This window comes from Parus major, chromosome 5 (assembly GCF_001522545.3).
Source record: "Parus major isolate Abel chromosome 5, Parus_major1.1, whole genome shotgun sequence".
Lineage (NCBI taxonomy): Eukaryota > Metazoa > Chordata > Aves > Passeriformes > Paridae > Parus > Parus major.
The window spans coordinates 4,859,112-5,001,681 of NC_031774.1; the positions used below are offsets into that span (position 1 = coordinate 4,859,112).

The 142,570-nt window shown below is 42.8% G+C and overlaps 3 protein-coding genes across 4 annotated transcripts; all 3 read left to right on the forward strand.

Moving 5' to 3' along the window:
- Positions 1-15,181: 15,181 nt before the first annotated feature.
- Positions 15,182-63,035, forward strand: DENND5A (DENN domain containing 5A). The gene is made up of 26 exons (XM_033514933.1): positions 15,182-15,202; positions 16,351-16,463; positions 17,501-17,595; positions 18,172-18,281; positions 18,770-19,430; positions 25,968-26,155; positions 34,275-34,592; positions 35,908-36,123; positions 36,983-37,217; positions 37,655-37,805; positions 38,406-38,499; positions 40,442-40,549; positions 41,475-41,606; positions 43,201-43,353; positions 44,177-44,281; positions 46,482-46,566; positions 47,988-48,072; positions 49,085-49,213; positions 51,460-51,581; positions 53,405-53,550; positions 54,110-54,228; positions 55,397-55,578; positions 56,378-56,460; positions 57,700-57,823; positions 58,652-58,820; positions 59,048-63,035. Exons 1-26 carry the CDS (start codon positions 15,182-15,184, stop codon positions 59,229-59,231), a joined length of 4,128 nt encoding a protein of 1,375 aa, XP_033370824.1. The 3' UTR covers positions 59,232-63,035.
- A 4,134-nt stretch (positions 63,036-67,169) lies between these two features.
- On the forward strand, positions 67,170-105,086 carry SCUBE2 (signal peptide, CUB domain and EGF like domain containing 2). Its single transcript, XM_033514935.1, has 22 exons — positions 67,170-67,326; positions 69,472-69,594; positions 70,030-70,155; positions 72,932-73,066; positions 78,481-78,606; positions 78,999-79,115; positions 79,975-80,064; positions 81,162-81,278; positions 82,268-82,390; positions 83,930-84,046; positions 86,778-86,900; positions 87,381-87,497; positions 88,093-88,179; positions 88,868-88,972; positions 89,909-90,064; positions 90,369-90,572; positions 98,018-98,185; positions 99,381-99,542; positions 100,262-100,459; positions 101,047-101,199; positions 102,238-102,317; positions 102,957-105,086. The coding sequence occupies exons 1-22, from the start codon at positions 67,170-67,172 to the stop codon at positions 103,107-103,109; spliced, it is 2,937 nt and encodes a 978-aa protein (XP_033370826.1). The 3' UTR covers positions 103,110-105,086.
- Positions 105,087-113,310: 8,224 nt separating this feature from the next.
- NRIP3 (nuclear receptor interacting protein 3) lies at positions 113,311-130,466 on the forward strand. 2 transcript variants are annotated; one of them, XM_015632147.3, is made up of 8 exons: positions 113,311-113,549; positions 115,051-116,789; positions 123,122-123,301; positions 123,930-124,012; positions 126,505-126,644; positions 127,016-127,068; positions 127,167-127,264; positions 128,608-130,466. In XM_015632147.3, the coding sequence occupies exons 2-8, from the start codon at positions 116,070-116,072 to the stop codon at positions 128,618-128,620; spliced, it is 1,287 nt and encodes a 428-aa protein (XP_015487633.3). In that variant the 5' UTR covers positions 113,311-113,549; positions 115,051-116,069; the 3' UTR covers positions 128,621-130,466. The 2 variants fall into 2 exon arrangements, with proteins under 2 accessions (XP_015487633.3, XP_015487632.2); XM_015632146.3 differs by lacking the exon at positions 113,311-113,549 and having other exon boundaries at positions 116,354-116,789; positions 128,605-130,466.
- The last annotated feature ends 12,104 nt before the right edge of the window (positions 130,467-142,570 follow it).

Here is a 142,570-nt window from a genome sequence, read left to right on the forward strand (position 1 = left end):
AATGTTAAAGTGACTGTAGGCTACAGTTTGAGACTTGAGACACTGAAAATTGCAGTATTGATTTAAGAAATCTAAGAGAACAAAATGCAATGCAATTTCGTTGAGAGATATGTGAAGGTTTTTTTAAAATGAAATGACAAATAAATGAAGTTTATAGATCAAAAACAATTAACAATATGTTAATTTTGTGATTAATTTGCTATAAACCTATTTGTGGAATGTGGTGCAAAACACACTCAGTAATGCTCCCTGTTCTTGATAGTCACATGAATAATTCTCCTCACATAATTCAATCTAAAACCAGCAGCGCATTACTTTGGGCTAGCTAATAGTAAACTGGAAGATATCAGTGCCTTTTAAAAAATATTCTGTCAGAGTGTGCAGGTCTGAAAGCTGGAGCATGATGTTCTTTCTGTATTTGCTTTCCTGGTCAAGGACTGCATCTGTAGTGTATAAAACTGTAGTGTGTGATATGTCCTGGTCTCTGCTGCTCCACCATCGTTCTGGAATGGTGTTACTTGTGACAAGGTGTGGGGTTGGGGGGAGACAGATTTTTATGTGATTTGAGAAAAAATTTTAAAAGAAGAAGGGGGGAAATTTCAGATAATGTCACAGCATAAGGGCTAGGTGGAATTCGGGTGCGTTTTCTTGAGTTTGTTGTGTTATTAATAATGCATGATAGTGTGACTGATAATGCTTTCAAAATGTGTCTTGGGTTATAGCCTCCTCCAGTGTCCACTGATAAAAATGGAGAGAGCCTCTGTTGATTTCAGTGGCTTTTGGATAAAGCTTGGAAACACTTTGTACTTCCTGGAAGCCTTTCTTGTTTGAATGAAAGGGTCATTGTGCCCTGTGTTTTTTCCCCCTCTCCCTCTGATTTCTGCGCTGCAAAATAGCTTCTGAATCGTCGTACTGTTGAAACAATTGGCTTCATAAGTGCCCATTGTTGGGAGCGGGGCCGGGGCTGCGGGGCCGGGGCTGCGGGGCCGGGGCTGCGGGGCCGGGGCTGCGGGGCCGGGGCTGCGGGGCCGGGGCTGCGGGGCCGGGGCTGCGGGGCCGGGGCTGCGGGGCCGGGGCTGCGGGGCCGGGGCCGGCGGGTCCCTCCGGGGCTCTCCTGCGCCAGGGCTGCCGCTTCCAGCCCGGCATGATGTCATCGCCACCCCTCCGCCGCAGGGAGCCGCTGCCACGGCCTCCGGGGGTGCTGCCGGCACACTTTGTTCTCGGCAGGCTCGTGGAGCCGCGCGTTTCAGGTGTTCGGCCTTAATATCGTGGTACAGCGTTTTCTGCAGACTTGCAGATGAGGCATGAGCTCAGGGATTGATGCTTGGTCTAGTTACTTTGTTTGAAGAGACACCTCTGATGGCGTTTTCCTTTTGTATGTTGGAAGCTTACTGAATAGTGCAGCTGTAATGCTTTTTCCTGAGAAAGTTGGCTGGCTGATGGAAGAGGCACAGAATATGTATATATGTTTGTTTTCTATTAATGCAGTGAGAAATCCTGTATTTAGGACTTGTAGTTAGCACAGGTTAAAGAATCTCTATTGCTACATCTTTTTACTCCTAAATTCAATTCTGGGCATCCGTTCTTTTTTTGATGATTGTGTTCCCACCGGGGGGCTTGCTAAAGGACACGGAAAATATTTGCTAGGTGGTAGTAAAACAAAACAAAAACCCCAGCACTGGATGAAGCTTAAGCTCCAGCTGTTAAGCTGGATGAGAGAGGAACTGCGGTGCGCTTCCATGTTTCCAGATGGTGTTGATACGCCAGAAGTGATGACAGAAATTTTTCATTACACTGCTGAGGTCTGTCACAGGTAAATTTCCTTCACACAGCAAACCACAGAAGGGTTGAAGTTGGGAAGGGACTTTTGGCAGTTGTCAGGTCCAGTCCTGCTGCTGAAGCAGGGCCAGTCTAAGGCCAGTTGCCCAGGACAATGTCCAGGTGATTTTGGGTATCACCAAAAATGGAGACTCCACAACCTCCCTGTGCAACCTGTGCCAGTGCTCAGTTACCCTCACTTGAAAAGGTGTGTCCTGATGTTCGGATGGAACCTCTTGCATTTTTGTTTGTGCCTGTTATCTCTGGTTCTGGCACGGGATATAGCCTGTCTCCATCATCTCTGCACTTTCTTTTAGATATTTATATACACTGGTAAGATTCTCCCCTGAGTTTTTCTGTTTTGCAGGCTAAACAGTCCCAGCTCTCTGAGCCTTTCCTCCTGTCCCTTATTCATGTTTGTCGCCCCGTGCTGCACTCTCTCCACCGTGTCCATGCCTGCCCTGTGCTGAGGCGCACAGAGCTGGGCACAGCATTCCAGCTGTGGCTCCTTCAGAGCAGGATCACCTCCCTCAGCCTGCTGGCAATATTTTTGACTAATGCACCCCAGGGTACCACTGGCTTTCTTTGGAGCAAGGGCACCTTGCTGGTGTTTGGTCATCGTGGTGACTGCCTGGAAATGATGAAATACGCCACCAAAAATCTACTGTATGTAATATAAGGCATTGTAATGCTGCAACATTGAGATAGGATTTCTTAATTTAGATTGTACGACTGTGCCCTGGAAAGGTAATGAGAATGAAGCTGAGGCTCATCTTTCAGCTGGAGTCTTCTATCTGTTGAGTTAATCAGATGTGATCTGAATGATGGTGGGAAACCTTGCACTATATGGAACTGTTGGGATTTTAATGGAAAATAACATGGACCAAAAGGATTTTCTTTTCTTTTCCTCCTCTGTGATGTGTTAAGCTTTTAGCAATCGCTTGTCAACAGAGTTTGTTTATTATGCAAAGCAAAGCATCAACTTGCCATTGCCTTACGCTTATGTGAAATTGTAGTCTTGGGGTTGCTTTTACAAAATACAGAACTCAGACCCAAATATCTGGAACTCATGTTCTAATTAAAAATCTTCTGTTGAACGTATCTTGGTAGTCTTGAATGTTGTATCATAAAGATGATAATAGTTATTTCAGAAATAGCAATGTTACAAAGGAGAAATAGTGTAAAGAAAAAAAAGTCTATGATCAGTGAAGAAAAGATTGATGATTTAATAGTAGGATTGTTTTTAAAATAAGAAGAGTAAAACCAATGACTAATCTGTCACCTTTACTTTTTTTCCTGCCTTTCTTCCCAGTTTGAACTGTTTTTTTAATGTTTGATCCAAAAGTTACTTTATTCAGTAGATGGACTTGTGTTCCTTTGCTCAAATCCTTATCATGGTGCTTTGAGGTGTCCACCTGATCATGAGCTTCATCCTTAGAGGAGAATGAAAACAGTGTTAGGTGAAGCCCATTTGTGCAGGAAGTATCTTTCCTGTAGAGACCCTTCATGAACCTTTTCAGAGTTCACATTCGATCTGCTTTCACTCTCTTATATGATGATGTGATACAATTTTAATGATTCTTCCTCTGTCATACCCTTTTTTTTTTTGCATTTTCTTTTTAATGGTGTTGAGGCAAGGTCTCTGTGCATGTAGATTAAGTAGCATAACATGACTGGTTATGAGTAAAGCATCTCTGTGCTGCCACAGGAGCCCCTTGATTACTGCTGGTGTGTGAAAAGAAGGTGATACCTGCTCTATAATATTCACCTAGCTCCACTCAAAATTATCCTGACAATCTCATATTAGAGAAAGTGTTTCTCCTCACCAGAAAATCAGAAACCTTGTCTCACCTCATTTCTCTCTTGGTAATTGAAGTGTCATTATTATTCTATTTTGTTGGCCTCAAATTTAAAATGACACCTTATCTTCATGCATTGTTAGGGGTTGTTTTAATGAAATTCTGTATCAATATAAACTTTAAAAAAATGTGTGTGATGACATGATTGAAGGCAGTGGCCACATATGTAAGACAATAAATTGTTTAGTGTTTTGGAATTAATTTAGTAGTTCCATTGTGGTAGTCCATGAAGTAAGGCTGTTATCAGCACCTGTGTGCATTCCAAGTTCAACACACTTAAATACTTGGAGACTTCTATTTTGCTGCAAAGGTATTTCTAAGGGGTAGCTAAAAGGAAAGAGGAGGAAGAAGACAATTTAATTTAAATCAGCAGATAAAATTTTCCTGACATTTGACCTGTTTTGTAGTTTCTTCTGTTAGGCATTTTAATCTCAGAATTAAGACATTTGGGGCTGGAGCCAGCTGTGATTTTTGCAGTGGAGCCCTTCTGCAATAGTGTTTTTTCCTTGGGTAAATACACCATGTGAGTAAATTCCTCTGTCTTTGGTGTAGTGGTGGTACCAACACTTGCTGCAGAAGTTCATTGAATTGGTGGGAACTATTGATTGATTTTACCAAAGGCTGAATTGTTCTGTGATTGTAGGGTTTTGTTTTTGGTGTTTTTCTTCCCTCCCTCTTCCTCTCTTTGTCCATGTGGATGGTATCCATGCAAGCTTCCCACAGTTTCCAAAGGGTGTCTCTTCCCTTGGAGATTCATTCTGAAGCTGAAAGGGAGCTTTTGCAGTTCCTTTGCTTTCCTGGGATTGCTGACAAGGTGTTCCCTCTGTTCCCTGCAGTGGCCCCAAGGCTCACAGCACACCTTGTTTCACACAGGTCACTGTGGACAGGCAGCAGATAGCAACAACTTTTGGCTGGGCTTACATGGGCACATGTGAAATGTTTTAATCCAGATAATAGCTTATTCCACTCTTCCCTACCCCCTCTATCTTTTCCCAAGAAGCTGGAACTGTTTGACATGTTAGAGTGCCAAAAAGGTCTTTTGTCTCTTTGGGAACTGAGGCAGACGTGCTAGGGTAGCTGATATGTAGAATAAAGAATGGCAGAGCTGATGTAAGAGGGAAGCAGCTGTACTTGGCTGAACTACATCTGAAGCCACAGTTTATTGGTGATATTTCTGTAATGCCCATCTTGTCATTATCATATTGGTATTTTAGGTCAATTGAGCTGTGTGCTTTATGGAATAATCCCCTCAAAACCCACAAAAACTCTTCAGTCTCCCTTCTGTATTCAGTTATAAATTTGGTTTACTTGGAAGGCTCTTTGGCAACATGTGGGGGAGGAGAAAGGTTACAAGTTCTTGATTTGAGAATAAATTTAAGGTACTAAAGCAGTACAAGTTCTTGATTTGAGAATAAATTTAAGGTACTAAAGCAGTATCTAAAGAACGAAAGTTTACAACTCTGTTTTTTAAGCCTTTTAAAAAAGACATAGGAATTTCAACTTACTAAGGCAGGGCATGCAAACATGGGTGCATTTGGCTTTTTGTCCATTAGGGTTTTTTTTTGTTGCTAGTTTGTTTTTTCCCATTGTTTTTGGGAATTTTTGAAGTTTATTTTGCTAGAGAGAGGCTACACAGAGCTCTTGAGTGGATTGTATGGGAAACACGGCCATTTGCAAATAATAGCTTTTTTCCCAATTAGAAATTCTTCTAATTGTTGATTCTGAGGTTACAAAACACCACAACTGTTTTTTATCTGCCTTTTGACTTAGGGAAGTCCTACTTGAGTGTTCTTGGTAATGAATTCTCATACTTACCTTTTGAATTCCCACTGACCTGGGGGGCTCATGTAGCAGAAATGATGCACATGAAGTGACAGTGTCAGAAGCAATTACTTACTGATGCACACTGTGCAGTAATTACTCTCTCAATTTCATGACAACCATTTCAGATTTGTGGTTTGTAGTCAAGTTTGCAGCGAACTGGAATTCTATCCCTGTGAGGCTTAAAACATTATTGCACAGAAAAATTATCAAGCATTCCAGCACGAACTGTTGAATGATGTAGAATTTACTTGGAGTGTTTCTGCTCAAGGCATGTTTCTTAGTCTTTCCAGGAAAATGCTGCTTCACTTGCGATTTCATGGGCAGGAGCCCATTGGTTTAAAACTTTCCTGCTGAGGTGTAGACTACTGGCTTTTTAATTTGTGTTCTTTTGTTTTTTACTGGCTGTACTATCAGCCACAGTCAGGTACAATGTGTACATCTGTACTGAGTCATTTACATATGGATACTGAAACATTTTGAGAAAGAAACTTTATCTTGTGTCATGAGCAAGCAATCTAGAGACAGCATGGCAGGCAAAAGGAGCCTTTTCAGAGAAAGCAACATTTCATTATCTGAGTGAGGAAAAAAGGTTGGTTTTACAGAAACAGATAACTTTTCACATAGCTTCAGGTGAGTTTGGAAAGTTTTGGGTTTTTTTGCAATATAGGCATAAACTTTTAGGAGCTTTTCTACTGTTTGCATATATTACTGGACTATATTACTCCTCCTAAACTTGCTACTTTCAACAAGCTTCCTTGCCAGTTGTTGCCTAATTTTGGCCCTCAAGCCCAGCAATGTCCTACTGAGCTGCCATTAGAGTTGCACTGGGGAAAAGATAAGTCCCTTAAGTCAACAAGGTTGGTGCCAGCATAAGGCTGTCATGTCCCTTTCTGTCTCTTTTATGTGTGGGTTCTGGGAAATGTAAACTCTGGGAAAAGTAAACTCCTTTTAAAACTGAAATGTGAAGTAACTCCTTCAAAAGGTTTGCTGAAGACTGGTAAAATTTCTGTTTGCCAGTATAAATGCTGTTTCTCAGAATTCTTTTGGCAGAGATTTTATGGCAGTGCAGAACAATCCAAGTGGAAGGTGTTGTGGTCTCTCTTTGTTCTTACTGAGGTCTTTATGACCTTGACTACAGTGGTGATACACAATTGTAAGTGATTAACTTGGACCTGAGACTTCTGTTTTCAGGTCTTTGTTCTTCTTGTGCTAATCAGATTTTCATGTTGAAAACATGAGGGCTTTTTTTTACCAAACATGAATCTTGCCTTGTAGACAAGAGAGGTGAGCTTGATCGCTTGATAGGCTTACATGTGAAAGGGAGAGAGCTTAGGAGGCATGAGTGGTGAGGTAAGGAAGGATACAGCCAGAGCAGAGATAAGCTTTGGAGTTTGTCATATCTGTTGACCAATCTGTCAGCACATCTGATTAATTTTCTGTGATTAAGAATCACTCCTGTCAAGCAACTTGACTTTCTTACTGGATGTTTTTTGTTTTATTTGGAAAGGGAGCAGTCCTTATTAAGGCAAGTTACTGCAAAGCATTATTTTCAAAGGTTTGATAGTAAAGTGAAGCATTCTGGCCAGGACTGGTAGACTGAAATGACTGTATAGCTGATCTTTCTGTATTTTTCTGACCTCTGTATGTTATTGAAACCTTCTGAAAGTCTTCATGTGTTCTTTAAAATATGTTTTTCCTTTTCAATGCAAAACTTCAGTGATATCCAGGAAATACTTGGTTAAAGGACTGGACAAGTGCTTTGATAAGATTTGATCCTTATGCTTTGACAGAGATGTGTTTCCATCAGTTGTCAGTGCCAGAGGGCTATGGGAGCACAGAAAGTAGGGGCATTTAACTGGATGGGATGTGTCACTGAGAAAGGAGACCATGCTTGTTGGGAAGAGCTGTTTGGAATGGTTGTGCTCAGGCTTTCCTGAAGAGTCCCACTGGATCTGCCAGCCTTAGGGGGGGAGCATGAGGAGAACAGCTGGTTTCTATATTAAATATGCTTAAAATATGCTTGTCTCTGCTTCTGTTATGTATTTCTAGTACATGTAAAAGAATTGTGTTCTATTCTGAAGGTAAGCCACCCTTTTCCTTTCTTAGTGTCTTCTGTTGCACATATTCCAGATCTATTGTGTAATGGAAATAGCATGTCCCCCCTGACCCCCGTGGCTTAGAACACGCCTTCCATTGAAATTCTGAGGCCTGCTTCTGTTGTTTAGTTGGAAACAGACCTAAATATCTTTCTGTAAGTCTTTTTGCTTGGGCTAGAACAGTAAAGTGATTTTAGTAAAGCAATTCTGGTTTTAAGACCATTTAATTGAAAATTTCTGCTAGACAGTCTTGATTAAAATACATTGTATTTGATATTGTCCATCTGCCTTCCTGTATTACATACAAATGAGTACAGAAAAAAAATAGGAAAGATAATTATTTAGCATGTTTTTAAAGATGCAAGCTGAGGACTTTTGCTAGATTCTTGATTGTTTCTTCTGCCACTACCCTGTCCTGCCATTTCCTTGTCCCACCTCTTCCTGCCTTCCTTGAAGCGGTACCAGAACAATAAAAACAAAAGCTTTTGGTTTCCTGACCTTACAATCACAGAATGCAGATGGCCTCAGCTGTTTTTCTGTGGTGCTTTAAATTCATTGTTGCAGCATTTGAAACGATTCCCAAGTGTGTGTGGCAATATGTTTTGTTATCAACTAGATGAATGCTGAAACTTAAATGATGAATGGGTATCTATTAACTCCTAGATTTTCATTTGCCATGAAGGGCTTGGAAGGATTTGCCTATCAAAGGAATAAACAATTATTTGTATCTGGGAGAATTTACACTGAATATGCAGTTAGCAAAATGACCTCTTTATTTATTTCATTTCACAGGGAGTTTCTTTGTATCACAGTTTTTGAGACACTACTGTTCTTGAATTTTGGAAAGCAAAAGACAATGGGAAAACAACAGGACCTTTAACAGTTAGCAGGTTTAGGATTAACTGTCTTTTTTGCCTCTCTCACCTTTTTAAAGTCTGCAGGATAGAAAGTAAGAAGGATATTATTGTCAGCTGAATGTTCAGAGGAGTGTGTTCTCCTTGGATTGGGGTAAGGGATTGTTACAAGTGATGGGTTCCCTAGATGAGAAACAGGAAAAAAAAAATCAGGGCCCTTTATAACTGGTTATTTTCTTTGTTTTTTCCCTACTTCCTTGAAAGCAAGTCCTTCAGATTTCCCAGAGGAAGGATGGCACTCCAGCCACACGCATTTCACTTGCCCTTGAGATCCATACTGGTTTGTTTGTATCTATTCTCACCTTTGTTTTAGAAAGGCAGGCAGTGAAGTTGCTTTGCCTTCAAAGTTTTCTGTCAGGGAAAGTGGAACAGTAACTTCTATAACGAAGGTTGTAGAGGAAGTCTCAGCTGTGAAAATCAGATGTGGTAATACTGCAAATCCAGTGGGATGATGGCTGCTACAGACAGCGGCTGCAACACCTGATTCCGGTTGCTTCAGCAGCAGTGCTGCAGTAAAGTGAAAGTGACCCTGAAGGTTCTTCTGATGGATAATTTAACCTGCTTTAAAAAGTATTCAAGTTCCAATTCCAGTACCAAATTAAGAGGTCAAACCACCACTTCAGCTTGTGCTTTGCCAGGTGGCCTTGCCAAAGGGGGAAGGGGGATAGGGAGTGTGGGACAGAGGGTTTGTGTGTTTCAGGATAAAAGGGAAGAATTCTTCTTTGTGTATATCCGAGCAAGAGGTTTGCTGGAGAAAGGAGTTTTCTCTAATGAGAAATACGTGCAGCTCTGTTTAAGGAGGAGGAACTGGAAGGAAGGAAGCAAGTCATAATCTGAAAGCATTTGTCTATTGATGGAGTGGTTTTTTTTGCTTACAGATTTGGCAGCTGCAGCTTCTCTGGATTCGTGCTTTTTATTCCAAGAAATCTTGTATAATGAATTTCTTACCTTAGTCTGCCAGACTTTGAATGTTTATTTCCTGCATTGTAGAGAGGTATTTTATTTCTTCACTTCTATATAACTTAATATTTATTAAAGAAGGAATCAGAGAATTTTTCTGTTTTAAAAGTAAACCTTGGCTAATTCTTACTGTATTAATAGCTCTCTGTGTATGTAGTGAAAGGGTTTTTCTTTAATATTATAATAGGGTGTCCTGAAAAATCAGAATGGTGGTATTCTGCAGAAGGCTTGGCCTAGGTTTTTTTTTGGTGGGTTTGTTTTTTGCTTTTTTTTTTTTTTTAATTATTTCATGTATATTTTTGAAAGACTATATTGAATCAACCGATTGACATCTCATTTCATATCTGTTATAGTTCAGACCATATAATTTTTAATTACCTGTTTGACTATCCCACTTTTCTCTCAAGACTTGAAAATAGAATATTTTATTAATAAATAAATAGGGCAAGTCTTATTTTTAATCAAACTCTTTTGCCTTTAATTTTAAGAAACTGATTCTTGGCTTAACTGTCTTTCCATCCTTTGATGTATCTTAAGCACCTGTATTTGCTTTCACAATGTTACCAGGCCAGCTGCTGGTCATCTGTCAGTCTAGCTAATCATGAAGTCCTCAAATCTCTCAGTGCATGTCCCATCTCTTTCCCCCAGTGCCTCCCTCTCCCCAGATTGCCTTTATTTAGTCCATACTTTTATCTTTTCTAGAGTGTGGACTCCAGAAGTGTGTGCACACTATCTGTTTTGCCAGTCAACTATTTTTATTTAGACTTGGACTATGAATTTTGGAGCTGAAGTAATTTTATGTTTGATAAGCATAATTATTTATTGTATTATCTGTAGCTTTTTTTGTGTACTGAGGATCTTTGCTGGCTGAACTGGGAATCCTGTTGCTGTTTTTGGCATTAGATGGTGATTTTGGCTTAACTTCATTTTAAGTGTTACTTGTATCTTTGGAACTAAGGCAAATTGTATCTTTGGAAACTTTTTTTTCTTTGTGTTAGGTGCTTTGACAGGCATGGTTTTGTGCTTAAAAAGCTCTCACCCAAAACCCAAGAACGAGAGAGGATGTTTTGAAAATAATCTGTGATGGTCGTTTTTACTGAAGTATGGCTTTCTGCTATATAGCATTTTTAAATTTGAAGCAGGGTAGAATTAGGCTGTTCTATGAATGATGTTTGTAGTTCAGGTGCTGTTCAAATCCCCTTGTCTGACGTTTGCCTTGCAGCCCTCAGTTGTGAAAACCTCTGCTGTTTGGCTGTCATGGTCAGCTCGGTCTCCAGTCCCCAACCCTGCACGAGTTGGGAGGGTTCCCAGCATTATCAGATTCTCTGAACTGTGGTGCTGAAGGTGCAGAGGCAGAGGGTATGTTTGTAATGTTCTGTAGGGTCTTCTCAATCCTAATTCATTTTCTCTGGATTCTCTGTGCTGAGTAGTACAGGAAAGCTGCCCTAAGTGTGTGGCTTATAGTTTCTGTTGCTGTTAGAAATTCTCATTGTTCTTTTTCATTTGTTAATTACAGCAATATGACTGTTTCATATTGAAGCTGTTTTATATTTAGTTCAAGACATTCATTTTAGTGACAGCAGAAATTGATACGGAGCCTCTGTATGCTAAAAAGATTCCAGAGAGTGTCTTTATGTAGAAAATATAAAGTTAATGTTTTAATTGCATGCTATCTAAGAATTTTTGAAGATGTCATGTATACAATAAATGTAGACCAAGACAGAATGAATTGAATTAATAGCAGGCTGTATCACAAGAATTTAAAGAAAGAAGCTGCCTGGCAGGGTGGAAGCAGCAAACCACTTAATCAGAACCAGTCAAGCTTTCTGGATCTTTGTTCTGTAATTATTTTGAGCAGATGAGTGGACTCAGTTAACAAAGGAAGGAGGCATTATTAATGATGCCTTAAAATCAGTCTAGCACCATCATTTCATTTGTTTATGGGGCACTTTTTCTGGTAACTAGGGTAACTTCTTCTGACTTGCTCTCAATTGTCATAGAGGGAAAATTGAGCTAGTCTACATCTGAGATAGCTCCTCAAAGATACTTTTTTTCTAGCTGGGATGCAAGGAGAAGTTCCCGTATGGTTCTTAGTCTTGCATAATTTTTAGAATTGCAGCACTGCAGTCACTTTCTAAATATTAAAGCCAAATAGTAAATGGACAGCATGTTCAAAAGGCCATTATTCAACTTAAAAAAGATTTTGTTTGCAAAGTATCCTTGACTTTTTTTTTTTTAAACATGTTTTCCCTTTCTCATTAAGGACAACTTAAGCCACTGTTCTATTATGTAAATGGAAACTTGTCAAGACAGTGTGGGATTTACAGAGAAAAATGACTGAGATATTTTAACAGGGTTAAAAACATTCCTACAAAGAAGCAAACTAGCCAGCAGGGAAATTTGAATTGTTCGACTCATGTACAAGTGTTCCTAGAAATTTGCATTAGAAATTTGTAAGCAATGCATGTGGAGACATGTTACATCTATGCAAGGTCACAAGTAGGTGAATCTGCAAGTTGTATAACTTAACCATTTTTCTTATTACTGTATTGGGAAGACCCTTTTTTCCCCTCTTTTTTCCTCTTGAAGAGGAATACAGAAGGCAGTGAATCATATTTTTCTCTGGGTAAATGAGGAAAGAGCTAAAATTAGATCTTCAGAGTTCATTCGTTTTATTCCCGCTCAAAGCTGAGGAAAGCTTGGTAGATGGCATTTGCAGGTTTTGAATTGAATATTTTAGTTTCTGGAACTTTTTTTTCCTTTATTATAATCTTATAAAAAGGTCGTGTCCACTGATATGGATTGCTTCATGCAGATGCTTCCAAAGTAATGCTACCCTGGGTAGGTTGGAAACTCCATGGGTTTCTAAGTCCTAATTCTCATCAGACCAAGACACAGACACTGCTGGCCACTGCTCACAGGTGGAGAAGTAACACAGGTAAGAAGAGGGAGCAGCATAAAGATGAGAGCCAGGGAGGTTTCCAGCATACACTACAGATCTCCGTGGTGATGTGGCTTACGTTTGGTGTTCGGTGACTCAGGAAGGGACCGATAAAATTAGGTGTACTTGTTAGTTCAGCGTAGGATACTTGCAGTGCATGCATTAGCTCTTCTAATGTGCTGGTAATTATGAAGTCCAAATTACAGATATGTAGGTCAGCATAATTTCAGAATGGTGTAAATGAAGTTAGAACTGAAAGGCCATCATGGTTCCATACATTGCAGATAGTATTAGGTGAATGTTAGAGCAGCAGTGAAAAGGGGCTGGTATGAGCTGGATCTTCCAAATAAATGTAACATGTTCCAACTCTCTGGTCATTCTGAGCAGGTTTGTAATTTGCTTTATGCACACAATTCAGTCCATCAAGTTCAGTTTACTGAAAAGATGTGAGAGGGAAGTGATGGAGAATTACCTTCCTCTAATGTGAGATTTCATCCAATTGGTTCTGAGTGTTCCCCACTGCAGTCTGAGACTGCTCTCAGCTGAGCTCTGCCTGCCCAGGAGGAGCCAGGCCAATTCTGCGGTCTTGGACATCCCTCAGCCAAGGAGACTTGCTCACAGGTTGTGTCTAGCTGGTGACTTCTCTTTTGATAAGCAAGCTGACTCTAGTAACTTAAGTCTTTTATGCATATCTTCTTAAATTACACAGTGGTGTGGTTTAGCCCAGCCCCACAGAGCCTCTCACTCTCCTCCTGTGGAATGGGTGAGAAAACCAGAAGTGTAAAAGTGGGAAAACATGCAGGTTGGGATAAAAACAGCTGATAGTTGGGATAAAAACAGCGAAAAATTGTTTAATAGGTAAAGCAAAGCAAAACAGGGATTCATCCACCACTGCCCATGGGCAGGCAGGTGCTCGACCATCTCCAGGACAGCAGGGATCTATCATGTTTAATAGGGAGGGTTGATGAAGTGTGAAAAGTGGGAGAGGAAGCAAAGGGCATTACCAGAGCCAGGTGGTGGTTGCTGGTGTTGAAAAATCTATTACCTGGCATGGCAGGAGCCAGCAGGTAGCAAACTGGGCCTCAGGAAAACGTGTGGCTTCAGGAGTTAGCAGGTATTAAAACTCTAGTCCATGTTTTCTTCAGCTCACCAGCTTTACAACCTCTGCATCTGTGGTTTACCTTTTGCTTCCCTCCTGTTTTGGAGGATCATAATGAGCTAATTAAAATGTTTGTGTGGCTGAACTGGATTAGTGAAATGTTAATCTTTGTTAACTCTTTATTTTCTATTTGTTTATTTTTAATCCAAATTGTTTCACTGATCCTATTTTGAGTGGGATGCCACAAGGGGTGGTTTTTTTCCAATGACAAAGAAATTCTGAGATGCTCTTTTTCACTGTCACTCCTCTGCTGGATGCAGTGCCAAGGCTGCACTGAACTAGTGCTTGTGGATTTGTACTGTACCTGGTGAAATTATTTTTTTCTGTGCTTTCATGATATTATTTACAATGCAATGGGTTTCTTACTGTTTTAAAGGTTTGATGTTGGCCTGAAACTTCCTGAAGTATTGCTGGGTGTTTACAGATTTCATGTGTCATTTGATGCTTCCTGACAAATAATCTTATAGTTGTAGCTGTTTGAGCATTGATTCTGATTTTAGCCCAAAGTAGTTACAATTTTGCAGTCTGTAGGACAGTTTGCATCTTGGTTTTTGTAGAGCTTTTCCTCTGATATAACAAACATGAGTGGTAAATGTGTATGTGAGGAACTTCAGTGGTATTTGAAAGACCCTTTTAGTCTTCAGCAATACTGTGTTCCATTAAAAAACCCCAAAGTTTCCCTTTTGCATGAAATTTGTATAAAAGAAAGAAATTATTTATAGAGAAGTAATTTCTAAAGACCTCTTTACTATAACTTGGATAAGGAAAGTACTTTTTAGCCATTACTTCTGCTAAGAGAGAGAAAACATCCAAAAAGTGTGATAGGATAGCAGTCCTTTGATAGTTGTTAAGTGTGGGGGCTTTCTATCTAAACTTGTGGGATACATCATATTTTTATCAGTTTCTCTCCTATTATGCCTTCATTTTCCTGGTTGTAGAACACAATTGTCCATTTCTGCTGGTGGGTTGGTCTTTTGCATTTGCTAAAATTGCTCTTCACTGTTTTTATCAAAACCATTTCAATTATTCCTGAATTAATCAACTAATTGAAGGAAACTAAGATTAGCTCAATTGGTTAGAGCATGGTGCTCATAACATGAAGGTTGTGGCTTGATCCCTGTATGACCATTTACTTAAGAGTTGGACTTAGTAATCCGTGTGGGTCCTCTCCAATTCAGAATATCCTTTTAATTCTGTGACTGTAATTCACACAGAGACAGATCTTGAAACCTTTAGTTATTTTTTGGGGATAGAGATGTGCTGCAGTTGGTGTTTTGCTGTAGCAGGGTGTCTGTGTTTGAGGTTGATCGTGAAATTAGAAATTTAGGGTTAATTGCTCTTTGCCTCTGGATGTAAGTAAAAGTTGTTTTTGGATTTCCCCCCGTCCCCACTGCTGATGGCTGTCTAGTGCCAGTCACTAGAGAGGAGAAAGGGGGAGCCCAGGCAATGGAAATACTGGTGTTCAGGTTCCCATTACTTGTAATGCCAAGCAAACAGAGTGTCCAGTGTCCTGGAGTTACACAGATCACCTGGGCTGAACTTTTCCCATGTTGCTGAGCTGTCTCTTGACATTCCCTGCCTTGTTTGCATCAGTATCTTTGGGGGCCAGCATGGCTCAGTCTAAAGGTCCGGTAGTTTGTTGTATTGTATTCCGAGCATGAAGGCTCTTCCAAAGAGCGTCTGTCCTAGCTGGAGATGAGAGAATGTGCTGCTGGGGAAGGGAGGAGGAGTGTCCTGCTGAGCTGGCATCCAGAATTCCAGGAGGGCAGCCTGGAGAGAAGGGTGCTACGGGCTACTCTGGCATCAGCAGTATCTGTGCAACAGCTGAATGCCTTGATGGATGACAGCAAGGCCTGGCAGGGTTGCCTTGTGTTTCTGTCTGAATCAGGACTCAGTGGTTTCCAGAAATCAATTTTACTCCTTTCATTAAATTACAGACAGACTCCAGCTTTAAAAAATTTAAGAGTGTGTTGGTGAGAATGTCTCTTGGGAGGAGATGGTGCAAGGCTGCTTTAAATAGGTAAACATCCATTCAGTGTTTGTTAGAGTTTGGGGTTTTCTTTAATCATAAAGGAACAGAAGCATCATGTATTTTTCAGTGTTAATAATCTTAATGAATAGGTCTTCAAGTCACAAATTTTTCTTTTTAATTTCAAAACATGTACAGCCTTGCACATAGGTGAACTCGGTGATTGTGCTGTGTGGTTTCCAAGTTCAGGAGAAAATTTGGCCTTCATGTATTTTCTCTCCTCTGCGTATGTGGAAGATAAAAAAAACCAGCCAAGGAACAAAACAGCTTAGTACACGTCTGAGGTTTTTCCTCAATTATCTAAAAGTTGACATTACATCATCTGCACAGATGTAAATATAGAAAATAGTAGGTGTGTTACATCTCCTGACATACTTTTAAAAGCTTTTTACAGAGGACTGACTTCACTTGAGTGTATGTTTGTGCCAGTAGAGATGTGGCATTATGTCCATTTTTCTTTCTGGGAGATTGAAAGTTTCTTTAAATGCTTGTTTTCTTTTATGGTTGTTTTAGCTGCCAAAATGCTCTTCTCTTTTCTGTCTTTGGCTCTGTACTTTCATGAGATGGTTATATTTCAGTGAAGCTGTATCCTGGTTTTTCCGAACTATTCCTCTATGTTCCAGATTTTCCCAAATACACATTTTTTTCTTTCTGAATGATGATATTATTGAGTGATATAGTTGAACAGATTAATAATTAATGTAGCTGAATGGCTTTGTATGAAAATTAGCTGAGCTGTTGATTTTTCAGACAAATAATAAAAACAGTTCCTACTTCAATTTCAGTGGTAACACCCAGAGAATTGGCAAAATAGATGTGAATATTTTGAGTATTGCGAGACCTGTCCTAGGTCCTGATTCAGGGTAAGTTCCCTGTCTGAGATAAGACTTAAAGAAAATCCACAGTTTCCAGGCTTCTCAGTTGTCAAAGGACTCATTAAGCATTCACTGGAAATTCTGTTTGCTTTGATGTAATGTATTTGTTAGGTTCTGTGTTGTGCAGAGACAGTGCTGTAACCATCTCTGTCTGTGGCTACTTAGTGGAAGTAAGTGTTGTGCCAAATAAAGATTCTAAGTTGGCTTTGAAATTGAACTTTAAATATTACTCTGAAAGTACAAAACAAACCCTACCAATTCTGAAATCAATTTCTATTGCCATGTAATTGCTGCGTGTAAGAAAACAAGAGAGGAGTTGGAGTGTGTTTTCTCTTCTGCAGGTGTTGCTGAAATAGTTCTGTTTATTTAAAGCATATGATTTCATGCAATTGTGCCTGATTGTTAGTGCAGCTGTCAACAGCTGCATGCTCATTTAGCTAATTGCATTCTAGTAATATAGCTAAGCTTATTTTAAGATACGCAGTTGTACATTTTTGGTTTTTTTAAAGCAACTGCTCACACTCAGAATATTTACTGCAGAAAGTTCTGTGCTATCACAATGAACTACCATTGCTCTAGAGGAAATTTAAGAGCTTCTACACAAGACTTTCAGCCAACTTAGCATATGGATTGCACCTTTGGAAAGTTGGACCATGCCACTTAAATTCATACAGCTCTAAAGGCCTTGAAGTTGTCTTGTCCTTGGGGTCAGTTTCATCATCTGCTCTTTGGGATTATTTTGTAGTTAACATGTGGAACTTTAATTTCTCAAGCAACTTATTCGTACTGCATCAGTATTCTGGTTGTGTGTACAGGAGCAATGAGCTTCTCTTACATATTGATCATCTTCTAGAAGTATATACGTAAAATGAGAAATGTGCATAAGTTGTGTATATATATATATATATAAAAAGCATATTAGGGGAGTAGACTGTCATGCATGCTAATTCTGGATATTTGTATGGTTTTTACTGGTATGTGTTAGCGACGTGATGGCAGTCAACAGTATGAAATGTATAATGCAGTGTTGTTTTTATTTGTTATATAGCTTTATGCCAGTATATACAGGCCTCTAAAACCCGAGATGGTGGCAGCCGTTTCATTTCAAGTGCAACAGAAGGTAAAGGAAAAAGTGTGGGGAACAAAAATAAGCACTTTGTTCATCTGATACTCTCTTCATGGACGTTTGTGTGGTTCTTGATCTTCTAACCTTCTAGACTCTTCCTTCACAGCTAACTTCTTGCAATAAATGCTGGTTATCTTTTTTCCTGAGTCTTGAAAGTGAAATTAAGAGATCTCATGATGTCACTTGTATGTCTATCTAAAAGTTGCATCATCTTTGCGTTTTGTCTATTTGTGCTTTTCTTCAGTGACAACATCGCACTGAAACTGAATCTGAAATATCTGAAGAGTGGCTTAAGAGAATTGCTGTCATGACCACAATCTCAAGATTGGCACACTTAAGGAAAAGCACAGATACTTAACGACACAGAAATGTTACAAAGCTAATCCTTGCTAATATCTGCAGTCTGACTATATGCTAACAAACTGTCTTGCATTTTCTGTTTCTCTTAAAAGGAATGTGTCCTTAATTCACTTATCCTCGCGTCTACCTGCTGATGTCCTGCTTTTTGGCCTTGTTTGTGCTTAAAAAAGGAATGAAATATTTACTTCTGTGTTTTTCTTTCATCTACAGGGGAAAACTTTGAACAGACTCCGTTAAGACGCACATTTAAATCCAAAGTTCTTGCTCGCTATCCTGAGAATGTTGAATGGAACCCTTTTGATCAGGATGCAGTGGGAATGGTCAGTATCACTTTTGGGGTTTTTTTCTTACATTTTAGAGAATTAATAGAGAAATAAATTAGTCTGCAATTAATGAATTTTTTTTTTTTTTTTGTGCATGATTTTTCCATTTAATAGAATGTGGCATATCTTAATTTAGATAAAATACAGTAGTTTTCTCTGTCAGGTTTCTGATCTTGGTGACCAGAAAAATACTTTCCTTTATGTGGGTTTGAATTTTATTGTTTTATTAATGTCAAGACTGGTAACAAGATAGTTATGAGTTTCAACAGAAATTGCATGTAGCCTTTTTGATACATTCCTTTTATTTTTCTGATTTAGACCCATATTACTGTAATGTGCAGAAATGTAACACTTAATAGAATTTTAAGTGAAATGCAATGGCGGTCTGTGAATTCTCAATCCCATTTTCACCAATGCTTCTGCAGGCAGGGGGAGAGAAAAGCGTTTTTTAATGGATATTATCTCCCCTTCCCCTTTTTTTGTAGCTGTGTATGCCTAAAGGGCTTGCTTTCAAGACACAAGCAGATTCCAGAGAACCTCAATTCCACTCTTTTATTATTACTCGTGAAGATGGCTCGCGGACATTTGGATTTTCTCTCACGTTTTTTGAGGAAGTCACTAGCAAACAGATCTGCAGTGCAATGCAGACATTGTATCATATGCACAATGCTGAATATGACATTCTTCATACTCCCCCCACCAACGACAAGGAGAGCTGCAGCAGCACTGGGGACTGCAATGGCACCTCTGTCTCAAAGCTACAGCGATTTAACTCCTATGACATCAGCAGAGACACACTCTATGTCTCAAAGTGCATTTGTCTGATTACTCCAATGTCTTTCATGAAAGCTTGTAAGAAAGTTCTAGAACAACTTCACCAAGCAGTGACTTCACCTCAGCCACCACCGCTACCTTTAGAAAGCTACATCTACAATATTCTCTATGAGGTTCCTCTTCCTCCAGCAGGAAGGTCATTGAAATTTTCAGGTGTTTATGGACCAATTATCTGCCAGAGGCCAAGCACCAGTGAGCTGCCATTGTTTGATTTTCCAGTTAAAGAAGTTTTTGAATTGCTTGGAGTAGAAAATGTGGTTCAACTCTTTACCTGTGCCCTTTTGGAGTTTCAGATACTGCTTTATTCACAGCGTGAGTACTTGGGTTTTGTTTTCTTATCTTGTAGTTGTACTGGCACAAGGTCTTACTGTGTCTTGAATTCTAAATACACCACAAACAGCAGAAGAGTTGCATTAAAGTAGCATGAGCATGCTATTGCAGTCTGGCTGATCTGTGTGCAGGTCTTAAGGTAAAGAAAAGCCCTGGAGTTGTAAGGAGAGTGTTGCATTGGCTCCTGCTGTTAGACACTTAAAACTGGGTTTTCACATAATCTCCTCTATTTGTGGTTTGGCTGACCCTTTATTGTTGGCTCTGGAACTGGAACTGCTACTGGATAGAGCAGTTTGCCTTCCATATTCCTGTCTAGCTGCTCAGCTGAATTCCCTGCTATCTCGGCAGAAATAGCCATGCATTTTGAAAAGATACACAGTAAATTATTCATCTGGTTCTGAAGAAGAGTTAATCATGCAAATATAGTTTTCTCTTTGAGTACCCAAAGTCACATTTCAGTTGTTTCTTTGGAAGATAAATACCTGAAAAAAGTTTTGACTGAACTCAAATCCCTAATCTCTGTTAAGGCCTTGAAACAGTTATAGCTGAAGCCACATAGCTGAAACCTGAAGAGGGTAGGCAGCAACTGAGCTGAAATATCACATTTATCAATTAGTGAGTAGTGTGGGAGTGGCATCTATTTTCTGTGATGAAATTTGTGGATACTGGCCTTCTTATTCCACATCCTGTTGCTCCAACAGAGTATGTGGAATTATGCCAAAAGATAATTTCTCTACCTTTTTTTTTTTTCCTTCTTTTTTTGTCTCAAGCTAGCTAGTATTAATCCAGACTCACCCATTCAGAATGGTGTGGTTTAAACAGAACAGCCTACATTTAGAACACTACTTTATACTAATAGTGAAGAAGCCTAAAAGACCCCCAGGACAAAACCAGGGCTAGTCCATGGTCTTATTGAAATTTTAGTGTTTACTTCCCTTGAGCTGCTACTGAAATATGTAGAACACGAATGGTAACTATTTACAAATATAACCTATATTTGCCACCAACCTTCTCAAAGCATGAAATACAGATTTTGTGTTAAATGGGTTAAGATCTGTGCATAGACTAAAGCCAAGGATGGATTTGTGTGTACAGTCAGGGTGATTAAAAGTCTGTAATGGCAGCAGGGTGTTATATCACAGCTGTGTCATTGTATAGACACTGTGAACTGCAAGAGAAAAACTGCACAGTAATTCAGACACAGTCAGAAAAACTTAACTGAGCTCTGTAGTGATGACTCTCTTGGATTTAAAAAACAAATTGCTCTGCTTGTTGTTCATAGCAAATCTAGAAATACTTGTCAAGCAGATAAGCTTCTTTTATGGTTTCCCCTGAAATGGATTAGGTCTTTTTATATGTTGGAAATTTAGAGAGAGTTTCTGTGGATACCTGTGTCCCACCAGTGGAGGATTCAAACATCAGCACTTCCATCTGAAGGAGGGTGTGGCTGTGTTGGCCTGTAGAGGTGTCTGAGATTCCTGTGTTGGAAATGGTGGTGGGTTGGCAGCTCCACAGAACAGCCACTTGTGTGGGAGCAGTGCTGCTGGAGCTCTTTCCAGGCCATCGCTTTGTGAGTGCTCTTTTGTTCCAGGCTGGAGCTCAGCTCACTTCTGGGCTGGTCTACTGTATTCTGGCTTCTCTTTCCAAGTCCTTTTAATAGGTTCAGCTTTCTGTCTTGGGCCCTTTCCAAGGTGTCTGATCAGTGGGTAATTAAAGAAGCTTAAAATAGTCCTGGAACACTTGAGTTTCTTGTTTGCAAGCACAGATGTTTGGAGATCAGAGGGATGAGGGATCAGTTAGGACAGTTTCTGTCCAGTTTCCCTGCCTTTACCCCAAGCTTTGGCTGAGTTGGGCTGAGTTGTATATTATGGAGGTGTCTTGTCTCTCTGTCAAGTTCTCACCTTAGTTTTTGGCTGAAAAGTCTTGTTCCAGTAGAGAAAGAATTTTAGTTATTTGTTTGCTGACTTTTTACCCTCAGGTTTGGTGAATGGCTGCAGCAGTGACTTCTCAGTAATAGTAGCAATTTTTTTTTTTTGACATAGCTTCTCTTAAGGACTTTCTGAGGGATTTAATCCCTGTGTTTTTTTGTTTTTTTTCCTATTTATTTGCTTCTGCTGTTCTTTTCAACTGGAGTATGCTCCTAATATTCTTTAGTATGGTTGAGTAACATCTGTTTTTTTGCTGTTTGCAAAACAGGAAATATTGAGTGGAGATACAGGTGATGGTGCACTCAATTCTAAGTGGAATCAGAAATTGCTTTACTTTTGTAAAGCCTTTTTCATGTTCTTGCATGCACACCAATGTGAGTTCTAGGTTGTCCTTCAGAATATAAATACTGAGTTTTTAATGTCCTTTGAGTTTGTTAAATCTCTTGGTGCTCAAACCCATGACAGCTGAGGTGACTGAGATAATTTCTTATTCTTCTAGGTCAGATGAGATTATAATACTCCTTGGGTGGATTTAGATTTAGAACAGTACGTGTCAGGATCAGCGGATTTGTAAGATTTACTTGAAAAAATACCCCAACAACAAACACACCCAAAATAATGAAGGGCCACCAAGATAAATCCAAACCCCCAAACCTCTTGGAGGTCTGGTGGAACTAGATGATCTTGAGGTCCCTTCCAGCCCAAACCTTTTCATGGTTATGTCTCTATACATTTGTTGCCAAGTGCAAGCCTTTTTGAAACAAATTATTTTAGTGTTTTAAGTTTCAGTCAGTCCTTGGAGTAGGAGTAACTTCACTTGGCAGGGAAAGTGTTTTGGTTTAGCATTCCTTTGACATGTTTCTGACTTGATGCTTCTGGAAATTCTTCTTTTGTCCCACTACGTTGGCACAGCCTTGTGTATTTTGGATTGCTGTAAGCCAAGTGTAGGGAATGAATGCCTCAATTTAATTGTCCTGTTGAGAGACCTGTCTACTATTTGGAAAAATGTCAGAAGCCTGTAAGAGAGGGGAGAATTTGAGGATGCTGCTAGTGCCTGAGCCAGTGCTGAGGAGCTCTGGAAAGAGCTAGTGGTGCTGGAGGCCTGTGGGAAGTGCCCTTGTCAGATACTCTGTGGGAGCTGGTTTGAATTCCTGCATATTATGTTGCTCTTGTAACTGTGAAACAGACTTATTCCTTATCTCAGAGAGCACCTAGAGCTCTTCTGAAAGTGTGTACTGAGTTAAGACAGCTGTGAAATCTGCTTGGAGGTGATTTTTCTAAACAGCTAAAAACAAAAAAAGGACAAATGTAATGCACTGCTGCCACAGACTGTGATCTAGGACAGTTTTATTTTCTGGGTAGCAGCTGTCTGCTGCCATTTTACAGTACAAATAAGGGTTTCTTTTCTGCTTTGCCTTTGAATCACTCCTCCCCATCTTTATTTCACTTGCTTAAAATTATATTCATTCTGGAGATTTAAAGTATTAGTTTAATGTCTTTGCAGTATTACTCCTGTGGTGTCCAGCTCTGATCTCTTACATAGGACACTTTTGTCATTATGCCTCAGTGATTTAGGAACCTTGCTGCTTGAATCCTGCTCTCAGCCATAGAACAGGAGAAGCTTCACCCCCCTGCTTCTACTAACCACAGTTGGTTCTTGCTGCAGCTACGGGGTTTTTTTTAAGTGACTTGTGAGTTACTTGACAAATACAACAGTATTTCATTGTGATCCACGAGGGAGGAAGATTAGAAGGAAGAAACGTTCCAAAATGTGTTTGTATAATTGTTCTAAAGTTGGCTGAGTCAGAGGATTTCTGGAGGCACTTGACAGACTTCTCGCTGATAGAATGTGAAAATGGGGAGGTGGAATTATGGTTCTTTGAGCTGCCAGCTTCTTCACATCCTGTTCCTTTTTTTCCAGGCACAGGACCTCTCAATTCCTTTTCTTATTTTTAATCTTCTGCAGATAAATACTACTGTGTAACTTTGCATACACACTTTGAGATAATGTATTTTATTTATAGCAATTAGTTACAATAACAAATCATGCTTTTTCTCTGTTCTTAAATGGCCATATTAAAAAAGTAGTGGGTTTTCTTTTCCTTGCACAGTGATCAGTTAAGCACTTTCCCATCTAACAGTGCCCCAGTCATATGTCATTATTTCCCTACCAGTGCTTGTGTACAGTACAAGGCCAAAAGATCAGGTCATTGGCACCAGAATAAGCACATTCTGATTTCAAGGACAAGAGCAACAGCACTGCTGAAACACTTCTTCATTCTTAATCTTTTTGTTTTTATTATTTTTAAGTCTTCTGTAATTCTTTGGTACGAGAACTGCGCTGCTTGCTTCTTTAAACCCAAAACCCCCTCCATACCCTCTCTGAGTAGGTATAATTAAGAAAACATAGGAGTTATTTTGGTTTGTTTTCATGCTTCTTGCCTTTATCCTTGCCTTTTGCCAATAGCAGAATGCAGTCACTGTTACTTGCAGGCTGCAACTGGGCAGGCCAGATCTTTGGGAATGCCTTAAGCCGTGTGGATATCCAGGATCAGAGAGTTGCTTTTGCAGATAGCTCCATGGCAGGAGGTGGTTGCCCAGTAGATAGTAATTCTGAACTATTGATGTTACTTTGTAATTAATTTGGAAGGCTGATACTAAAGTTAGCGTAATGACAGAGGGAAAAGTTGTGTTTAAATTATCCAGCAGGATCAGACGGGGTTTTGTGTAGTAGGAAAATACTGTTTCTATTTTAGGACTTGTTCTTCCAGATAAACAAGCTGAATACAAGCCAGCTGGAATGTTTGTGTTATCTATGGCTACATTTAAAGTTTCTTTTAAAACTGAAGAAAATAGGGGATGGAATAAAATCTTCTTCTTCTTCCCAAAGCTTATCATTAATTCATCACTTCTTTGCAGTCAGGCTGTGATTAAAGCTCTAAACTCATAGATAGATGTGTAGGCACAAGCTGGTGTCCAGGCAGAATAGGGGAGTGTTGCTGATGATGTTCATTGGTAATTCAGTCCAAATAAGTTTTTGACAAAAACTTTAACCTGTTTAATCTGTTCTCATCTGTTTTGGTTGAAGGGTCCTTCTTAGTAAGTCTGCTGTGAGGCAGTGACAGTAAGTCCATGCAATAACCTTTTCCACCAGCACAGCTTGATATGAAAATTAATAACCAAAAGCCTAAGTCGCAGAATTACGGGTTATGTTAGCAAAACCTGTGTTGAGTTCCTTTTGGGTTGTGGGGCTCTTTCCAGACCCCAAACTCTGCAACTTTGCTCCCAAACAAAATTAATCAAGAATGCCAGAAACTGATTTTCTTGGCCTTTTTTTTTCTGCTGTCAGAAGTCTTGAGTGGAAGCTGGCTAAAAGATAGAATCAAAGCCATTAATATGGGAAGTGCACAGTTAAGCTTAATTTTTCTCCAGAGTGTTTAGAATAAATATTATTCTTGCAGTTTTCATCTGCTCTCTGTAACAGCGTGCAACAGCTTTAGAAAGCTCAGCACCTGAGCTTGCCCATTCAAGTGTCTTTTTCAGTTTCACAGTGTCTATAGTTCTGTGAAAGGAGAAAACATGCATACCCCACACCTTAATACACACATTTAGAGGTTACTGACTTTTTCTCTTCTGTGTACTCCCTCTCCTTTCCTGTCTGGAATTGAATGTTGTTACAGTAGCATGAAAAGGCATCCTATGTCTCCAGTTTGTGCTGTATTTATAGGCTGACAGAAGGTAGGAATTGCCCTAGTTGTGTGAGTGTTTTATACCCTTTCCAGCCTGGCAGCTGGAGAGCAGTAGGGATATTTCAGCAGCTGTATTGGAACACACATCTGGTGCTGCCTCCCCCTGTATGGGATTTCAAAAACCTTTAGAGATGACTCTGTAGTTAAAGAGGAGGAGGGTGCAGTGTTTGCCCAGCAGTGTGAACTGCTCTAGCCACCAGTGCTAAATAAAAAGATCTCTTAGTGTGTTGCACAGGTACATTTGACACTGCTCCTAAGTTTTAGGAGGACATGAGTTGTTTTTACATTGAGGCTTTGGTTTTACATTGCAAAGACTAAACGAAGCTGATCCTTTTCATTTCCTGCATAGTTATTTCAGTCACACTGTTGGGTTGGCTGCTATACAGCATGCTTTATAGACATTTAAACACTCTTTTTAAAAATGTTTATCTGAGAGATACCAGATGCCTTGGGTTTCATCCAAGGCTTCCATAGAAAGGCCTGAGCACAGAGAAAAGAAATTATTTCTGATGTGTTTCTTAGCTGATTACAGTATTGCTTCTGTGTTCGAACTGGTGTTCCTGGTGACCCCAGCAGAGGTAGCAGAAAGTGACTTAGCATGCATTAAGGCTCAGTTTGCTCATTTCCATATGACTTGTAGAATGACCTACTTTGGGTTGAGCTCTCTTTGTTTTTTCAGCAAAATGTGCTGGGTGTGCAGGTCTGGGTTTTCATTATGATGCCACTCAGCTAGTACTGGGTTTTGTGGTTTTTGTTTTCAAGCAATTTCTCATTTCTTTAATTAAAATTTATTTACTTAAAAGTATTTGTGAAAAAAAATTAATTTTCTTGATCTTTTTCAGATTATCAGAGGCTGATGACAGTGGCAGAGACCATCACAGCACTAATGTTTCCATTTCAGTGGCAACATGTGTATGTTCCTATCCTTCCAGCATCCCTCCTTCATTTTCTAGATGCTCCTGTCCCTTACCTCATGGGCTTGCACTCTAATGGACTGGATGATAGGTCTAAGCTGGAACTTCCTCAAGAGGTGAGAGGAGCCTGTCTTGATTGATTAAATATTGTCCATAACTATTGAGGGAAGTGAGAAATGATCCAAAACACAAGTACTAACTGTAACAGCCATTGTTAAGCTCTTGCTGGCTCTGATTTGGGATAGATCTTTGTTTCTTGGAGGTGCTGACAAAAATCTGATGAAATAGATAAAGCCTTGCTTTTGAAATTGTATGCTCTGATAGAATTGAACTGTAATTTTGCAGGAGCTGATGTATTTGGGTTACAGAAAGAACATTTTTGTGCTGGAAAAAAATCAGCTTTGCAATGCTAGAAAGCACAAGGAAGTGCAGTGTGAATTCCCCTGCTCTGGCCAAAAGGCTGTGGTGGTGAGAGAGCAGAGCTTAACACTGCTGGTTCCTGGCTGTGTGGGCTTAGGCTGGGTTTTCCTGCCCTGGATTTCTCTCTTGGCTTGCATGGACCCAGCCTGCCAGGTGTCTGCAAAACCATTTCAGATTTTCTCCTAGAATGCCTGCTTCAGTCTGCAGCAAAATGTCAGTGTGTACTTGAGCAAACTTCTGCTTGTTGGGGTAGTGCTGAGGAGCCCTGGGAACAGCAGCCCCTGTGTAAAGGAGAAAGAAATGGTCTGTAAAGGTTCTGCAGCTCATCCATGGGGCTGGGACTACCTTCAGACTGCTTAGAGGTTGTCATTATTTTATCCCCCTGTTCACTTCACAAACACTCCCTGTAGGCATGTGCCAGGAGTTGAAGAGCTGGTTGTGAGAGGACCAAGGCAGCAGAGGAAGTGTCTGGCCCCTGCTTACTCGTAGGTGTAACTTTTCATAGGAGGAACTGTGTAAATAATGGGAAACACCCTACTTACAGGCCCTGGTAGGATTCTCTGCCTTTTTCTCTGACTGTGGGTTTTCTTCTATTACCATTTGCATTTCTGGGAAAGCAGAAGTGTGGCAGGCACAGGCTTTTGTGGCGGTGGTTTTTGTTTTCATTATCAGGCAGTGCTGCAGCATAGCTTGACACAAAAACCCTTCCTTTTTAAAAAAGCTGTGTGAAATTAAAGACAAGATATTTTTGTGAACCTCAAGTCTGGTCTCCATGCCAACATTGCTCTTTTTCTCAAATCCATATGCTGGTAGTTTTCATTTGTTTTTCCTGGCAAGTTCAAAGTAAAACTTTTTTTTTCCCCCAAACTATTTTTTTTCTATGAAAACTAAAGTGTTTAATCTCTTGATTTTTTTTTTATTGTCTCACTCTATTTTTTTTCTTATTTTCCACTGGCATAATTAATAATAGAGTATTGTATGTTCTTGCCATGAAAACAACAGTCTATTGCTTTGGTTTACTATTTTTTCAAGATTTTGGCTGTACTGACAGGCCTAATTAATATGGTTAGTACACTTTTGAGAGAGAATAGCTGATGAAATAAAATGCATGTGTGGATATGCATGTTAATATGCACCATGGTTGTTGTCACTGTTACCACAAGCCTCTAAAACACTGTCCCCCTTCTGTAAAGAAATTCCTCATTTTAAAATCTCTGTAATGCTTCCAACTAAAGGAACGTATTTTAATTTCAAAGACATTTCAGTTACTTAAAAGGTAAATTATTTTTGGAAGAGATTTATCAGGTTATTTTGGATGTTTAAAATAAGGCAGTTGATCTATTTTTAGGCATTTGAAATGAAATCCGAGTACTATTAAAAAGTAATCTGACACCTCAATTTACATTTTGTTTTACAGGTAGCCTCTTATGTGGAGGAGTAGATTTTTGATAGTATCTTACAGAGATGAGAATTGTCTGGGAAGGGAGGACAGACAAGACAGAAAGCAGCAGCAACATGCCCATGTGGTGGAATTTGCTGCAAGACTTCCTTTTCCTTCTGATGTTTCAGCTTTTCTTGTTCTTATTTAAAGAGTGAGCTCTTATTTGTACACCATGAGTGTGACCTAGTGTGAGAAATCCCCTTGGTAGTCACTGCTGGGTAAGGTTTCTTGTGAGCTGTTGAAGTCCTTTGCATTGCAGGCTGGAGATGTAGATGTGCCATAGAAATGGGCTGGAGACTTCATTCTTTTAGTAAATAACTAAAAAGTTATCCTGTACCAATAGATTTGTTTATTCAAGGGGTTAAGTAGACTAGGAAGAACAGGAGCTCACTGTTATTGAGGTTTCCATTGTAGAGACTTGGCTTAAAAAACCCCAGCCAACCAAAAAAGAAACCCAAACAAGCCCCCATGGAACAGCAAACACAAACTGCCAAGGAACATGAATAATGTGGTGTTGTAGAAGAGGACATATGGATTCCATTATCTGTACTTCAATAAAGACAAATTTATCATCAGTATCAGAGGGGCTATTAATATTTAACATTGTTTATATCTGAAGTTTGGAATGCATATCAATGTTTATGAACTCATCAGGGTTATATGAGGAACTCCTCTGAGCTCCTGATATCAGAATTTTCCTCAGTTATCACAAAGGATATACAAAGAGCTGTTGTGTTGTAATTTATTCTGAGTTCTGCAAAAAATATTTTTTCTTTGTCTTGAAACTGCCTAAGCTGCATCTGTGTTGCTAATCTATTTACGTGGATGTGTGGGACAGCTGCTGTTAAAGAAAGCAATATCTGATTTAGGCAGGGGCCAAAGAGGTGAGCTTTGAGAGAAAATCTAGTTAGTGCTACTCAATTGAAGGGCATTGTGGAAGAAAATAATATTGCTGTCTAGCACAGCATGGATACCTCAGTTTCACTGTAGACTTCTTCATTGTGGTTTTATAATGAAGTTTTAAAAAGACTAATTTTTCTTGCTCAAAGTGTTTTAAGTGAATACTTCTAGGCTGATAATGTGAGAATACTGTCTGTCCCATCTCAGTTAGGTTTGGTTTGGTGTAAGTCTTGCACACAGATGCCATAAGGCTTGTTCTGCTGGCAGCCTCCCATATTTGGGTCACATCTGGTGTTTCCAGAGGATGCTTTACCATACGAGCATGGAAATCCAGCTGTATTCTAGAAGTTAATGCTTGCTGCAGATGATGATTTAAATCTTCAATAAAAAAGTTGTGTTAGTGCAAAATTAAATTTCAGTTTATCCCTTGGGTGCCTCAGAACAGTCCCTGATGGAGAATTCATTGAAGACCACCAGTGATCTGCAGACCTGACTGTAGCCCAGCAAAACTGGGAAATGCTGAGGTTTAGTGTGGAGTTGAGTTTCTCGTTCTCACAGGTGCTGCTGCTTTTCTGAGGGCTCTGTGTGTGCATGAGCATCCTTGTGGTTTCCCTGGCAGCTGCATCAGGAGCTTCTGAGGAACCCAGAATAGAAGGGGAGGGCATGGGAGAAGCTGTGCTAGAATAAGGTGCTGCAGATGTCAAAGGGGAAGGGAAGAACATGTGGCTGTTTCAGGTGTTGCTGGCAAAAGCGTGCTTTGTTTATCAGTAAAACTGATCAATAAAAGTGGTTTTAGCAGCTTACTTGCAGATCACAAATCCAGCAAGTGCTAAAGTAAGGTGGAGTTTTTTGATGTGTCTTTGTATTTCCTTCTAAAGAAACATCTGCAGTGTTACAGAAATACATTTTTAAGCAAGTTAATCCAGACCATTTAATGCAGCAGGATTTGCATGTAAATCTCTCTGCTCTAATTTAGGAGAATGGTGGAAATTGAAATTATTTTCAGTGGAAATAAGCAATGCTGAGTTTCCAGCACTGGTGAAATGAAACAAAGTAGTATCTCATTAAAAAGCCTGTTTTTACTGAAGTGATCCCAAGGGTCTTGGGCAATAGGTTTTTGTGTTAGAAAAGTTAAAAGACTTTAAAACCTAAAATGCATTTTCTTTACAAGTATAAGACAGATTATATGTATTCTTAGTGTTTTATTTCAACCATTAAAAGGGTGTGATTCAATGCTAAACCTGAAGAAATTCTATGGGTTTTTATTTTTGTATGTTGTTTCAGAAGATAAGAAAGGTCTTCTGAAAAGCCTTTTTTCCTTTTAATATTAACATATTAGACCAAGATAATTATTTAAAGATAATCACTGCTTTGTATGCATTCTCAGGCTGTCTGCTGATATCAAGGTTTGATCCTTGATAATACTGCAAATTTATTGACAAACCTCAGTTTTATATTTTCTTGTACTCCAATGTGAACAGCCACATGAGGAGTTTCTTGAAGGTTGCAATGGCTTTGAGCTGTAAGCTGTTCTCAGTCCTGAATTCTGGGTTGGCATGAAGGAGACAGCAGTGCTGAAATGAATGCAGAAGGTCCCCATTTGCTTACAGGAGTGGCACAGGAGCACCCATCAGAATTCAGAAGCACTGTAGACACACTTGCCACAAGTCAGCTCTGTGTGTGTAAAGTTGCACATCCACACTCTCTGTGTTCTGTGAAGTGAGGGGTTATTAGCAAAGTTGGGGCCAAATGCACCAAGGTGATACAGGCTGTAGATTAATGGGGTTTAGTCTTTGAGTGCTCTATTCAAGCAGAACCTGAAGAATTTCCTTCTGTGCTTCTGAACAGAGCAGAAAGGAAGGATATGAGTTGAATGCAGGCCCTGCTAGATCTGTGTGGTGCTTTGGCCCTTATTGTACTTGGGGTCAAACTAAAGAATTGCAATTGTCTTTTGGTTTTGGAATAGATGCTTGTAATCCAGACCCCACTGGGCCCATGGAAAGTGGTGCCATTGGCTTCAGGGGAACAGGCAGTGGCACCAGATACACAAACACTGATTTGCTTAGATTCACATTTCTAAGGTTTGTAAGGCTTTTACTTGGACGCCCTGTTACATAGAATGATAAAAGTTTATGGGAAGGACAGGTTTTTAAATTGGGATGTGATATCCTTGTTCCTTAGTGTCTCAGGAGAACCTTTTATTATAGATGATGTAATGTGTCCTCTCTTGTGAGTCTTGCTGTTGAAGTGGTGTGTAACTGTTTTGGGGTTTTCTTTTGATCTGAAAAGGGATATGTGAGCAATAAATAAAAAAAATGACTGTTCTAGAGACCTGAAATACCAAATAACTAACTTAATGATGGTCTTTCCATTATATCTCTACTTACAAATGTTGCCAAGTATCTTGTCTTTATTTCATTTTAGTTTTCTGTGTGTAAAATAATTAACAGTGTATCCACATAGAGAGCTGTCAGCTGTTCACAGCCCACTCAACTGTGCTGCCTTCAGAGGCAAAAGAACTAAACCCTTGTGGCCAAAGAACTCCTTTATTTTTCTGCTTTGTGTACTTGTCCAGTTCCTAGCATACAAAATGCTTTGGATGACCATGATTTTGCAAATAAAGAATGCCTTGTAATTTTTCTTAGTTTTTAAGGAAGGGACGCCTCTATCCTCACTGGTGTTCTGTTCTGTTGGATCTATTAGTGTAGCAGCATAGTGAGATTTACTGCTCTGGTCGCTGATTTACTTCAAATTTCATTTTTACAGAAGAATACTGGTTTGGTACCTCTGGAAGGGCTTGTGCATTGAGGTGTTTTTGCCTTTCTGTTCCCTGAGGAGCAGGGAGGTGTTTATGCAGTTCTTGAGGATGACCTCAGATTCCCTGAGTTCAGAGAGGCTAAAGTCACCTAAAAAAATCTTTGCTTATCTTGTGTCTTATTAACCAGGCACTGGATAACTACAGTGTCCCTGAAAATATTCTTTATACTCTGCTTAGAGTAGTGCTGCACACTGACTTTTAAAAAATGTTTCCATATAGACCAATTTCTGGAAAATGTAATTACAAGTTGCACAATAAGCAATCACTATCAGGAGCTCAGAGTGTTTAAACTGTGTGTATTGCTCTGAGAGGAACCCTGCAGAAGGGAAAATCACATTTTGAAAGAATTAAGCAGGTGCTAGCCTAGATATTTATAAGCAATTCTAGCAAGCATTGAATTTGGCTTTTTCTTCCACTGGCAAAGAGTTTAATTTCAGTGTGAAGATTAGAATTTCTACATTGGTAAGGTTAATGTTTGATTTCTTTCTGGACAAGTGCTTTGTGGGTACAACCAAGCTTATTGACCAAGAGTGATGTTTTCTGCAGAATCTGATCCAAAAAGGAAGCAAAGTTAAATGACATCAATTAAAGAAAGTTGTAAAAGGATGTAATACAATTAAACTGTTTGAAGAGTTTCTTATTGAGGCTGTCTCGCCATTTTGCAGCCTGCTTGAGGCAAATTCAATGCTTTTTGTTTCTCCCTCAGCACTGATTGGTAGGCATTGTGCTTGGTTTCAAAGCTTTGTTTCTCTCCTGTCTTGAAGTGCTTACAGTGTTTCTGACAAATACCAGCTGACTTGACTTCTGATCCTCAAGGAACCATGGGCAAATGGGGGCCTTGAAGCTCCTGAATTCAGGTGCTTGCTTCAGGTACTGCCTTGGAGCAGTGCTGATACTAGGGAAATTTCAGCAATCACACCTGCCCTGCATAAAAAGAAGAACTTTTTCTAATGTGCAGTAGAAGCTGTTTGAGAATCAAATGTGTTAATTGTCTTTATTGACCTTGGATTCTTTTGCAACACCTAATTCAATTTGTGATTTAATTTCCAGTAAAGGATCTATACAAGAGATATTAAACTGTTTTATATGCATTCCTTTGAGCATAAGAAATCAATCTCCATATTAAAATATTAGAACATTAGGAAAGAGAGAACTGGAATTATGTTTACCTTTTTAACTATGGGTAATATTGTAGCAGGACATGAATTGGACTGGTTCTGTGCAAGCTAGTGCAGTATGTCCAGTGGAGTTGTGCTTTAAGAATTCTTTTTTCAGTTTAAATGTTGAAGCTCAGTAAGATATTTGTCTTTATAGGAGAGTTGACACCCAGCTCTGTTCTACAGAAAACTGTCACAAATACTAAATGTATATTTTCATAACAGTTTACTTAAAGGAACAGGCACAGCTTATTCTAAACTACTATGGTCAGTCCCACAGCAAATTCCTACCAGAACTTGTGGATCTGATTTCTGGGATCATTCACCATTCATTCCATGTGAGGTTGATATCTTCTAACTATTTCTTTCCAGTTCAATTCCAGGTGGTGCTTCCATCCTTCTGCACTTACTGAATCATAGGAAATAACTGGAGATATGTCAATTCTCAGAGACCTGAAAAGTGTTTTTGCTGCCAAGTTGTAGTGAGGCCTGAATTTGGGTGTGGCTCCTAGAATAATGCAGTGCAGTTAGGTTGGAAGTACCCCATAATCTGAGTGAAAGGATTTTGTATAGTGAAGGTTAAACAGAATAGTGACAGTCCATTAGTTCTGCAGTGAAGAGAAACTAAAATGCTTCTACAGAAGAGCAAAGTTACTTCTCTGTACTTTAACTTCCCAGGCAGATTTCACACATGACTGGGGTTCTTGCTGTGATGTGTGGAGTTATGTAATGTCTTGAAACCATTTGATTTTGCAGTGCAGGAGACAAAAGGGGGACCTTCCTCCTTGCCAAATAAGGAGTGAGGTAAACCTTGAAAGATGCAGAACTTCTTTTGATCTTGCTGTGGAAGCCGCATAGGTGGTTTTTCTTTTCTTCCTCACCCTCTTTGGTCTTTTTTGGTGGTAAATGAGTTGGAGATTGGAACAGAAAAACACAATGGGAACTAGTTCATTTCATTTTTCCCCTTGGAAATAAACTTGCTTATTCAAAGAATTGCCTTAGTTGTCAGGCAATTGCCTTTTGTTGCTTACAAAAAAAGAGAAGAAAATTTCATTGCACTTCTGCAGTATCAGCACACCTTTTAGACAGAGATTTGCTAAATCCTTTAGAGAAATGCACTGATAATCTGAACAATAGGCAGTTACCTGCTTACATATAAAGATGTATAAAATGGAATTGTATGTATCCTGTAGTTAAAATTTAGCTGTACACGTATGAAAAAAATCGCAAATCTCAATTTATGTTATAATCTATTTTGTACATAAATGTCTGTAAAATTAGGCTTCTCTCTCAGTTACCTCCTTAAAAGATCTGGAAACATGTCTTGTGTTACATTCTTTAAATCCAACCAATCAGTTCAGTAATGGTTGGGGCAACTGTTTTATAAAATAACCAAACAAAAGCAAATGTATTCAAATCTTTAAATAAGCACAGATCCCAAAGATTAATAATGTGCTTAGTGATGTTGTAATGGTGTCCTGTTCTAAATTAAATCCCAGGCTAACCTGTGCTTTGTGGATGTAGACAACCATTTCATCGAGCTGCCAGAAGACCTACCCCAGTTTCCAAATAAACTTGAGTTCATTCAGGAAATTTCAGAGATACTGATGGCTTTTGGAATTCCACCTGAGGGAAACCTGCACTGCAGTGAAAGTGCCTCCAAGATGAAAAGCCTCAGAGCATGTGACCTGGTTTCTGATAAAAGAAATGGGAACATAGCAGGATCACCTCTGAATTCCTATGAGCTGCTAAAGGAAAATGAGACTATTGCAAGACTCCAAGCACTTGTTAAAAGAACAGGTGTGAGTCTGGAAAAGGTAAGATATGAAATGAGCTGCACTCTTTTTGGTCCTGCAGTGGCAGATGGTCTGAAGTCATGGTCCAGAGATGCTGTATGTCTGTCTTCACTAGAAGGAACTTTCTGTCAGCATGTTCTCAAACCCTGTGAACACCTGTAGAGACAAGGACAAGCTTAAGGGAGAGAGGGAATGGGATTTAACCCTGCAGCATCTGGGAAAACCTTTGCTATCCACCAAGTGTTTTTTTTTACCAAGATAATGTGTTTAAAAATGGCACTTTGCCTTGTTTATTCTTGGTTTTGAGATTTATTCTGAATTGGCACCACTTTTTAATGGGCTACATGGCTAAAATTGACATCCTGAATAATCCTGAAGTTTGCATCCAGTCTTGGTTTCTATAGATATCTTTTCCATTCTATGTAGAATATATCTATAATTTTACTTCTATGTGATATATTTGCCATAAGGTTACTGTGATGCTCTCTTCTGGTTAATGTTGTAGAGTTCAGGAGTATCTGATTCCCAGCAAGTGGACATGTACAGCTTGTTACGATCCTGATTGGAGTTTTTGAGTGATTAGAATTGTGAAACAAAAAAATTGTTGCCCTTTGTGCATAAAATATACTACCTGAAAGACCACTGGGAGTTGTTTTAGCTTTTATGGAATTAAGACTGTCACTGTTGGTGATTTTTTTCCCCCTATGAACTGAATATCTCAAATCTAGTGCTTTTTCATAAATTTTAACTCACATCTTAACTGAAAATGCATTTTCTTTTATTGAAGATTACTCTGAGCTATGTAGTGGGGAATTGTGATTTACACTAAGGGCTTAGGCTACAGGGAATTGGCTACTAGATATGCACAGCTTCTTCACTGTCTTCATTTGAAGGCTGGCATGTGTTTAACAGTTCTATGCCTGGAGTTGTTTGACACTAGGTATAGGTTTGCCTAATATGCAAAGTTTTAAGGATAGTAAAAACCTCTAAAAAGCCTGTGCAGGTGATTGAAGGGAAAAAAAATTAAATTAAATTAAGTTAAATAAAATTAAATTAAGTCTGTGGCATACATGGGCATGTATGTTGTTATTTACCCTTTTTAGATTTAAAACATATCCAGTGCAAACAGTACTGAAGTAAGTTTTGGTTTATTATGAAAAATTTTCTAAGGTTTCTGTCTAGATTTTTTTGATTTTACTCTTTTATTGCAGTGGTTGAAACAGTAAGTATTTTTCTTTATTGAAATGTTGACTTGAAGAGTAGCAGCTGAATGACAGATTAAAATCATTTATGCCTGGAATACCTGACATATTTGTGTTTTCCCTTACTTTTTCAGCTGGAGGTGCGAGAGGAGACCAGTAGCAAAAAAGATCTTAAAATTCAGTGTGATGAAGAAGAATTCAAGATCTACCAGCTGAACATTCAGATTCGGGAAGTTTTTGCTAACCGCTTCACACAAATGTTTGCAGATTATGAAGTGTTTGTCATTCAGCCCAGTCAGGACAAGGAATCCTGGTTTACAAACAGAGAACAGATGCAAAACTTTGATAAAGTAAGTTGTAATAAAAAGGTACATCAATGTAAGAGGTAAAACGGTATTCAAACCTAAGGCTTTGTGTATTGGGCCATCAGATGGAAAATTGTACTGTCAAAATGGTAAATTCTTCTGTAAATTTCAGTGTTCCCCAAAAAAATTCGTATCTCAGATATGTGGAAAAATATATACAAATATAAACTTCAAGAGCTAAAGGTAGTCTTTTAAGGATATTGTAGAAAAATGCAGCCTGCTATAGAAAATAGCTTAGCCTCACTTTAGGGCTAACCCCTCACATTAAGGTTAAATATTACTGGTGTTTTTTAACTAGGGGAATTCCAAATATGTTAGTGAATTAAGTCATGAACCCAAATAATGCTTATATACCAAATGGGTTCCTAACTATTTTGTAGAGAATCATAAGACCCAATTCTTCAAGTTTTTGGACTGTCTTTGCTGGAAATATTTGTCAGCGGGAGAGTTCACGTGGGTAAAGATTGTTGCAGCACTGTCTGCTAAAATACTCCTCTGATTCCCACCAAGTTGTATGAAGAGATTCCCATTGATTTCACAAGCTGTGAGCCAAGCCAGAAGTCCCAAATATGCACACCTGTGGTACTGATGGTGTGGTTTGCTGGCATCCTGTTGAAATTTTTAGAAAATTAAGGAAATTTTTTTGAAAATTTTGAAATTTTTTTTTTAAAATCAAGGAAATTTTATCCCATTTTGAGGATAGAATTGATGTGTGTAATAAAATCAGGCTTTAAGTAGTACCAAAGCACTCTCATACATCCTTGGTCAGAAAAACTGTGCATCTGGTGGATTTCTCTCTCTCTTTGCAGACTCCTAAACACTTTTATCTCTTCTTGTCTCTTAGGCTTCTTTCTTGTCCGACCAGCCTGAACCTTACTTGCCTTTCCTCTCAAGATTCCTGGAGACCCAAATGTTTGCATCCTTTATTGACAACAAGATTATGTGCCACGATGAAGACGACAAAGACCCTGTTTTGAGAGTTTTTGATTCTAGGGTGGATAAAATCAGGCTGCTGAACGTCAGGACACCGACTCTGCGCACATCTATGTATCAAAAGTGCACAACCATTGATGAGGCTGGTAAGGGCCATTAGGCACCTGCTTGACAATTAGTGTAATTGGTCAGTTCTGTTTGTTGTAGACATTAGATTAAGTAATGATTCATGGTTTAAAACCCCAACAAAAATAGACCAAAGTAGCAAAGATGTAAAGCTTAAACAGGGGACTAAATGTTTTCTGTGATGTTGAGATGTGAGATGAAATTAATGTAAAGTAGAACTCAGATGTCTTCCTGCATGCTTTGTGTGTGAAAGATGTCTGAGCTTAAGAAGATAAATATTTTTCTCCTTTTGGTGGCATTCTTTGATATCAGAAATGCTCTTGTACCCTGTTGAAATCAGTAAGCAACTCCCACCTCTTTCTTTAATTTGACATCTGATTTTAATTGAAGATAGGTGATTATAGATAGGTGTCTGATAAAAACACCTTAAAAAAAATTAACTTTCTTACCATTTCAGAGAAATCTATTGAATTAAGGCTGGCAAAAATAGATCACACTGCAGTTCACCCACACTTGCTGGACATGAAAATTGGACAAGGGAAGTACGAGCTTGGATTTTTTCCTAAGCTGCAGTCTGACGTTTTATCCACTGGCCCAGCAAGCAACAAGTGAGTAAGCTAAGGCAACAGGTGCTGAATCTTGGCAAGATCTTAGAAAGCAAAATCGATTTGGGGTTTGTTATTTCAAGTGAGAACAGGTCAGATCATGTGGGGTGGGGCTTTTGCTAAGTCTGGGGTTTTTTTTTTCCTTTTTTAAATCTGGTCTTCTTGAAGCAAATTTACTGAAGAAACCCCTCTTATATTTGAGATGACAGTTTGTGTACTTTGAGTTACTTACTCAAATACTTAATTATTGTCAATATAAAAGCAGATCCCCTTATTTAATCTTATGTAGGAGGTAGCAAATATTTTAGGATATTTTCTTATAAAAACCTCGAAGGGGGATTTTAAGGGGCAAGGCTTAAATTATCCCTGGAATTGTGGGATAAAAAAAAAGGGGAAAACACAAAGCAAATGTATGTGATCTAATATTCTAAAATATTTTTGTTGCCCAATATTCCAGAGATTCTTTGTGTGTGTTTGCAGCTGTGCTTTGGCTGATGTAATTGATGTCAGCATGTTCAGTATAGAATAAGCTGGAAACCTCTGATTGCCTCTGTCCTTCCCCTGACTCCTGACATTTGGCTGATGTTATTCCCCCACGTGTAGGTGGACAAAGAGGAACGCTCCTGCTCAGTGGAGGCGCAAGGACAGACAGAAGCAACACACGGAGCACCTGCGACTGGACAATGACCAGAGAGAGGTGAAAATTGCTCAGCTCTAGAGATCTGATTGTTTTCTTTCCTAATTGCCTGAAAAATGCTCAGCAACCTTTATGAAATGTGTAGACAGTTACTTGCAGTTGATGTCTGCTCTCCCTTACGTGTATTTAATACAAATGAAGTAGCAGACCAAAAATACTTAATTTTCTTATTATGAAAGTTATGTAATTTTTGTCCCCTCTCAGGACAAAATGATATTTCACATATAGGAGAGTTCTCTGAAAATATAATCACATGATTTCAGGTTGTTCTGGGGTTGTTTTTTTTAAAGGGGATGAGTGGGAAGAGGGGAATTAATAGTTTTTAGCCATCTATTTTCCATCTCTAAATAACTTAGTTACCCTGTGCTTCTTTTGTGTATTTGATGGAGGAAAGATAACCACCTCTAGAGAGGGATTAATTTCATTCATCCTAAAATCAGGAGCATTGCCCTTTGGAGTTGGCTAAGTGTCTTCTGTAGACCATAATAAATGTCTTAAGGTGACAAAGTGAGAGAGCACCTCATTGCTAAGGTGAGAATGTGAAGCCCACCCATACTGTCACATTTGTGTCTGCCTGTTTCTATACAGCACAGTCTGATGCTGATTTACCCACCTTCTGACCTGATAAACATCTCTCACCACTGCTCCTACAGCTGACACAGTTTTTCTTTGTGGTGGTTTTGACAGCTCTGAGTGAACCAATTACTGTATAGTTTCTGATTCAAACTGTTACCACCAGGTGTTGATTTATGGGTGATTCCAAGAATAGTCAAAATATTAGAGGTTTTTGTTTGTTTACTAACCCCAGAGTTTTGCTTTTGTTTGTGTGTTGTTCATTAAACACAATATTCTCTTGCCTTGTTAAATATCCTTAGAAAAAGCTTGATTTTGAATTTTAAAGGAGTAGTAGTCTTGTGTCTGTTAGGATAGTGTTGTGAAACTCAAGTGTGTTTGTTCAGTTTGTCCTTTTATGGTAGTGATGGATTTAATTGCCTTCCTAGTGCACTCATTTCCAGAATTTACTTACTGGTTTGTTAAAATTTTGTTGAATTATAGTGTCATCTCTGTCATCCATAACCATGTAACAGAAAAATATCTGCATAATAAAAAACCTCTTTGAGTAGTTTCTGGCTCTGACATGTTCCATATGCTCAGATAACTCAAAAGTGCTTTTTACTTAGATGTAACAGAAATGAATAGTAGATGATTTCTAACCTCATTACTGTGCTAAACAACACAATTGTTAAAGCATGTAAACTTCTGAGCTAATTACAAAGGCAAAAATCTACCTCTGGTCTCTGGGGTGTTTTGTTTGTTTTAGTTTTTAACTGATTCCTCACAAGTTCATTTCCTATAGGAGTTATTCTGTCTCAAAAGGCAAGTAATATCTGAGGAATAAATATTTTAAAATACATGCTCAGCTGGAGGTACCAAGTGCCAGTGGGAATGGTGCTGTCTTTTAGGGGTTTATGCTGTACCTCTTTGATGACATAATGGTCATTGGACACTGACCCCTTCTCTGGGTGAACCTCAGACTTCCACAGTAAATTTGAGAGTGGGGAGGGATCTCTTCTGAGATGAACACTGGGGTCAGGCTGAGCAGGAGGTGTCAAACTGCAGCGTTGGGAGTTTTAAACAAATAGAAACTTCGCGGCAGCCAACAAAAATCTGTGTAATTGAGACTTTTTACTTGCAAACATTTGTGCCCAGTGGAGGGCAGACTTTACACCAATCCACTGATTTAACACCATCTTTTCTTTTTTCCTTTCAGATTCATTACTTATGAATTTATTTTTATGTTGAATGCTTTGAAGTTCTGCATTGTATTATGTCTTCACTCTTTTCCTTTTCTGTTTTGCATGCTCACTTTTATTACTTCATATGTGCTTACCTCTTTCACTTTACATCTGCTTGGCTTTTTGCTACCAACTTATCCTGCCAGCACCTGGACTTTTCCATGTCAGAGCTTCAGTTGCAGTTATGTTTAGACTGGGACCAGCATGATTGGCCCTTCATGCCCTCTATAAAATCTGTGTCAGAGCATTATCTGGTATGTCCAATGCACATTATGACTGTAATCATAGTTCTGGATAAAGATGCATAATTAAATGTATATATCATAGCTCTTTAGTGCAAGGCTAGTGGAGAAGGTGGGGTTTTCCCTCTGTTGTGTTAGACAGATTTCTTCACTGACATTTCAGTTAGTCATTATTTCAATGTAAGCTAGAGAGGTTTCCTGTTAATTTCATGTATGTACTAATCCTGAATATTCCATCAGTTTCTGTAAAGGACTTTCTTTCTATCACTAATTCTCAGTTAGCTGTGCCCCAACCAACCTGTGGTCGCCTGGCTTCCAAAATATTTGTCATACCACTCTTGTCTCTGGGGTGAAAACAATGGCAGCTCCTTGATGGCAGTAATAGGAGCAGAAGAGCTCTTTCGAGTAGAGTGGGTTCAGGAAATAATTTTCCTCAAAAATGCAGCTGGTTCACAGCTGAGTGATGTTGCTATCATTTGCATTTTGCAGCTGCTTCCTGAAAGAGCAAAGTTTCCTTGCAGCCCCCATGTAGACCAGTCTGCCACTTGAATAGTCTTGGTCTGAGTAGTTTCTGCAAATTTTCATTTGAATGAAAAATATAAGGAGACAATTAGCAGTGGTGCAGGGAGTAACTGAATCTCTATGCATCTGAATATCCTTGGCAGTTTGTATTGTGTTTCTGTAATTCAGCAGCCTGTGTTCTGATACTGTATAGACAATATAAATGGGGATTTGACCTCTGGTGAAATAGCAATTTTAAGTCTCTCAGCCCTAAATAATATTGGATATAAAAAGGGTCCTGTTCTTAAAGAGGATGTGACCCTTTCCTCCTCACTCCAGAGGTGTGGGTTATAAAGATAAGTTCACCTTCTTCTCTCAGCCAAGTAGTCTCACTTGCACTTTTGTCTGTGTTTGTGCATTTCCTCCCTCAATCCAGAAATACATCCAAGAAGCCAGGAATCTGGGCAGCACCATCCGGCAGCCCAAGCTCTCTAACCTCTCTCCATCAGTAATTGCACAAACAAACTGGAAGTTTGTAGAGGGCTTGTTGAAGGAATGCCGAAATAAGGTAAGACAGAATAATTCTGCTCTCCTGCCCCTCATATCCATCATTTCTGGACCATTTTGTATCCAGTATGTTCAAACCCCCCCACTTTTCTGCCAGCTGTTTCTGCTTTATCCTTAGAAGGATTTTTGCATGGTGGTGAGAAATTAACGAAGTGATAATGTATTCAGAAATTCTGCAAGGAGCAGAGACTTTATCAAGCAGATTTATGATAGAGATTGAACATTCTGAAGGGTCTTTACCATCCTGCTGCCCAAGACTATTATAGCACATTTCAGTTACAACTAGTGAGACAGTACTATTTCAACAAGAGTGAATAGTCCAAAGGAGAGGCTTGTGGTGAAAATACAGCAGCTTTTCTCATAATTACATTTCTGAGGTGTAACTTTTTAAGCACTTAACAAAGAAATCTGACATTAGTTTGTAGACATGCTTCACCAGTATATATTTGACAACATGTTAATCTGAAGTAAATGGTAATGTTTATAAAAATACAGCAAAGAGAATAATTATGAAATAGACACATTCTTGCCTAAAGTCAGTGGAGGTACTGCATGAGTAGTTATATGATACTCATACTACTATATGAGTAGTTATATACAATTTTTAAAAAAAATATATACAACTTTTCATAAAACTAAGTTTGCATAAAAAATATTTAATATGTGCATCTACTTCTGATTTCATTTTATGGAACTGTCCAAGTAATTAATCCCATCCCTTAATAGAGGCACAATAGATGGTGAAAGGTTTTGAAGGTAGACTTGTCTCTGTGACAGTGAGAAATTGCCAGAGGGAATGAGGGGGAGAAGCAGCTAGGGACTAACTTGGACTTCTTAATCTCCACCAAGACTGTGCAGAGGGCTTAAGGGAGTATTCCATATTTGAAAGTGAGTCTAGAATAGGAACAAAAATGAAAAAAGTGTTTAAGAGATGAGTGGAACTGATTCCCTCACCATTTTTTTCCTCCAGTTGGTTGTATGATGAATATATTGTGGCTGGAAGACTCTACGTCCAGAGCTGGTGAAAGTTTTGTTGGCCAGTATGAAATTTGGTACAGTTTAGGAGAATATGGCTCGTGGGGAAGCTCAAGAGATGCACCCCAGAATGGGTTTGGTTTAATCCAAAGGCCTTTCTGGCAGAACAGCATCTCCCAGGAGTGACAATACCCGTGCTACTTGGGAACACTTGGATGCATTCACCTCCCCTGGGAGGAGGTGGACGAAGTGTCCTGCTCTTGTCTTGCATCCAGTACTCACCAGGCTTCAAAACTACCCAAGATCTGTTTTGTGGCCTTGCTGCTGAGCATCCAGCTTGTTAATGTGTGACCTGCTGTTCCCTTTGTTGGGGTTACTCTGTGGAGGATGATGTGCCCATTTGCAAACCCTTTCTTAGAAAAACAGATCAGCATTGGTGCTGTCCTGCCTTGAAAACCAGGGATAAAAGAAGTACAGTTCTGCACTAATGCCAGAAATATATATATACAGCCAGTTTTTCTGCCAAAACTTTGTTGTCATGTGCTTTATTGGTCATTTAAAAAGTGACCTTGGAAATTCCTGGGAGAGATTTACCTCTCATTTGCCTTGTCCTTTTTGAGACTAAGAGGATGCTGGTTGAGAAAATGGGTCGAGAAGCTGTGGAGCTTGGTCATGGTGAAGTGAATATCACAGGAGTGGAAGAGAACACCCTGATAGCCAGTCTGTGTGACCTCTTAGAAAGAATATGGAGCCATGGTCTGCAAGTCAAACAGGTGAGGAATAAATATTCCTGTACATTGCAGAGCACACTTTCCTGAAGTTCTATTATGCTTTCTCTCTCTCTGCTTTCAGAGGACACCTTTAGTGTATATGTAGATGTGTTAAAATACTTGTGTGTCCCCCCCAGACCTTTTTATGTCAGTTCCTACCCTCTTGTCTGTCTCCATGTTGTGGGGTATGTGCAAGGGTACCTGTAGATGTGTTCCACAGATGACTTCTTGGAAGAATCTCCATTTAACCCGGGGTTTTTTGTTTAGTTTGGTGTGTTTTGGTAGGTTTTTTTTTTTTTAATAGGGTGGTGAAAAAAACCTATTGCTGTGTTCTTAATATTTTTGTAAATGAAGTTGCATAGGTTACCGGGCAGCATATCCTAAAGGTGCTCTTAGTGGGATGGGGGAATTGTTTTCCTGAAGGATAATTTAGTGCTTCAAAGTAACAGTCTTGCTATTTTGGTTCTTTCTGAGTGATGTAGGGGTACTTAAATTATGGTTACAAGATCACTAGCTAGAGATGTTGGGGTTTTGTATGAAATTAATAACTGTTTTGCTCTTCTGTTTGGAGTCCCTTGTGGGACAACATGGAGTTTGGAGGGCCTTTACCAACTTCTCCCTTGTACAAAGGAGTAGCAAGGGTGAAGAAGATTGACCTTTTTTTGAAGGAATATGTGTTCATAGTCCAGACAACTGTAATCCAGTATCTCTGTTCCCAGCACCCAAACACCAGTGTTTAACTCTGCTCTCCTTCAAACTATACAACAGTTTTCTATGTGAAGATTTATCATGTGATTCTCTCCCTTCCCTCTTGTATATCACTTAGGATAGAAGCTGTACTGCTTTCGTCTTAGAAGACAGAGCATCAGTATACTCTGCTTCAACCCAGATTTGGGCCTTTCAGACCACCAGACGGCCAACCCTTCATAAGGTTAATGCTTTGGATTGATTGCAGATGTTGGCAAACAGTGCTGAATGGTGGAATAAATAGAGTGGTGGAATAGAATAGAGGCCTGATGGAGGAAGTGCAGTGTATCTCATAATATGATCCAGAGTTTAAAAAAATAAAAAGTAAAAAAGCACCACCAGTTCTCTGTGTGCTCTGGCCTTTATGAAATATGCAAAAGCCTGCTGTTTCATACATTGATTTTATTTGATTTTTCAATAATGAGCCAAGGAAGACTCTTCTTTCTCAACTGACCATAGTAATGAGGATGGCTTTCCTTCCACCAATCCCTGCTTTTACCTCTTCCCTGCTGATGAACCCCAGTAGTCCTACATTAGCTACCTACTGATTTTTCCACGTGCAAAGGGAATCCATGCCTTCCGTTCTCCCGAGCAATGCAGGGGAGCTGTGATGTAGGATCTAATGACTGAAGTAGTCTGGACTTTCAGAAGGCCTTGGTTATTCCCTTGCCCATTCTCTGTCCCTCTGCTTTCCTTAGGCTGTCTTCCTTCCCCTTATAGATCCAGCTTGCATCATCATTGCTATTTGGTGAAGTTAAAGGAGAGGTCCACGGTGCTGAAGGAGCGGGCAGACACTGCATGAGTTCTCACATTCATCATGGTTGTTGACATTGATTTGCTGCAGGATCCTTTGTTGCTGCTTTCTGTGATCTGTTGCAGCTCTCCTTGCCATGGCAGCTGGTTGCTGAACACTAGACTGTGTGTGCATGTGTGTGTTTATTGGGAGAAAACACAGTTTTGGATGTAACTCTTTGCTGGGTGATATTTTCATGTTCTTTTTTTTATCTGTTTATAATAAGACTTGTAGTTTTGGCTTTCCGTGTTGGATCTGTCAGGTACGCACAAGACACAATGGATTTTTTTATATCCTCACCACTGAATGCATATTTTTCATAGATTTCTGTCAGCACAGATGTTGCAGACACTCTAGGATTTATTCTTCTGGAGGCATGCCACTTCTGGAATAAACCCTCATGATCAGTAATTCTTTATGTCAACTGTTGGGAGCTATAGGATGGCAATGGTTAGAGATTTTTAAATATAGTTTAAAAAACTTTTAAAGATGAACCATCATTGCTGCTCTTCTGGGAAGGCACTTAGATAATTTTAGGTTAAATTGATAGTGCAGAATTGACAACTATTGCTTTACAGTCATGGTTTCTTTCTGCACAAAGCTGTAAATAAAAATACGGCCTTATAATATGACAGCTTTTCTGAAACGCAGAATTGCTAGATCTTTACTGGGATTTCAGGTTAATACAGTCATTTAGGAAGATAAGTAATACTAATTATCTGTAAGTAAGTCCAATTGATGTGCTGGAAAGCCTGTGTTTGCTTACTGCTGCCTTTCTGCAGGTTTGGAAGCTTTTGGTTTATTATGTGAAATATTTTATGGCGAATCCAAGAATCTTTAGAGCTTCCAAGTAAAAGATTTCCTCACTCTCTGCTTTAAGCAAGGGTTTAAGAAAGCAACATAATGAGCATGGTGCACCTTTTTACATCATTTGATGGATTCAACTTGGTGTAAATACAGCATCCCAAATTCTAACTTTTAAGTTGGGGTGTTTTTGCTGATAACCTTTCACTGTTCTGCTTATATTTTGGGATATCTTACTGTGGTTTTGATTATCCAGGTGCTTTGTGTGATGAAATTGAGGGGACTCTTTTGAGGGTGTAAAAATGGGCAGCATTTATCCATAGCTCTGAATTACCCTGAAGGGAGCAGGGCTTGGCCTGGGTGTGTCTTGCTCAGGCTGGCTCTGTCTCTTGTCATTTCCCTGCTGGAGAAGCAGGCAGGGAGAGACCCACAGGACAGGTCACAGCCTCAGATTTAAAACTCCACATTCACACAGCATTTTACAAGCCTTTGAATTTTTTCTTGTCATGGTAATGAGCTAAGAGGGAAGGAGTTCCTTTGACTTTTTCCTGTTACCAGAACCATTTGATCCCAGTAGTCTGACTCTTGCTTTTCCTTCTCAGCCTCTTTACAGCTCCCAAGCGCCTCCAACTGTGTCTTGTTTTTGGCTTTTACCACTGAGTTTATAGGGAGAAACATCTTTAAAGCAAGTTTTTGTCATGGCTGATATTTTCTTTTCTTTTTTTTTTTTTTTTTTTTTTAATTCAAGCTGGTAGTGATTTCTTTAACTAATATTTTTTAATTTTAGGGAAAGTCTGCTTTGTGGTCTCATCTGTTACATTACCTAGAAAACAGACAAAGAAGAACCACATCAGGCAGCTTCAGTACCTCAGGTAAGATTGGCATCTGCTGGAAGAAGATGAATAAAAGCTGTAAGAGCTGCCTGCAGATTTACACCATACAGGGTTTTCTTCCCTTGGAAATACCTTCACTCAATATAACTGAATTAAGTGTTACACCTGCTGTAGGTTTAATATGGGCCTGGTGTATTATCTCAATATATTTTATGAAAAATAAACTGGTTTGTATTGACCCCACTTGTTTGGGTCTGGGATCTGGCTACCATGGTAGTCAGAAACCAGAAATAGCTGATGCTTCAGAGATAGGCTTTAAAATGGGTTGCTCTGGTACATCATCCTCCATGTGACACACAGGCTCTGCATGACTGGCAGAGCAAATGATCTTATGGGTGGGGGAGGAAAACAAGTATAAGCACATAAAATTGTGCTGTACAGCCTGAAGTTTTACATTATGGCTTGAAAAACAACTGAACAGGAGGCTTATTTTTTAAAACATAAGCTGAAGAAACGTATTTTTGTTGTATCAAGTGTTGCAGTAGAAGCAATATTGTACATAAGATCCACTGATAATATATTTCTAGGATTATTACTGTAATCCTTAAACATTACTTCAGGGGCATAGGATATAGATTTGGAGAGAACAATAGGTTTGGGGGAGGCAGTGGGTACCTTTTTTATTTAAAGCTGCTGTAAGCAAAGATTTGAACATTAGTAACATGCACAAGATCCTGTAAGCAATCAAAACCATAGGTTTGGAAATTTTATGGTCTCCTGACTGTCCCTTAGTTCTTAGTGGTTTTGTATATTAGAATAAGTCACAATCAGTTCTATGCTTTCTGACATGGGATTTAGGGCATGTTGATTGTATTCAACATAGAACTTCATTCTGGAGTGGAATTTGAAAGATAAGAGTAATTATCTTGCTTGAAAACCCCAAAATGCTGTATTTAAAAAACAGTGGTGCTACAGGCATGTGCAGGGTAATAGCTCAGTAAGCACAGGAGGTATGGAGTACTGGGTACTCCATATGTTTATATGTATATGTTTATAATATAAACATATTTAACACTGTTCTCAGGTGTCAACAGTGCCAGCCAGGGTTACTTACACAGCAAGAAAACATGGTAGTCTTTAGAAAGACTAATTCACTGAATTTATTTTTTAATTACTAATTTGATTAGTATAGGTCTTAGGCTGTTTGATGTCATACCAATTTCAGCTGAATCTAAGCTCAGTAAAGTGTTGGTGCTCACTGTGTGCTGATCTATAGAACCATCTGTGTAGCATATTAGATTTTCATGTCATTTGGAGTGGAAATACACCACAGTACCTTCACAGAGTCACCAGTAATACAAAAGTGCAAATTGGTGTTAATTTACCTTCTTTTTTTACATTGATTTTAGAATCTTTAGGTGGATTTCTGCTAACAAGAAATTGTTTTCTTCTGAATCTAGGAATACTTCTTGATTCAGAAAGACGAAAATCTGATACAAGTCCAGCCATGTCACCTCTCAGAATCTCTCTCATCCAGGATATGAGGTGAGTTTGAACTGTTAAACAACCCAGAAACCCCCCTGAGATTTGCACACTTGTTTCTGTGTCTACTGTGCACCATCCAGAAAAGCCTGTGTTTCCTGCAGCAGGAGGGGGCTGTGGGGAAGGAACCTGTTGAACCATTTAAAAGTAGATAGTTCAGTGTTTTCATTGACCTTTACAGAAATAGGTTTCATACTGAGGAGGTTTTATATTGTCAGAGGTATTAACTTACGGAAATAACACGACAGAGATTTCGTATTTCTAACATTTTGTGTATTGGTTTATTTCCACAGAGGTGAGGGAGTAGTGTTTGTGTTTTCCCAGTCATTGCTGAGTTGGTTGCATAGTTCTGAGACCACTTTTGCTTCCTAGGGAAGAAAGCAGTTTAAAGAACTTGTTTGATCTAAAGAATGGGTTTACCTAACATTCAGTACTGTAGTGTGAACAAAACTGCAGGTTCTGCCCAATGCCTTCTTTTCAGTACACTGAAAAATGCAATATGCAGAACTTCTGAAACAACCTTCACAAAAATTTTCTATTCCTTCTTTTTTCTACTCCCTCTTTTTTCTTTCAGCATCCATTTTTTTCAGTAGGGAGGAATTAATTGAGGATTTGCTTGTCTTATTAAAATATACCATTTGTGTCTTGTGTGCAAGAAAAGCTTCTCCTGAGCATGCAAAGACAATATTTAATTTTCCAAAGCATCCACCCATAAATATTGCAGTGATAAGGTCCAGAATGAGTCCTAAATCATGTGAGACAATGGGCCTGGCATAGAATTTTGTAAATAGGGCACTGCATTGCAGATATTTCTTTTTCAGGCTCTTATTCTCTTTGAGCTAGATTGCAGGGATTTTTTTTTAAATTATGTTGAATATTAAGGTGATTGTTTCTTTTTCCTAAAATTTACCTGATATTTTGTGTTCTTTGGGAAACTTCAGCCTAGCTTGGTTCAAAAGAACTGTCGTGCTTTGACAATACCAAGCATGTCTTTTTCTTTTTCTTTTTTTTACAGGCATATCCAGAACATAAGTGAGATCAAAACAGATGTTGGCAAGGCCAGAGCCTGGGTTCGCCTCTCTATGGAAAAGAAGTTGCTTTCTAGGCATCTGAAACAGTTGCTTTCAGATCATGAACTCACAAAGTAAGATGGTTTATCTTGGGCAAAGCTTTTAAAAAAATTAAAATCTGTATAATAGTTTGGTTTCAAAAATCCAGATGTGCCTATTTTTGGATCTGCTTAGCAGTGTGCAGAAGGCACAGAACAAACTGGCCTTCCAAGTGTGTGAGCTGTTTGGGAATTAGGATTCAATGCTGAGGTTCTTCACATGTGTTTTTACATTTATAGCCTGCTTAACAGCATAAGGTGAATTGCTTTCCTAATAGTCACATACAGTGTTTACTGTGTGGAAATGAAAGCCATAGTAATTGTCATTAACTTTAATTGAAGATTTCTTTCTGGAGACAGCTTAACCTATGCTGTCTGCTCTTCCTTTCCTCTCCTTCCACTCACCAACTTCCAAGGAATTTCTTCCCCAATCCCCCTGAAGCCCAACAGCTAATTATTTGAGATTTGCTTTGTCTTGTGTTATCTTGGACTTTCTGATGAAGCTGTGGCCTTCAGTGAATAAGGAAAAGCTGAAGGATGGAACAAGGACAGCTAATAATTCTACCTGTATCTCCAAATTAAGGTTAAGCCTCTCCAGTGAAGTCAACAGTTCAGATCAGGTTAAATTTAGCAGTGCTTGTCCCATGCAGAGCAAGTGCTGTGAGAGGGCTTTCCACACACCACCACACTCCATGTACCCCCACAAAAGAAAATGAAAAAAAAACCTCTTTAAACACTAGCCAGTGTACTCTTCATCTGTCAGGCAGATTCTGCAGCAAAATATGTTTAAAATGAAAATGACAAAGGAATAACTTCTACTGGATGACATCAATTCTCTGTAATCTCCTGTGCTGTGTGCTGGGTATTTAGGTATCCTACTTAGAGAGCTGTTCTAGGCAGTATGGTTTGAAAGTGTGCCCCACTTGTTTTTAGTAGAAGCAGTGCCAAGTTCAGTGGGGTACTAAAAGTAATGGTGCTACTTTTGCCATTTTACAGTTAACAAGATGGTGTGTTGTTCTTTTCTGAAGCAGCTGTTAGATGTTTTAATTATCCCATTCTCTTTACTTGACATTTGTTAACAAATGTAAGGAAAATGTAACATGCTTGATTTCTTTCTAGTCTGCAAAAGGAACGGAGAGAAATCACATGGCTTCACTCTCCTGAGACCTTTATGTGCTCAGGGAAACAGAGAAACCTTACCCTTTGAAGGGACAGGACAGCACATACCCTGACAGGCTGTCAAACATGTGATTCAGATTGTGCAAATGAAACTCCCACATGGGCACCTGTGAGATTTTTGTGGCTTTGCCACTCTTGTGGCTACAGGCAGGTCAGGTTAATTTAAGGCTTGTTCTCTTTATTTTCATTGAACATTTCCTATCAGTCTCTAGTGTTAGGTTTGTTATGTGAGAACATGCCTTTATGTTGATTATCATTGATTTGTTTTGCAAGTTTCTGTCTTGTGACTTGCTGACTTTTTTGTAAATTGATACCTGAAATTGAGAGGAGTTGTCAGGATGCCCTCCTGGCAGGAATGTCCTATCCATGGCTGTGTCAACATTTCTAATACCTAATTCCTGCATTCTTGAGGGTTTAGATATTCCTGCAGTATCAGTTGTGTTTTGATATATTTTGGTGTGCTCTTCTTTTGAGATTATTCCCAACACTTTTATTATGTATTGGTTGCCACTTTTACATGCCTATCATTTTGGTTATGTCAGGAGCTGTATACTATCAACACTGAAACTATTCCCTGGATTAATGTGCAGGTTATTGTAGGCCCTGGGTGATCACCTATAGCCAAATACAAGCCCCAGTTTTTGCCTTATGTCCTTTGGGAACAGTCTTCTGTCATACATCATGTGCTGGAAAACTCTCCCATGGCACCCTCTGCTCAGAAGTAACTTAGGAGAGTTCTCTTTACTTCAGTTCTGTCATTTTACATGGTCAAAAGAAGTCAGAATGTTTTTTGAGAAAGTACAAAATTCCTTTTTCCATCTTGGGGTGTTTTTGGGTGGGAGAAGACCCTTAGACCAAATGTTACATTTGAGGGGTGGAAGATAATGAGAACTGGACTGATTCACTTTGGAGATGTCAGCCTTGCAGAGAGAGTCAGTGTATCTTGGCACACTGAAAACTCTTGACTCTCCCAGTATCACTTCTCATTTGTAATCTCTTGCCCATTATTCACAGTGTACCTAATAAATTTGCACAGTAGAAAACATTTCACTGAAAACATCTTGTTACTGTGACAGATTATGTGTTGTGGTTTGCTTTGTCAGAAAACTCTACAAGCGTTATGCATTCCTCCGCTGCGATGATGAAAAAGAACAATTCCTGTATCATCTCCTGTCATTCAATGCTGTTGATTACTTTTGCTTTACCAATGTTTTCACAACAATCTGTAAGTATTTGCTTTCCCTGCAGCTCTGATTTCCAGATTTGGTTGAGTCCTTGTCCAAAATTCTAAACAGCTCTGAGCAACATGCCCTAATATAATTGTTCTGCTTTTCTTCCCTGGGATCCATCTGTGTGTGCTGTATTGTTGTTTTTGTGATCTTCTCTGGTGGGCAGGAGTTTCTTTCTCTGTCCCTTTTGTTTCTAACTTGGTAAAATACATAGCTCTAATAATTCTAGCTGGGGGTGAGTTCTCAGCTGAATTTTTTGTGATGGGCTTGTTTGCATGATACTGAATAAGCATAGTTTGGGTTGTTCACTATCAAGGTAAGAATATTAATGCATGCTGGGAATTAAAAACTTTCCTATTTTGTGCTCAGGTTACTTTGCTGCATGCATGTCACTGGGTTTGGGGTAACAATGAAATGCCTGTTGAGGGCTGCATCAGAGCTCCTCAATGTATTTTTAAATTTTTTTCTTCTAGTTGTTAAAAAGATACCCTAGAGAAACTTTTAAGCTATTGTTGATGCTTAAGTGTGTTGCAGAGTTCTCAAAGATCTGTGTGCCTGCTGCCACAGGACCTCATTGGGAGGGAAAAATAAGGAAAGACTTTAGCAAGGCTAATAAAATTGGGGGTGGGATATGTGAAAGGACTACCTTTGGTAGTGTTTTGTGATTCATGCTTGTGTGTATGAAAGACAAAGCCAACAGACATCCAAGGAAAATAACTTTAGGTCTTGCAGGCAAGTTCTGGATAACATGAAAATCTGGTCTGCTGGATGCAGTTAAATTGTCACTTACTTTAGGACTATCAGCACAGAAAATAAAAAGGGAAACATTTTAATTCATTCTTAAATGCTATTAGCATTGGGCTTTTATGAAAATCCAACCACCAAATGCTTTCTCGAGGGCACTGACAGCTGAGGAGATGCTGAGGGAGAAATGCATTAAACGCCTCAGCTGAAAAGCCCTGACTGTAATCTGCTTATGCACTATGAAAGAAGGGCAGAAAGCCAAGAAACACAGTGACCATTCAGAGAATTGGATTTTATTATAAAAGGTTGGTTAACAGAGGGCTGTGCAGGAGATGCTGGGTGGTGGAAGAGCATATGCCTCAAGAGGCAGAGGAAGGACTGCAGCTCAGGTGATACTGCATGGAATTACTCACAGGTAGACCTGGGGACCAGAAAGCCTTTGTACATATGTATGGTGCTATTCAGAAGGGTAAAAATTTGCTGGTTCTTCTAAGAAATTGCTAAGTGCTAAAGTTAGCATAACTTAGAGTGGCATGGCAGAGAGAAATTTGCAGCATTATGCTGCATTTTCACTGGATTTGTTCAGCCACGGTAGTGAATGCTGCCATCCCATGCCTGTAAAAAAAAGGCTGCAGTTAGTACCTGAGTGGGACCTGGGGGAAGTTGTGCAGTGTGCTGAGCTACAGTGCAGTCCTGAATACAGGAATGTCATGTCTTTACTTCCTTGTCACTAAGCTGAGGATAAGTAACCATCTTTGTGCCATGTTGTGAGGTTGGTAAATAAAAAGGGATTACACTCATAGGCAGGCATTATTCCATCCAGATTTCTTTCTTCACTCGACACTGTTCTGCTGTCAGCTCTACTTCTTAGTGGCTGCTGTGTATGTGTATGGTTCCCCATTGTCAGTCAGTGCTCAGTGTGCAAGTGTCAGCATGATTAAATAGGATCTCTGATGTTCTTCTAACATTTCATGGTACTGCAGTGCTGTTTTACAACTTTATCCCTCTCTTTACTAAAGAGGTTACATAATTATTCTTCTGCATTTTTAAAGTGTTCTTTCTCTTGTGTTTGCAGTGATACCATACCATATATTGATTGTTCCCAGCAAGAAACTTGGTGGCTCAATGTTCACAGCCAATCCTTGGATCTGTATTTCTGGGGAACTGGGTGAAACAGGAGTCCTGCAGATTCCCAGGAATGTATTAGAAATGACTTTTGAGGTTTGTATTACTTGATACAAAACCCAATTTGGATGTTCTGTTTGTTCAGTTTTGAATTCTCCCCTTGCTGTACCACCTTGCCATACATGTCCTGTCTTTGTGGTTAGTCACAGATAGTTTGTGCCTGTGTATAGCACATTTAACTTATATTTAATAGCATGGAGAACAAAATGACTGACAATTCCTTAGTGCAAGGGATAGACAAGACTGTCTTTTATGTTACAACTGTGGGAGGTGTCATATCCTCGTCTGTTGGAAAACAAAGACGTGATTCTGCTCTGATTTTTGCATGTGTATTGTGTGCATTGGGTAAAATGGAATTGAAAGATCTAGTTCAGCTGATATGCTCTGTGCAGATCAAAATAGTATTTAACAAAGCAAGCAAACAAACAAAAACAAGTAAAGCTGTCTACCACTAAAAAGCCCAGAACCAACCATGCAGTCAGAAACAGAAAACACATTTCTGAGTTTCTATCTGTGCACTTTCTCTAATGATTTACTGCCCCAACATGCTACTTATTTTCAGTTTCCTCTGACAAACTCTTTGTTTAATTTGCAGTGCCAGAACCTGGGAAAACTGACCACAGTGCAAATAGGACATGATAATTCAGGACTGTATGCCAAGTGGCTTGTGGAATACGTTATGGTCAGAAATGAAATAACAGGGCATACTTACAAGTAAGTATCATCCTGACATTTCATGTGGGGTAAGTAGAATTTCTGCAGGGAGCTGGCACAGTAGGGCTTGTTTGATTAGAAAGGTCTGATCTCCTGGGACTCTGTGTCTACAGTTGCCTCGACCTGAAGGCACAGAAAGATTGTTTGGCTGCTGGCATTAAACAAATCGTGGTTCTTATGAGTTCAAACAGGGTTTGTAGTTTGCAGATGTTCATGTCTCATATCAGTGTGTTGGTGGAGAGGATGAGTTCACTGCTGTGCAGCTTAGAAATAATCCACCTTGAGCCCAAGGAAGAAACAGCAAGTCAGAGCTTGCTGCTTACCAAATACAGGTGGTATTTTATATTAGGACTGGGTATTCCAGGTACTATAGAGACACCTTGGGACACAAGCTGGAACACAAGGCCTTGTGAGTGTTAGAAACCTGTGTTTGCATGGGGAAAGTAAAGGAACCAAATTTCCAGTGAGAATTAAATTTATTTGTGTTAGATACAGCATAGTTTGGTGCCCTGTCCTTTGTTTAGAGGAACTGTCATGCTCACACTGATGTCAAATTGGTGGGTAAGTCCCCTCAGCTCTCCATGCCAGTTCATTTGTAATTAAATGAAGAGGAAAGATTCTATTTTTGGATGCTGTTCAGTTTTCCAATTAAGCTGATTAAACTGCCATCAACATTGGTTCAGAGAAAGTGATAATGAGCAAATGAGCATGTGTGCTTTCTAGTGTCTGGTTTAATACCCCAATTCAGTAGAAGTACTGGTGTGCTGGCATTTATGCATGTTTGGGTTGTGGGGTTTTTCTGCAGCTGGCCTGCTATGAGCATATTCAGTGTATTTCTTCACCCACCTAGAGGGTGTAGCAGGATTTTCCCTTTTATCCATTTTTCCTCAAATCATGTGCTACATATGGGACTCAAGCAAAATCTGATTTGTGGATGGATCATCTACTGCAATACTCACCACAAACTTGGAACAGAAAGGCTGTTTCACTTTTGCTGCCTGTGCTGGTAAAAGCCAAAGCCAAGACTTTGTTATTTGTTGCTGGATGAATGAAGTCTTTCTAATAACCATGCTAGCAGGATTTGGGCTTTAGGCAACTGCAGTTGAAAGTCTTTGGCATGGAACTGAATCTACACCGATCCATGTATTTATCTCCTCAATGTTCTTAGGTTTCCTTGTGGAAGGTGGCTTGGGAAGGGAATGGATGATGGCAGCTTAGAGAGGATCCTGGTGGGAGAGCTGCTGACTTCCCACACTGAGGCTGATGAGCGGCAGTGCCGAACCCCTCCCCTGCAGCAGTCTCCAAGCATGATCAGGAGATTTGTCACTATCTCACCAAACAATAAGCCAAGTGAGTGCTGGGGGTTGTCTTGTCTTGTCCTGTTCTGTGTCATCACCTGAGGGTTTGCAAGCACAACTGGAGTTTGGAGAGGACCTGTGAAACTCAGCCCAGTGTCTTGCTTGAGCTCCAGCTAACTTCCAAATTACAATCCTGGGCATCCTGTTCTGTCTACTTAAGTTTTGAAATCTGAAAGGATGTCAAATGTGTCTGTGCTCCTGGTCTAGTGGTGTTTTTTGTATTGCCCTTCACCTGTGGAATGAATGCTATGGAAGAAGGTAGAAATTTGCTGCCTTTTCTCTGTCTGTCTTTCATGGATGAAGAGTCTTGCTAGTGGTTCCTGTTCAGACTTCTCTTTAGTTGCTGTTGAGGTCAGTGTTCTGTTGTTGTCTTATTCCTGATAAATCAGGTGATTACTTTGTTCCCAACCATACTTGGGTTTGCAGGGAAACTACCACAGGAAGTATTTCCAGGATGCCCAGATTTGTGAGTCCTAAACAATGCAAAGCTCCTTTTCTTAGCTTTGGGTCCTGGTCTGAAAATTCACATAATATATAAAAGCACTTTCCACTGTTGGTATTTTGAAACAGCACAGTGTTAACTTCAGTATAAAACCATGCCATCTCCATTCCTCCTCAACAATAAATAAAAGTAGAGTTGGGTTTCAATTAGTCAAAGCCCAGCACTGTTTCCCTAACAGAATGAGTTATATTGGTTTGTGCTCCTCTGCTGTACTTTGTGCTGTGTCATAACCCTCACACAGAAGTACAACTTCTGAAGCTGTACCTGGATGTATTTTTGTGTTTTGCAGAGTTAAATACTGGTCAGATACAAGAAGCTATTGGTGAAGCTGTTAATGGTATTGTCAAGCATTTCCACAAGCCAGAGAAGGAGGTGAGGGGTTGTTGTCTGTGTAATGGCACTCCTGTCCTAAAACTCTCATTAGTAAACATGACAGAATATATAGCAGAAATAACTAAACTGAATGAACAGCCATGTGCTTGAAAATTCCTTAACTGGAGGAAAAATGAGATACTGAGACTGTACCACTAAGATGGTACAGCCTCAAATACCTCTTTTTTTGCTGCTAACTGGAGCATTCTGTTAAATGTTAACATTCTGGTATTGGAAACTGTGGTGTTGGTCAAATTGTGCAAAGGACTCTACTCATACTCTGTCAAGAACACTGCCTCCTGTTTCGTTTGTTCTGAATTAACTGACATTTTACATCTGCATTGAGTTCTAAGTAGGTTTTTTTGGTGTCTGTTTTGCATTATCCTTGCTGCTTAAAACATGAAAACCCATGAGCCACTGGAAAAAAAGGGAAAGAAACAAAGGCCACCCTGAAAACACCCAAATCCCCCAAGCAAGTGAGGCAGAAGTGCTCTTAAAGACTCTTTTGCATTACACATGTAATCAATCAACTGACACAGCAGTGATTTTTTGAAGCTAACATTAAGTATCATGCCCCTGTCAAATCATTAGAGTCCAGCCCTTGTGAGCCAGAGAGGTGTGGAGCAATGCTGGATCTGTATGGATGGCTCTCGTGAATTTTTTAGATAGGTCCTCCCATTCCTGTAACACTTGACTTCTAAATTCATTGTGGCATGACAAATTAATATCCAGTGTAATTCTAGTCAGTGTCACACTGATAACAATCTCAAGTGGTCATGCACTGGTTTTGCAAAATAGAATTTACCATCATGTGCTGAAGAACTTCGTTTTTTACTGAACATTAAATGTTGTTTTTGATAAGCAATCAGAGGTACCTGCTACACTGCATCTGTGGTCACTATTACTTAAAAAGAGGAAAATATTTTCCTAATTTTTTGTAGTGATCATTGTTACAGATAAAACCTGCTCATTGTCTTGGCCTGTTTGAGGCATCATTTGATGATGATGATGATGGAGCCCTGATGATGATGAGGAATGCTTTCCTCAGCCTCATTCTTTGTGAAGTCAATCCACTTTTGAATGCTCAGGACTTGTGAGAACTGGGCCATCTTCTCTGGGGTCACTGTTTGATAGCAGTTTTAAACTTCAGGCATCTGTTTATTAAAAAACTTAATGGGACACCTATGTCCCAGAGTCCCAAGGTGAGGTGATGAGTGTGCTTTCTGTGTGTGCTGGCAGAGAGGCAGCCTGACCCTGCTGCTGTGTGGAGAAAGTGGACTTGTTTCAGCTCTTGAGCAAGTGTTCCAGCACGGATTTAAATCACCAAGACTCTTCAAGAACGTCTTCATTTGGGATTTTTTAGGTAAGTGGGAGGATGACATCCCAGAGCCTGTGTGTATCTTTGAAATACACCCAGCTGTGTTCCTTATCACTGCTGTTGTGTCTTGGCTGCTGTGAAGAGCAGACTTTTTGGAGGCATCTCAGCAGCTGAATTGCCATGAGAGGTCTTACCTGTTTGTACTCTCATGAGAGAGAGCCTCTGTCTTCTGCCAAAGCTGACTCTGTACTTAAACCAGTAACATTTCCTTCTAGCAGTAATAGTGTAAAAGAAACTTTCTTACTGAGGAGGAGGTACATAAATAGAGTGGTGAATTGACCTAGGGTAACCTTGTTCTTAATTGAGCACAGTGAAAGCAAGAAATCACACTTGCAGGAGGTTGAGTTGTCTTTCAGAGCACAGCAGATGGATCTAGTTGCTGTACTAGTAAAAAACAAACTGGACATTGAAAAAAAGGGTTATAAGCATGATTCTTGCACACAGTAGTCTAGATCCCTTGACACAAAGCTAAATAAATCGTGTTCACAAACACATTTTAAAAAAGGAATTAATTTTCATAATGCTTCTATATTTTGAGTAGGTACTTTAACATTGCTGTTCCCCTTGTATGATCATTTGAGTGCAATCAAATTCAGTAGATAGGTGAACCTCTTTAGCTTTGTGCAGAGGGAAGGAAGTGGAATCCCAGTTTTATACAGGGGGAACACAGGACTGAATCAAATAGAGGAAAAAAAGTGCCTAAAAGTAATGATTCAGGAACTTCATGGATAAGCATTGATCTGAGGCCTTTCAATTTTAATTCTCTCCTAAATGCACTGATGAAACTTCTTTATCTCCCATCATTCTTTTAAGAAAAAGCACAAACATACTATGAGACCCTTGAGCAGAACGAGATGGTCCCAGAAGAGAACTGGCAGACAAGGGCCAGGAATTTCTGTCGCTTTATCACTGCTATCAACAACACCCCTAGAAACATTGGGAAGGATGGCAAGTTTCAGATGCTGGTGTGTCTTGGAGCCAGGTACAAAGAAACTTCTTTATATTGTTGTTGTTGTTGTTATTGATGTTTTAATGGAATGAAAAAGATGTTGCCCAAGAGACAGTTACTCCTCATTCCCTGTCTCATAAAGATAAGTGGAGAACATGGTAGGTTTGCTTAAAAGCAAAGAAGAAAAATCATGTTTGTGCAGATGTGAAATTAACTTGGCTTTATTTTTATTCCCAAACTGCCCACTGGCACCTTGTCAGAGACCACCTTTTGCACCACTGGATCGCCCTGCTTGCAGACTGCCCCATTACAGCCCAGATGTATGAGGACATAGCCCTGATTAAGGATCACACGCTGGTGAATTCTTTGATTCGGGTGCTGCAGACCTTGCAGGAGTTCAACATCACCCTGGAGGCATCTCTTGTCAAAGGAATCGACATCTGACCTCCTGCCCCACAGGAAAAACTGTCTTTATAAACACAAAAAAAAAGCAACAAGGAGTGAATCTCGTTAGTATGCAAAAGTTCTGTCTTGCCAGTACATTGTATCGTGAACTTGTTCATGGCCCAAAAATGCAACTTAGACTTCTCTTGAAGGAAACTCCAGAAATAGTACAGGCAAATGGATAGAAGCTGTAAACTCAATGTAAAAAAGAGGATTTTGGTATAAATCTATTTTAGAGTTTATTTGCTGATTTGCTTTTTACACACTTTCATGTGAAAGAGATAGAGATGAGTATTGTGCAGCTTATTTTAAAGCTGCAGTATTTCCTTGCCATAGAAAATGTGCAGTGGGCCTTTCAGCATTCTGTGAACTTGCCTTCAGATATGCTGTATGTCATAGACCCCAGTGTATACACTCCATTTCTGCTGAGAAGGTCATTCTATAGTTTTTAAACTAATATTTTATATATTAACATTATTACCAATGTTTGATTTTTAAGGTGTTGGGTCATGTTCTGCTGCAAGGGAACTACAGATCTGATCTGTGCTTTTTTTTAAATAGCTCCAAAGCACTGATTTGTCAACAATTATTTTTTTCCTTTATTTTTGTTGTCAGTATTATTTTTAGTGAAATCCAGGAGACTGAACCGTGAAATGTCCAGAGATCAAAGTAATATTTTTCATATTGGTACGTAATTGCACAGAAGAAGAAATTAAGTCTGTTTTTTAACTGATGTTTTTTATTTATTTAACCTATCATTGTGTTTTGTAAGTTTGTCTTTTAAAAAAAATCTTCTATGATACAACTGGCTATATTATGTTGCAATTCAGAATTTACAGTGTAGCCCACTTAAATGAAAAACCTGGAATAATTGTTCATAACACAAGAACCTTTCCACTAAAGCAAGCCTTTTGAAGCTTGGTATATGGTTGCTGCTGGTAATTCTCTTAACTGCTAATAAAGAGGGACATGAGTTCCCCAGATGCCAGATGACTAAATAAAGATCTTTATGCCCCATCTAAAATAATAACAGTATACCTTACTAACAAGTATAAGGATTTCTTAATGTTTCTGAAAAGACAGTTTTCCTTTTGAGTGCATATGTCTTGGATCCCATTGTCACAGTCTGCTTAGTTTGGGATGCTTTTGTTTTTAGCAAAGAAAGTTTAGTCCATTTCTACTATGAAACACAAACATTTTGAAAGCTTAATTTATTGGAGATCTGGAACTTGGCAAATGCCTAAAGGCATCTCTGTTCATTTGAATCCTCTGATAAAAATCTCTTTGAAATGAATATGTGACTTAAGAACAGGCTGATTTATCAGCATCACAAATTACTGTACAGAAGTTCAGGGCTGTGTATTTAAGAGGTCTCCACTGTATAAACTTATCTCAGTATTGTTTCTCTTTGGAAAAGCAGAGTCCCAAGTTTTTTGGTTCATACAGTGTTGTAGCACTTTTACCTTACCTACAGCTTAGTCCCATCTTGTGATAGTTTTATTTCCATAATTTATGAGTATAGCACATGTATTAAATTTTTGACTATTTTTACTTTTGTCCTATTTATTTCATTATTAAATGGAGAAGTTCCTTTGTCACTACTTATCAGAGCAAGATTCTTCTTTGATTTCACAGTAGCATTAGGAAAATGTGAGGGGGATGTCTGAGCCACTCCTCACATGGGGTGGGTGTGAATTCTTTCACAGCTTACAGGAGCATTTCACAGAAGTATTCTCTGTGTGTGCAGGTTTGGTTTTGTTGGTGGTTTTTAAATTTTTCTTCCTGCCTTGGAAGGGCAAAAATAAAGAACAGTTATACTGCATTCTAAGTATTTCATGTATTCAACTTGATATGTTGGGATAGTATTTTTACCCCTGCTCTAAATTGTTTATGCATTACTAATACAAAAATTTTTTTTTTTTTGGTGTTGCTTCATCTATCTTGAAAATTACTTACTAGACCTGTATATTTCACAGGGATATTAACTAAGAAAGGAAGGTTCCATATTTTGACCTTAGCAGAAGAGTTGATCCTGTTAAAATCATCTATCTCATAGTATTAAGGATGGATTAATTTTATCTTGCATGAGGTAATTACCCTGAACTAAGGTTCTTTTTTATTTTTAGGTTTTTTTCCTTTCCTTACACAAGTTTACCTAGGAAAACATGATACCATTGGCTTAATGACTGTTCTGTTGCAGATTGTTTTGCCCTCATTAGGACACAGATACCTGGGATGGGCAGAGGCTGGGATTTGGTGTTTCCTTGGCTGGCTCATGGGATGATGCTGTGACAACACCCTGAGTGCTGCCTGCCCAGTGCAGAAGGAGGACACAGAGATCATCTTCCCAGCTCCTAGGTTACTTTATTCTCACAGGAAAAACCAGTTTGAGCTAGACCTCCTTCCTCCTCTCAGAGGACCTATGCTTAATCCTGTTAGGGTTCAAAGCACTTTCTGCTATGGGCTTGCAAGTGTGGAGGGCTTTGCTCCACTGACAGAGCAGTAGAGGGTTCTGAGATGCAGAAGAAGAAAAAAGCTGGTTTTGTTAGCTCCATAGGCAGCCAGGGAAGAGCAAGACATTAAATACAGGCTGTGCCAGGATTCTGGGAGGAGATTTGGCTGGTGTGGGTAAGAACAGTCCAGTCTGTAGGAGCAGGCACAATCCCTCACCACTGCAGTGTTCACCACAAGCCCACCCACTTCTCTCCTGGCTGTTCCTGTCAGCAGTCCCACAGCTTAGGGTCCAGCATTTGCTCTTGCCGTGCCATTCTGCTGAAATTTATAGGAACAAACAATGTAGTCAGCACCTTTTAATCCAGAGCTTTGTAAAATCCTTCTCCCTTTGTTCAGAGTAATGCAGTTTTAACTTTTGTTCCTTGTTACTTTTCCAAAATAAGACGGCAGGTTTGGTAGGTACAGTTAGTGTGGCTGTGCTGTTCTGTTGTTTGGTGGGGATTTTTTGGTAACAGTTAATGAGAAAATATAATCTTTTTAACAACACACATTCATTCTGGAGAGACAAATGCAGTGATAAAAAAAAAAAAAAAATAAGGGGTTCATCATGCAGTAAATGCATAGTGCTAAACTGGCCAAACATGTTTTCAGGGTCATACCTGATTTGGGAGGAAAAAATAGGCTATCAACTATCAATTATTTAGGCTTCTTTGGTTAATGCTATAATGATACTTTATACAAAATGAAAATGCAAATTAATAAAGACTTGGTTTAAATGTAATAAAATACTATGATGATAAGTTTATACAAAAAAAAAAGCCTTTACCTGCCATAAACTTTAACCACCTGATATTCTGTAGCTGAAAATATATTCATGAACTGGAGACTATTCCACAACTTTTTCCTTTACAAAGAGTATTTTTCAAACTGTTCAAATGGGACTTACTACTGGATGATCCATACTTTTTATGTGTTTTAAATTCATGAATATGTTAAGATTTCTGCAGTGAAACTATTCAGAGTTAACCTTTTTCTGTATATTGTCAAATGAATTTTGTCAGTAGTGAAGAGACTATAGGATACTTGAAAATACTTGAAGAAATTGTACACGTACTTCACATCTTTGTAGCTCTTTATTTTATACCTAGAGATTGGCTGTTAAACTAAGATAAAGCATCAATACCTTATAAACTATATATTTTACTACATGGGGAAATCACTGGCTTGTTTTTCTTAAGGGCCGTGTTGAAGTTTACATTATAATGACAAAACCAGGTACTGTTTTCCTTTTTTTATTTTTCCTGTGACATTTCAATCCATTGGACATTAAATGTGAATTGGATATACAAAGCAGTTTTACAGGTGTAGCTCATTTGCTGAATTGCAATAAAATTTGTCTTCTAACATGAAAAAATAGCATTAATGTGCTATTTTCATAAAGCCTGTTATAATTTGGCTGCTTCTCTGCCTCTTTGCCTGGCTGCAGGTCTGTGGGACATTTTAGTGGCTCGTTTCAGGAGACCTTTGTTGCACGGTTTTCTATCTGATCTGTTCAACTACAGCTCCTCCCTCCCAGCTCCGAGGTTCCCCTTGGCCAGCCATGTCAGTCTGACTGCCTCCAGAGGAAGAGGTGCCTGCTCAGGGATCAGGGAATGGGGAGAAGGGGAAGGCAAAGGCAGACCTTGGAAGGTGTCCCTGTGAGCACACACACTCAGCTGTGCTGCCATTCCCTCTGTTCCAGACTGTGTCAGGTCATCACTGAATGTTCTATCCACCAGGGAAGGCAGAAGGGAAGGAGTTGGATCATTAATTTGGAGCTGTCTCTGTTGCTTTACCTCTCACACCCCCTCCCTGGTCTGTGCTGGCAAAATAACAAGTGTTAATATCCCCCTTGGGGGAAGCACATCCATCTTCCTGAGCTGGGGGTGATCCTGCACTGCCAACAAAAGTGGTGGTGTCACCCTGGGGAGATGCCAGAGGGTGAACTTGGCCTGAGCCATGCTCTGGTGAGGTGGTGCTCTGGCCTCAGCTTTGGGCAGGTTTGGGGGTGCAGTAGTGGGGTTGGTACCCCCAAGAGACACTGACCCTGCCTCAGGAGCTGGGACATCTCTGCTCCCTGCTGCTCCTGATTCCCCTGCAGGGCACTGGGATGGAGCTGGGGTGAGCAGCTTCAGACGCACGTTCATCTCAGCACAGGTGGCCTTTTTCAGATTTCCTCAAAGGAAGCTGAGCAGGAAGAGCAGGGCCTTGGTGGGCAAAGTCTGCTGGGTGCACAGGCAGGGACTGTTCACTGGCTGCTCCAGTCTAGAAATCGTACCATTTGTTGTAGCAAGGACTTGGAAAGTTCTCACAAGGAAATCTGAATGTCTAAAAGTTATTTCACATGACAAAGTGTCTCCTTTTTCTCCCTATTAACTCAGAAATGTGTATTAATAAACCATACTGTATTGCAGAACTGAATAAACAGGAACTGTTCTTCATTTCAGTGACAGTGGCATGTTAAGATGCAGATCCTACAACATTTATAATATCAATGGTGGATCTGATGTTTGTTTTGGGAAAATTTTTCTACAAGTGGAATAAAAAGACTTAGACAAGGCATATAAATTAAATGAGAGGGTTTTTAATGTCCTTGTGACCAGAGAATCCACAAATTTCCTCTGTCTCAGATGAGTCCTGTGCAGGTCCTGCTGATTACTGAAGATGAGTTATTTTTACACAAAATTCAATAACCTATTTGATAGCTTGGACACTAAAATGGAAGTGCAAAAAATTTGAGCTATACATTTCAAAGAAAAACAATTACTCAAAATTCAGTGTACATCTGGAGACAAGCAAGGCTTGAAACTACAGCACTGAGACATTTTGTATGTGCTTTGGAACAATTAAATATTTGAAAGTATTTTCTCACTTGTGAACATCCTATTTTCCTTTTACTGTTCTGGCATCTCCCAGCCCTCCCTGTTGTTTTCAGCTGCTGGCACAAGCACTCACTATGCTCACTCAGTCATGCTAAATTTTGGGTCAACATGATAAAGTGCTGCTCAGGCCAGAAGAGTTGCACCTTCTCATTAAAGTGCAGATGAAATGGCAATCTATATGTCTTCCAATAATGTTTGGTCTCCATTAAATTATGAAATTTAACAAGGATTATGAAGCATAAATCAGTTTTTAATCCAAATTTTCAGTCAAAAGTACTCATCTCTACTCTGGACATCAGGTGTACAGTTTCTGAAGCATTTTACATCCAGCTGCTCTCTCTGTCTCTCCATGTGACAGTGAAAATGGAGAGCAGAGGGGAGTTGGGGGTTTTATCTCTATGGAAGTAGCTATTTTCCAGTAACTATTTTCCTCATTTAACTTTGTTATTTGATTATTTTAAATTGCTGAAAAAAACCCCAAACAGTCCTATTTGGGGTGTCTTCTCTGGTATGATTGTTTTTCTTTCCTCATACTTAGCACTGAAGTTGAATCTTAAGAATTTTTCTATCTTCTCTCTGCCAGTAAAAGTCTTCATGCCCAGAGCAGTCATCTGTCACTGTAGCTCTGTAGTTGAATAGAAATAGTTAAAAAGGCTGCAGAAAGTTGAGGTCTGAGCTTGTCTGGTTTGTGTCTTTAAAGAGATGTTTTAATGGCAGTTCTTCATCATAAACAAATGTGTGTTATATGTGAAATAATAGCCAGGATCCTTCACAAGACACTTAAGAGATTTATGTATAAGGAATGGCTTCATTAGCTAAGATAAATTTGATATTGTTCTGTTTGTTTTCCAAGCTGCAGTGAGATCTTTTGATCTAACTCAGGCATTCCCAAATATTTATGTCTCACTTTATGTTTTAGTTTACAGAAGTAAGAAAGATGCATTGCTTTAACAGTGCCTCAGCTTTAGATATTTTGGCTACATGACTCTTCCTTCTCTCTTCCTGTTTTTTCTGCTACACTCTTCATGTGTTTTCTTACTTTGTCTTTTGCAAATCTTGTGATGAATGTTAATTAAATTAATACTGGTCAGTTTAATTGAGGAAACTTGACAGTGCCTGAAATGTGTACCAGCCTTTCTGTAAGGTGGCTTGGAGTCATGTGCCAGGCTGGGAGATGGCTTCTTCATCCATTTGAAAGAGTTGTTTGGGAGACACCTCGAGTGATACCCTGGATGAGAGATGTGCAGGTGTGCCATTCCCACCCCAAGTCTGATGGTTTATTCACCATGAGATCATGCAAAGTGCCGAGAAACCCTTCATTCATTTATTGCTTTCTGTTGGTGAGGGGAGGATTGTGGCATGGTGCAGGGCTGGAGAATCCTTGGAGTGTTAAATGAGCAGCTTTATGTATTTATAGATGAGATTGACTAAGAGTGAAACCGTCCAGGAGACACAAAAGATTGCTTCTCATTGGATTGAAAAAGAGAATAACTTTGATCATTTCAAAAGCAATGAAGCCTGATGCTCCAGTGAGAAAGGAGAGAGGTAATTTATAGCTGCCGTTAAGGAAACAAAGACAAAGACTGAGGGAAAGTTTCATTCTGAAGATTTACTAATGTGTATAAACCGCCCTTGCAACTAGGAGCAGCTCAGTATTTCTCACAGAACAAAACAAAAGAGAAAGGGCAGTGAAATGGGGATGGGAGGGAGGGGTGGAAAAGAGTACAGCCTGCTTTTGCTCGCAGCCTGAAAGGTCAGACATTATTTAGGAAATTATAATTTCAGTGAATAATGTATGAGCAAATTTTACCTGCCAAAGGAGTGACAGCTGTGAGAAATCCCTGGCTGGGAATGGAGGTGGGATGGGGCTGGGTTGGGGATGGGGGTGATGCCTGGGTTTTGGCACGGCCTTCACGCTCTGCAGTGGGGTGTAATTACACGGTAAAAATGTCAATATTATATTCTTGTACAGAGGCAGATGAGGCTGGAACGCGTCGCGTGTGCTCGGGCTGCGAGCGGCTCCGTGCTCGGGCTTGTCCCTGCGCCTCTTCCCGGCCCGCGGGGAGCTGTTCCCGTTCCCGAGTGTGAGCTGTTCCCTCTCCCGAGTGTGAGCTGTTCCCTCTCCCGTGTGTGAGCTGTTCCCTCTCCCGAGTGTGAGCTGTTCCCTCTCCCGTGTGTGAGCTGTTCCCGTTCCCGAGTGTGAGCTGTTCCCTCTCCCGTGTGTGAGCTGTTCCCATCCCTCCGTGTGAGCTGTTCCCGTTCCTGAGTGTGAGCTGTTCCCTCTCCTGCGGGCGGCAGCGGCTCCGTGGGCCACCTGTGTTTGGGTTGCCGCAGGTGTGCGAGCGCCGGGGCGGCTGCCGGGGCTCCCCCGGGCGTGGATGGGGCGGTTCGCCTGCCGGGAGCGCCCGTGGCGGCGGGGCAGGGCCGGGCAGGGGAGGGGGAGGCCCGCCCAGCCCTCGCCGCCCCGCGCCCGCTGTCAGTGCGAGGCGGGCCGGGCGCCCCAGACACTCCCTCGGCCGCCGCCTCCTCCCGCCCGGCGGCGGCAGCGGCAGCAGCGCCATCGATGGGGTCCGGCGGCCGCCGCGGCGCGACGGGAGCGCGGGCGCTGCCGCTGCTGCTCCTGCTGCTGCCCGCGCCGGGCGGCCCCGCCGCGCTGCCCCTGCCCGGTGAGTGCCTCCCGGCCCGCTCCCTGCCCGGGGACTGCCCCCGCTCCCTGCCCGGTGAGTGCCCCTCGCCCCTTCTCCTGCCCGTTCAGCGCCCCCGGTCCCTGCCCGTTCAGCGCCCCCCGCTCGCCCCAGCCCCGGACAGCGGCTCCCCCCGCGGGGCACCGGGCGCTCCCGCTCTCCCCTCCGGGCCGGCGGCGAAGGGAAGGGGCCGTGCCCGGGACGCTCTCAGGGCGCTCGGGCTCCGCGGGTGCTGCCAATGCCGCTTTCCCGGCGGTTCCCGCTGCCCTGGGAGCGGGGAGAGCCCCGGGACGGGGCACCCGGGGAGCGGGGTGCGAGCGGCGGGTGCTGCGGGTGGAGCGGCTTTCGGACCCCGCGGAACAAGCCCCGGGATTCTCCCGCCGCCTCCTGCCAAGTTGAAGGCTGCGATGTTTGCTCACAGCCTCGTTCCTCCAGGGTCTCCCTTCTGCCCGGGATACTGTCACTACAAGGGGAAATCTCGCTCTCTGTGCCTACGGATTCTTCCTAGCCCTCTTTTCCACGCCTTTGCACGCATTAGCGATGCGGCTTCTTGTTGCGGTTCTTCGCCGCACGCTGCAGATCGCAGAGGGGCGGTGTAAAAATAACCCAGCTGAGCTGCCGTCCTGCCGCCGGCACGAGATTGATGTCTCTGTGTCCTGGCTTAGAGGGAAGCCCCCTCCTTGCTGTGTGTTTTCTGGGACCCCTGTTGCCGGGGCAGGTGTGTGCCCCTGGCTCGGGCAGGGGAGAGCTGACGGTGCTGAGGGCACGTGTGGCCGATGCTCCTTTATGGCCTCTCTCTGTTCTTCCCTGCCCATCCTTCCTTTCTGCCCCACCTACCTGAGCCCCGCTAGCTGGAGACCCCTCAGCTATTGCCTGCACCCTTCCCTGCACGACTCTCTGCCTCCCGTGTTTTTGAAGCTTGACCTCTCTGCTTTGAGAGGAAGTGGATTCTGCTGCTCTTCCCGGCTGTTTGCCACCTTCACTTTCCTTTCTGGTGGCAGTGGCTGGGGACCCCACGGCCGCCGTGTGCACCTGAGAGCCAGGAAGGCACAGCTGCTCTGACACCGGCTCTTTGCCTTCTTTCCCACTGCCAAACCCCATTAGGAGTTAAAACCAGGCGAACACTTTCTGCAGTTGGCAGCTGCTGCAGTACCTACAGGCATATTTTGTGATTGGGGGAAAGGAAAAAAAAAAAAGAGCAGGATGAATGCTATAATTGTAAATGGCAGAAGTGCTGGCTGAAATTTCCATTTGGAAAGTGATCCCCACCGTAAAAAGTGGCTGACTATTGAAGTAGTTGCTTTCTGCTGATACTCACGCATTGCTTCTTGTTTTAGGAGGCACTTTTTGTACCTCTGTGGGGTGTTGCTTCTACAATTCTTCCTTTTAGCCAGTTGCTGGAAATCTTCCTGTTTCCATACTTCAGTTTTCTCCTGCTGTGTGAAAAGTTTGTGCTGCTGTCTTCTGCTGCCTGTAACTTTTCTTCCTCCTCTGTCTACACTTCTTCATCTCCAGGACTTCTTCCTGTTGGTGTTTCCCTTTCTCTTCATTTCCTCTTCTCTGAAGTTTCCACCTGGATATTTTGCCTCAGTTTGCTGTGCTTTGAGATGGCTGGCCAGGTGATTTGGCAGTGCTGCTCCCCAGATACTATTCTTGTATTAAAAAAAAATACTCTAAGATTATACGTCTGTTTAATGGTAAGTCAGTCTTTTAACTTGGTGGTGGTGACTTGAAAGTTCATTTCAATCAACTCCCCTTGTTAATTTAAAAACCCATTTGGCTTCCTGCAGGTGATGCATGGATGTGATCAAGAACTCTTTTGATGACTGTTTTTTGTTAATCAGAAAGATTAACAATCTCTGTGAAACTGTCAGCTGAATTTCATGGAGCATCTAGTGCTTAGGAGATTGTTTTGGATGCATTTATAAATGTGCACAAAAGCTTACAGTGGGCTTATCTGAATTGCACACAATTATATCTGTATGCAGATAGAATATGACACAAATGGAAGTGCAGGGGCTGTCTCTGCGTGTTTCTGTCCTGACACACGGAAACACACAATATTCTTGTGGGCACCTCAGAGAGGTGCTCAGCCTTGTCATTTCCTCAGGGATGTGTTCAGGGGACATGCCCTGTTCTCCTCCTGCTGACATCCCTCCTGAGCCTGCTGTCTTTTCACAGATGTGGACGAGTGTGCCCTGGGGCTGGACGACTGCCACCCAGATGCTATTTGTCAAAACACCCCGAAGCTGTACAAGTGCATGTGCAAAGTGGGTTACACCGGTGAAGGGAGGAAATGTGAAGGTAAAGATCCCAGAGCACTGCCTTCTGTCTGTGCCAGCATATGGAGCATTGCTAAGAAAACAGAGCCACTAAAAATAACCAAGGATGATTTTTAAATCAAAACTGTGACTGCTTCATCACCCAATTTACTTCTTGTTTGCAAAATTCAAAGGCAAACCTTGCATGGATATTCACCTGTTCATTTCACTCAGTCTGATAATGAGTTTGTTGTTTAACCAGCAGCCTTTAAAAATATAAGGTAAAGCTGCAAGGGTGTTTCAGGGTGTTTTCTCAGTCATCAGAAACATTCAGCAGGAAATGCATTAAATATAGTAGTGTATTTGCAAGACAATGACGATTTTGGACAGCAGTTGCTGCTCACATTTAGGCAGTCACATCTCTGTCTGTGACACTCAGGCAAGCATCCATCATATTGACTTTTGCTTTATTCCTTAGACATTGATGAATGTGACAACGACTTCAATGGGGGCTGTGTCCACGAGTGTTTCAACATTCCAGGAAATTACCGCTGCACTTGCTACGACGGCTTTATGCTGGCTCACGATGGCCACAACTGCCTGGGTAAGGTAGTGGTGATGGCAGCATGTAGCTGCATCCCTGGGGAACACATGGCAATCTCTTGGCCTCAGTCCTTTCAGGGAGAGAATGCTGCTTGTGAGAGTGAGGATTTTCAGGTACTGAGGTACCATCCCAGTGTGGCTCATTCCCCCCTCTATGAATGAGGATAACTGTGCTATATTTCTGTGGAGTGCTTTGGGTTAAAGCGTGCCAAATGTCATCTATTGTTATGCTAAATGAGATTATATAAAGGAACATGTGCTATCCTTGTCCTCTCTGTTCTGCAGTTAGTTTAGGATCAGTTGTCAGGTGTGTTTCCAGGCTTAGGGATCTTCTCTCTCAAATATATCTGTAATGTGGGGGCTTCTCACTCTGAGTGTTCCTAAAAGGAGAGGATGATTTGGAGTGTGCAGTAGCTGGAGGCCACTGAAGAGCAGAGGGATGAAGCCTTGAGCTGGTGAAGCTGTCCTGCTTCCTGAGCCCCAGCTGGGCACCCTGTGTGGCTCAGCCCTGTGCTAGCTGTGCCATTCTCTTTTTCAGGCATGGCTCTGTTTTTCTCTACTGCTGCTGTCCATGTGGAGGTGCCCAGACACACCTCTGTACCCGTGGCAGTCAGGAGGAGCCTTGCTTTCACTGCATAATCGAAGTCACTTGTCTGGGTGCTTCCCAGCAGTGTGTGGCACATCAGGTGGGGGGTCAGACCATGCCCAGGCTGTATCTTCTGCTGAGAGACAAATCAGAAACCTCTGGAGTGTTCAGTGGGATTGTGTTGGGTTTTACCTGCTGGGATCCTGTTGTGTGCCCAGCTTTCTGCAGTGTCAGTGGAGGAGAGGGTGAACTCAGCAGGTTCCAAACATTTAAATAGAGAGGGAAACCAAATATCTGAGGATACTTTAACATAACAGGAAATCCATCTTATTTTTGCGTTTGTGTAAGCACAGAGTGGAGTTCAGTTGAGGTTACCATGAAGGGCTGGGTGTGAAGGAGCACACTGCCTCTGACAATGGCACCAAAAGGCATGTGTGTATTCTCTTTGTACCCAGGGCATACTTCAGCTGAGTTGTTTGTGACCAGTGACATAACTTAGACCAAAATCTACCACTTGCTCTGTCACTGGGAAGCTGCTCAGTATTGCATGGCAGACCTATAAAATAAAATAAAACAAATTGTCATTGACATACAATGAGGTTTTTACCACTGATGTGCCAATTTTGAGTTGTGATGTAAACGTTAAATAAATATTTTGGCGTGCAGCAAATTGGATCACATCTTCTCTTAATCTGTTTATTTACTTTGTTCACGCCAGGGTTGCCCTCCTCTCACCCTTATTTTTGAAGATCTCTGCTGTGTGCCTGGGTCTAAGCCAAATAGACAATTACTTGTTGGAAGGAGATGATTTTTTTGAAAGCTTTCCAAGGTCTGTAAGACAGAAACATCTGCTGGAGTTCAAATCTGTAGCACTAAAGACTCATGGTGGCTGTTTATTCATGATTGTTTGCACATTCACATCACTGTAGAACTCTAAAATACTCAGCTTCTTTGTGATGGAGATATGTCAGCCGCTCTTTTTCTCCAGCAGGTCACATTCTTTTGCATCCAATTGGCTTACTCACTGCCTTCAGTGGACATTAAATCTGTTGTAATACTCTGTTATGCCTCTTACTAAAAGCCTCTCTTTCTCCTTTTTTGTTTCAAAAAAGACAGCTGTTTTCTGCCAGAAATGCTACAATGTTAAATTAAAAACATTGTACTATTAGCCAGGAACAATGAACAAAACAGGGAGCAAACATGATGTTACAGATGAATTTGCAAATGAGACCAGTGCTTTGCCTCAGCAAGGTTTTGTCCTCTTTTTAAGGGACTGAGTGCTTTTTATTTCCCATTAAAATTTCCGAAAATTAGGCTAGGAAAAGTATTTGGAAGTCATAGTTACAAAAACCCTGTGCTTATTAAGGGGTAGAATTCCAAAGAACTGGAGATTGGGATGGGCATCCTGTTGTTCAGAGGCTTAGCTGAAGTTTTTCTACTCTGGTTTTCTCAGTGATCTTGTCAGTGGAGCCCTCCTGTGTTCTCTGGTGCTTTTGAGACTCTGAATGTTGCAAAGTCAAGATTAAAACTGCTTCCAGAACTTCTGCTCTTGTCCTTGACCGCAGTCAGTCAGCACAGCAGCAGCTCTGGTGATGAGTGATGATGTCCCAGACTCGAGGGAGGAGGATGATAAATCAAACCAAGCACCAGAACAGATGTGGGGTGTGAATTCCAGCTAGGGTGAAAGTAAGGTGCAGGGGGTAGGTTTTTAGCTGATTTTATTTTGAGGCTTGTATTTTTCTTGTTCCACCTTCGCTTCGGGATGTGGAGCTGGGAAAACACCTTTTATAGTTTGGATGGGTTTGGAAGCACTGAGGCAGCCAGAGCCACAGGTGATTGCTGAGCTGGATGTGCCAGAGCTGTGGAGTGGAGCTGTGCTGAGGGGCAGGGAATGTTCCCGTGGGTGGTGGGAGTCCTGCTCCGGCCCTGCCTTAGCTGTGACCATCAGCTCCGATGGGTTGGGCTGGCCAGCACTTCTTGGGAGCCGTGTGGCTGCTGGGGCAGACTGCAAACATGGTTAGAGCAGCAGCAGAAATGCACTTTCCCAAGGGTGACAGCACAACAGCAAGCCCAGGGTAGCCTGGGGTGTCTCAGCTGCTGGGATGGTTCCAACCCGAGCTGATGTCTGTCTGTGCCGCGGGCTGGCGTGAGCACAAAGCTGATCTCTGTCTTTCCCCCCTCTCTCTCTCAGACACAGATGAGTGCACGTTCAACAACGGTGGCTGCCAGCACGTTTGTGTCAACACCGTGGGGAGCTACGAGTGCCGCTGCAGGGAAGGGTTCTTCCTCAGCGACAACCAGCACACCTGCATCCACCGCTCCGAAGGTACCGCCTCGCCCCCGGGCGCCGAGCAGCAGCGTCTGACCCAGGCAAAAGCTCTAAAGCATCCTCAGAAGTGTTCTTGGGTTGATGTTTTCAAAGCTGCGAAGGGTCTTAAAGTCCTCGCTGCTTTTAAAAGGAGCGGTGCGTCAGGATCTTCTAAGTGGCTTTGAAGATGCTGCATCCCCTCCTCCTCTTTGATCCCAGCTGCGTGTCTGTGGTGCTGTGCTTGTTCAAGGCTGGACTCCCAGCGCCCTTGATGCTCTGTTGTGTGGCTCAGCCGTGTCCTAATCCAAGGAATGGCAACAAATGGAAGTTTTGGCCATTTTCACTGGCTTTAGTTACAGAGCAATACCTGCAGTACCTTCTGACACCTCCTAGGTTCCCTGTACAATGTTTAGGTTTCATCTAGGAGATTTATTGTTTGTCAGCCCCAAAGGTATTCAAATCTCCTGCTTTGTTTTGAGTGAAACCTTTGTGAAGCGACCTTTGAGAGATCAGAGTCTTGGATATCTAATTAGACATCAGATGGAACAAAATTATTTTGGATGCCCTTAGGGAGTGCTTTAAAGTGGTTGCTCAGATCAGGGAGTTGTCCATTGAACTGTACAGTGAAAATCTTAGTAAGAAGCACTTAAAGCTGCAAGGTTTTCTTTAATCTATGGCTTGTTGTTGGCATAACTATAAGAGGAATCTGAGCATGAATAAACAAATCTCACTTTAAAAATCCCCAAAGTGAAGAGATCAACATTTATAGACATATATGGCCATCCACAGAGGAGGGTGATGAGGTGGCCATCATCTGACAGAGCTGAACTGATCCTTTGTTTGGATGGAGAATTTGTGTTCTCAGCTCCTCTGGCCCTGGGCTTGGTCTCACAGGGCTTGGGTGCTCCCTCTGGCCATGGCTCAGGTTCCCACTGCAGGGGCTGATCCAGGGGTGGGGACAAGGCACAGCAGGGATGTGAGTTTGTGTGCATCCGTGGAGGAGGTCTCTGAGGACAGAAATTGGTTGCTTGAACTCCTTGTCTTGTCTGATGCCAAGAGACTAAAAACTTCCAACCCCTTTTTCATACTTACTGCTACTTGAGTGCCTTCTACTCTCTTGAGCTGACAGCAGCAGCATTCCCTGTCATTCATATTTGCTCCCTTATTTGTACCTTTGGAATTCTGTCTCTTCTCTTAAAGATGCATTTAATTTCTCTTTTTCTTTTTCCTGAAAAAGGTCCTTTTTTCATAATACCAAGCATCTACTAAACATGGGTATTTTTCTTTGAAAAGGAAAACAAAGAGGACAAAAAAATGGATGTTTTATCCATTAAAACTATCTAATATAATACATCTTTTTCAAAACCAGTCTTAAGAAAAAAACCTCAGCACACTGCTTTGCATGATTTGTTTGGTCTTTTTTTTTTTCTTAGTAAAACACTGAAGTGTTTGTTTTTTTTTTCTTTAAAAGCCATTTTTTCAGGTTTTCATGCTGTGACTGTTTCCCTTCAGCCCCCTCTATTCTTCCCCCCCCTTCATTACTGTAAAGTGCTCCTCGGGATTCCCCACCTTTTTTTTTAAACTTTTTGGTTTGTTTTTTTTTTCCCTTGGGTGGGCATGTCTGTTGTAAGCCAAATCTCACTTCTTTATCTTTCCCTTCACTTTGTTCTCTGCTTTTCTGCTCATTTCTGGGACTTCTGTTCTCTGCCTTGTGTTTGCATTGCTCAGTGTTTGTACTTTATTGGTTCTGAGACCTCACAGCTTTGATCAAAGCAGATTTTGGCTCCTACTAGACCATCACTTCAGTTTTGCTTCTTATCTGTAAAATGAGGGAATATTTCCTTCCCTGTCTCCCAGTCCTGTTAAGATTCTTCATATATTAATGCCTGAGAGACCTTTCCTGTGGTCTGCAATGTTGGTCTTTAAATACACAGAAGCAGAGTGAACTGGAGTTTAAAGCACAGGAACTGAAATTTTCCTGGGAAGTTGTGTACAATCCTATTTTTTTTTCCTTGTTTGCCTGCTGGAATGAGCTGCTCTTCATCTGTGTGGGAGAATGAATTACCTTGGGAGGCTGTTAAAGCATCTGGCAGGGCAGCCATGCATGTGCACCTTGTTTCTGGGTTTGTATTCCCTAATAATTCCATATTCGGGAATACAAAAACTCGAAGGAAAACGGAGGTTTTTTTGTGAGTAAATATGTAGTGCATCTTTGTGGCTGCTATTGCTCTGGATGGCAAATCTTGCTGCTCTCCCTTGTGGTATTTCACAGTCATAGCTCTCTGCTTGTTGGGCTGAATTGATGGGAATGATGGGATCTGTAGGATGGAAGCTGAGTTTTGGTTTGCTGTGTGGAGTCCTACACAGGGCACCACCTCAGCTGTCACTCTTGGGGCCTTGACTGCAGAGAACAGGGATAACTGGAGAACTCCTGGGGAAAAGTTGCCTTAGCACAGGGATGTAGAAAGCATGATGGAAGACAAAAACACTCCTGGGATGTCCTGTTCTGCTGGCTGTGCTGGTGCTCCTCACAGTTTTTCTATTCTCTCAGAGTGCCTGGTAGCTCTTTGTACCATTGCATCCTCCCTGTCTGTCCTACAGAATTCCTGCTTGAACGTGTCCTAAATGCAGCCTTAAAGCTCCCAGCAGTTTGGGAATGCTGTTCTGATGCCTTCTGTGCAAAAAAATTTTAAAGATTTAAACCCAGATCATACAATTTAGCAGATCAATCAGTTTAGTGTGCTGGTGGTTTTTTGCCTGTGTTTTGCCAGTGGCAGGAGTGCTCAGACCTCAGGTTTGCTGGGTGTCTTCAAGAAGGTCCAGAAAGGACATTCCTTCAAGGAAAAGATCCTTTCCTTCAAGAAAGGTCTCACCTGGCTCAGGATCTGCTCAACCAAGTAGGCTGGATTCACCTCTCTTGGCTGAGCAGGACAATCCAGAGCCATCCATCCCAAGACATTTGTGAGTCAGCAGGGCAGGGTGTCCTACAAGAGAAATTGTGTGTCTGGGAGGTGTGTGGGGAGATGTGACCAAAATTTGCTTGGGGTTTGTTTCTGGGTCCCAGCCTGCCATTGCAACAGCACTGGAACAATGTGACCTGGGAGACTTTGTGTCCACCAAGGGGTTTGCAGCCACACAGCATTTATGGCTTTATAGACATCTCTTTAATACAAACTCGTAAAATGGGGCTGAGAGAGATCTACCAGCTTTGGAAACAAGCAGCAGTCCCAAATTGGAGTGTGTGGATGTGGGTACCTTCTATGAAACTGCCTTTTGGGTCAGCCAGATTTGGGTGGGTTTGGTGGAGTACCTTGTTCCACAATGGATACTTTGTAATTAAAATGCATCCTGGTCTGGAAAGCGCAATTTTAGCTTTCTATGGAGACCTGATCGAATCCTGCTCACTCAGAATGGAGCAATCCCAAATGGAGCATATAAACCAATTGTTTGGTGTCAGTGAACTTTACCAGAGTACCTGCTTGAACAGTTTCCCCTTCGGTAGCTCAATAGAGACAAAAGAATAACTTTGTTAACAGAAACTAAGCTGCTAATTCCCTTAATGCTCCCTAACCCCTCTGAGCTGACAGACCAAGCCATACTGCATGCTTAAGACCAGAACTTTCACAAAACCAGTGCTAATGAGGCTAATTTGTGGCTTCATAGGCTGTCTCCTTCCCTGACTGACACAATAATGGGGTGACACAGCTTTCCTGTGGACTCCTCAGGCTGTGTCTGTGTGCTGCAGGGTTTGAAGTCTCATTGTCTTGGACTTCTGGAGAGCCCTCACTGTGGGAAAGGAATCAAAAAGCCAGTAGAGCAGAATAATCTGGGCTCTGCAACGTCCAGTCTTTTGTTGCTTAAAGCTGTCTTAATAGAGAAAGGGTCCTGTAGCTGGTGCTCCAGGGGGTGAGAATAGCAGTGTGGAACAAGGACCTAATTGAAGTGGAGTGGAATAATGGTGACGAGCCGACCTCTGCCTCACAATGCCATGGGTTTGTTTCACTTAGTAATAAGGCTGAAAAAGGGGCTGTGTAAGTTAAAAAATATATAGGGTGTGGAACTGATCACACAATCCCTTTGTGGCATGGTCACCCTTTCTCTTCTGCTCCTGACTGTGTCTCTGCTTGGCTCCAGAGAAGCTCACTGGGGTGGTGTGGGATGAGCTCTTGCAGCCAAAGCCTGCTCCACTTGGTCTTCATAAATGGAGTGTTCTCACCGAGAAGAAAGGGCATTTTGGTGTCACTTGTCCTTTTAAAGCCAAGTGAGCCAAGGCAGAGAATTTGATGGTAAAGGTGTGCTCTCTGTACACCCAAGGAGAACATTCAGATGTCTTCTCTTTCCTGGTTTTGCAGCACTGTAGAGAACTTTGTCAAAAAATCTGTGGTATTCTATTAAAAGAAAACCTATTTCCTTAATTTGGTCTAATGATCCCAATGGGTAACTCAGCCAGCTTCTGGGTGTTTTTGTGTTGTACCACCTTCTTGCCAATGGCAAAGACACTGATTACACTGAACCATGGAGCAAGGGGAAAGAGGCTTTTGCAATAATTTTAGGAACTATTCCTCCCAGTTTAATTGACTTCATATTTTTGTAAAGGCCAGGAAAGACACTCTGGCAATTGAGTGCTGTTCATGAACTGGCAGAGATAAAATGACAGAATGTTTTAGGAGGTATAGCAAAAGAAATTCAATCATTAGTGTCACACTGGTTCTTCATTTGGTTAAAGCAGACATTGGTAGTAAGTTCTGTCTAGCTGGGAAAGTGTGTAGAAACACAGAACACTGTGATAATACCCACTGAGGTCATCTTGGATGGTAGGTACTGAAATCAGAAAAAAAATTGAAAACAAAGTGGTTAACAACAAAGAGAATTGGCATACAGTGTGTGTGCAATCTGCATGTTGGCCTGGTCTCTGTTTGGTCACTGCTGAGATAGGTTATGACTCTGGGAGTCTGCTCTGTATCCAGGAATTGAAATTGGGATGACCCTTTGACTGCTGCTCTAAACCTTCCTGCGACTGCTGGCTGCTCTTTCAAGCAGGGAATGAAGAACTTCCCTTTAGACTTGGACCTTGCCAGGACACTACCACTTTTATAAAAGAAATGGGGAGGTTTTATGAACACCTGAAGGTAGAAAGTGAGAGCACTGGATGAAAATGCAGGTGCTGTACAAATCTGTGGATGTTCTCTTTGACCTTGCAGTCAAAGAACACGGGCACAGAAAAGATCACAGAAGGAGAAACCTTGGGGCCAGAAACTTTGCAGGACTGGACTTGCTGCCTTTCCTCTCTGTAAGCTGAAACCTCTTGTCCCAGCCCTGCAGAGTCTTCCCAGAGTTAGAGGCTTAGTCTGTGTGTGTATTGAACGGACTTTGTCACCTGCTCACAGAGCTTCTGAGGATGCTGATGCTTGTCTACCTTTCCTGTTTTACAGAAGGCATGAGCTGCATGAACAAAGATCATGGCTGTGCCCACATCTGCAGGGAAACACCCAAAGGAGGAGTTGCCTGTGAATGCCGACCAGGATTTGAGCTGTCCAAGAACCAGAGGAGCTGCATTTGTAGGCAACATTCTGCATATGCTTATGGTTCCCCCAAGTGAACACCAACAGTGCTCTGTTTGCACTGAAATGGGACTTGGCATGTTTTAGCTAACGTGGGATGTCACATCTGAACTGTGTGCATTTGAATTAAACCAGAATTGATGTCTTTTCTGGACACTGTCACACAGGTCTATTAATTGCTGCAGTGTCTGTGGTTTGGGAGCTGTGCCATCATTCACAGTGAGGGGAACTTCAGCTCCATGGGAGAGCTGTGTTTCAGTCTCACAGAGCCCTTCAGCACAGGGCCACGTGAGGAAGGTGTATTGGATGCTCAGGTGGCAGTGGAATTGCAGACTGCCCTCCAAAGGTGCTGGAAGGAGGTTTGAGAGTGCCATGTGTTTTCTTGCCAGTGACCTGTAACCACGGGAACGGGGGCTGCCAGCACTCGTGTGATGATGCTGACAATGGGCCTGTCTGTGGATGTCACCCCAAGTACGTCATGCACGTGGATGGCAAAACCTGCCTGGGTCAGTATGCAGTGGAGGGAAGCAGTTTTCTGTGGATGGCCACCTCGAGGGTGGTGTGGTGGTGCTGTGTGTGCATGATTAATGCCCCTCATAACAGTATGGCTAGAAAATGCCAAGGAGTTCAAAATTAAGGAATCCAATAGTGCATGGGTGAGTTGGTTGGGTCCAGGCAAGTTTTGTTTCCTTATTTAAGTAGCTACCTAATATTATTGCAACATGTAATTATGACTGGTCCCCCTGAAACACAAGGCATATCACTTACCAAAGAAAGCTTCCTTCCCTCTAGGATATTTTAGGTTCAGTTTCTTCAGTAGTGTGAGCCAGAGAGTACAAGCAAAGGAGTATATCTGTAAAAACTGGGACTCTGAAATCAATTAATGTATCATTTTGGCAAGGCAGTTATCCAGTAAAGAAAGCACTTAAGGTTTATAAACTCTTCCAGTCTCTGAAATAGTTTGTTGTCTATTGATTGAAGTCAAATGCTCAGGCATTAGTGGCTGGTTGTTGTAATTAGCCCACGATAGATGATGACAGTGCACTCCTAACAGAAGAGTTCAGTTATTTCTTTCATCTTGCTGCTGTTTACTACATCTGTAGCACATCTTTTGTTTTGTTAAGGATACTGAAGCAAACATGACTTGTAAGGAAGCCAAAAAAGCAAAATATTCTCATGGTTTTGACTGAAGGGTCTTCATGATTTTTATTACTTCTTGCTTTTTAAAAGCAATTTATTTCTGCCTGGTCTGTTCCGCCTGTCTCTGGTTCAGTGTGTGATGCAGCTGTTTGTGTGTGTTGGATATCAGATGAGGGTTCTGGTCAGGGCACCTTTACTCACTTGCTTTTTTCATGCTCCTTACAGAGAGGGAAGAAGCTGCTGTTGAAGTTTCTGAGGGAAACACCACAGCAGCAGCTGATGTGGACAAGAGAGTGAAGCGACGGCTGCTTATGGGTAAAAGTGCTGATCCAAAATAATTCTGCTGCTTGTTGAAACCTTTTAGATTGAAGAATTAGTGTGGGCTTTCTTGGTTTTTTTATGCTAACCATCTATTCTGGGCTGAATTCTGCCTGAGATGATCTCTCTTAAGGAAATAATACTATTCCCTAATGTTCAGACATCTAAATGAATAGCCTTGTTTTCAAAAGAATGACAGAGGAAGAAAGAAGATGCACTCTGTCTTCCCTTGGAGGCTGGACACAGCCTGCCAATACTGCATGTGAGATGAGAGACTGGGAGGGAATAAACCAACAGAGCTCTCAAAATCTGACAATGAGTAGCATATGCTTGATGCTGCAGAAAATGATACAGAGTTAGAAAGTAGATTTGAAAAAGCGAACATTAAAAAATGCTCTTTGCAGCTCTCTCAATCAATACATGCTGTATAAAATTGTATTTGTCCAGCAAGTGAAAAGGCTGTTAGGCTGATGAGAAGAGGATGAAAACCAAAGAGTGAGTTATTTCTGTTTGGCTGGATGTGATGAGCTGTGTTTCAGGAGTGTTTTCTAGGAAGGTTTGGTGAGATTTAGGCCTAGTTTGCATAGAGGGGAGTTAGAGGAGCAAACTTTGGTTGAAATGGCACCTGGGTTATCAGGCTGAAGGAATGCTCAGTGAGGGTGTTATCCACCATGACTGGGAGCACAGGGAGCATGGGAAGATGGGTCAGGAGGGATTTCAGAAAACTCATTTAGTAGTGCTGGGTGTAGCCAGGTGTCTCATTGGTGGGAAGCATCAGAGGCTCAGCCAGGATTCAGGGTGGGCATAAAGAAACTGTCTGGCAGTAACAGATCCATCATCAAGGAGTGGGGATTTGTGTTTAAGACACAAATGGAATACCCAGAAGACAGTATTGTGGTTTGTAATGTTTCCACAAAAAACCTGGAAAGAGCTGAGGAAGGGATTTTGCTGACACATGTATTTAGCAGTTGCTCGTGTGTTCTAGGCTAAATGTTTGAATAGCAGTGTGCTTGGGACTGTGCCTTGTATCCCATGGTGTTTCTTGGTACCATTGTAATTTCCTGAGGAAATCTGAGCTCTGTCTTGTTGGCCAGAAACGTGCGCGGTGAATAACGGCGGCTGTGACCGCACCTGTAAGGACACATCCACCGGAGTCCACTGCAGCTGCCCCGTTGGATTCACCCTCCAGTTTGATGGCAAGACATGCAAAGGTGGGGTTTATACTCCTGGGCACGTGTGCCAACACCTGTCAGGTGTTACCAGGTCCTGTAAGATATCAATCTCCAAACAGAGGCAGCCCAGGGCGCAGAGGAAAGACGGTGTGTGCAATCTGACCAGAGGAAGGGCTGCACCACGGGCAGAGGCTGTGCCGTCAGGGGTATCATGTGCAGAGAATCTCTTCTTCTCTGCCCTCCTGCTCTCCACTTCCACCTCCTGTGCCTCCTTTTTCAGAGGTCAGGTCTGGGAGGGCTAAAAGAGCTCTGTGGCCAAGCAGAGGTCCCTAGGGGCAGAGGCCAGCAGCTGTGGGGGTGCTCACAGGCATCCAGTCCCAGCTGGGCATTAGAGCAGTTGGTAAGAAAATACCAGTGTGTAAACAGGGATGTGTTTTGTAAAAATGCACTGCTCCCAGCAGCTCTAATGAGAGCTCTGGTGAGGAGCAAAGGCATGGTTAGGTTGTGTATTATATTGCTTTTCCAGTAATTAGATGTTAAGTCTGTTCTGCTAAGTGAAAATGATGAAATCTCCAGGCTTGACTCAATTAATATTAGATAAAGGCCTCATTCTAATATTGCCATGAAAGGGACAGGGTAGTTCAGGAAGTCTCTGTCTGAGATTTCTGCAGGGCTTACAAAAAGGTTTAAAGGTTTAAAATACCAAAACCACTTAGAGAGCCTTGGAGTCAAAGTGTTTCCAAACAGAACTCAGGGAATAGTCTTTTATGAATGCATTACCCAAATGCAACTGACAGCCAGATATTAAATGAGAGCAAATAACACTGTCCTGGGGCTGAATGGGCTGCATCATTCTTAAGAGTTGGATCTGATCTTCCTTACAATTTGTGGTAGTCTCACTAGATTTTGTTTCTGGGCTCCTCCAACCGACTGGACGTGACTATTTTCTGAATCTGGCAGTGGGAGTAGATTGAGTGCCAAAGCTCTGTGTTTATTTGCTGAAGCCTTTTTTCTTCTTTTCACTGCAGATATTGATGAATGCCAGGCCAATAATGGAGGCTGTGATCATTTCTGTAAAAACACTGTTGGCAGTTTTGATTGCAGCTGCAGAAAAGGATTTAAATTATTAACAGATGAGAAGTCCTGTCAAGGTATGTGCACTCGAGAGACAATGGTACAACAAAAGTAGGACAAATCAGCGTGGCTTGGACATCTACTACAATGATGAAGTGATAATGGACTCCAGAATAATTTCCATTCCTCAGTTTGGATTTTTTTCTTCTGAAACAGCTGTTGAGTTGATACAGTTGGCTTGATGCTATTGTAGGAGATAACTTTAATGGCACTGTGAGCTATTATCTGGAAGGGACAGAGACAACATCATATTAAAAAGCTCTCTATGAGGTTAATGCTTCCCCCTGCCTTAATGATTTTAAAGTAATTTACAGGAAAATTAGGTAATGTCTCTCCCTCCATCTTTCTGACTGATTCACCATTGCAGTGAAACTATTTTTTCTTAATAGGATATTTAGCTGCCATGAGCTCATTATTAAAGGAAAAATATATAATGTGATCTATGAAATTATAGGTCTGTAGACAGACTGGAAACTGTTCCCTAAAATATCACAGAGCCTTTGCTTTTGAGGATGACATGGATTTCTCCTGTGAGACCTACAGAGCATATTTGCTTTGCTGTATAGTGGTTTGTACATATAGATTTAGCAGTCCTATTTAAGGTGCTTGAATGCACAAAAAATGTGGTGACAAAAATGGTCTGTGGTTGTGGAAAAGCAACAGGATGAAACAATGTCAATTCAGTCAGGTAAATAGTGAATTATGTGATTTCCTGGGAAACCAGCTGACATTAAAGGTGAATTTCAGAAATCAGAAGTGACCAAGAGGAAATAATTTTCACCTGGGTTATTTTTGTGCATTCTTATCCTTTATAAATAGGCAAAGAAGGACAAGTATTTATATGTCAAAAATGTACTGTATAAACATTTGATTTTCAGGATTGTTTGGGGTTTTGTTTTAATGAAATCTGTTTATGAATGTATCCTAAAGACTTGCATCTCCCTTTTGCCCTGTCACTTCTGTTGCTTTCCCTGGACTATTTCAAAAGTGGTATCACTCTGTGTGCCAAAGCCCAAGGAAAAAGACTGATGAAAAGTGCTAGTGAAGTTGATGTGAGCTTTTTTTGTGTCTTGCAACATTCTTACCTGGCATACAAAATGTACTAGCATAGAAATTTTAGGTATTTTTGATGGCACAATGAATTTTCTTTCTCAGAGAACACAGTGATTTTCAGCAGGCTTAAATCAGGCACTGTATATTCATATAGAGCTTCATTTAGGGAGGAAAAAAACAAAGGTAGTATTTTCCCTCATATACTTCATTTCTATGTAGAGTAATCCTAGCAAGGTAAGAGTTTTGTCAGCAGTTTTCTTCTCTCCTAGAAGAGAAATAATTTGATTTAAACATAATTGTAAAAACATAACAGCAGTTTTTGCTCTTGCCAAGGAAAATCTTGTTTGGCAAACCGAGCACTCTTTTAAGAACTGTCATTTCATTATGTTACATTATGTGCTTTGAAAGAATCTGCACACCCCTGCAGCTGCTGAACTCTGTTGGCTCCTCAGGGCTCCCTGGCCAGCCTGAGGGGTTCTGATGCCTCTCTTTAAACCTTGCAGACATTGATGAGTGCTCCTTCGAGCGGGCGTGCGACCACACGTGCATCAACCACCCCGGCACCTTCGAGTGCACTTGTAACAAGGGATATGCCCTGTACGGCTTCACACACTGTGGAGGTGAGTTATAGACACACCACAGCCCCTGGGACACTGGGATGTTCCCACAGGCCTGCTCTGAGTCCCTGCAAGACACAAACTGATGCAGGCGCGGCCCACGGAGAAAATTTTACTCCTTGCTGTGATAAGGAGACACAGAAAAAGTAGAAACGGATCCTGCTTATTTCTGTCTTTGCTCAGGTGATTTTGCCTTTACACCCTGCATGCAAAAGGGACCTGTAATTATTAGGACAAACTGATGGGTTTTGTGCTTGCATCTGAAGTCCATAATTCAAACCAATTTTCACATGCTGAAGAGTCATTGACTTGAAGGAGAAGTCAGTGGAGTAGGACTTGAAGAACAGGAAGCTCTGAATGACTGAAAATTATGGTTCTGCAGGTTGCTGTTGTGTACATGTCAAATCCTCATATGGTGTAGGTTGGAATTTAGCTGCTGTAGTACCACTTTGCACTGGCCAAGATTAATACTCATAAATTTTTATGTCTTTCCTACAAGAACAGTTCAAGGAAATAGAAAATTGTTCATAGAAGCTCAACGTGTGACAAATTCCCAGAATTAACGTGAGGAAACATGAATAACTGGGACACTAAATGGAATCAAACTTGTTTTATATAAGCTTTAGGCAAGACCTTACTGACTCCAAAGTTTACTTAATTCTGAGTAAGACCTGTTTATTTCTGAGGCAGAATGAGCACAGTTGGAGAGAACAATTCAGAAATCTCTGTGTGCCTGTCTATTCTACCCTCTGCCTCTAGAAATTCTGCAAATAAGACTACAGGGCTAAAACATCACTGTGTTTTATCCTGATGAACATGGCAACTTATCTGGATAAGGAACAACGCTGTCATATGCTCTACTTAGTAAAATATGACTTCTGGTTAATTCCTCTGCATTAATTCAATTTCTTTTGGCTACCAGTGAGGAAAAGGAACTGTAATTTTGCTGTTGGCTGCTAATTGGCCTTTTCTTGTCATACCCCCATGCAGAAGATGTTAATTCTCATGCCACAGTAAGTTCCTCATTGACTGGCAATCACAGGCTGGTCAGAGCTGATAGAATACTGAGCATACACCTTCTGACCTCTGTGGAAGAAGTTAGTAAGTGTTTGAGATAAGAGGTTGGAATCCTATGAAGAGGTCAGTAAAAACCAAAGATTTGGGCTGGTTTTGTGGTATTTTAGGCAGCAGTACCATTTTAAGGTGTTGCCTTCTTTCTCCATTATTCCTCTGCTGCTCATTCCTACCCCTGCTGTCTCAGTTCTCTTAAAAGCATATTTTCCCCCCAGATCAGACAGGTTTGGTAATGAGTTTCACAGTGTTTTTTAACAAATTGTTACTTAGAGGGTATCTAGTCTGGGGACAGCAGTGACAAGAACTTACTAGCACTGAGATAAGTGTGTGGAAGTAGGTACCCTCAGATGCACAAACTTTGATGGGACTTTCAACAGGTTTCTTGATGGCAGCTTCCTGGGTTATGTACAATTGCCATAAAGCTATGGGAGAGAAGTGAAGCCTCCTCAGGGTGGATCTGAGCAGCAAAGACAGAGACCTTTGCATTTCCCTTTGTTGAAATTCATGAGATTCTTATTGACCCATTTCTCCAGGCAGTCAAGGTCCCTCTGAATAGTGGCACAACCATCTGGTGCATCAGCCACTCCTCCCAGTTTTGTCTCATCTGTGACCTTGCTGTGGGTGAACTCTTGTCCCACCATCCAGGTTTAATGAAGAGGATAAATAGTATTGGCCCCAGTGTTGACCCCTGGGATACAGCACTGCTGAGTGGTACATTCTGCATCAGCATGCAACTTTGCACCAGAGGCAGCATGTGTTGTGCTGTCAGTAATTTCTCCTCCTTTTATCATTTTTTGGGTGGGACAAGGCTCCAAAATTGGATAACTGGCCAAAAGAGACAAGGGGGATGCAGTGGTGGTGTTTGCCCCCAGAGCCAGAATGTTCCACAGATGCAGATGTGTTTCACAGCTGCATCTCTCAGAGCATTTCAGCATCAATTAGACTCTTTTTCCTTTTTTTACCTGACTTACTGTGATTTCATGTAAAGGGTTCAGAAAACCTCTAGTAAATAAATGCTCTGAAAATAAGAATACAGAAATATGCTTATGTTCCTATATTTCCCTTCATACCAGCCAAACCTTGTGGCCACAAGAAAGGTACACTGCACATGTTACTAAGTGCATACAGGAGAAGGTGAAGTAAAGCTGGGGTCCACTGAGAAAAGCCCAGGATAAAAAGAGAAAAGCCAAGAACCTCCCTGAAAGCTGTAAATATAATTAAAACATGGAAGGGAGAATGTCAAATGGATTAAGGTTAATAGTTCATGCACTGCCATGGTTTGCTTATGAACAACATTATCCAAAAAACTGGAGGATTGCTCAGTACAAATCCTGCTCACGTTCTCTGTCTTTGTTTAAAATTAGAACTATTAATTAACCAGACACAGTGCAATACAGATTTCACTTGATCTGCTTTTCTTAGAGTTAATTTGGTTTCATATTGCTGAGGCTGGATGTTGTTTAATTATGAGCCACCAGTGTTTGGTCTGCTTTGACATTTGTCAAAGGATTTCCATGAAGACAAACTGTTTCAAGGTGGGTGTCCAGGTAGCATTCCTGATGTCTTTTCAAAACCCTCAAGAGCAGTATTTGTGTCCACATTTACCTACTGGAAGTTAGAGTGCATAACTTTTAAAAGTATCTTTACCTTTCCTCTGTAGATATTAATGAATGTAGCATCAACAACGGTGGTTGCCAGCAGCTGTGTGTGAACACACCGGGAGATTATGAGTGCCTGTGTCACTCTAACTACAAGCTACACTGGAATAAAAAGGACTGTGTTGGTAAGGTGTCTAATAAGTACATTTCCACTCCTGATGTGTCTGACAGGCCATATGGTTACAGTCAAATTTGATGGTCTGTCCAGTTAAGTGGTGTGAGTCATTGTTCCCAGTATTCTGCTTTAATTTTTAGCAAGGCATGATGGTAGTGATGTCGAAACTCATAAAAACAAACAGAAAACCAACCCCAAAAACAGGAGATACTTTGAGGGATTTTGATGCTTTCTCTCCTGTGCTTTTATCTAGCTCATTCTTCTATTTCCTTTTGTTCCTCTGCATGAGAAGGTTTGCTCATGATAAAGGAAATTACTTTTGTGGTGTGATCTTCCAGTAATTTTATTTGGCTTTAATTTTCTGTCTAAACAGCATATTAATTGCACGGCTGCTCTCAGGTACCGGCTACAAAAGCAGCTGCATGCTGATTTATTGGTAGGGTGAAGGTAGATGTTTTAATTCTGTGAGTGTTTGTTTTATCCTGTTTAGAGACAAAAGATCCCTTGTCTGATAATGTGTCACCCAAGGTATTGCTGCACTGCATTAAGAGTGGTGGGAGTGATAGATGTTTCCTGAGCTGCTCTCCAGATGTCCAGGTATTCTCTGGTAAGTCAGAACTAACAAACTGAGCACGGGATTCTGTTCAGAGAGTAAGGGTGGCCAACCTCCTAACTCTCAAGAAAACCTCAAGAAGCAGTCAATAAACAGAGATCTGTCCTCTTTCACTGCAGATAATAAAGGGCTGTATCCCTGACAATGTCCAGGAAAGCCCCTCTTTCCTTGTCTTTTATAACCACTCCACCCTCGGATTCCCTTCTCACAACAAGTCTCTTTTTGAAGCTGGGGAGGACGGGGAAGAATTCTCCGTGCTCCTTGGGCCATTCCTTAATTGGCCCTGAGAGGCACTGGTGAATGGGGCAAAGGCATTCCAGCCCTGCGTGGGGTCCCAGATTCTGCCCCCACAGCCCCTGCATCCCGCAGGACACGGCGTGGGGGCTCGCCTGCTGCTGGTGGGACTGATGCTCCTTCTCTTCCTCAATCCTTTCAATGGCTTAGGAAGAGACAAGCTCTAGTGTGGAGTCTTTTATGAACAACATTGTGTGTTGATGCCAATCGACAAATTTAAAACGTGTTTTATGCTACTGGAGCCCTCAGTGTGTGCACTGTGCCTGTCTTTACTGTCTGTCTGTCTGTCTGTTAGGAACACAAGATGCCTACACCCTCACCTGTGGCAGGTCCTCTCAGCTTAAGAAAAAGCAGCAAAATGCAAACGCTTCCAGCTGGCTGGGTAAATCACCACATTTACTGTTACATAGTTTGACTGATGTATTTTCAGTGATAAATGTGAAACAAAGGTATTTCTGTTGACTTTTTTCCCCCTCTTATAATCTATCTTTTTTTTTTCTTCCTCTTCTTAGTGATTGTAGACTGCTGCAGAAAACTCCCCTTATGCTGCTTCATCAACATCATTCCAACTGAGACTTAAAAATCAAGGAAAAGATCAGTAGTGAAATAAACACTTAGACCAGGAGTTACATCTCCTTTTAGTCATCCAAACCTGGACAGTGTTTGTTTTTTAAACAAACAATGTGTTTAGGTTGTGCTGTTGGACAGCAAAGTTTAGAAAGCATTTACTGCCATAGGCATAAACTCCTTTCTGAAATGATTTGGAGTATCTCCTTTGATTTCAGCTTTCCCTTATTTGATTCACCCAATAGTGGATTTGGTCTTGATCTCCTTTTCCTCCCTCTCTCACTTTCTCTTTTTTTTTTTCCTAATAAAATATATTACACTTCATTCTAATTCCAGTTGTGAACCAGCTTCACAGCAGGAGGGTTTTGACATCTCATTACCTTTTCTGTGATCACTTCATATCATCGTATTTTTTGTTGTCATCATTACGGTGTTACATTAGGGTTATCTCAATTTTCCACTCCTTTTAAAAAAATAATGTGTTTCCTTGTTTCTTCCTGAAGATGCTCCAGCCATCAAGATAAGCATAACCTTTAAATTAAATGAAGGAAAATGTAGTTTGAAAAAGACTGAGATGTTTCAAGAAGGTCTGGAGCAGATGATACCAGGTATGAATATAAAAAGGCAGGTAAGCAGGTTAGAGCCATAGTTCAGGGGTTAAGTGCTTTCCAGATATGAAGTACAGCACAAGCAAAGCATAGAGGACTGAAGGCTTTCTGTTCTTCACTTGCTGTTCTACACTCCTTCCTGCTTGACCATGACTCTTGCAACAGTTATTTCAGATCCCAGGATTTCCTTGTGGCATCCTCACAGCCTTGCTAGGAAAGCCCCCCCGCCCTTTTTTTTATGTTTGTAATATTGCTAATAAATTCTCAGTAAAATCAACCATTCTTTTTGTTAATTTGATTTTTCCTTCTCTTCCTCTTTTTATCTTTCTCTTCTTTCCTTTCTCACCTGCTCCTTACTGTCTGATGCCTCATTGAAGAATCTCCTGACCTTTAATGCTGACTCTATTGTCAAAGGGTTATTCCTCTTTTCTCTTGTCTTCCTTTCATACTTCAGCAGCCCCAGATGAATGCAGTGAGGTCAGCTCTTCCATCTGTTCCAAAACAGAAAGAATAGCCTGGGAATTTACAAAGTCAGCAGAAAATGAGGAGGAGTACTTTAAAAAAAAAAGAAAAAAATGGGGAAAGGAGTCATTAAACAATATGATGAATTAGTGTGTCGGATTGTTTGTCCTTAGGAGAGTAACAGCAAGAAACTGTGCTGAATGCTCAGTGACAAGTTATGTACTCCAGAACCAGAGCTTGTTCTGGGTGTTTCCTTGATCTAAAGCTTATTTCCTCATTGAGGCCATGAGAATGGTCACGATTCTGAGTGAGGGTGCAGCAGGTGAGAGACTGGCCACACTGTTTTTCACTGGCAGGTGGAGGTGAAGGTTTGCTCCTCTTTAACTCTCCATGATGACACATGAGCTGAGCACTGGTCGTTGTTCAATCACAGAGCTGGCCAAGCTTTTGCTTCCTTTGATTTTGTTCATACAGAGAGACAAAATTCAGTAATGGAGAGCTTCCACTATGTAAACCTAACATGCAGCTCTGGCAAGAAAGTTCATGGAGCCCTCAGTAGACTGACAGCGACTAGAGAGATTTTTATCACTGCGGACTTTGAGCTCGAGACGAGCCGGAAGGAGGTGACAGGTTGGTTGGAAAATAATTCCAGGTGCGCTTTGAAGCTTCTTGCTGTTTGCTCCTTAATTTCTGTATTTTTCACTTCTGTCTGTATGCAAAATGATGATAAAAAGTATCTCCTGTTTTGAAAATTACTGCTTCAGAAAGAGAGATGGGGATAGCTTCAAAGATCAAAGATCAGTGTATTTGTCCTCAAAGATTTCAGACTTGTTCCCTGAAGTTTTCCTCGGTGATTTGCATTGGTTGGTGTTTCGAATTGGGTGGGATTTTGTGCTCGGTCACTTACAGCAGCTTTCACCCCGATGCTTTCCAGACACGTGTGACGTGCGCTGTGCCCGGAAGAAGACGGAGAAGCGGTTCCGTAAAACCATCCGAACCTTACGGAAGACGGTCAGCAGGGACCAGTTCCGCATCCGCGTCTCTGGCACGGACCATGAGGTGGCCAGAAAGGCTCTCAAGCCACCGGAGCCACAGCAGTCCTGTGGTGTGGGACAGCAGCAGCCGGGTAACAGATGTGGTGAGTCAGGGAAGGAAGCACCTTGTGTGCTTTGCCCAGGCCTGCTGAGCTCGGAGGGCTCATGGTTCGCTTGCCCAGGAGAGAGGAGGGCTGTGTGTGCAGAACTGGGGGGGGCTGTTAGTGCTGCTGAAATTCCCTCTGTGAATTTATTGGTGGCAGCTGGTGTGTTACAGGGTAGAACGAGGGCTCACTGCACTGCAGTGGATGTACAGCCTGCAATACGCTGGAAAGTGGAAATCCTGGAAATAACATCAGGCACCAATGGCCTTGACATCACCAGCCTTACTTTTTAGACTATATTTAATATTCAGGGTAATGCTGTGCTCCTGAGTTTATGCACATCTCACCTCTCCCAGGGAAAAGGCTGCTCAGAATTTCATAGTCACATCCACTTCGCTGACTAAGCTCAGAGCTCCAGAGGATCTTCATGACATAGTTATAAATTCATGGAGAGTTTGTAGGCCATCACTGATAAAAGTCTTAATTATCATGGCATTGGAGGGCACCACCATAATGCAGTCCATAGTAAATGCTTCCAAAGCACAAAAGTTAAGGAGAGGGGTCAGATGTTACATCTTAACAGAGGCCTAACAACCATGACGGCTAATTCAGGCTGCATGGGGTAGGCAGCATGTAGGTGGAATGTGAATCAGCAAGCCTTTAAAATGCTTGTCACATTGAATTAGTATGTCTTCCAGCAGCAGCATTTGGCCTAAGAATAGATTTTCCAATTCAGTTTTGCCAACTCTAGAAAAACTTGGATTTGTAGAACGGATAAATCGTTTAAAACATCTGTGCAAGCAAGCAGGGAATTACACAGGAAATCTCAGAAAAAGCTGTAAGAGTTTGTTGTTTTTTTTTTCTTGGAAGATTGCAATAAATATAAAAAATTTTGGAAAGTTCACCAAGATGAGTTTACAAGGATTTTTCAAGCTATTTTGTTGGATGCTAAAGAAGGCTTTGAAAAAAATCTGTCAGTCCAATTGTACAGAGCATGGTATGTCTCTGAAGATATTTGTGATTTCATCTCGAAAAAATACCTATGAGTAAGCTAAAAATGTTGCAGGTGGAGAAGGCAATGTGAATTACCATTAGAAATTGCAGCAGCAGAGAAACACAATATTTTTTTAGGTGGTTGCAGAACCAGTTTAACGTTGCAGCACAAACAAGAAGCATACCTGGCATTTCTGCGCTAGTTCAGAGAGGAAGGGGTGTTTTGGGCAATGCCTGCCTGGAAAGTTCTTTGGTGTGGTGAGCACAAACAGCCTGTCCATGATTAAAACAGAGTCACTGAGCATATGAAGACAAAGGTTTTGAAGAAAAATTTGTGGAAGTCAGGCTTCTTCTGTTGCTGGATTTGTGCCACAGTTTGTTCTGGACATCCTAAGAGATGACTGTTAACTGTGATCAGTGGAATGATCCTGTGTGTGTCTCATGGTTTATGGTTTGATTTTCTCGTGCCTAACAAGGTGCAATCACTAAATGAACCTTCCTTTCTTCAGCTGAATTATGCAGACCATATCCTTATGTAGATTTGCTGTGATCAAACAGGAGGTGGAACTCGCACCACACTCTTGCACTTACACGGATGTTAAGGTCTCTCTCCTTGCACTTGTTCCTCGCTTATTTTCATTAAATGTGCAGAGAATTAATACCTTTGAAACCTCCCTACATCACTTGTCAGGCTGCTGGGAGCTGGGCAGACAGCTCACTATTGCTGAGAGGACATAAAAGTACACACAGAGGCAGCGTTGTTACGAACGCCTCATTTCCTTAGAAAAAGCTGATTGTCCCAGGGTGAATGGTTAAGGTAAGACTGGGGGCTGGTGCTGCTGCTTGGACTGACAATCAGAAGGAGCTAAGAAACAGGCTGGGGACAGGAGAATAGAGTGGGAATAGTGTGAAGAAAGGCAAGAAGCTAGTTCAGGGATCTGTGTGGGAGAGGGTGTTTTGGTTTTTGTTCCTTTGTTGTGATCTGATTGTTTTGCAGAGCTGCTTGGGAACTTCTGGATGGGATTGGGGTCTGCTTACCTAGACATGCTAGTGGTTCTGGGGAGAAAGTGGCTCCACAGCAAGAGATACTGGTCAGCAGATGGATTCAGGTGGTGGATGTGGCATTTGAACAGCAAAGAGATTTTGCTCAGTCTGGCCAGAGGAGTAGGAAGCAGTGAGAGAACAAGACAAGTTAAAGGAACTTACAAGTCTTCTTTGATGCAGTTACTGAGTGAAATGCAGGTTTTAGTTCATTGCTTTCAAATACTTGGGATATGGCTAGGTTAGATACAGTTTTGTTTATTCAGAGTGTCTTGTGCTGGTCCTCTTCCTGTGGTAGAATTATCCTGGTACACCACTGTCTGAAACATTATTTATATTTAAGCAGTGTCAGAGGGAAAATCCAGCTCCTGCTCTGACAGCTTTTGTGCTGGGTAACTGGCCTGCAATTGCAGCAGTAAGATAAATTTCATTTGGTTTCATACTTCTGGTGAGATAGTTCCATCCCTGATTTTCCTGTCTTAACTCCTACAGTCTTGAGTGGGGCACAGTGCAGAAGAGAAGCTTTAGAAAGGCACCAGGAACAAATTACATGTGGTTTCCAGGGTATGCTATCATTATTAATATGTTGGAAGGCACTTGTGTGCCTGCTGTTCTTTAAAACAGCTGTTGGTGGTAAAAGGGAATTCACTGCTGATTCCAAGGGATAGTGTGGTTTATTTCAACTTTGCTGTTTATTGTACAGTTCTGTTTGGGATTTTCTGATGCTTTAGAGGCTCAAATGTTGCATTTTTCTACCTTGTTAAGTGTGAGTTCTGTAGCTATGATGAGCCCTTTCAGCACTGGCTCATGTTGGTTAATCCCACAAAGTCCTGATTTTGGCTTCCAAGGAGCAACCAGTGATAGGTCCAGAATCATGGATATCACATGAAATGCAGATAGAAAAATGGAACTTTCATCAGCCTTCCCAGAGAACTGGATTCTCTTAGCAGAAGTATGATTCTTCTGCATTGAAGTAGCTCTTAAGGTAACAAACATCCATTTTGGAATGTTGGTGCATCAAGACTGTGTGTGAACCTTCTGAGGATGCTGGAAATGCTGCATGCTTCCTTGAGAGGAGATTTGTCTTGGGGAGAATGCAGCTTCACTCACTAGCCTGGCTACAAGTGTTCCTTCTCCATTATGGGCTTGACTTCAGAGGGATTAAACAGCCAAAGACCAACTGCTTAAATACTACCAATTCCTTTTCAGAAAGTGATTTACCAGAAACCTCTGTATTGAAAGAAAGTAAGTTCAAACAACATGCCATTTAGCTGCTCTTTCGCTGCTTAAAACTGTCATACTTTGATCACAACCCATGGCATTGAAAGTACACCTTGCCTTTTCCATTTGTTGTTGGTTTTTGGGTTTTTTTGTTATTGTTGTTTTGAGTTTTTGGCATTTTTTTTTTGTGTTGGACATTCCAATACTTTCAGAGGTGGAAGGAGGCACTGAGAATTACCATTTCCTGAAATGACTGCAAAAAAGGACATGAGAGCATGTCCCTGCTCCACAGTAGTTGTAAGTGGGTTCCCCCAAAGAGCTGTCACTTCAGAGAGCAGCAGGCATGAGCCACGCTGGCACAGGCGCTGCTCTGACGTGATGAGCAGCTTCATCTCGTGTGGGAGGTGTCAGTGCATTTTGTTGCACAGCATTCAGCAGCTTTGTCCCTTCAGCTGAGAGGATGCAAGTAAGATAATAATATTTCATCCCAAATGATGTCTCAAAGGTCTGTATGTGGTATGATGATGGCATTGTAAAAGTATGAGAGAAGTATCTAAAAGGAAAAGCAAAATGCTGCCTGCCTTTGCAGTTGTTATAATTAATAGTTGTGTTGCACAACTGTTGTTTTTTTTTTTGGTTTTTTTAGAATTATGTGAAAATCCAAGAAGAATAAATGAATTATCAAATGGGGGGAAAGGGTGCTATTTTTCCTGCTAACCTGCTTGCCCTGAAAATCATAGATTCAAGACATAAATCCTTAGAAAGCGTAACCATCTCATGTGACCTAAATGTGTGACCCGCTAAAACACAATAACTTAAAGGATGCCGCTTCAGAATCAATTTGCATCACTTGTTGGTGATTTTCCTTATAAAGTCAAGGCATCATTCTTAAGAAAATGGTGAATTGGTGGATCATGACCTCCTTTATGAGGTTCACCTTCTCAGCCCCTGAGATACTACAGCGTTTGTCTATAGGAGCAAATGCTCAAAGGCTAATGTGTTGAAAAGAGGGGAAGAGCCTTTAAATGTCTTTGTAACTGTTAATCCTGGTTCCCCGTGGGCCCCTCTCTTCCCCCCACCCCCCTTTTCTTCTTGTTTTTGCATCAGAAAAGCTTTCACTTTTTTTTCCCCTTTAAAACAGCTGCATGAGACTCAAGACCAGGTTTTTAATGGGTATTGAAGATAAACAAAGACAGTGGCTGCAGAAATGAAGTCTGCTAGAGGCAATTGGTTCTTTTGTTCATTTGGAGAAAAACAATCAAGTTTCTGAAAAAAAAAAGAGCAAAGCCAGCCAGTGGAATTGTGATTTAATGTCATTATTTGCAAATCTTCAGATATCTGGGTATTTCCCACATGTCAGGTGGGAACATGCAGTTTCTAGTTTTGAAAAATGAAGCTCATAAACTTCTGTACTTGTTTTCTTTAAGCACATGTCTGGAAAAGTTTAACTTTGTGGAGGTGTTTCTTGTGAAATTTTGGTTTTTGTTAATTTTGTTGGGATTTTTTTTTTAAGGGAAGGTTCATCCTAATTTTCTGCACAGTTCTGTGGGATGATTTCTGTGTTGAAATAATGCCCCTGTTATTAATGTTACTATAATTAAATCTAATACTGAGTCTATTTGTTATGCTAAATTGGGCCCCTGTGAATGCTGTGAGCTTCTAAACAGGCTTTCCTCACTACCCCAGCTCTGTGCTCCAGTGGGGCTGTATGAGTGGCCTGTTTGAAACATTTCTAGGTGGAAGATGAGGAGGAACTGGGAGCAGTTTACAGGGAATGTGTTTATGGATTGAACTGTCTGGACACTTGTACCACTGTGAAAATCTTGATTTGATGTAGTCATGTAAAGAAATTGATATATTTGTGAGTTTGAGGCATTAAAACTTGGACATGGCATGTAGTAATTTTAATATTTTCATTTTTTGTTAGACTGTAAATGGCAAAATCTGTATGTGGGTGTACTGACCTCTTTTCTCAAATGCACATAGGGTCAATCAAAGCCTGAAGTGTTTGGTGTATCTCAGAAGTCAGAGCCTTTTTTTTCAGCTGGTTTTGAGCACCCTGTTGCAGTGGTGGTAGCTAGATAGCCTTTTTTCTTTCTGTTGTTGCCACTTCTTAGGAAAATCAGAAGGAAATACTTGACTCAAATGGTTCAGATTTAATGGAAAAGTTTTCCTTTGGCCCAGATTGAGGATCTTAGTGATGTCTGAGGAGGCTTTTTTAAGTTTACTTCCTGAATGCAAATTTTCAAGAATTAGGCGCTTTGCTAAATAACCCAGGAAGATTTGGATTAACTCAGATGTATTCCACAGGGAGCTCCACAATCTTCACATGTGGTTTCAAGCCAAGTAAGATGCAGATGGTAAAGCTGTCAAGAGAGATCTGATGGGATGAGTTCTCAAATGCAACATTTCCACATAAGTTTTGGGGTTTATTCCTGCCTGGAGCAGGCTTCCTTTGAGCTCTGATCGATGTCCTACTGTTCTGCTGGACTCTGAGCAAGTTTAGGAAACCTAAAGTACAGTTTTAAGACTGAATTTGTAGCCTCAGTGTTTCTGTGCAAAACACAGAAGACACCCCTTCTCCCAAATACAAAAAAAAAAACAAACCCCAAACTTGACATGTAATTAAATAAATGGAAAAAGACAAGCTAAGGGGAGAGAGCAGGGAGCAGATATTTTCTAGCAAGGCCACTCAGAGCATTGATTTCCCCCAGAACCATGGAGTTGTATGAGGGAAGGAGATTTGCTCAGATCTTTCCATTTCTTCTAGGTTTCTGAAGTCAGTAGGCACTTCTCAGAATCACCTTTCCTAACCCTGAATTGTCTTTCCTTGTCATGGAATTGTAAATAGTACTCTTTCCTTACCTTATTAGGAGTGCTGCAATGAAAACCTGAATTCATTCATGTTTGTGGAAGTGCACAAATTGTACAGAGATGAGTGTTCCCTAGGAATGTTTATAAAATAGAGAAAGGCTTGAAAAGCATGGGAGCAAATGAATGTGTGTCCTTATGAGGGCAGAAGTGATGTGTGGTGGAAAAAGTTAGAAGCAGGAGCTAAGACTTCCTCACAAGCTTTCATTGATAAGCTACAGAGCATTGCTTAACCTGCTGCATTTTATTTTTAAGCTGAGGAGGAACACTCTCAACTATTCCTCTCGGTGTATCAGCCATAAACAAAACTCTTCATCATTGATCATGACCGGTAGTTAATGCCCTGCTTGTTGTTAGTCATATATCCTGAAATGAAGCCAAGGCCAATTTAACTTCCTAACAAAACAGCTATTCACTGAGTGATTTATTGGAGCTATAAACTAAAACTAACAGTTTATTATCGTAACAGATCTTAAAAGGACAGAATTTTTCAGCGCAGCTGAACAACTGCAACAGTGTTTTGTGCCTTTCCAGAGCAGGGTAATTATTAAATGCTGCCACTGAAGCCAGTTCTTTTGTGAAAAGTTTGAAAACCAGAACTTTTCAAAGATACTCATGAATATTGCTGGGCTTGCTAGATAATACTGAGGTGTGTAAGTAAAATCAGTCAGACCAGGTTAGTGCTGTCTGTGCACCATACAGAACACAGCAGTCTGGTGCACACACAATCATTACCTAAAGGCCAGTATCAGAGGAATGGCAAGAATATTTCTGCTTTAAAAGTCTTTGGGACATAATGTTTAGTCCACTGAATTTGCACAATTAATTGTTGCACTTGAAGTTTTCACACAGTCCGGTAATGCTAATGGTCATGAAATATGACTATTCAGTAATATTAAGATTAAAGTACTTACAGAAATCTGTAAGCATATTTTTGGCATCTTAGGTTCAATACTAAATGATTTCATTTGGGAGGAATTCAAGAGCTCTCTAGCTAGAATGAGGAGATAATCACCACATAATTGCACTGTACAGATGAGCAGAGAGCACTGGACAGGCTGAGTGTCCAGTGTGGCCTTGCAACAAGGCGTGAAATCCATTCCAGCTCCCAGAAGAGCTCACTGGCACCAAAGGCCAACAATGTCTGCTTTACAGTGCACATGGGAGGTATTAAGCTGTAGCTGTTGCCAGCATTCATTTCTGGAAGCCTGGTTCCAGCTGCCCCAGGAAAGGAGAGCAGTTTCACCGTGGGGCTGTGGGTCCTGCACAGGCTCACTAACACACCATCATCTGTAATGTGTGTGCTCTTCCTCTCCTAGATCAGTGCTCCCCTGGTGAATATTCTCCTGATGGCTTCAAGCCCTGCCTGCCGTGTCCCCTTGGAACATACCAGCCTGAGGCTGGGAGAGTGTCCTGCTTTCCCTGTGGAGGAGGTCTAACAACAAGGCACAGCGGAGCATCCTTGTTCCAGGACTGCGAGACCAAAGGTGAGGCCAAGATTTATCTGATGAGCTGCGTTGATCCAAAAGGCAAAAGGAAATGCTGCTGCTCAAGTGGGGCATTCAGAGAAGGTTCTTTCTCCTTCTGGTGGTCAATCCTTCCAGGAGTCTTATAGCTGGTTGTTCTGGCCTGGCTGCAAGGACATTCAGTAAAGCCTCAGTTCTTTCTAAAATTGATTACCCAAAAGCATGGGTAAAAGAAAATTACTTTTATAAATCACTGGAGGACAAAGTCTCTAACAGAAAATCCACTGCTGCAGAGGAGAAATAAGGGATAGAAATAAGGTCTTGATGCAAACATTTGGTAATGGTTTGGATTAAGAGATCTCTCTTGTTTCAGTTAAGATATGTTTATTGAGAATTACAACATATTATAAGAATTTAGCAGTATCATTGAAGAATTAATATTACTGGTACTAGTGTGATATCTAATAGTTTCCTTCAGTGTAGAATCACTGAACCCACAAGTACTGTTTATTCATACTTAATTTTGTGAAATTGAAGTACTAAAAAACGTCATTAAAACTCTGGATCGAGATAAGAGGAGCTGATTTCAGCTTTATTTAACATAAACAAAACCAAGTCTATAAATGAGGTTCAGTTTTCAAATTGGAGTGGAGATTAAAGAAATTCTTTCTATTAACTGGAATGAAGAGCTCAGGAATTTGCATGTGGAAGAGGCCACATGAGACATGGAATCACAGATGAAATAACTATTTGGAGCTTATCTGAAGCATTTGGATTGGGGCAGCATGTAGGGAAGGACTCCTGGCTGAGCTAGCTTCCAAAAGTCAGCAAGAATTATTTGGGAGTAAGCAGAGCTGAAAAGGAAAAGAAAAAAAAGGGACTGTGCAGCACAGAAAACTACATTTGATAGTAGATCTTTTCAACTTGCACAAAATAACCTGATAAACTGAAATAGTTTTGTTACCCTCATAGTTTATTAATATGGTTTTATTGCTGCTTTCACACAGAACCACTCTACTGTGTTGCATTCAGGAATTTTGAACAAAATGACCGGATGAACTGAAATTTGCTTAACTACCTTTTTTTGTTAACCACACAATTGACTACTATGGCATTTCAGTTTCTGAAATTACACTAGGTCTTACACAAATGTATAAAGCACATTCTAGTAAGCTACTGCCACTTTTTAAACCATGATTATTTATTTACTGTCCAGTTCAGTGTTCTCCTGGCCATTTTTACAACACCACAACTCACCGATGCATTCGCTGTGCGACTGGGACATACCAGCCTGAGTTTGGACAAAATTACTGCATTTCCTGCCCTGGAAACACCACTACTGATTTTGATGGGTCAACAAACATAACACAGTGCAAAAGTAAGTACAGCAAGATGGTTTTGATGCTCTCTTACAAATAAAAAGACTGGGTCATTAATTGGCCCTAAGGGCAAAACTTAGCTTTGCTCCAGGCAGCTGGAGGGATGGCAGAGGTTGCTCCTCTTTTGCTGTCTGTGTCTCACCCCACATGGCTCACTGGGATCTGTGAGAGACCATTTCTGCAGAGTTCTTCCATCATCCTTGTCAAGGTTAAGTGATGACTGTGTTTTGCCATTTGGTGCTGGGTTGCTTGGGGTCTTGCTATTAAATCTTTTCTCTCTTGGTATAGCAGAGTTTGTGTCCTCAGCACCCTGATTTGCTCCCTCCTATTAAGAGAAATGGAAACTGGCTCACAAAACTTAATAGCTCTAGTAACCATTTCTTCTTAATAACCACCTTTGAAAGATGCAGTTACAAAGGGAGCCACTGTTCTGGATTCATGGTAGCTGTGGTGTGGGAAGCTGAGGGTAAATTAAAGAGGGAGAATGGGGAGGGCAGAGAGGTGACTGCTCAGAATCACCTCTGGAGTCCCTACATACACACAGACACATGTAAACACACCTACACAGAAATGTGAGAGGCTGGCAAAGAGAACTGTACCTGCAGCAGATGCAAAAAGGAAAATGTGTGTCTGTCACCCGTGCAGCTGACGGTGACTGCAGGAGAGCCGTAGGGTGACCTCTCTTTGCCTTGTCCTGCATGCCATGTTCCTTTTCCAGACAGGCAGTGTGGAGGGGAATTGGGAGATTACACTGGATATATTGAATCACCCAACTATCCTGGGGACTACCCTGCAAACACCGAGTGCACTTGGAATATCAACCCACCGCCCAAGCGCCGCATCCTGATCGTGGTTCCAGAAATATTCCTGCCCATAGAAGACGAGTGTGGAGACTACCTGGTGATGAGAAAAAGCTGTGAGTCTGAAACACCCACTGAGGCATATCTCAGTGGGCAACACAGGGTTCTCACAGGCACTGCTGTTTGCAGAAACTGAATGTAGCCTGCCTGGCCTCTACTTAAGAGCAGAAATGTCTTTAAATGGCAAGTGGTGAAGTCCTATTCAGCAATGCTGCCTCATAGTTTTCAGTGAAACAAGGGTACAAGGCTGTGATGTGACAGTGAACTGAGAGAAATATTGTTAAGGAGGGGTAGGTGGTTCAAGCTAACCAGTCATGCTTTATGCTAAGCAGTTCTAGCCTGGGTTAGGAAAGAGGAAATGCTTGCTGATCCTTACAGGTGCCTGATGTGTAGATAAACAACCTCAGTTTCTAGTATGGGCACGTCCTTCAAACAGTGCACTGTTATTTCAGGAAAAAGGAAAATATTCTCTCACCAAGAAGTCCCTCATTGATGGCCTGCCATCCATGATGGCCTGCCACATTTTGAGGAGTTTTCTTAACACCAGCAAGCATTTTTCTCATGGCCGTTCAACCTATATTCTAACAGCTCTTTAATATGAAGCATTGTCACACAAGTGCCTGTTGTGTGTTTGCTTTGAAAGCTTCCTCCAACTCGGTGACCACATATGAGACCTGCCAGACCTACGAGCGCCCCATAGCTTTCACTTCCAGGTCTAAGAAACTGTGGATCCAGTTCAAGTCGAATGAAGGGAACAGTGCCAAAGGATTCCAAGTTCCTTATGTAACCTATGATGGTAAGTGGGTGTGAGCAGCTGGGCTGATGTGGGCTAGTGCAGCTGCAGCAGTGCAGAGATCCCCTCCCTAAGCAGCAGGGCAGCCCAGCACTCCCAGCAGCGACAGTAGGAGCTACTTCCAGTAGCTGCCTCATTTAAACCTTACTTAAGGGATTCTGCAGTGCACTGCAGTCTTGTAAGTGCCATCTTGTCTTCCAAACAAAAAGCTGGGGCTTTGGGCTCTGGCATGCAAATTACAGATAGAATCTCCAAGATATATCTCCAATAGAATCTAAATTTTATGCACTTCTGTGCCTTTCCATTTTCTTCAGGTGGCCCCAGTTAGGAGTTAGGTAGAGCCCAAGAACCTGTGTTTTATCATGTTGCTGCTACCATTTGTGACCTAGAATCAGATAACAAAGTATCTATATTGAAAAGAAGCTTGAGGGGAAAGATTTTCACCTCACCTTTGTCAGAATCACGAGGTGTGAAACTGGGGCTGAGCATTAGCACTTCAGCATAAGTGAAGTGATATTGTATGTTCTATTCACACTGAATTAATTGGGAAGGAGTCATCCCTGCTGTGGTCTGCAGAGTTTCACTAGTGGTGGATAAATAATTTTTCAGGGGAGACCTCTCCTTTTGAAGAATTTTAGGTTATGATTGACCAGGGGGGGTTACTTTTAAGAAAGCATCCTCTTACATAATCTTTTTATTCCTTCTTCCTGTAGAAAGAAGTCAATAACAGGTTGTGGGTGTGTATAGATGGGTTCCCGCAGTTCACTTGGTTTGAGGCAGGTTACTTGGTTACAGTATGCACTCCAATCTTGGGTGCTTTATTATTTCCTTTGCTTTTGACAGATTGATGCTGAGCAGCTCAGCAGAGTACACTGTTCTCATAATAAAAAGAAAAGTGTTTGGAATATTTTCTGACTGCTAATATGAGGGCCAAGTACTACTGGTTCTCCTGAGGGCAGAGCTTCTGTGTGTAACCATGGGAGGTACTGAGTATGCAAGTGAAGTGAACCTGCAAATTACTCTCTTGTGCATTCCCCACAGAAGATTACCAAGAACTAATAGAAGACATTGTTCGGGATGGCAGACTTTATGCATCTGAAAATCATCAAGAAATACTTAAGGTACATTCTTTCCATTAAACATGTTGGTTTTGACTGGAAATTATTTGGAATGAGTGAGTTTGCTTCCTGCTCTGCATCAGGTCTGCTCCTTGGTGCACCAGATATGTGCTGCTTCAGAGAAATGGGGTGAATCAGCAGATCCTGATTGTGCAGAGCAGTGGATAGGGGACCCTCTGCTCAGAGGGACTGAAGGTGGATCAGAACTACTAGGGAAATTAATTTATTGGGAAAACACTTGGTGCTGCTCCTTGTAGCCTGTAGATTAGCAAAGGCTTTCCCTCCCTGGGTGAAATAAATCTCTTTGTGGATTTCTATGACCTTGGTTAGGGGACTTCCATAGGCAAGTTGAGTGCATGCCTTTGTTTTGCTGGATATCAGCTCAAGTGTGTGTTTGTTTTGTGGTTTGTTTGCTGTTCTTGGAACTTGGAGGGAGCAAGAAATTCTGGAGCTGCTAATGTGGAACAGCAGTGACTTCCCAGGAGCCTGAAAGTCAGCCTTGCTCTGCTACATTTCCGACCCCCCAAAAGACTTGAAAAGTAAAATGCCCATAATCTTTGTTGAGTTAGACAGGCATTAAACTTTGGTAATACTTACCATAACTCTGTGGAACTACTATAAAACCTGCTTCCCTTTTCCCAGGACAAGAAGCTGATAAAAGCATTATTTGACGTGTTGGCGCATCCACAGAACTACTTCAAGTACACAGCCCAAGAGTCAAGAGAGATGTTCCCGAGATCCTTCATTCGGCTGCTGCGCTCCAAAGTTTCCAGATTTTTGAGGCCTTACAAATAGTTGGCACTGTACTTTAAAAGCTAAACCAGCCCTGGGCATGCACAGAGGGGCTGTGGTAGGTGGGGCTGCTCTCTGTGTTTTACACACTGGCAGAGACACTCCAGGGAAGCTCGCCAGCTCCGTTCTTGGCAGTTTGGTTTTCTCAGCTAATATAAATATTTCGGTGAACAGAATTTTGATTCTTTTCCAGATAATACCTTTTGGGTACCAAAGGATACTTCACGGGTCCCTGAATTGGAGACTGCCCATGACTTCTGTAACTGAATGGTGCCAAGCAGAAGTTTGCAGAGCTCGGCCCTGTTGTTTCATCAGCACCTCTAAAAGCTAATGAGGACAGATGGGCTAAGTAGTGCGGTTTGGGATGAACCCTGGGCTGCCATTAATGCATGTTACCTCAACAAAGCTGGGTTCATGTTTGGTCTCGCTGAAAGTGAGAACAGGATTGATGTCTCTCTTAACATTTGCTATGCAGGAAATTCAGAGCTAAGGTTGACATAGTTTTGATTCAAACCAGTGAGTCCAAGAACTGCACAAGGTGCAGCTTTTCTCTGAGCTACATGTGGCATGAAGCAAAGCGTTGAGTATCAGCTTGAGTATTCAGAGTCTGTCTCACATAGTGTCCATGCCAGTGACCTATTGGCTTACATGGAGTGATACCAGAATAAACTGTGGGTACCACAGCAATGGAAAACAGGCCCTGACCCACTGGACATTTCCATTCTGGATGGTCTGCAACTGTTAGATCAGATTCTTTCCTAAATCCCAATGTTGTCCCTGCAGATAGGCCTGGGACAGCAAAAGGCATCTTCCAAGTTGTGTAAAATTCTGTCTTCTGAGCACCTGCAGGTGAACACAGATCCCCACTTCAAATGCAGGCTTTGCATAGGTAATACTCTTGGTAAGACACTGTTCAAAGCTGACTATGGTTCTTGTATGAGCCTCAGTTGTGTTACATTCTCTGCCTTTTCTGAGCACCTTGCAATGACCTTGTTGAGCAGAGAAGAGCTGCTTTCCCTGTCTGGCTGGAGAGAAGGAGAGGTGTAATCATTCAGCCAGACTGGCCACAAAAGTTGTCTATGGCAAATTGTTCCTCAGGATTCTCAGGCTCTGTGTCCATCTCCTCAGGCTGTGTTTCTTATTGGAGACAAGGCTGTTCTGAGAGTGTCTGTAGGGAAGTTTGTGTTGATCAAAATGTTGTCTCAGTGCTATTCCATCCACACCTACATCTCCTCTGGCCACTCAATCCATTTTCTCAGAGTAATGTACCTTGAGGACCTTCTGCCTTGAAGGGATATAGCCACAGTCCCATCCATTTGCAAATGGAGTTATGACTTCTGTCTTTTGATCACTGGCCATGCCAAGGGGTGCAGTGGGCACCAAACTCCCTGTCTGTGCCATCTTAGGAACGGTACTTACATTTCACAGGGTAGCCAGGACAAATGCTCCCTTTCCCAGGGTTTGCAGTCAGACCTGCTGGGTTTCATTGCATTGGCATGTGGTATTTAACTGCTGTATGTGAATAACACCACAAGCACAGTGTGACAGAGGAAACCCTCACCAAGAGCTGGGCTCTGAATCTCCTCCCTGCACTCTTGGGAGCAAGTGGGTGCTCCTGACTCAGCCTTGTTGAGCTGCTGTGCCACGGTGCATGTGGGACAAGGACACATCTTGGCCATGGTGTGATGGGGAGGAATGAGGCTTTGGGCACAGCTGGGGAGCGGAGCCTCTCAGGATGGGGCCGTGGGGTGCTGTGCCCTTCTTGCTGCTGGGGAGGAGCTGCCATGGCCTGGCCAGAGGTGGGAAATGGTTTGTGCTGGTGCCAGGAGAGAGAGAGCTGTGTCTCCCAGCTGCACCGGGGCTCCAGCAGCGCTGGGGGATGGCTGTGGCAGGGTGGGGAGCCCACAGCAGGAACAGGGCTACAGGAACAGGATTTCAGGAGCAGGAACAGAGCTGCAGCAGCAGGAACAGGGCTGCAGAAACAGGAGCAGGCCTGCAGCAGCAGGGCCATCAGGCCTGCAGGAGCAGAGCTTCAGGAGCAGGAACAGAGCTGCAGGAGCAGGGCCAGCAGGCCTGCAGCAGCAGGAGCAGGGCTGCCAGGGCTGCAGCAGGAGCAGCGAGGCACAGGGAGAGCTGGCAGAGCAGAGGAGGGGAAGGAGCACAGTTCCTTGTGTGTTCCTGGCAGCTGTGCTTTATCCTGAACAGGGTCCCTGCTGCCTCCCTGGGGAAGGGGACAGGGCTGTCTGGCAGAGAGGATGAAGCAGTGTGGCTGAGGAGGGGAATGGCTGAGGAATGCCAAAACAGGAGGAAGGGTGGTGAGAGGCTTTGCTGGGCCTGTGATGAAATGTGCTGTTGTGGAGAGAGCCCAGGAAGATATTTCCAGATATTTTTCCTTTGGCTGCACAGTCCTGAGCCCTGCTCTGTTGAAGACTTCCCATGCTAGATGTGGTGTGCCATGGGCGAGCCCCAGTGAGCCCCCAGCCACCTCCGTGTGGCACTGGAGCCCTGTGCAGCGGCCGAGGGGCTGCAGCCCTGCTCTGCTCGGGAGGAGAGGGCCATGGTGTGCCAGCTCCTGGGCCAAGCCCAGCAGAGGGGCTTTGCTGAGGGCTGCTTGCTCAGTGCCAAGGGAAAACAGACCAGTTCTTGCTGTGCTCCCTGCCAGGGAGGCGGCAGACCTGAACAGCTCTGTTTCGTGGTGCTGAGGGACACACGTGTCAGGGGCTGGTTTCAGCCAGGGTTCAGGGGAGCCAAAGTTGTGAAACATCCGAATGTGCTCTGGGTTTATCACGCTGCACCTCCTCTCCGAGTCCTGCCGTGGCAGCTCTGCACGGCTGCCCGGGACCCACAGGGATCTCAGCTTTGCTTCTCTTGCCCCATGAGCACAGCCATTTCATGGCTGGGAGGAGAGCAGTGTGCACGGTCTGAGACTGAGGAGAAAACCTGCGCTTTCTCAGAGGAGAATCCTCATTGTTCCACAGCCCTGTTTGTTTCCTAATTAAATAGCAAATGACTCAGAAGCACTTCTGTTACCCTTGATCTAACATTATGGATCAAAATTTCCCCTTCTACTGTAATTCCTGTGTGCAAAGCAAAAAGTGAAGAGGGAATTTTTGCTACCTTGAATGCTGGGAGAAGTGATAACTTGCAGAATGTTGTAAACACTTGGCATTGTATCTTCATAGTGATGGTAGTGGCTCTGTAGAAATTTCAATTTCTACTTTCTGTGTGGTTGTAGATTGATGATGTGTGTTGGCAACAAATGACTCAAAAATGTTTAACCTTATAAAACAAGATTTAATTTTTGGAATAATAATCAGCTCTAACTGGATGACTCAATGTCACCTACATGAGATAAGCATAAGGATCTTTTTGATGATTGTAAATTAATGTAAAATATTTCAGACTGTTACTCTTGATAAGAGAAATAAACCAGTGACCTTTTAGCTGCATGAAGTCTTCTCTGTTTAAATATGTGTGTTAGTACAGCTTTTTCTCTGATTAAGCACATTCTGAAGAGTAAGTTTTTTGAAATCCATGAAGCAAAGCCTGTTTAGTACACAGTAAGAAAAGAAGACCTTGAAATCTTTTTTTCCTTATTGGAGGAGTCAATAAATACAGATTTCATAAAGGAAACTCCCTCACAATATCTAGCTGCTGAACTTGATCTGATGCAACCAAAGCCCTCTTTTTATTTTTTTTTTTTCCATTGGGAAGCTTATTCAATAGGCAATGTAGACTTACAGATCATATGCCATGAAATCTCCATTTTGTGACAATTCTGGAGATCAGGAAATCCAGGGATTGTAGTTTTAAGGAGAGAAAAAGTTACCTTGGAAGCTGAAGTATTCTGAAGTTGTCACTTGAGATGCAATTTGTTGTTTAGTAGTTCTTAGTTCAAGTATTGTCTGTTATGAAAAGCTTCTGGCCTGGACAAGTTTATGGCTGACCAGAGGAAGCTTCATCCTCTGTGCCTCAGTCAAATATAAGAGTGGCAGCTGTCATCTGTTGCAAAATGCCAGCTCACCTGGCTTCTGGAGATGCTGCCCAGAGCAAATAGAAAGCAGAGAAGGGCAAGGGAGGAGATCATGATTTTTGTGACTTTTAAAGTGGAAATTGAGGAGGCATTCTAGAAAACTGGGAGTTCAGGATCTCTGTGTCCAGTGGACAAACCTGTATGTGACACAACACTGCTCATGGATTTTGGGTGGCCCCAGTTTGCTGTTACTGGTGTAGTGCTGGTGTGAGGGGGTGTGTGGAAAAGCTGAGACCAGTTATTAAAAACAGGACGACAGAAAAGTGCTCAGGGGGCCTGTCTGACTTACATAGCACAACTATTGTGCCCTGGCTCCCGTAGGTGCTAATTCTCTCAGCAAACTTACAAAAATAAAACCCTGAAAAGACTCATCCATGCTGAGAACAGCAACTTCATTCAGTGTGGAAGGAAGCATAGCTCTAGGAACTGAATGCTGAACACTGCAGGCATTGCTGTGTTCCCCAGGGCTGTCCAGAAAGCCCTGCAGCCAGTGCCTGTGGTGTGAGAGGGATGCAGCAGTGCTGGAATAAACACAGCACAAATACCCATCCTGGCTCTGTGCAGGACACAAGTCCAAAGTGACCATTTGCTCTTGGAGTGGACAAGGAAGCCTTGTCTTTATATACCAGCAGGTATGTTTCCTCATGCAGGACTGGAGAAGTAAAATCCGATGAAGAAAAGTCTGGCTTAGGGTTGCTCTGGAATAAACTTCGTGTAAGATGCTAGAGCCTCATCCCTCCCTCAGACACCTCTCAGGGTCTGTTCTTGTCAGGGATATCGTGAAGGGGCTCAAATAAGGAGATTTTTGGGGGCTTGGGGAGCTGAGATAGGGAGGCTGCGGTGGGCTGCGGGAGCTGCGGTGCTGTCCCCGGGCTCGGGCTGTGCCCAGGCAGCAGGGTACCATCCGCAGGGCTTCCCACGAGAGGGCAGCATGCGGCCCCAGCACAGACAGATCCCGCTAAAATCCCTCCTTTTGGGATTTGCATCTCAAAAAGGGGGGGACGCATGGGGATTCTGCAGCAGGACCCCATACCCAGTCGGCTGAACCCGGGGCTTCTGTACCTCGGCAGCTCCTGGGCCTCAGCACTGCCTCTGATCGGTTGTTTTGGGGAGGAGTGATTTGTACACGATCTTGTCTTTTGAGTTAATCTGTTTCTACAAAGTGCAAATATTGGACCTAGAAGGAGCCGTGCTGCTGGGCCAGGTATTGCTGCCACTTCAGGCTGCAGTGGAGACCTTCTGACCTGAGTTCTGACCACTGGTCAAGGCTGTTTCCTCGTCTCTTCCGAATTACTGGTGAGAAAACGTGTGGGTTGAAAGTTGTTGATTTTCAGGCAGAATACACCTCAAAGGAAGCTGGAGGAAATGGGCCATGAATGTGTAATTTCAGTTGCTGTTATTTACTTTGGGAACAGTGAGAGATCCTGGCACTCTGCCTGGCTCCATCACTCTGGTGACTCAGTTCTTACAGATGTCAATAATGGACTTTGAACATTTGTCTTTGAAAATGAAATTGTGTGTGTAGTACTCAGCTACTGATTTCCTACATCATTTGGTTGCTCAGCTCGACCACAGCTTGACTCCTATCAGTGTCTGGACAGGGGATCCTGCAGTAAATTATACCCAGGGTAGGGCAGAAACCCCTCAAAGTGCTGTGTGCCTCATCATTCCTGCCCACAGTGCTCATGTTCCTGCTCTCCTGGGGTAGCTGCCTTCCTTCTGGGGCACAGTGTGAGCTCCAGTGTCCTTCAGTTGCCTAGACTTGAAGGTGGGAGCATTTAACCAAATCACAACATGGCAAACACAACCTCTGTGTTAGGAGAGCCACATTGAAGCCCTGTTGATGATTTTCTACGTGAGCAAATATTAGCCCCGAGTATCCAGTAACATTTCTGACTAAATCTTACCCAGCAGGAGCTGCTGCAGGTCTCCATGGGCTGTGGCATGAGGGTACAACGGGAGCTCACTTATACTTGAGGCACTTGAGAGCTCTGGAGTCTTGACTTCATAAAATAAACATTAGGGCTCCACAGAGGTGAGAGATCCTGTGTTTGACTAACACTGTGGTGACCCTCTCTCTAATACTGATGTAAATAATATTTTTATCTTAAATGGATACCATAAATATCTTGGGTTCAGATTTGGATTTATCTCAAAGTTCCAAAAGAAAGGTATTTCGATGCATTCAATGAACTTAGGATTTGAATGTTTTCAATTCCAAAAATGTATGTCTTTAACTTATAGCATTCAAACCCTGAGTTCATTGAATATTAGTCTGTTGTGAAACCAGATCAATTTCAGACTCAATATATATATATATATAAATATATATATAAAATATATAAAAGCTACCCTCTTCTCCTCTGAAGGAAAGGTGCAAAGCTGTCCTAGATCCAAGCTCCATAAGAAGGTGGAAATGTTTGTCAAATGAAATCCTTCTATGAATACTCCTTTAACTGGTAGTGGCAGAAAAGCTTCACAGTCAATCTTTTAAGGAGCATAGTAAGAATGTTGTTCCTTGGTGAATCCCACACTGGCATGAGTTGAAGTAAGCACCTGTTCTTGGGGCTTTTGCAAAAGAGCTGGGAAATTCCAGTTTTGTTCAGCTCACTTGCTTACTGCAACACTGAAGTTGGTTATTTTTGTCACAATCACCTGGTAAACTGGGAAAGCCGTAGAGGAACCCTTCAAAAGGCAGCTCTGTTTCAGAGCTGACCTGAATTCATCCTGTTCCAGAGGCAGAGTGTGATCTATTTTTCTTTTTCTTTTTTTTTTTTTTTTTTTTTTAATTTTCATTTTATTTTTATTTTTATTTTTTTTTTTTTTTTTTTTTTTTTTTTTTTTGCAAGGTTTTAGATTATGTCCTGAGATTTGTCTTCTCCATGAGGTAAATTCCACAGAGTTTGTTTGAGGAGTTCCCCCTCCCTCTCCTCAAGTACTGCTATTTAGGAATCATACCACTCCAAAGCATCTGGAAAGAGAAACGCCTCTGCAGCAGATTTATATTTGGCCAGAGGGAAGTTCTCTGGCTAGAAAGCCAGAAAAAGCAGAAGGCTTTTACAGAGTTTGCCTAGCTCCTTTCAGGACTAAGAGTTCCCCCCTGTGGCAGGGAGCTTTCAGATACCTGTGCCAGCCCTAAACTTGTCACCCAAAGACAAGAGATGCACAAGACCCTTTCTGCTGTATAAGCTGCCAGACTTTGCTGATCTTGCTCCTGCTCAGACTGGGTTTGCTCTCATTCTCAAGTTTCAGCAATTGCTTCAGTGCTGTTGGTGTGTGGAGAGGGCAGGGCACTGAGTCTGTGGCATCACACACTCCACAGATTTCATGTTTTATCCTAGAGCCAGTGTGCATTTCACACTGATGAAGATGTGGGGTTATGGAAAAGAAAACTTTGGATGTAAGCACCTTGGCTAACGGGATCCCAGTGGAAAATGATTGTGATGTGTTCTTCTCCTGGTCCATTGAGGGCATCTGCTCATGGCACCAGTTGTTTCTGAGAATAATTTACTGGTTTGAGAAGAAAGTAAAAGGGAGAAAATGAAAACCAGTGCTCCATGCTTGAAACAGTCAAGGGATAATTATTTAAAACTTCTTGCTGCCAAGTTAGGACTGGGTTAGGGAACTACTGCCATGACTGCAGCTACATGTGGATGTCATTGTGGGCACCATGTATCCTCACTGTATCTCCACTAATGCTCAAGGTGTTGACTCAAGGAAAAATTTGGCCAGCTGCCAAATATGTATTTATGATTAATTAGCCACACAGATGTAAAAGCAAACACAGATGTCCCAAGTATCCAAGGGAAATGTATATCTATTGCATGTGATTTTGTGTGCATACTGATATTTTTTGTACTAAGGAGTGACTTTTCACCATGTTGAGAAGGAGAAATTTTGTAATTTGCATTCACAAAAGCATTTAAGCAGGTGCTTAAGTGAGTTGGTGAATAGAAATGGATTGTTGTATTGGAGTATTTAGACCAAGACTGGACTCCTTTGTATCCAGAAATCACTGGCTGCTAGCATAGCTGGGCTTTGTCCTGAGTGCTGTGCACAGCCTTTGTCCCTTAGGCAGAAGAAAGGACAAAAATTACTAATGGGACAAGGAAAATATGGGTGAAAACCATGGCACGTCTCCATTGGAGAAAACTGGGTGCTGTTCTTGCTCCTGCAATGGCTGTTTCTCCAGGTCTCTTGTTAGGTGGCATTAGTCCAGTGGCTAATGACAGTGAAAGCATCCTGCAGCTCCCTTGATGTGGGGAACCCATAATCCCTTTGTTAGGGACAGCTGGCAACTATTTCAAGAAGAAAACAGGAGCAGGCTCAGCACGGTTCTGCCTGTGGGGTGGTGGTTGTTCAGATGGTTGGGATTTACAGCTTCTTGTCAAGCTCTGCGTTGTCCAGGTGCTCTGAGCTGGGGCTGGGGAGAGACACTGAACACAGCAATTCCATAACAGCTCTAGGATGAGCTAGGAAATCCCAGCCCCATTGCTTGATCCTACCTGTGATCTTTTTCATGCAGAGCCCAGGGGTGAGCCTGTGTCTCCAGTGTCTCCCTGCCCTCTCTGACCCCTCAGAGCAGGAATCTCTGCCCACCAGCCCCTGCTTTTCCAGAGCAACAGGCTCCCCGCTATTTCTGGGCAGTTCCTGCTGGGCTGACATCGAACCTGATGGGAAGAAGAGCAGCGCCCTCTTCCTCCTGGCTTTCAGAGCTCAGAAATGCCGAGCAGCAGAGGCATTTCTGCGTGTCCTGCCTTGCTCCTCCTCGATCTCCAGATGTCAGGCTTCTGGAAAGTTAGAAAGCAGTGAGAAAACTGTGTTTGTGTAGTGTGAAGTGACTCGCCCCGGTTTAGCCTTAACAAGATCTCTCCTATATATTTAATGACCTGAATGTAAAATTTATGGCTTGGAATGCCCCAGAAGCAGAGGAAGCCTTCAGCACACAAGCTGCCTTTTGCAGGACAGGAGAAGTGAAATCCCCTGAGGTTTGGGAAGTCTGAGTGATGTAGTTATGGTTGGCACTTTGAATATATGTGTAGACTACTTCAAAATAAATATTTGCAGTTCAACTCTAACATACATCTGGGAGGGTGAGAACTAGCATATATTAATGTTTCTTCAAATTAATAATTTTGAAAATTTTACACTGAAATACTTTTGCTGTTGCACATAATAAACAGAGGTTGGTGTGGGTACATACTGGGGAGAAAAATCACCTGCCCTCTCTGATGGGTCCATATACATACCATTTCCTCCTGCTCTGAAGAAAACCAGCCTTTCTCATGTTTCAGTCTCTTTAAAGAAGGGAGAATAAAAGTAAGGGAGCTCTTGCAAAACTTGCCATTTTAATCTCTTGTTTTGACATGTGCAGCTTTTGTGTTGCTGAAACTCTCATTCACCTGTTGCCTCTGTGTATGAAGAGAACCAGACAGATAAATTCAGTCTCCTGGGGGAAGCCATGCAATGTCTCATTCCTCTCCCAGCGTCATCTGTGCCTCTGCTTTGTGCTTGATGCCACCAGCTCAGGCACTGCACAGAACATGCACAGGGGAAGGAGGCTGGAGTTGCACTGGGATAAATACAGAGAGGTGCCCTGGGAATCGTTGTCTCTGTGAAATGCCTGTGATGGGGCCCAGATCCCAACCCAGGAAGCTCTTTCCCTTGGTCAGCACTGGAAACACAGAAGGTGAGTGTGGAGTTACTGGGTAAAATGGGCTACATTTCTCAGGAATCTCAATATGACTCTACCTTTGTATGTTAGAGGATTTCTTCAGCTCTATCCATAGTCTTTGTCTTGCTACAAATGATAGTCAAGTAGCTCAGTAAATCCTTCTGGATTTTTGTTTCCGACATTTTTAGAAAAGACTGGTTTGTAGTCTCCAAATTATTCCAGTTATTTTCCTGATTCCTGATATTCCTGATACGCTAGAACTGACCCTTACTAATGGACTGATGGACAGAAAGCTTATTTTAATAAATCAATTATTGTGATTTCATTTTCTTAAGCTCTTCGCGTTCTTTTCTCTGGAAATGGATTCTCTAAAATTTTCTCCTTGTGCTGAGTAAATTATTCCTTTTGGACCTACTGCCTGCTTCTGTTTCTGTTAAATTATACCACTCTGTCCTTTCTTCAGAGTTTTCTGGGGCATCTCTGCAGTTCTTCAGGATATGGCTGCCATCAACCACTAACAAATCACTTCTTTTTAGGGAAAGATGAGAAATCAAAGAAAAGGAGTGGAAAAAAAAAATAAAAAAGGACCGACCCACTTCCTGCGTTGCCTGCTGCTGCTTTCCTTTTCACCAGGAGAGGAGATGGAATGGGGGTGTGAACCAGAGGCTGCAGCTCCTCTTCCCTCCCGCTGATCAAGCTGCAGGCGTGACTGGGACTGAGCCAGTACAAGCCGGCTGTAAGTAGGGGTATAACCAACACAGGTAAATCAAATTGCTTTTGAAAGGCAGGGCCGCTGTGGCATTGTCTGTCCTGGAGAGTGGCTGGTAAGCTTATCAAAGTTGCTCATCCTCTCTTCCCCCTCCAAGGGGCTGCCTTCCCTGTCCGCAGCTGGGATGGCAAAGGGCAAGTTGGAAAGGCCAGGGAAAGCACCGTGTCCCTCTGTTTGCTCTTTGCGATAGGTTTGGACACCGAGGAATTTGCTGGCAAAAAAGCTCTGGGGAAGATGCCCCAGGACAGAGCCCATTCCAAAGCTGCGGTGGCTCTGCTGGCACCTGCCAGAGCCACCAGCCCCCGGTGTCCTGCAGCCTGTGCCTGTCCATGCTGGCACCTTTCTGGAACAGCCAGCCTGTCCTGGAGGGCAGGGCCAGAGCCAGGCTGGAGGGGTTTTCTCCATCACAGCCCTGTGAAGCCTCTTTTTGACACGAATTGATTCTGTATGGAGGTGCGGAGGAACATTCCGTGCTGCTCTGGAGGCAGGAAAGAGCAAGAAAAGTGGTTTTGTCACTCGAAGCTTTTATTGGGTAAGGGACAGTGGTCATGCACAGTCTTGTCTCCTGTGAGTGGATGGGAATTTTTCTGAAATGTGCCCCTATTTAGATACTTTGTATGGGAAGGGCAAGAAATACCACCGGCTAATCTGTTGCAAACAAATGATTTAACCACTTAACCAGCTTAACTCCTGGGTTTGAGCTGTCCAAACCGAGCCCCTCCTTCAATGCAGATCCTGCATAATTTGAGGAGATGGCTTACTGCTTCTTCCCTTCTTCTCAGGATTAAAAATCAAGAGAGAAATTAATCTTTTATCTCATTTGTTACTCTTGAGCATTGAGCAGATTTTCCTCAGAGCTGTTGGCACAAAGTGCATTTATAACATACAGCAGAAGTGAAATTGCAGGGCTCAGGCAAAATGCTTGTGTGCTGAATGGAAACACAGGCTGCAGCCTTGGAGCTGCAGTATGAGGGGGCTTCTCGTGCTCCACCTGTGCTTACTCTTCTTGAAATAAGCCAGAGCTGACTGGGCATTTGTTAATACATTGGGCAGAATGCTGCTACTCCATGAAGCTTTTATACTAAAAATTGTCTCCTGGTTTCAGTGTCAGCCCTTTTGCTTCCTCCTTGCCTTCATGAGAGTGTGGATGACATCGTATATCTTGATTTAATCAGCTGGAAAAGTGCCAAATAGCTCCCAAGGTGAAAAATAAGGTGCTTTTATCCTCCTGGCCATGTGTGCCGGAGTGGAATGATGGTCCTGTCATGTAATGAGCTGAGTCAGCATAGGGAATAAAAATTATATCCACCTTCAGACTGTCAGCCCTGTTATCCTTCTGCAGGCTGACACATTCACTGAGCTGGGCTGGCTCCTGTGTTGTGGCCTTTATGTGAGGCTGTGAAATAATGTGCTCGGGTTTTATGGTGCTCTGACTCATCCTCTGATTTTTTTCCCTCCTCTCTCCCAGGTCACATGAGAAGGGGCTGAACATACATGGTCTGTCTGTGGCTGCAGAGCTCAGATGTGTAAGTTTACCCACAGAGTGTTGCTGCTCTGGCATCAGCCCTGCTCTGTACCAGCCCTGCTCCCCAGGCCAGGAGCAGGAGCTGCAGCGTCCCTGTGGTGTCTTGGTGAGCAGAAAATGTGAGCCCAGGCTCTTCTGCTGGGGCAGAGCAAAGGAGAATCAGTGTCCCAGCTCTGGAAGGCAGAAAGTGTCCTTTAAGTCTGGCTTAGCATAAATCCTGGGCTAAGTTCTGCTTTTCTTGTGCTTTGTCTAGCATAAAAGAGGTTTCTCTCAGTTTAACAAGAGCCAAACCCATGTGGAGTGTTTACAGATCTGTACTGTCTCGCTGAGGCAGAGCTGCATTTTTTCTGCACCTATTCCATGCAACAAATTACTTGGAAAGCAGAGAGCTCAGGGAAGCACCTGCTGCCCTCACTTGCTGTTGCAGTGAGAGAAACCCAAGTGTCTTATGAGTCCTGCTAAGAAAATGACCTTCTGTAACTATTACATTAATCAATCTTTATAGTATGAAGCTCTATTATGTTTATGTGTATTAGTTCATATTGAAAACTGTAATGGAAAGAGGTATAGAAATTTTACTGGACACTTTGTTCATGCTTAAATAAAATAAGTTTAAGGACTTTTATTTTAAATAAAATAAGTTAAAGGAAGCCTAGAATGCCCATGAAGAATACAGGATACCTCTAGGCAGCCAAGGTAATGCCAGCATCCTCTAACACATCTCCCAGCTTTGTCTGGGATCAGAGGTAAGTAACTACAGCAAGACTGACTCCAGCAACATCTGGGTCATTAGGCACGCAGCACAAAAGCTGCAAAACTGTAGCTGCTTTGCCAAGTTTTGCTCTGATTAACAATCAGTTGTGTGGGTGTTGCTGATTAGTCAAATTGTGCTGTACACGGACATTTGATGGGTACAGAAACCCTGTGCAAAGCCACATTTAAGGTGCCCCAGTTTGGCTGGGATGCCTTTTGTGACAGTTTTCCTGGGTGCTCGAGTGGACAGGGATGATCCAGATTGCTGCTGGGATGCTGTGATGAGACCAGGGGCACCCCGAGCCCGCCCCGGGCACAAGGTACCGACACTCCCTCCCCATGGCCAGCGGCACAGTCCGGGCGGGGCCGGGGGAACAGCCCCCAGGAGCACCCCCAGAGTGCTGGGCAGTGTCACCTGTCGTGACACCTCAGTTCCCCACTCAGGGCAGTCCCGGGGCTGGCCGGGAGCCCGCTGGGCAGCGCCGTGCCGGTCTCAAATCTCCCCCCGGGCGGGATTTGAGAGCCCCGGAGCGCCTGTGCTGGCCTGGCTGTCGGGAGGGGCAGCGATGTGCTATCCCCTGGGAGCAGCCCGAGCTCTCCCGGCGCTGCCGATGTGCCCAGCCCCTCCGGCCGAGGCACCTGCCGGCCTCCTCACGTCACCAGGCTCCGGATATAAAGCGCAGGCGACAGAGCATCCCCAGCGCAGCTCCCCGAGACGCGCATCTTCAGGGAGAGAGCCACTCGCGGGAGGAGAGATGTTTTATTCGGGGATCCTGACAGAGCCGAGTAGGAAAGAAGTGGAGATCAGGGAAGCGGCGTCTCTCCGCCAGCAGAGGAGGATGAAGCAGGCGGTTCAGTTTATTCACAAGGATTCTGCAGATCTCCTCCCTCTGGACGGGCTGAAGAAGCTGGGCACTTCGAAAGATACTGTAAGGCTCTATTGTGTTTATTGGAAGGAGGCTTAAGAAGCTGGTAGGGCAGTGTCTTTCTTCACGCTGGTTTCTGTTAGGGGAAGTTGGTTGCGTGTGGAAACTGATTGTAAAAAAATGGGACTTTTTAATGTAAAAAGAAGGGAGTAGAAATAAGATGCTGGTTATAACCACAGTTGTTTCCTACTAGTAAGTACTTTTAGATACCTGGCACTCAGAGTTAATAGCATTTTTTTATTACTATTATTATTATTATTATTATTATTATTATTATTATTATTATTTTAATTTTTGCATGAAAATAGCATTCTGATTGCAGCACAAATTTCCTCTCTGGGTCAGAGTAAGTCAAAATGGCTTCATACAATGCATAGGTACACACACATGTTGGCCTGTGATCTATATATGCACACAACACATAATCATAAAGATTTGGTATAGTCACTGGTATTTCAAAATGTAAAACTGTCAAGATCATGCTTCAATAAAGGCTAATGCATGTATGGGGTTTTTAAACCAAAGAGACATAATTTTAGGTTTAAAATGTTTATGTATACAGTGATCCATGTGATCCTGTACTTGGTGTTATTCACCATGTCTGGGGGCTGGAGAGCATTTCTAAATACTGTAGAAATGTTTCAGCTTTCTCTACTGGGAAAAGATACTTCAATGTGAAATCCAAAGTTCTGACATAAGGGGTAAAATTTAGAAAACATATCTACCAGGGGAAGCTCCTTTAGTTTTTTTTGCCCAAGTGGTGAAAAAATCTTGCACTTTGTAAAACAATACTGTTTTTTTTTCCAATGCTTGATATAGGTTTTATTGAAAACCAAAGTCAATCTTTTTATTTTTAGTGTTTTGTTCTGTCAGAGCCTTCCTGCTCAGCAGGGTTAGGCTTGGCTCTGCCTGCCTGAGACAAGTGGAATGAGTTGGCTGTTCTCTGCAGTGCACATGGAGGTGATTTATTTTTGATATCCCAAGTGTTTTGCAATTGTAGGAAGTGAAGCTCCTGCCCAGGGTAAGGCTCAGAAGGGTCACCACTGAATTGCAGCTCTCCAGCAGGGAGCTGAAGTGCTTTTCAGGGAGGGATGGCATTATTACTATTATCAGCAGAGTGTAAATGACATTTTGCGGCTCTGTGACCCCCAGTGAGCAGGACTGAATCCCTGATGTGGGTTTTGCTCTGCCCAGATTAGAATCAACAGGTAGGAGGAGCCAGGGGCACTGAGCACTGAGGTCCTTTGCCCTGTACAGTGAGGATCAGGTTTTGTTCCAGTACCAGGGGCAGAGCATGGGGCTCCTTGACACTACTTTGGACACAGAGATGTCACTCGAGGTGCTCTCCCTGCTCCTGCACCATGGCTGCAGCATCACCCCTGCGGCACCCACAGCCCCTGCAGGGAGGATCTGCATGGGGGGATCTCCAGGGATGTGCCAAAGCCCTGGGGAGGGCCACAGCTCCCAATCCCCTCCAAGAACCAAAAGAAGGTGCAATGTGGCAGAGATGAGATGTCCATCTGGCTATTGTGGCTGGGTGGGTCTCTGGCTGGGGATGGGGGTAGAACCCAGCTGCTGTGGGCCACCCCACTGCAAAATCCCCCTTGTCCCTGCACCACAGTGAGGCTGATGGCACAGTGGGCACATGTGGCCAGGGCTCCCTTGGCTACAACCTCCTACCCCCATGGGGTGTGCAGGGAGGCTCCAGAGTGAGAGAACTGGCACATGCTCAGGCTGTTCCCACAGCCCCAGAGAAGATTCCGTGGATTTCAGAGATGTGTCCGTGGGTTGTGTTGCAGTGAAGCGACGCTGCCACACTCAGCCCTCACACAGCCAGGGTGGGAAAGGGCATTGCTGTGAGAGGACACACTGTGTGTCCTTACTGCCCTGGCTGCCTGGATGTCACAAGGGTTGTTCCCAGGAGGAGTGGGAGATTGTGCATCCCTGAGACTGGAGACCCTCCAAAATATGGGACTTCACTTTCATGTGTTTCCAAATTGAGAGGCCCATGCCCAGAGGGACTGAGCTGCATGATCAGGATGCCCAGGGCATCAGAGGTCTTGGCCCAAGGCATTTGCATGGCCTCCTTGTGAATAATCGTGCATCTCCTCACAAAGCAGCACGTTTTTGTGCCCAGAGCCGTGTGGCAGCTGTAGTGACGTGTGTGGAGGGGCTTCTGACGTGACCGGCGTTATTAACGCAGGGTTTCCTGCGGGGGTTTTCCAACAGCCTTGGCAGGAGCAGAGACGAGGGAACAGCTCCTCAGAGATGGCGACAGGTGGTGAGAACAGATCCTGTCTGTCACTGTGGCAGCTGGCAACAAGAATTCCAGTTCTGGGGAGAAATCCCCTTCCTTTTGGCTATGGTGCGGGGGGTACTGTGCACAGCGAAGCAGCAGCAGGTCACCAGGGTGGGTGTGCTGGTGTCCCCTGGTCTGTGTGTCATTGCTCAGCTCCTGGAGCAGCTCTCCTGGTGATGCTGTGCACAGGCAGGTCTGATAAATACTTGTAATCATCCATTTCAATGCTCTCGTCATTTCCAGTGGATTGTTCTGGCTCAGACCGAGCTCTAGCTCCTCTCTCCCTTTATGTACTCCACTCTGTCCAGTATGAGACCAAGCTATAGCAAAGTATACCCTGAATTTGGCAACTGTTGGGCTGGATGTAGAGAACAGAAATAGCTTCATTTTGATGCCCCTTCCCTCAATTATCCTCTTTTCTGAAGTCCAAAAAATTGGCACAAGGTGGTCTTTAGCTGTGATGTGGCTTCCTGACATGGCTCCCTTCCCAACCTGGGCAGGGTGTGCTGTCTCTTGCAGCTCCTCCTGGTCCTCTGACCCTTGCCTCTTGCCCTCAGTTTGGACCAGTTTGGAGCAGCTTGCTCTGGAACAGTTCCACATCATTTGACAACCTGGGAAACAGAGTTATAAATAGTACCAAAAGCAGCAACAACAACAAAAGCATTTTCTGTTTCCATCATGCCCTCAGACCTCCCCTGGGCACCCTCAGCACAACCCTGGGTGTCCTGTGGTGGTCCTGGCCACAGCTTCCCGTGGCTGGTGCAGCACTGGATGAGCTGCAGTGCGTTCAGGTGTCCCCACTTCCCTGCTGTGCATGCCCCAGAGCTTGGTGTGTCTTCCCTGAAATGCAAAAAGCTCTGATGTTGTGTGCACTGCTGTGCCCAGTGCTGCCTGGGCACACAGGGTGCAGGGGGCAGCTCTGCCCCACCTCATCACTCTAAGAGAGGGGCTGACAGCAGAGGATGCTGGTAGAACATGTGAATTTGGATGAAGGATGGGAAGAAGAGAGAGAAATTGATTATTTCTTGGGACTAACTCTGTTGATGCATTAAAAGTCCTTTTTTTTTCACCCCTACTGTCTAGGTACAGAAGAGAGGACAAACCTCCTGGGATGGGTTTGTGGGGGAGGGGAGCTGGTGTCTTCCCTGACTTTCATCTCCCAACTGAAATTGTTGATGGGTCTTGTTATCCCCAGATTTAGAAGCCAAATAGAGGGAAACCTGCCAGAGAAATGAATACTGCAAGCTGCAGCAATGCACTTGCTTATAAATCAGAGGGGAACAAAGCTGGGCAGAATTATTTGTGCTTTTGACAGACAGTGGTAAATAAGGCCAGCAGTAAATGATGTTTCCACACATTTTTTTAGGTTTTCACTGTGACATTTTTGGGGGGTCACAGGTTTTTGAAAATCTCGGTGTTGGAAATATCATATGAAAAAAATCCTGATTTGTATTTATTTGTATTTGTATATATAATAAGGAAAACTTTTTTTTTTTCTGATACAATGAAATGTAACATTCTATATTTTTATAAAATATTCAACAGTTTTTTGCAATGCAAAGGAATATTGTACCAGGTAATCTGGGTTCCTTCAAACACTGCCAGGTCCATGCTGGAGGGAGAACACAGCTGCCTTGCCCACTGCTGTCAGGAGGAGGTTTTCCTCTTCTCTCTTCCTCCCTCCCAGACACGGTCTGCTTGCAGTTTGCCAGCAAAATGTGCATTTGCAAGCATTCCCTGGCACATTATCCATTTACCAAGTACGTATCCATCACTTGAGTCATCTCCGTGACTAACATCCCTCTCTCTGTTGAACACAAGAGTCAGGGGAAATCCAAGTTAAAGCAAACTAATTAATAGCCTGAGACAGGATGGTGCTGCAGGGAACCTTTCCAGCCCCCTCTTGCGAGATTATTTCTGTATTGGAGCACAACACAAGGAATATTTGTTCCCCCTGAGGCAGGATTTGCTGTGGTTTTCAGAAGGGCAAGTGTCAACAAAAGACAACCCCATTTGTGCTGGTAACTTGTGTCCACTGAGTGATGGATTTTTTCCTTTTAGTGATGGATCTCATATAAGATTCATGAAAACCAGGGCTTGAGAAAATCCATGTATGCTACTGATTAACAACCCATAGAAGAACTTGCACTTCAAAAAAATTAAGTTGAATTCAATGGTAGATGACAGTGAAAATAGCAATGAGGAGTGTGCTGGAGATTGAGGCCAGGCAGTTCAGAAGAACACCCAGATTGTCCTGCATGATGCCATTCAGAAATTTCTCTTGGTCCTGCTGGAGTGGGGCTGGGCACAAGAAGGTGACCACCGTGTGACAGGCTGTCTTCTGGCCAGCTGGGTGAACTCCATCCATTCACTTCTACACTCCCCTTTCTTTTGTCGTTTTTAAATGATGGGAAGAATTAGTGTTCTGGCTGTGTTCCTGAGCTGCAGTCAAACATAAAAGGTGAAAAGGACATCCCACCCACTGTCAAAAAACCCTGGCTTGCATTTTTGCTCTGGTGAGGAGCACTGGAAGGGATCACAGTGCTGACTGCGCACCTACAGCTTCTGCCTCATACAAGGAGCCCTCACTTCCAAACTGATCTGCTTGTCCCTCCAAGCAGGGCCCAGTACCAGTGCAGCCACTCTGCCTGCCTTTAATCCAGTTCAGTAATACTGGTTTCTGCTGTTTGGCCTCACTGGGAAGGCAGCACAACATCAGACCTGATTCCTCCCCATCAGCAGGAGTTGCTGCCTGCACACAGGACACGCTCTGTAGCAGGTTGGTCAGACAAAGTGCCTGTAACCCAAAATGGCCATGAGATTTAATTTCAAGTAGCAGAAATCAGAGCAGTGGGAAGTGGGGATGCAAGGAGCTGACGTGTCCCAGTGACCACTGGTGCTGGCTGCAGCTGCCCCATCCCATCAGTCAGGTCCAGCTCCACCGCTCGCATTGTGCCCACAGTGGGATCTGAAGCGCCAGCGTGGCTGTGGTTATTTCAGGATGATGCCAGCTTGCATTAGACTTCTGTAAGTGGTGTTATTTAACATGCTGTGCACAAGGGTGGGCACTGGCCAACCTGGCAACCCGTGGCCCAAGGTTTTCAAAGTTGTCCTGACTCTGATATTCCCTTGGGATGAGGAGGTTTGCTGGTTCAGATGGCTCTGCAGACACACAGGCATGTTTAACATGAATGCAAAAATCTGGGAATAAGCCAGTAAAAATGTCTCACCATGGACAAATTAAAACCAGAAGGAAAGGCATTAATGGGGAGGGCAGATTAGCTGGGCAGAGAAATGAGCAGATAATCAGGCAGAGTCATTTCACCTCCAGCAGAGTGTGTGCATCCATCTGCGATGAACATTAAACATAAAAAGGCTTTTGGGATAGAGGTTGGAGGAGGTCTTGAGAGGCAACATGTTTCTCCTGGAGCAAATGGAAATGACAGAAAGAGAGAGGTGTTGGGAATTCTGAGATAATACCTACCTGCCTCAGACCAGCTTACCTCTTTCCTTCCTCTCCCTTTCTCCTTGTGGTATGGCACTCAGGATTGGTACCATTTAGCCACCCTTAGCAGGTAAATAAAAGTACAGGGGAAAGAGGACAGAGGCAGTTTTAGACGTTTTTTTATTCTTAGGTGGTGAATATCATTGGAAAAGTGATTTATTACATCCTGATTTTTCACATCACTACAGAATTCCCTTCATCTAGAGATGAAGGCAGTTATGGATGAAACACCAGCTTGAAAAGGCTGGACTCGTCTGGATTCCCACCTTGAATTTGAGTTTGGTAAAAGAAAGGCATCCCTCCAAGGTCTCAAAGGTTAATAGTTTGAAAGTATTATTCCCTTTTCAAAATAAATTTTCTTTAGTCAAAGACAGGTAAACCAGAACTAGCTACCTGTATAGCATACCTGTAGTTTGGGAATTAGGGAGAGTAAGACTTTAGGGCCTCCCTCCTGTGAGAGCACCACAGGCAGTCTGGTGACACAGGCCACTGTGTGTCTTTTCTCTGACTTTACCGTGTTCTTTCTTAAAGCAACCACATAACATCCTGCAGAAGCGCCTGATGGAGACAAATTTATCCAAGTTCCGAGGCAGCCGAGGCAGCTGGACTCCAAAGGGTGATCTCTCATCACAGACCAACAAGCTGAACCAAACCAAACTGGGCAGCTCGAGCAAAACAGAGGATGAAGAGCTCATAGCGGTGAGCTGCCAGGTAATAGTCCCTCCACAGCCTTTTGTGGGATTTTTTTTTTTCTGTAGATTTTATTTCCAACAATCTCAGGCTGTGCTCTTGTTCTCCGTGTTTCCCACTCAGGTTTGTGCTCCCACAGGACTGCCACAGCCTTGGGGATACACTCCCTCTGCAGCTCCAGGCTGCTGTGGCAGAGATGCCCACCTGGGAATCACAGAGAAAACTGGTCTGATGGATGTCTTCCCTTACACATCAGGGTGGAGGGGATAGCTAGGCTGGGGCAGCACGCTGAAATGCTGGCATGTAATTATCCATGGCAAGTCCTTTTGCTCACAGCCTGCTTGTTTTCCTCTAGTGCCACCTCTATTCTCTTTGCCCAAGGGTAATTTCACATTTCTCTTCCTTAGCCCCATGCTCATTTGTATTTCCCACTCTCCACAGTGTGTTCCTTCCTGCCTGGGGCTGCTCCATCTGCTCTCTGCAGGGGCAGATGAGCCAGGAAGGGCTCAGGACCGTACACACATCTGGGCGTGCAGGGGAGCAGGGATGATCTGGCATGAGAAGAGTTCATGGGCACCAGAGCTCCTGGACACTCTGGTGCTCATCCTGCATCCCACACATCATTTCCCATCCCTTCTTGCTCTTGCAGTGTGCGGGGAAGGAGCTGAAGGCCGTGGTGGACACCGGCTCACAGCACAACCTCATGTCGTCCGCCTGCCTGGACAGGCTGGGGTAAATATCCAGCTGGATTTCTGTTCTGCAGGAGCATGGAACCCAGCAGCACAGGCAGTGTCCTGGGGCTGGGCCTTTGCTCGTGTCAGTGATGGTCATTCTGAAGAAGGGAGTGCCTTGGGTTGTGACTGGGCAAGCCCCTGACCCTCCTGTTACAACCAAATCCTGTCCCAATGCTAAGAGACAGGGAGATGGAATAGAAAGCCACTGGTACCATCCTATTCACCAGAGGGAATCCCTTCAGACGGAATTTTTTCACTGCCTGCTTGTCATTCAGTGCTTCATGAAACAGCTGAACTTTCCCCAGAATTTTGTGTCCCCAGGGCAGGCGTGGGGCTGCAGCCCAGCCCAGCTCTGCAGGCTCCCGTGGCAGGGCAGGGACCAGGCTGCTCCACATGCCCCCAAACAGTGGCTGTAGCTCTGCTGGCCCAGCACCCAGTGTAAAGAAGCTGTGTGCATGAATGTTCTCAGAACTGTGTGCCTGATGCTGCTCCCAATTACAAATTTCTCCTGGTTAAAGGGAAAGAAAATGTATTTATGGATTATTAAAGAGGTGACTGACAGCCATTTGCAGCAAAACTCTCATCTCTCCTGTGAGCATCAGCTCACAGGATATCAAGGAGGCTTTGTCACGTTGTTCCCATGGAATCATTACTTTTTGCAGCTATCTTGCAGCAATTATGAAAGAAAAAAATTTGCACCTGCTCACTGAGCACTACTGCAAGGCCCTGAATGAATGGTGCCTGTTGCTGTGCTAACATTAATTACTTTGCACAATAGTGCTTAGTGGCTGGAAGGTGGCTGTGCTTACGACAACCGTGTCACAATCTGTGGAGCAGCTCAGCCAAGCTTAGGATGGCCACACGATGGCATTTGGAGGGATTTCATGCTCTGGGACAGCTCCTCTGCTCCCTGTGTTTCTCACATGTGTCTGGTGCAGTTCTTGCAGTGCTGCCCTGCTGCAGCAGCCCTGTTCTTCACAGAGCACTGAAGAAAGAGGCCAGAGCCTGTTTCTGCTGCCCAGGTCTCACAGGATTTGGTGCCTCAAAGCAGCACTTGTGTGTCTGATGCTCAGGCTCAATTCTTCCCTTCTTTTTCAAAAACTTTTTGTGTCTTGTCATGATGCCAGTCACTCCCTCCCCCTCACACCGAGGAAAGCAGTGGAGAAGGCTCACGGGTTGCCAGTATGAGAAATCCCCTGTGGAACTGTAGGAGGTGCAGGAGGTGGCCAAGGAATTCATAAACTTCTGATTGACAGGTTCCTACTGATTTTTAAGGCCAGACTCCAAGGAGGCAGCAGAGGGGATCCAGCTCTTTTTCCCCCGTTACCCCTCCCAGCAATGCCCACCTCACTCCTGGAACCTCTGAGGGCTCTCCCAGGACAGATGGACAGACAGACACACACACACATGCACTGCTGCAATGCGGCTCAGCAGAAAGGTGCCTCAAAGAGCTGAAAATTGATATGGCTTTTATCCAAGGGAGAGATCAGTGCCTCAAAAAGCCTTTCCATTAGATTCTTGTTCAGTTTAAAAGAGAAACTGAAGCTAAATAATTAATTAGTATTGCCAAGCTGGTTCAAAGGGTGTAGATAGAAGCTGTACTTGAGGTATCTCTGACATCCTTTTTTCTTTTCTTTGGGCTGAATGTGATTGATCTGTCCTCATTTCCTCTGAACAAACCCAGCAGCAGCAGCACCTAACAAACTGACAAACACAGACTGGGCTGCCCCAGATGTAATCCATGTTTAGCATGGAGAAAAGGGGACTCAGAGGGTACCTTTTTGATCTCTACAACCACCTGGAAGGAGGCTTGAGTGAGGTGAAGAGCGACAGAACCAGAGGAAATTGTCTCAGGTTGTGACACGTGAGGTTTGGGTAACAGGAAAAATTTCTTCACTGAAAGGATGGTCAGGCCTGGGAACAAGCTGCTTAGCGAAGTGGTGGCACAGAAGTGTTCCCAATGGGTGTGGGTGTGGCATCTGGGGACACAGGTTAGTGGTGACCTTGGCAGAGCTGGGTCAACAGTTGGACTCGGTGACCTTAAAAGTCTGTTCCAACCTCATCATTTCTGTGATTCCATGGGGACACAGTGTCAACTCCACTTGTGGAAGCTGAAGTGAGCTAACCCTTCCTTACACTGCATAACCCTTCCCCACTCTGCATTAGAAGCAATTTTGTGTTCCCCAAGCCTCAAGAAAATGTAGGAAGAAGATTCCTGGGGTAAAGCCCAAAAGGCAGTACAGAGCTGTGCTTGGGGCAGCCCTGGGCTGCGTTGTGGGTCATGCTGTGGTCTGATGTGGGTGTGGGCTGCTGGCTGCCTGCAGAGCACCCACAGAGAACCTGCCAGGGAAGCAGCTTGCCAGCAGCAGTGTGGTAAATGAGCAAGCTAAGAGTGCCCCAGGTGTAAGCACCCTCCAAACACCATTTGCTCCTTGCTGGAACAGCCAAGCCACGGCCATGTGATGTTAGGAGAGTTTTCAATGCCCACAGGTTAAAGGAGCATCTCAAAGCACTCCCTGTTGAAGATGAGATGGTTTCACTGCCAAACAAGGTGAAAGCCATTGGCCAGATCGAGTGTCTGTCCCTCACAGTGGGAGCGGTCCCCGTGGAGTGCGCTGCCCTCGTCGTGGGTGAGTGTAGAACCCTCTGGTCCTTCCCTGTGGGCTGGGGTCTACTTCCTCCTACCCCAACAGGAAAAACAAAGCTCTAGGAAGATGTTAAAATTAAAACAGAGTAAGTTCTTGTTTGGCCCCCCAGAGGGAAGGGGGAGGATGTGTTCAGCAAGCTTGGCTTTGCCATGCTGATGGAGCAACCGCTGCATCTCCCTGCAGGCACATTCACCTGCCCTCCTGTGCCCTCCTGTTCTCCTCTGGAGCCAGTCCCTTTATAAACAGGGCTTGGTTTAGCAGAACAACCACAAAGGGAGGAAGGATGGAGTCACTGACAAAAAGCCCAGGAGGGAATTTTAAATGTATAAATCTGAATTGTCCTGTTTTTTCAGAAGACAACGAGCAACCCTTTTCCTTTGGGCTGCAGACACTGAAGTCTCTAAAGGTAGGAGTTTTCCAGCAGCAGGATGCTTACCTGTGCTGACAGAGGAGCTGGGACCACTCTCATTTACAGATTTCCCTCTTAACATTTATTCTCTGCAGTGTGTCATAAACATGGAGAAGCACCACCTCGTTCTGGGGCAGATGGACAGGGAAGAAATCCCATTTGTGAGCATTGACAGTGCTGAGGCAGGAGAGCAGTAAGTAGTCTGGGGAGGTGAGCTGCATGTGCATCCCTCAGCCTGCTGGCAGTGCCCCCTGGCAGGGCCACACAGGAGCTGCCAGGACCCTTTGCTGGAGGAGAGTGAGAGGTCAATGGCCCCAGCAGAAATTGTTTTCATCAGCTCATCAAATTTTGAAACGGAGTCCCTGGACTTTTTGGCAGCCTTTGTCAACTTTTACTGCTTTTTTTTCCCTAGTAAACATTGTACATCAAAGCGGGTGTCTGACAAGACATGCACAGGGGAATGCCTTAGGAAATGTACTTTTTGGAGGTCACTAAGAAGACTCCTTGAGGCCTGCTTTGACAGTGTTCGCAAACAAACCTTTGTCTGGAAAATATTTATGAAGCAAGGCCAACAAACCCACATGAATGTTTGAGAGAGAGATCCTGTCTGGAGATAATGGTGTTGCCACTTCTCCCTGCATTACCCCAGCAGCCCTCCTGCCAGCTCTTCCTGGTGTCCCAGATTTTTCCAGCCTTATCTCCCTAAAGAAAGATAAATATGTGCTGTATCTTTCAAATGTGTGTAGCTGTGGTGGCTGGCTCTGCAGGCAGGCAGGCAGGGTAAACCCCCTCCTCCCAGGCACTGCATGGGGCTCTTTCTTGCTGAGTGCTGTGAATAAGAGATATATCACTGATTCCTGCCTCTGACTCACGAAACCGGCGGGCACCGAGTGCCTGACGGGGGTTTGCACTTCTGTGCCTTCGCAGGCAGCACTTGTGGTTGCTCAGCGATGAGCAACCTAAAAAACGTTTGCTCACCGCTCAAGAAAGCGTGTCTGGTGGCTGATGTAGGTCAGCATCTTCTTCAGCTGCACATTCCGACCAGCCCCGGGGGTTTGTGGTGTCCCGCAGCCCCCTGCAGCTCAAACCGGCCGTGCTGGGAACTGCCGAGCTCCAGGAGCCTGGGAGGGAGCAGGGAAGCAGGGGAAGGAGCGCACCTCCCTCAGCTGGCTGTATCCATGGGCATCGGGGGGATGCAGGGGGGATGGATGGGCTAGCGGGCGGTCAGGATGGGAGCGCAGGTGCCCCTGCTCCTTGCCCAGCTCACCTGCCTGCCCAGTGTGGGACAGCTGATGGCCCTGGGTGCAGAGTGTGAGCCCAGGGACAGCACTGTGGGGGACACAAGACCCCTGGCTGGTTTCCCTGTCTCCTTTGAAACAGAGATGCGAGAGACGCAGCGTGGTTCTGTCGCCGCTGCAGTGATAAATTATTTCTTAGTACTGCTTTCAAGCCCAAATTATGCTGCTTTTTTTTTTCCTCCCCCCACCATGAGGAATGCCTGTTTTACTAAATGTCTTTTCCTTCCACTTTCAGCAGTTTGGAGGCATAAAGAGGAGTTGAAACGCCATCCCCACACAAGAGCTTGATATCAAAGAAATCCTGTGCAGCTGTTCCAGATGAAACAGCAATGCGCTGCTTTGAAAACATTTATACTAGGCTACAGCTTGAGTAGAGCTAAATGAAATCCTGTTTGTAGCCAGTAATTTAGAGATATTGTCATGTTTATCTATGGGTTTTGAGAAACAAACTTATTGTGCTTATTTTCTGGACTTTTCTATATAGTGTCCTCTTTATTACAAACAGTTGGGAAAACCTTATGAATTTCTTCTGATGATAAAAATACTTTTTATAGTGGCCTCGTATGAGTAATTGTACTTAGCTGTGATTAGAGGCTATCAGAATGAGATTTTTATTAATGATTTTTCCAGGGGCTAAGCATTTATATTCACTTAATTGATATTGCCACATTCAAATGGCCATTACCAGGAAGTTACTTCGAGTGAAATAACAATGTTAATACCACCTAGGAATTATAGCTCATCCTGTTAGCATAGTATTGTTGCCATGTAATTAGGGATGCAGCTGCTGGCCTGATGAGAAAGAGCAATTGCAGAATTATTAATGGGTTACAGGCTTCTCTGCAGTGGCGTGGCAGAAGCACAGGAACAGGGTTTGGGAAGGCTCCCAGAGTGGGGTTGGCACCAGGACAGAGGCTCGAAACCCTCTGAGGAGGGATCCTCTGGGCAAGTCTTGGCTGCCTTCCTATGGGGTAGTCAAGTAAATCAACCATTACACTGGCCCAAAAAGCAACAAAAAGCACAGAAGTGTGTTGTGTGGAGAGCAGCAGATGCAGTGCCCGGGGTTGCCCCTGCCACCAGGACCTGTGCCCACCCCTGCCCACCCAGCACCCAGCCTGAAGCCCCTGCAGCGCCCAGGCCACACCTGGTGCAGGTTACTGACTCCAGCTGCACTTCAGTGCTGCTGCCAGAAATGCCATATTTTTTATACCTGTCTACAGATTGCTTGGGTTCTTAAATACAACCCTTGATGACCCTCAGGGGAGGTGGGAGTTTTTGCCAGGACAAGCTTTCTGTTTGGTTTCACTGTCCTGGAGCAGCAGGGTTGCTACTTCCCGTGCCACATGATATTGCCTGGGGGAGCCTGGCCTCACACAAACTCAGATTTTCATGTTTTCAAAACCTAACGAGAATTAATTGCTGGGATCTGCTTGAAGAGGCATCTTTAAAATTCAGAATAACATGTGTGGTGTTGTGCATCTGCTGATGGCCAGTCCTGCTGCAGCTGGATCCTTAAGGGGTCAGGTTGTGCTGCAGGAGTCAGGCAGCTCTGACTTAGCAAAAGCACTTTGGCCCTGGCATCAATGGCAAGCACCAGCAGCATTCCTGCTTCAGAAGCCTCTTGGGTGGTTGTGGGTGAGAATCAGAAAGTTTGGTCACCTCATGGCCATTGGCAGCCAGGCTCTTGGCAGCTGATCCAGTGTGTGCCCACCTCTGCCATCCCATGCCTGCCACAGCATCTCGGCTGGAGCTTTATCTCCTGCAGTGGGTTTGGACTTCTTTTCAATATTGGGTACATCCAGCAAACCTGAACTATCTGTATTTTGAGCTATTTTCTATTTTGGTGATAAGCTTCAGTGCTTTCTCTACATACAGTATTTTATATAACACAGTTATAAATATATATATATTTACAGGGTTGGGCTGCCCAGGGTAGTCCCACTGATGTGTTGTAGAAATATTTCACTAAATATGAAATATATTTGATTATTTTATATCCTATGAGTTTGGTATTTTGGTACTTTTTTCTTTCTGTGCCTATTACTGTGTTAAATGTCAAATTAAATCTAAATAAAGTTACACTATTATTGCTGTTTATTTGCTTGTATGCTTGATATGATTTTTATTTTTTTTTTCAGTGCATGTCTCTTTTAGGAAAAGGGTTTTGTTTCACTCTTAAGCCTGTTGGGGCTCTACAGTGCTTTTGGAAATGCTGTTGGGAACTGAGAGAGAGCAGCATTTGTGATGAATTAACCATGGCAGGCTAAATGGCACACAGCACTTGGGCTAAAAGGTGACCACTTGAAATCCCAACCTTCTGTCAGCATGGCTCTCCCTCCCGAGGGAGGTATGGGATCTATGAGATCCTGCTGTTTCGAGGTTTACCCTTTGGAAAGCTGTTTTGGTGTTACCTTGCTGGGGCACTGCCAGTGCAGGTTGGGTGTGAGAGTCCTTGGCAAACTCTGGAAAGCTGGGAGAAGAAAGCAGCCAGAACATGAGAGGAACGAGTGCTATAGCTGTGTGACCACAGGCAGAGGTCAGGGTCTTCCCCAAAGCTTTGAATCTGAATTTAGGGAGTTCCTGTCTCTGCCTGGATGGGCTTTAGGATGCTTCAGCAGTAGTTGAGCTCTGTCTCACTGATGAGGAATTATCCTTTCACCCACTCCAAGTCCCCAGCAAAAACCTTTGGTGGAGCAGCAATACTCCACGCCCAGTGAAATTGGCTCTCGTCAATGCTGGGCTGGCATTTTCTCTGAGCATGGAAAGAAACCAGGCTCCAGCAATAAAATGGAGAAAAAAATTAGAAGAATCAATGTACAGGCAAAAATAACATCTTGTGCTTCCTGGAGCTGCTACAGGTTTCTGGATTGTATTTGTGATGCTAGAGAGCAGAGTGCCAGCACACACAAATAGAAAATCAATGGGCAAAATTCCATCCCTTCTGCATGCTGGGGCTAGCCCTGGAGCTGGTGGCCCTTCAGAGGTGGCTTCTGTGAGCAGCATAAGACAGGACAGCTGCTATAGGGGCCAGGCACTGACCTCAGTCCAGAGGGATTACAGAATAGGGGAAATAATATCAGATCTTTGTGTCAAGCACTTGCATGCTCACAGGGGTAAAGGGTACAGCAGTTGAGTGCTGCAGAGCAGCTCCACAAGCCCTGGGTGCTCCTCTCCAGCACAAGTGTGTCCCTGTGCCCCTTTGGCAACCCCTCCCTGACAGGGGTTTGCAGGAAGGCCTTGTAACCGAGGGACCTGCTGCCTCTTGGCAGGTGCTGGGAGCAGAGAAGAGGGCAGTGCCTGCAGCCATGTGGGATGAGGAGGACTCATGAGATAAAGAAAGCTGTGAGAGGACATTGCCTCTGGGGTGAGAGAGGGTTTTGTTGAATGTTTTATTCAGCTGGTTAATGCCGTCATGCTGCACACAAACATCTCACAGGCAGAGGGCAAGGACAACCCCCTTCCCAAGCAGCCTCAGGGAAAGTGAGCCAGCTGTTCCTTGGTCAAAGCACTGTCCCTTGTGCTCATGTGGCCAGCAGAGTGTGGTGGGATGAAATGCCTTTGCTCCCTCCAAGACCACGTCTTTTTGGTCACGTCTAAAGCCGAGATAAAGCACTCAAAGAAGAAGACATTAAACAGAACCCTGGTGAACCCACTGCAGACCTTCAAAAGCTGGTGGAACATTGAGGATCTTGATGCTTGGGCCCTTGCAATTAAGATGGCCCATGTGGGCAAGGCATCAACACTCGGTGAAAGTTTCAGAGACCTGAAGATCTGGTGGAGAGTGGCTGTCAGGCTCCCAATTCATGCCTGTACTTACTGTAAAGGCCATGTGGGCAGGCAGCAGCAGAGAAGACCCTCTGAGAGCACCTCTGAGAGTGGGGCTCACCCCACAACCCTCCACCTCCTTCCACCACATTTGCTGCTTAAGTTCTTCTGGGCTGGCCACTCTGCAGTGGAAAGTCAGAGGCCTTTGCCAGGAGCAGCCCTACAGCCATCACTCACATGCATTTTGGGTCCTGCTGAGACCCACCAACATTTGTTCATCACTTCTACCAACAGAGCAGCTGATGAGATGAGACCTGCTGGGGTGTCTCTTCACAGTTATCTCCAGGGTAATCTGTTATCTAATAGCTCTCCAGGGAGGTCCTTTTTACAGGCTTTTCTATTACTGATGATGAAGTGATGCTCAACATGTTGTGAAAACAAATCTAATTCTTATGTCTCAGAAGCAAATAACTTGATGACTTATTTCTATATAAACATATGTCTTGGGGCTGTATATTGCTGGGTTTATTTTATGGGACAAACATCAGCTGAGGTCTGTATTGCTTTCCCACCTGCTGCTTAATAGATGGAGGTGAAGTATCAGGTTTCCATTAACTGAAAGTGTGCTCCTTTTCCTAAACTGAGATTCCTCTTTTTTTTCTCTTTTCCATGAGCTCTGCGCTGCTGGCAGTAGCTCAGCCATGTGCTGGCCTCCTCCTCCTCTGTTAACAAGCACACAGCTGAGGAAAGGCTGCAGGCTCTGGAGATGACACTGCAGGTATCAGTGACATTTCACCAGAGATAGCTTTGCTGCAAAGGCGATTGATTTAATGATTTTGTTACTAGAGTGGTGCTGCAACCACTTCCCCGGGATGAGATTTCATCACTCCCAAAATGGGTATGAAGACAGTCGACAACCCAAAAATAGGAGTTTAGGAATAACAGGAAGCCACGGCAGCAGGAGAATTAGCTGGGGGGAAGCTGCGGGGACCTTCTCTCGGCTTTTTGGCTGCGGTCGGATGGATGCCCGGGGCTCGTGGCTGCCCCCGCAGGGAGACGCGGTTGGATCCTCCAGAAAAGCGCCTCGGCTCGCACAAGGAATAGTGGTGTAAAGTTAGGTGCTTGTGAAACATCAACCCGCCCAGTACCCAGAAACAGGTGGGGGATCTGCAGAAGGTGGGGAGCTCTTAATGCTGCTCCAGCCGCCTGTGTTCCCCCCGACAGTGCCAGGGCCAGCACTGATCTACTGCTCACCACCACTCACCATCACTCTCTTTCTCGGAGAGAAACAACCTCCTCCCTCCAGTGGAGCTACTGCAGCTGAGGAAACCCCTACCTGGCGCTCTGAGCTGCCGCTGGTTTGTATCGCCTGTGGAGCTGCCAGACCCTGTGCTGTGGTACCCAGCTGCTGGAGCTTGGCTCGGGAGGAGCGCAGGGACCGCGGGCTGCGCTGTCCCCGGGCTCGGGCTGGCAGCATCTCGGTGCCAGATGCTCCTATCAAGGGATGAAGCACTAAGAGAGGACTGACAGGAAGATTGGGGAGGGAGACCAGGACCCAACCACCTAAAAATTCTCTCTGCTGTAAGGGGGAGGTAGGCAGGGTCAAGTACCTCTGTTACCTGCAACACAGGGATGCACAGCTGGCCATGGAATTTTCCAGGTGTTGCCAGCTGGGAAGCATCTCAACGGCAATGCTGGCAAAGGCAGCATTGAAAAATACTGCATAAGGGATGGAGCAATATTGAGATCTGTGACCTCAGTGAGAAAACCAATATATTTTAAGGTGTTGCTATAAATCTCAGTCCTCTGTTCCTCCACAAACAAGATCACATGGAGTGATCAGGAGAGGGATCAGCCTCTTGACAGATGCAAAACATACTGAGTCATGGAGAACAGGGGCAAAGAGAAACTGTGCAACACCAGACAGCGCTGGCAAGTCATTTGAAAATAAAAACATAATTCAGAGTTAATCATTGGGTCTTTCCTAGATCGCAAATCAAAAAAACATTTCAAAATCCCTGGGTGGAAGACAAAGGCTGGGACAAGTGAGTTGCAGCCCAGTGACCTGGTTTTATCCAGGCCAGTAGAGATCAGGACACATGAAAAATGATCAGGACTTTGCCACTAGCCTTTTTGATTGCTGGTGGAGAAGTAGAATACTCATAACTGGGCAAAATGTAGCTTGGAGCTGGTGTAACAAAGAAACAACTGGGCCTCAACAGTGCAGTCATATGAGAATCCAGTGAAGTGGCTCTGCTGTGAGAGGTGCCCTGGGAAGGCTGTTCAGCCTTCTGGTTTGGCAGGCTTAGAGAGGAAATCTGTGGATTTTAAGCTCCTACTCACAGAGAGCTTCTCTGCTGAAAGCATCGTGATACTTCTTGGTTTAGACTTCAATGGCATTTTTTCAGATTGACTTTTAAGGCTAACAGAAGGGGAAATGGGCTCTAGTTCCTTCAGGAGACATCAGTGTATTTTTAAAAACAAGTTATGCATGAGGACTAATTAACTTGGCATTTACAGCTTAGCATTATCCTGGTTAAATTTGCTCCAACTGAGACCACGTTTTGTTGCAAGAAAGCTTCTGCCTGGCATTTCCTTCCTTCCTCCTGCTGCTTCCTATGCTGAGGTATTGAGGTCACAAGCCACCTTCCAATGTCCTGTCCAGTGACTTCCAATGAAGTAGTGAGTAGAGTGAAGATCTCAGGCTTAGCTCTGAGGGCTGAGACGTATCTCAGTGGGGACATATCTCTTCTGGTCCTGGACAATGTTCTAAATGCTAGAGAGTGCCTGCTGGGTTAACCTGTACCTATCCAGAGAGCATCTGAGCACAGTGGCAGCTGCAAAAAAGCCACATGGAGAAAGCTCTAGTACAATGAATCACTGTAGTCTGTACAAAGAGAGTTAATAGGATGCTCTCATTCAAAAATTGTATTAGAAGACACTGATGACAATGAACCCACAGCAGTTGCTCTCCCTGCACTTCCACTCTCTGCCATCCCAAATCAAGTTAAGGTGATCTAGATGCACCTCTTATTGCTTCAGGAGAAAAATATGTCTTGTTTGTTCCTGGGGGTCTCAGGTAAGTAATGCAGCAGAGGGCAGGCTCAGCGAAGGCACAGCCCCATCCCTGGCACTGCAAACTGCCACATCTGCAGGGAGGTCACTGAATCAATCCCAAAGGTCAGTTCCCAAGGCCCAGCTTCAGGAGAGAAGCTCTCAGGACTCTGACAGGATGAAGGGACAATGTGCACCAGTCTGAAGACTGGTTTGTGGGATGGCTGCAGGTCTACATCACTATGTGCTCATGTGCAAACACAAACCCTGAGTTTCTTTCACTCTTTTAGATTCTTTTCTCTTGATTTTTAAGCCTGAACTGACAAATCTTTGACTAACAAGGTCAGTTATTCATCTTCCCCATAATTCCCACAATACAAAACTATAAACATAAGTGGTGGTGGTGGGTAAACAACCAGATCCAAAGGACACAAACACAAATCCCAAACAAAACTCAATTGTTGTAAAGCTCAGAAGCTCTAACCAGGGGTCCAGTGTGTTAAACACAATACAAATTGAATGGACTTGGTGTCCAGCTTTTGAGCTGACGAGTTAAAATTAGGGCAACTTGGACAACGAAAAAGAAAGGTGGGATGGCAAAAGGAAGGACATGAGGCTTTAGTAGAATTAACTGTGTGCTAAAATAATCCTTAGGAGACTGGTATTAGTAACCAACTCTCCTGACAACTCCTCTGCATGAAATGTGCTGCTTACCTATCACAGCTGTATTTAGGTGTAGAAGCAGCCTCCCAGGGAGCACTGCTCAGAATGGAGTGTCTCCAGGTAAGTCCCACTCCATGGGAGGAAAAGCAAGGCTGTGTATTTAGTGGAACCACCTGCATGCATTTATTGGCCACCCCTCTGATCCTGGCTGCTCAGCACTGCTAAGCCACAGGCTGGCCCAAATGATTTTTAAGAAAGCTTCCCAACTCTCTCTGTAAAAGGCCCCAAATTTTAATCTTTTAATTGATGCAGCAAATCTCTTTTCTGTCCTTGAGCTGAGAGAAGTGGGTACTCTTGTCAGGCAGAGAACAACCAGAAGCACATCTCAGAAGCACATGATGTACTGAACTCTCTGGAGACTGCTAATGATGTTTGATTAATTTTCATTATCAGTGTGAGCAAGCTTTGAGCTCTCTCTGCATCTGTCTTATTTAGATTTGTCTTTTCTTTCTTAGTTAAATAGCAGCTTCTACAGTGATCTAATTGCTCCTTAGCACCTGCTTGAAGCTGTCCAAGTTAAGGATGGACATTGTGTAATTTGCAGTACACGTGATTTGGTCTTTAAGGCCCAGCTCAAATAAAATGGAATAGCAAATGAGCCAGTAATTGAGTTAAGTGGAAGGTACCATGCAGGCTGATGCTGGGGTCACAGAAGTGCTTGGGCTGAACAGCACTGACAATGGAACAAATCAAAATACACATGTTGTGGTCACCCAGCAGCAGGATGAACAGCGGACATCCTGAGTTCAATAACCCACAGAATGCTTTCTGCCTACCAGGGCAACTGGCTCTTGCAGTGGATTTTATTCTGAGGATTTGCTGTGCTGCAGAACTCCTCAGTTAGGGGCCAATGGGTTCAGGTGCTGCAAGTGCCCAGGATGGGTTATGTGCTGTCACCTATGGGCCTGTTACCATTCTCAGGTACAGTGCAGGGAGCCCCTGTCACTCACACCTCCCAAAACCTGTCCTGGGTAAGGCCATGGCCATGTCAGGACAGAGAAATTCCCAGCCACAGAGCTGTTCATGTCTCAGAAAGGAGAGAACCATATCAGCATTCAGCTGCAAGCTCCTCTTGGTCCTGGAGGAGTCCTGGTAAGGATCTCAGCCATTTTTTGGTTACCAAGCCTAATTTTGATTCCCTTCTAGCCAGATTACAACATGCACCCATTGAGGAAATACTGAGCAATTGGGAGTGGTACAGCCAAAACCACCGACTGAACTCTCAGTCTACATATTAAAAACTAAGAATCTGTACAGGAAAAAAGTTTTTAAAAAAAATTAAAAAATCATCCTCTACCTCACTCTAGCATTACACTGGACTGGCAGGCAGGAAAACTTACCCTGCTTTCCTCCACTGCCATTCAGCTTCAATGCCCTGAACTCATCTTTATGCTCCATATTTCTCATCTGCTCCTACTCATTTTGCCTGAAGAACTGCTGGCTTGATCAGTCTCAAGGCTTTGCTCATGGAAATACAGCTTTTGAAGGACTGGCAGGACAAGGCACACCCCCAAGAAAAGCAGATTGTTTTCTCTAGAACATTACTCCAAGCAATTATTTGCCATCTTCTACATGAAATCAGGAGTTACTTGAAGTGCTGTTAGGTATTAATTCACTTCAGCATACAATGAAGAAAAGAATATAGTCCTGGAGCCAACCCTCAAGTCATTCCTGATTACATTACCAACATGCAGCATGAATGGCAAACCAAACTCAGCCATTCTCCTAGTGTCTGGGTGCTGGAGAGCTTAATACCTCTGCTCTGACGATCAAAACACCGCTATTTCAAACAGATCTTTCTTCCCTGGGAAAGGCTTTTTGGTAATTAAAGGAAGAGGCTTTGTCTGGGTTGAAAGTCGGAGCCTGGGCACGCTGTCAGGTGCGATGAGGCAGTCAGGGGGAAGCTGGCAGGAGCTGCTTTGCAGGATGTTGTCATGGGAACAGAGCAAGTAGGGCATTCGCTGCTCCGCATCCTCCGCACAAACGCTGGCAGCGCGGTGCCACAAAATCGATGCTGTTCGCAGCACTGGCACAGCCAGCTCTCAGAGCAGAGATTGAATCTGAATGAAAGGCAAAGGCCAGAATCTCCCTTTGTGTGGAAGTGGTGTCACTCCTGATTTGAGTGCAGGACTTTATGCCGTATTTGTGCCAGCGAATCTGGCATCCACAGTGGTTAACGGCAGCAGACAAAGGGTTAATCTTGGTCAGCAAGTACATCACCATGCTGGGCAAGCTCAGAATATAAAATGTTGCCATAGTGTCAATATTTGTGGTCATCTGAAGTATCAGACTCACCTTGCACAATGCTGTCTTTGAATACAGCTTATTTTCTCTGTGCAGGTCTATGCATGTGGAATTGTTGGAATTTTCTTTATAAGAAATATTTTGTGTGATACTGTGGTTGCTAGGGAAAAACAATGGTAGTGAATGGTTTCCTGGATAAAGAAGAATACAGAGATTCCTGCTCTTTCAATTATTAGGAATATGTATCTAAAAGGAAAAGAATACTTGGTTTGCACCACAGAGACCTGTGGAAGTAGAACTAAATGCAATAGGTAAAAAAAAAATCTGATAAAGGTTGAAAACGCTAACAGAAAAGAAGAGCAAAATGCAATTCATTGCCTCCAAGCTTTCATTTTGCTTTGCCCAGGTCTGCAGGCAAAGTAAATATCTCCTAATTAAAGCAGGCATCTGCAGAGGAACTGCATTGCTGCTGCTGACCCAGGCCAGCAAGGTGCTGAGTGAACACTCCTCATTTCCTATCCATGCTGAAGTGTGAATGAGGGGCCCGCAGCCATCCAGGGCTTGCTTGATATGTGCTTTGGAAAAGTGACCAAAATAGCAGGCAAGGGAAGAAAATGGAGCCAGTGCATGGAGGGGTTCCCAGTTTGCTTGCTGAGGTCATTGAAAGCCCCTCTGCTTAGCAACAAGTTTGAGGCAAGTAATGATAAACTTTGCCACAAAAATGCTTGGAGTTGTATCATAAACATAATCTCACCTTGCCTTTAACCTCTCTCTCCCTCGCTATGGTGTTTCCATGCAGGCTGCAGCAGAGATTGGAGCAAAATGGCTGGCACTGGATAGAGCACATTCTGGATTCATAGTGACTTTACTTTTAGTGCTGATCCCTTTGAATATAAAACAGGAAAAATAAATGTATCAGAGTAATCCTTGTGGATTACTCTGTATGAGGGAGAAACCGTGGTTCCTTTTTTTGGGCATGTTTGCCTCTGTGCCTCTAGCAAAAACTCTCTGGCTTAGAACAAGGAGCAGCAAAGTGTGTGGAGCAGCACTGACCTTGTCTCCCCCATGAGCAATACATGCAGGGCATCTGAGGTCTTGCTGGGTCAGGGCTGGCAGTGGCTATTTATAAATTTTGGATTAAACAAACAAATGCAGAAGCTGCTCTTCATGCTGCAAGGGATGAAGCCAGAGCTGAGGACTTAGAGATTGTGGTTAAAGAGCTGAAGTCCCTGTCCCACCTACAAGCTGCTGTTCCTCATATTTGCAGCACTTGTCCTTTGCTAAAGGAAGGGACATGCAGCAGGGATTGCATTGATAAGAGCATGACACACGTCACAAATGGAACCCATACACAGAGCAGGGCATGTTCCCCATGTATGTGATGTGGGGACTCAGCTGCTGCAGTGTGTGAGAGCCCTGACTGACCTTGCATTAGCAGAGAGGGACCTTGAACTCTTACAGCCTGCAGAAAAGTCAGGAGTGGATTCACTGAGACAGAAAGATAAAATAAATGCACAGCTCTTTCAGCACTTCCCTCCATTTGCTTCATATCATAAATATCAATACAGATACAGAAATACAGAGGTAAACAGTTTTCCCAGCTTGCCCTTTCCATATGCATGCATTTCTGCTGTGAAAGGCTTTATGTAACTCCTGACAGCAGATTGCAAAATAATGCCTCAGTTATGGAAGGAAGCCACGAGCCATTACATTGCATTACTGTAATGTAATGGGTCCTTGAGATGAACCAGATTTGGAGAGCTTGTTTTTATTTTAAACCTTGAACCCCATGCAGCCCACTGGTATTGATTTCTCTTTGTATTCTCCAGAGATCAAGGACCACGAGGCCAGAACAGCAGCTAGACCGGAACTGAGCCACTGGGGTTTTGGCCCCAAACAGAAATTACTGAGACAAAACTGTGCTGTTTGTTCAAAGGGAAGCAATACCAGTGACAGAACTTATTCAGATGGATGCTGATGACCAATCTACTGAAAGGTGAATTTCTCATTAGCCTAGAGCAAGTGACATTGTAATTATCTCTTCCTATGTTTCTTTGCTAAGTAAAAGCTGCTGTTACAACAAGTGCTGCCATCATTCTAATTTTTTTTTTAACTGAACGTAGGGAATAGACAAAAAAAGAATCTGCATTTATTTTGTTTTTCTTCTGTGCAAATGTCACACCACTTTCATGTTGGCAATAAGTGCAGAAGTGCTGATTCAATCACTTATATACATAATCCCCTCAGATTTTTCTTTTCTATCATTGTTGATAATGAAAAGATTTTCTCAGCTGGGAAAACAAAGGGAAGCAGGCAAGTTCTGAATGTGAATAGGCTGAAATAACATAAAAAGATGGCAATCTGCATTAGTAAAAATCATCATAATGTGGATGATTTAAATGATGGTAAATAGCTTCTATCCCTACCTGCCCTGAGGAACATCTACCCTGTGACAGCTCAGTTGCAGCATGTGAAGCTGCCCTACACCTGTTTGACACAGCACAGCACTGTCCATTGTAATTACCACAGAGTATAAAGGTACTTTGCAGAAAAAAGCTTTTAAAATACCCATATTCACATGTGAATCAGTGCAGCAGAGTAAGGAGGAGCAGAGGCACAACTTAGTCCACTGTTGGTTGCAGAGACCATGTTGCTTTGGGAAGGCTCCTGCCACAGGAAAGGAAATGCAGGAGTTCGCTCTGCACATACAGTGCCTGGAAATATAAAGCTGTATGGAAAAATGAGCTATTTTTGTAAGATGACTGAGCAGGAGAGATGTGACTCTGGAGCAGCTGCCCTGCCCAATGCCTAGAGATGCACAGTCTGTGCTGTGTCTGTGTTGCACAGCCCTGGTTCTTGTTCCCAAAAGCCTGGCTCAGGCTGTGCCCCAGTAGCTCAGGGGGATGTACCCCCTGCTCACCTCTCCAGGGGGGACCAGGGGTGCCCCCTTCCCACAGCCTTTGAATGATCAAAGACACTGCCACCAGCTCTTGATGGCACTGGGTGTGTGAGTATTGATAACAGAGACAAACATGAGAGCAGCTACAAAACTGTAAAACCCATAATTCGACGCAGCACACTGACAGGAAAGTGCAAGGCTTAGCTCAGAGAGGCCAGTGTGTACTTACAACCCTCAAACAAATCTTGCTATTAAAGCAGGCTGTATGTTGTTTTTAAAAAGCAAACTAGATGAGAGACCTCAGCTCCATTAACTTGAAGAGGATTGGTTCAGTAAGGACAGAGTTAGCAGTGCAGAGAGCAGTCTGCTGCCACAAGAGCTCAAACTCTGCTGATAATCCAGGGAGAGCTCTCTTGAAGATGAAACACATCTTCAGCCCTTCTGGAAGATTAGCAAGCTGGAAAGCAATTATAGTCATGGCAGTCATTTAATAATTTCCTCAAAATCAAATTTATATACATTTTTAGCTGTCTTTCATCTTTTTTTAAAAAACTGTAGTTTAACAGTATTGCTTCTGATACTGGTGTGCTGATAAATACATTGAAAAAATGGATTGAAAAAAACCTGAAAAAAATCTAAATGTTGAGACTGAAACTGCCAGTGTTCTTTTCTTAATAATTAATCCAGGAGCTTTGCTTACCTAATCATTTATCATTGTTTTCTAGGGGAAGAACGGACTCATCTCCTGGAAGGAGTAACCTTTACCTCCTGCAGCACCAAGAGCCTGTGGCTCACAACTTCCTGGTTATTTTTTCTGGTGTTCCTGCCTTTGAGGAAGCTCCAAGACTGGGCTTGAAGGTTCCAAAGGCTGCTCCAGCCACCTAAATCAAAGCACATTTATTATGTGTGTATCAGAACTGTCTGAATGGGCTAAAAAAGTTAGTTTACCGGGCTCTCTTTTCTCACACCAAATTCTTCCAAAGGCAGTGATGCCTCTGAAACTGCATATTGTTTACTTCAGCTCAAAATGTGATCTGTGTTTTTCTAAAGATTCAGCATGTTTTTCAACTCAGCAGTCAATCTGCCCATTGTAGACTATGGCTGTGGGTGGTGGGGAAGACACAGAGCCACCTTCATGCTTCAAAACACTTCCATTGCAGATACAGCCATTAAATAGACAAATTGTTTGGCTAAGGCTGAAACCTGGTGCACACTCATTACAGTCAGTCAATTTTCCCTGAATTTGAAGTAAAGGTGTTTAGTGTTTCCATAGTAACTCGAGCTCCTTTCCCGAGATGTCTGATGCACTGCTAGCGTTGCACAACCTATTGTATTAGGAAGGGGTGAAGAGCACAGTTGAAAAGTCTACTGAATCTAAAGGATTATGAAATTACTGGCACTGAGTGGGGGCTGGGGAGGGAGAGGGGAAACAGAACAGTCTCTAACCATGTACAGCTTTGTTGCTTGGGAGTTCAGACAGAGAACCATGGAATGGCAGAATAGTTTTGGTTGGAAG

Bases quoted from the DNA above. Each gene is read 5' to 3' on its own strand.
- DENND5A (XM_033514933.1), top strand. From the start codon at position 15,182: ATGGCTCAGTCTAAAGGTCCG. The intron at 49,214-51,459 runs GTAAGATGGTTT...TTGCTTTGTCAG, and splicing joins TCAGATCATGAACTCACAAA to AAAACTCTACAAGCGTTATG. The intron at 56,461-57,699 runs GTGAGGGGTTGT...GTGTGCTGGCAG, and splicing joins TCCACAAGCCAGAGAAGGAG to AGAGGCAGCCTGACCCTGCT.
- SCUBE2 (XM_033514935.1), top strand. From the start codon at position 67,170: ATGGGGTCCGGCGGCCGCCGCGGCGCGACGGGAGCGCGGGCGCTGCCG. The intron at 99,543-100,261 runs GTAAGTACAGCA...TTCCTTTTCCAG, and splicing joins AAACATAACACAGTGCAAAA to ACAGGCAGTGTGGAGGGGAA. The intron at 102,318-102,956 runs GTACATTCTTTC...CCCTTTTCCCAG, and splicing joins ATCATCAAGAAATACTTAAG to GACAAGAAGCTGATAAAAGC.
- NRIP3 (XM_015632147.3), top strand. From the start codon at position 116,070: ATGCCTTTTGTGACAGTTTTCCTGGGTGCTCGAGTGGACAGGGATGAT. The intron at 116,790-123,121 runs GTAAGGCTCTAT...TCTTTCTTAAAG, and splicing joins TGGGCACTTCGAAAGATACT to CAACCACATAACATCCTGCA. The intron at 126,645-127,015 runs GTGAGTGTAGAA...CTGTTTTTTCAG, and splicing joins GTGCGCTGCCCTCGTCGTGG to AAGACAACGAGCAACCCTTT.